The 144,179-nt window shown below is 42.7% G+C and overlaps 3 protein-coding genes across 5 annotated transcripts in view; 1 reads left to right on the plus strand and 2 right to left on the minus strand.

Moving 5' to 3' along the window:
• Window positions 1-58,581: 58,581 nt before the first annotated feature.
• Window positions 58,582-59,788, minus strand: Capza3 (capping actin protein of muscle Z-line subunit alpha 3). Its single transcript, XM_032907315.1, has one exon. It carries the CDS (start codon window positions 59,689-59,691, stop codon window positions 58,792-58,794), a length of 900 nt encoding a protein of 299 aa, XP_032763206.1. The 5' UTR covers window positions 59,692-59,788; the 3' UTR covers window positions 58,582-58,791.
• Window positions 59,789-60,707: 919 nt separating this feature from the next.
• Plcz1 (phospholipase C zeta 1) lies at window positions 60,708-115,049 on the plus strand. Its single transcript, XM_032907316.1, has 13 exons — window positions 60,708-60,739; window positions 61,543-61,666; window positions 75,085-75,316; window positions 80,616-80,817; window positions 87,811-87,955; window positions 90,672-90,821; window positions 93,950-94,189; window positions 96,659-96,815; window positions 100,650-100,766; window positions 102,381-102,553; window positions 111,768-111,894; window positions 114,023-114,172; window positions 114,961-115,049. Exons 1-13 carry the CDS (start codon window positions 60,708-60,710, stop codon window positions 115,047-115,049), a joined length of 1,938 nt encoding a protein of 645 aa, XP_032763207.1.
• A 23,800-nt stretch (window positions 115,050-138,849) lies between these two features.
• Pik3c2g (phosphatidylinositol-4-phosphate 3-kinase catalytic subunit type 2 gamma) overlaps window positions 138,850-144,179 on the minus strand; it is a 295,422-nt gene continuing 290,092 nt past the window's right edge. For 2 of the 3 annotated variants that reach the window (XM_032907319.1, XM_032907318.1), the window contains one exon: window positions 140,097-140,316. In XM_032907319.1, coding sequence (XP_032763210.1) covers window positions 140,164-140,316 — 153 coding nt within the window. In that variant the 3' untranslated portion in view covers window positions 140,097-140,163. Of the gene's footprint in view, window positions 140,317-144,179 lie in introns of all 3 variants that reach the window. The other variant, XM_032907317.1, reaches the window with a different exon arrangement.

The raw sequence follows: 144,179 nt of genomic DNA on the forward strand, positions 1-144,179 counted from the left end.
TGGAGCTTGTTTTTAATAAATATGTTTTTTTCCTCTTCTGAATTAGAAGAAAGAGTGGATTCTGGAGTACAGTGTGGAGGGATAAATTATAGATAATATGAAGCTAAAATCACAGTTCTGTCGGGCTCCTTGAGGCTGTGTCTCATGCCAAGGCAATTACGTAGTCAGTTCATTTAGAAAGGTCACATCAATGACTGGCTGGATATATAAAAAGCTATAAATATCTGGGCTGTTTGAGTATGCAATTTGGCCAAATAAACTCTAGAGATGTGTAGGCAGAGGCAACGGCGAGCTTGGTGACCAATTACTTTGATTTTTTTTTTTTCAGGAACTTTTATGCAAACTGGTTTCTAAATTTTGCCTCTTAAGAACAGCATCGACTCGGTTGTTAATCATTTTTTTTAAACAGACACTGACTATTTCTGATAAATGGGATAAGTTCACCGGCCTGGAGACTTCTAATCTGCGCTTGTGAATGCGGTCAGTTCTGCTGTCTGATACACAGTTCGGCCAACGGTTCACCAAGGAAGAGCAGACTCAGTTGGATGGGAAGCAATGAGGACTGTCTTCCATTGACTTTTCTTTCTCTGGATGGAGTGATTTGGCCCCATAATAGCCCTGCTTCATTCATTTTAGGGTGCCCTGAGGCCTCAATGTAGTACCCACCTGTTCTCTGCGTGTTTTCCACCAGTAGGTTTTTTTTTTAAATTCTTTTTGTGACTATCATAAATTTATAAGTCTTTCTTACACTTTACTTAATTTTTCACATAGAATTCTTGTAAATGCAGAAAATTTAGGAAATATGAAGGAAACTCTGCAATTCTGCCTTCGGATGTAAATGACGCCAACCGTTTTACCTCTTCCTTCCCTTCCGATTATGTCTGTTTCTCCTTTCCCATCCTCTCCATCATAATGGATCAACTTGTAGACAAAGTGGAAAACTCTCTGTATAATTCATTGGTAAATGCACAACAAAATCTCTGTGTCGCACAAAAATGTGCCCCCATATGGCTGACTCCCATAGCTACTTCTATAGAGCGCCTTCCCAGAGTTTGCCGTGTGAGCTAAAGAGGTGTGGGGATTGTACTAAAATGGCTGCTTTGGAGAAAGCGTCTTGTCTCGGCTTTGACATGTGCTCTATGCAGAGAGCTTCTGGAAGGACATGGAAGGAGTGTTTATTTTTACCCTTTCCAGTTCCAGCCCAGGAAAGAGGTCCCATGGTAACTGCACTTGGAACTACATCTCCCTGAGTCAGCCAAATTCAGGCAGTCAGAAGCCCCTCAGGTTATCAAGCCTCCGTGCCTCTCCTGGAAAACACAGACAGCCGCCTTGTCCAGCCAATAGTGTTTCTGCGAGCCACTCCCGCTTTTCCTTAACAGAAAGTGAGCAGCCATAGTGACTTTGATTAAAGCTAACATTATCTTAGACTGAGTTTCTGGAAAAGGTTTCAGAGGGAATTTTTTTTTTAAGAACAAGTTCACCAGAGACTGCCTCCTCAGGACAAGACCAGGAGCAAGTAGGAAGGCAAGAGCAGGAAGAGGGAAGGGGGGACCACCTCAGCTAATGCCACAAGTTCTGGGCCTGGGATGGCTGTTCAGAGTTGATCCAAATTACGGCTGGTAGCCAGGCAGTTTGCATCAACCAGACAATGGACGTAGGGCACCCTTAGTGGGAGGATGCACTCAGAGAAGGTGGGACCCCATGGCCGAGGACATTGACTCTGGCAGGATGGAGTTCTGAGGTGTGAGTGGCCACACTCTTAGCTCAGTGTGGCATCCTTACCTGACCTGCTAAGACCCCCTTGCTCGTGACAGTAAGTTCTAAAACAGACTTTCTAGGATCCGAGATCTTTAAATCATCTCCTGGGTTCACTGAGAAGATGAGGTTAGTGGGAACAAATCACACCCCACTGCTACGGCTGATGGTCTCAGGGACAGCAACTAGTACTTACGTTTCTCTCTGCTACCAAAGCCCGATTATTTTAAATCTGAGCTCGAGACTCTATGGGGGACTCCACACTCTGGCCAGTGGGGCGCCTCAGACCCTGGCCATCATGTTTTTATTCATGCTTTTGTCTATTTACTCTAAGCTGTCGGGGGCTTTGGAAGGGGCTCAAGTGGGTAAAGCCCGTGCCCTGCAAGCATGAAGCTGATTTCCAACAGCCACACAACAAGCACGGCAACATGTCCCTGTAACACCAGCTCAGGTGAGAGGGAAGACGGGTGAACCCTGGGGACTCACTTGCCAACAAGTTCACATGAAAGTATAATCACCCAGGTTCAGAGAAAGACTCTGCCCCCCAAAATAATGTGGAGATCTATAGAGGAAGACATCTGGTACCTTCTGATTGTACATGCAACTGAGATGCATGTATGTGCATGACATAAATGCCACACGCATGTGCACACACAGACACAGACACACATACACGTACAGACATGTACACACACACATACACACGTACAGACATGTACACACACACATACACACGTACAGACATGTACACACACACACACACACACACACACACACACACGCATGCATGCACACACATTCTCAATTGACAGGATCTAAGAGACAATCCACTGTGGATGAACTCCTCCTATCCAAATACACACAAACAGGTGCTCCCTCTTAAAGCTCAGGGTTAGTTACTCCACGGTGCGGGAAACACTTTCCTTGGCACCTGTCCCTTGGGACGAAGAGTCTGGGTTGCTTGTAGATACACTCATCCTCTTTAGATCAGGCTTCTATACTAGCAGGGTCTGGCCTGGTAGGGAGGGTGCACACACCTTCTCCAAGTGGTCCATGGTAGGGATGGTAGGCAGAGTTATGTGTGCCGCCATGTTTTTAGTGCCCCACATTTATATGGAGACTCAGCCATGTGTGCCGGTTGCTCTAGTGCAGGTGCTGTGTTCTCAGTAATCCTGTCCTGTCCTCACAGGTATCTTCCAGCCATATCCTCAGCTGTGCCTTCAGAGACGGCTCGGCTGCTCCATCAACCTGCTAGCTTTCAGTGATGTGGTTTGTGGTGAAGCGATCATGACTCTCAGGACATGTGCCTAGGGTTGGTAACCCCGACAAGTACCCACTGTCCCTCCATACCCCAGTTACACAGACAAGTCATAACGAAAAGCAGAGAGAGGTGACTTCATCCTTGTGAAGATGGACAAGTATGGAGGTCTACTGACTCCAAGCTAAGCCGTCAGGATTCTGATCATAAGAGTTGGGTTGAAAAGAAGGGAAGAGGTGGGCGCAGCTAACCAGTCCTTGTCGAACGTGACCCTGATTATCTCTTCTTCATGTCTATGTTGTAAAGTGTTAGAACCATGTGAACTCTCTTCCTGGAACACAAGTTCCTCCTCTGGCTGTCAGGGCTTCAATCTTTCCTAACTGCTGCCATGAGCTTCCCGAAGGGAAGTCCTCATCTCTGTGGAGTCCATTATAGCTGAAGGAATAAGCATGGGCGTCTCCCTGTAGAATAGTGTCCCTTCTGCAAGGACAGCAGTAACCCAGCAAGAGATCCCACTGCTGTAGCTCCTTACTAGAATGCCGTTCTATAAAATGTATCTCAACACGGGGAGCAGTAAAGAAGGGGGTACGCCAAGGGGTCAGGAACTGCAAGTCTTTGTGGAGTAGGACTGTCTGAGAGCTTCCAGGGAGGGAAGGGACCCTGTGCTTGAATGTGCACCGATTCTGGCCAGCTAGTGTGGCTACATGTTTGAGAGGTGAACAGTTCAGAGAGATCAATTTGCCACCAAAGAGTTGTCAGGGTCTTCTTTGGAAAGACGGTTCCAAAGGTGCCCCAGGGAGAGGATGAGACAGCTCCCTTCACCTAGAGTAGTTTAGCTTTGTCTTGTCAAGAGAATTGAGTGTCTCAGCGCTAAAGGGTGTGTTCAGTGGCCGCTGTGCCGTTTGCTACACATTTGATTTTTCTAAGTGGTTTACAAAGGGGAAGGGGAGGAAAGGGATTATTGGACACAGAATCTGTAAATACCTTATGAAATCCAAGCTAGTGTAAAAGAGGCAGGAAGGTGGTAGGTACCAGAGAGTTTAGGGGGAGTGACATGGGCCATCAGTCATCCTGCTTGGAATTCCCCATTCTCAGAATCTGATTTCCTGGGATGGGAAATCAGTCTCTAGGCCCCGGCTAGGCCAGGTGTCTTTGCTCGGTCAATCCACGTGGTGAAGCAGATAGATCCTGTTTCAGACTTGACCTTGGCGAGCGTATCTCAGCTGTAACCAGATGATGGTGAAATCTGGGGGTCAGCCTTGAGGATCTCTGGGTACTGTTTTTCCCTTCCGTGTTCATGGAGACACTAGCTCTCAGAGCTCTGTGCTAGGACACGTCTTTCAGGAAAAATGACCACAGAGGCTGGTTGTTTTCCTATATTTAAATCAACTTAACGGCAGATCATGAATAAAAGCTGAAGGTGTCGAAAGTCCAGCTCATGAATTATGGTTCAAGAACCATCTTCTGCAGCTAAGGACTAACCTCTAACTGCATTCACCAAGACCATTCCAAATCCTTTATGTTGTCAGGGCTGAAGACTGCATTCATCGAAGGGAAAGAAAATTGCATCACATAAAATCTCACCGACGCTTTTCTTTTTTAAAGGTTGTGTTTGTAGAGGGCAAGAGGTCCTTGCGCCTACAGTTAAGCACTGGAGAAGACAGGGGAGGTTAAACACACAGGCGTCCTTCAGAGGAAGGGGGTCCTTACCTTCCTTCCTCTTGGAATGCTGGGAGAGGATGTAGTTTACAACCTGAGGAAGCTTTGCTGTCTGTAGAGTCAGGCTTCACCTGTGTCCCCCCAGAACTTGTGTTTTGTTTTTCCCGAACTTCCCCCACCTCAGTCTTGAGCATTGCTTTGACGTTCATTAAACCAACCTTATGAGTCATGTCAATTGTACTTTAAACAGCGTAACCGACTTCTGCACCTCAGGACCAGGCCAGTCCAGACATATGTTGACCTTAGTCATTCTCCCTAGACCCTACATCTTGAGCACTGTCTGAGTCAATGGAACCCATCTTCCTAGAAGAGGCCATGTGAACCTTGTAAAGTGTTCCAGTGTAAACATGTAGTGAGCTTTGTGTTACATACAGGGCTGGGTTAATTATCATCAGAAAACTGTTTTCCGAAGTTGGGCTTTGCCTAGATATGGCTAAAGCAAACCTCCTGCTGTCAGACTCTAGAAGTTTGAACCAGTGGTGGATCACTAGATTAGGCTTAAAAATCGGAAATTAGGCTTTCATTCTTACCTCGCCCGATTCTTTTCCTGCCAACTTGACATATGAAGGGACGCCTGTATTTATTCATCTGATTTTAAGTACACGTGTGCGTCTGTGTATGGGTTTGTGTATGGGAGTCCCGTGCCTGTGGAGATCAGAAGAGAGTTTTAGATTTCCTGGAGCTGAAGCTGCAGTCGGTTATAAACTGCTCAAGCTTGGGTGCTGGGAATGGAACTTGGGTCCTTGGCAAGAACAGTATACACTCTCTACCTTTGAGCCGTTTCCCCAGCCTTGAACAAAATTTCTTAAATGGAACTTTTTTTTTTTGTTACTGTTTACTGAAATACCATAAGAAATGTAGTCATGGCAACACCAGGGAGTCTGTAAGTTCCTCTCCTAACGTCTCCTCTGAGATACAGTCATCGCATCGAGAATGCCGTCAGGCTGCTCTCCTAAGTCGCTCTTGCATCATTTGTGACTAATAGTCCCCAGTCGTCACCTAATGGTCACTATTAATCACTTACTCCTGTGTCCATGCTGGCACAGTCTCCTCCAACACTGATCGTGGGCTTCTTCTGTGGGATTTTTTTTCTCTCATTTGTTTTTTTTTAACCGTATGACACACTCTGGCCAATGGAAGCCAGCAATCGTTAAGTAAAGCAATTAACCATGCCTTGGTACTTGTCGGTCTTTTATCAAGGGGCACCCTGGGTTAGTGTAGCGTTATCTATGGCAGCTGATAGGAGACCAACTAACTGCCAGCCATTGTGTAAGGACATTGGAGATGACCTGGCCTCAGCAGGAGTGTTTCTGGGCCTCAGGAGAGAGCGGTAGAAGAGTCATTCGAACAGGAAGTGGGGCAGATGGCAGTCGTTTCATAGTAAAAGCGTGGGGATAGTTTTGGATGGAGACATAACAGACCAATGGCCACTCCCGGCATTTCACTTTGTGCTTTCTCTGACTAATGAGGCATAGTCCATCTCACCACCTCTTAGGTCTGCGTGTGAGACTGCCTTAAGGGACACAGTGGACAGCCCAGGCAATAATCAGACTTGATGATGAGCAAAGGCACATTCCGTGTAAACAGAGGCTTGACGATGCGTGCCTGGGCTTTGTTGCTTTTATGGTTCTGACTTTGCAGTGAGAAATGTTGGCTTGCTACAGAGGAGATGCAGTGCTGAGTTGCTCTGGTTCCAGCCGAGGCCAGCCAAGGTCTGCTGACTTGTAGTTGACTGCCAGACACGTGAGTGAGCTCAGTTAAGACCCAAACTATCAGTCGTTTAGGCCAAACTGCTAACCCACACGCTTGCCTGCTAAATAAATGCTTAGCTGTAGGTTGGGGGGTAAACAGTTTCCTAGCATTGCAGTGCAAATAGAGAGCAACACCGCACATCTCTGCTGCTTAGACGGAGTGTACTGCAGTGGCTGCTAAAACCTTCTCAAGTCAGGCAGAGCTTTGCACAGGACTTATGCTATGTCTTCCTCTCTTTAGATGTCAGCCGCCTTGATGATTTGAGGTTTAAACATTAGGTTCTGTCCCCACAGGACTCTAGCTAGCATCACCTCCATTCTCAAGGACTTCATAGGCTCGACATTTATGCAGACTTCCGTCCTCGTGACGATCCTGGTCATTTTTGAAGACTTAGTTTGTATAAAGCTCGTCTGTATGTGTGTGAGAGGGTGTGTGTATTTGTGTGACTGACCCCATCAACTCTAATTCTTCTGACTGGGTGGCTCACTGTAGCATTCGCTTGAACAGAAACACAGCAAGGGACGTCTGTTCCTAGGCTTATTGCTAGGGACGAATTCCTTTATGCAAACCTTCAGTACTCAGCAGGCTGGTATTCAGGGTTTCGGGGTACGGAAAGAGTCTACCAGAGACTCTGATGATACCGGTTTCTGAAATCAAACTCAAGGAAAAGGCCCACGCTTCCAGTGAAATTCCTTATACTATCAGTTATTAGTATTTGCCACTCTTTCGGCATTTCCATGGGGTGCACCAGCATGGCCCCAGTCACTCCTTCTGCCTCTGCTTCTGCTCTATCTAGAGATTTCTCCTTGGTGTTGAGTCTCTTTTCCCCTAGAGTCTGCTGAGTCATCCATGCTCCATGGTTCTGTCCCCAGCCACAGCTCCAACTCAGCCCTATTCTAAGAACCCACCCAGTTACCCTGAAGGCTGATCAGTGACAAGAAGGACAGATGACCAATGTCAGAAACATCTCCTTCCCTCACATTCACAATGTAATATGTTCCTGTATTCTCGTTTTCCTAACAAATATGTTCATCTCTGGGATAAAGTGAATTAACTTTTTTTAAGTGAGACCTTAGTTCTCTGAGATAAATGAAACATTACAAAAGTCTGTCATAATTATTACTCACTTTGTAGAGCAACAATCTATAACAATTATTTCGGTAGACCTTGGGGTAGGTTGGATCATTAGAAATACTGAAGGAACTACCATGATGGGCAAGATGGCTCTGCAGGGAAATGAACTTACCTGACAAGCTGAGTTCAAATTCTCTGAACTCACCTTGTGGAAAGAGAGAGTGGACTTCCCAGAATTGTCCTCTTATATCCACAAGGATACTGTGGCATGGTACCCACACACACACACACACACACACACACACACACACACACACATACAAACACCAAAACACACACAAAACAAAAAACACACACACACCCCAAAAACACACACACACACACACACAACCAAACCAAACACAAACATTCACACATACTCTCACACAGACAATCAGACACACAGACACACATACACACACACAACCACGCACACATACACACACACACAAAACAAAACACATACATACACACACAACAAAACACATACACACACACAAAACAAAACACATACATACACACACAACAAAACACATTCACACACACACACACACACACACAAAGCCAAACCAAACACAAACATTCACACATACTCTCACACACAATCAGACACACACATACACACATACACAACCACACACACACACACACACGTAAAACCAAACCAAACACAAACTTTCACACATACTCTCTCACACACAATCACACACACACACATGCATACACACACTAATAAAAATAAATGAATTTTTTAAAAAATAAAACCCTTTTTAATTTGATGCATATTAACACTGTAGTATCCTATAGGGTTTTTAAAATGTGTATTTGTTTGCCTGTGTTGTGTGCTCATCTGTATGTGTGTGTGTGTGAGAGGGTGTTGCATATTCTTACGCATCCCGTTCTTTCTATTTCTTCGAATCAGGGTCTCTCACTGAATTTTCCCCTTATGTTTCCTGGCTGGACTGCAAGCTAGCAAGCCTGGGAGAGGTTACAGGCGCGTACGGGCTGCCAAAGGCTTGCTATGTGGGTGCTGAGACCTGAACTCTGCTTCTCATGATTGCATAGGAAGGTCTTTGAGCTGCTGAGCCATCTCTCCAGCCACGACTAAGCTTTTGAATGGCTTTGTCTGGTTGTTTTTAACCCGCAAAGATTCTTCGACAGTTCCACGCATGCTCACATCTGCCTCTCCACGTTCAGCTGTCTTCCCACTCATTTCTCCCCCAATCTGCCGAACTTCAGTCTGCCGAGTCCCCTCCTAGCTCCCTGCCCTTTTAATTATTGTTTCTGTTTTTAATATTTTCATCACCCACCGAGTTTAATTAAAGTTGCTTTTCCCCCTGATTCTTGGTAACAATCAAACTATATTTTAGTGGATGCTGTTTAATTAATCAGAAATGGCGGGCTTATTTTATACCTGTGGCTAGTGGAACGTTTATCAGTTACAATGCCCCGGCCCCTGTTATCGAGTGCCAGGATGTTCGACTTTGTCTAAACGAGGAGGTGAACACTAATAGCTGTGTAATGACATTTTCCCAAGACTACCCCGATTGTCCTGGGGGCATTCTTCTGAGGAGTGACCTTTATTTTTCTGTAGCTACCTTAACCATTTTCCTTAAAAGAGGTCCAGGTGTCAAGTAAATAAATACTTAAAGTGACCAAGGGAGTCACTTTTAAAGACGTCTTTTGCAATTCAAATAACCACCCCCTAATGTTTGTTCTGCTCGCTCTTAGACAGTATGCTGTTCCAGGGCAGAAGAGTGCTCTCCTCAGAAGATAAAGCACCCATGTGCTATTAAGTATATCACGTGGTTTGAAGGAAAGTGTGTGCAGACAGCGGGTACAAATAAAACCCAAAGAAACAAGCACACGGACTGCAGCAAAAGGCTTCTAGTGAGGCTCGACATGGAAAGGACTTTGTAGCAGGAGAATTTGGCAAAAGGAAGCACAAATCTAGGAGGGAATGAGCAAATTGATGTAAATAAGAGAACGGGAGGAAGAGTTTTCTAATTAGGATGAGCTAAATATCAGAAAATAAAAGGAAATTCAAGTGAAAAAGTGAGGGTATTTGTAAAGCATTCTGTCTTCCTTTCAATAATTCCTCTCCAAGAAAACCTTCGTCCTCCTCCACAGTCATATCAAATGTCAAGTACCACAGCAGAGGAAGATAGCCAAGCCCCTCTTCTCACTGTTTATGCCGCACAGTAATTGATTAGCGCTCACCCACCCAGACACTCAGCATGGCTTCTGAGCAGCCATAAGTAGGGGAAGCCTCAAAGTATACATAACATTCAAACTCCCGATGGCTTCCAAGCAGAGAAAATGTAACTTTCTAGAAGATAAAAAATATACTTGTCCAGACGTGTAAATATATCAGACACTCAGATCTTGAGCTCTGAGACCAAACTCTCGTGTGTTTAATACTTCATTAAATAGGTAAGACCATTGAATTAGACTCTCAGGGTATCAGATGTCCTCTCCTACTCCCTGGAGGTTACATTTCTTTCCATTATTACAACATCTTTCAGCAGAAGAATTTTAGTTTAGCTTTGTTTTGTCCAAGGTAGTAGCAGACTTCCAACCAGGCCTTGCTCCTGGTTGATGTGTCATACATTTCCCCGACCCCTACCTCCTTGAATCACTGCCCCATACACAAGGACAATTTGAATACAAGTATCTTCTAATCAGGACATTGTCTTAAATCAATCAATTGAATTTTTTTGTCATTGTTTGCTTTGAGATAGGATCTTCTGCATCCTGGGCTGCTTCCCACTCGCTATGGAGTTGAGAATGACACTGAACTTCTGATTCCCTGCCTCTGTCTCGTGACTCCTGCATCTACAGGCCTGTGCCGGGAGTTGAACCCAAGGCTTCATTGATGGTGGTCACTCTGCAGCTGAGGTGCACGCACAGCTGATTGCTTGTTTGCACCTTTGGGATGGGGTTGCAGATTGTAGTCTAGGCTGGTCTTGAACTTGCAGCAATTATCATGTCTCAGCTTACTGTGTGCTGAAGCTACAGGCATGAGCTATGACTCCTGGTCCATTAGTTTCCAAATAGACCTCAGATTTGAGTCTTTATAGATCTTAATTTTTTTATTCATATTTTCTTCAGATGTGCAATTTAATCAAATTACGAAGTTTCTCTAGGGTACAAATAGATTCATGGCTTGGCATAGAAATATGAATATTCACCCAAACTGGCATTAATTAAGTCTATAAATAACCTCTCTGTGCTACAGGCCACGTTTTGCAGCCAATGACTCAGGTCAGTTCTGTTTTGTTGAAAAATACAAAACTGGGCCTGAGGTCTTCCTGGCTTCCGGGGCTGAGCATTTAAGAGCTGGGTCCTTGCCGGTCTTGTGGGCAAGCTCTGAAAGGGCTTTTCAGTAGGACTTTTCTCACTGGAAAGCCTGACAAGAGGATGTTTAAGGGCTTATCTCGCCCACAGTGTGAGAGGATACAGTCTATCGTGGTCCAGACTCCATGCTGGCAAGGAGCCCGCTTCTGGGATTCCTTAGCAACTCACCTAGCTGTGGTGAGGACATGGAGCGGGGTTGGAGCACAACGATCCAGGTGACTTACATCCTCCAGTCATAATCCTTTACCTTCTGGAAGTTTCGTCAGTGTCTCAATAGCTCCATCAACTGCGGCGGAAGCGGGTGATGTTCAAACACGTGTATTCTGGGACATTTCTTATACCGAGCAAAAAAGGCATGGGGCGGAAGTTGCGCGTTCTGATGCCAGGAAACTGCCTCTAGCCCAGGCTTCTCTTAAGCTACCCGGCCACTTTCCTAACGGGGGGGGGGTGGGGTGAGGTGGGGTGGGGGGGGGGTGGGGTTGAGGGGAGCAGCCATTCTGCAGCTTGCAGCTCGCTCTCAAGTTGATGACAGAGCCGCGCAGGGCTTTACCCCAAGGGAGCCTCTTGCGGTCCAGTTCTTCCTCTTGTACCTCTCTTGTGCCAAAAGTTTCTGAAGAGAACTTTTCAATGTTATCACTTTTCTATTATATTTGGGAGGTCACTGGAAAAAAAAAAACACCAGCCTTAGTCTGTATAAATTCGCACCGCGGCCAAATTCAATGAAGCACATCTAATTTGAAAAGTGATGGATATCTATAGTTAATGAGCAAAAGCTGTGTTATGCTAAGGTTATTGGAAAATAGAGAGAGATTAGAAGTGGAAGTGACAGTGTGTCCCCCCTCCCCCGCAGATCAGGCAACGAACACAGAGAGAAATTACTGTGCTCTTAAAATATGCTAAAAAACCAATGCACACCCTTTTCTCTTTCGTACCATATTTGAAATGTCACCAAGCGGTGACCTTTTTTTTGTTAATGTTGCATGGCTCCCATTGGGTCTACATAGTAGCCCGGTTTGAGCATGGACCCTGTCTAAACTGTCACTGAATGTAAACAATGCTATGGGGTGTCGTTTCCAAAATAAACTTGACCTTGGCGCTTCACGCGAATTAATCACGTTCTCCCCGGCAACACAGCAGAACACCCGGCTGGGTATGAATAATGGGTGCAAGTTTTTAGATTAATTTTGAGCTCTTTAGTCACCGTATAAACACCAGATGAGGTCAAATTAAGATTCTGACGCTGTATCAGGTGTCCCAATTGTCAGATGCTTGTAACATAATTGGTTTGGAGGGTTTTTCTCGAGCACTAGCTAAAATGGTTGCACAATAAAGGGTGAAGGGTTTTTATGAGGTCCTCGGCGGGTTTTCTGCTTTTCTTTTATCCCTATAGTTTAATTCGTATCTGTCAATTTAGGTGATAAGGACCGACAATCTGAACCCCAGCCCTGAACCAAAGATAAAGCAGTGAAATCTGAAAGACGAGCGAAAGTAACTTCGGAGGAATAAGAATCGTCAAAGACTTAGCTGAAGATGGACTTAATCCATTTATGCCTTTCAAAATAAAATCAATTCATTTTCTGTAACCGACTGGGGATTACATAGACCATGCCTTCCGTAGGTGAAGGATAGGGCTTTAAGTCCCAAGATTTAGGGGGAAAATGAGCTTAATGTCTTTGATTACTTGCTCAAGGTTGCCAGATTTGTTTTATCTAATAACCACCCTCAAAAATAGGATCTCAAACACCTCTGCACTATATAGAATGCGTTCACTGCTGTTTTGATTCTTTGGAGAATGAGGTAAACATAGATGGGTCACACACATCTTGGCCAAGTGACTTTCTATGATGGAAAGGTAATATTCTGTGTTTGTAGAATAATGCCTACCTGCTGTCCAGTCATTAATTTTCCAGCTAAAGACACGTGTGTGTGTGTGTGTGTGTGTGTGTGTGTGTGTGTGTGTGTGTGTGTAATTATTCTGCCCAGGCTTGCCTTACCTTAAACTTAACTCCCCCCTCTCCTTTTTTGAGATAGGGTCTCTCTGTGTGACAGGCCTTGTTACCCTGGAACTCAAAAGAGATCCGCCTGCTTCTGCCTCCCAAGTGCTAAGATTACAGGCATGCGCCACCATTCCCCGCTTTAACTTGATTTTATGTGGTGCCGAGAGCTTAAACTCACAGCTTTTGAGCACACTAGGCAAGTGCTCTACCACTGGACTACCTCGGCAGCCCTAGATCCTGCAGATATTTATAACAAATGTGTATATGTGAGTTATATCTTTCTTTCTGCTATCAAGGTATCTAGTGTCACATATAAAGGTTCTTTCTGGCTACTCTTTCATTCCTTTCGAGGATTATTTCTGTTAAATAAAATCCACATGAAATGGCTCTTTGATTATACATCCGGTGGATGGCGAGTGCTGCCAACAGGATAAAGACTAGAAGTACCTGGAGACTGCGCCCGAATACGCTTGTGGGCAATTGTCTTGGTTGCTGTTTAACTGGGGAAGGAAGAGCTGTCCACCGCGGGCGAGAACATTCCCTAGGCAGGAGGGATCTTGAGGTCTGTGGTGGAGAAGGCGAGGTGAGAATTAGCATCTATTCACTGGTTGCTTCCTGTTTCTTTACTTTGAATGTGGTGTGAGCAGCTCCCTAGGGCCCCAGCTGCCTTGCTTTCCCTGCTTTCATGGATTGTGCTTTGGACTGGGAGCTGGAATGGATCTTTGTCCCTGAGTTTCCTTTGTCAGGGTGTTTGGTTACAGTGTTAGGAAAGGGAACCATGACTGTAAGGGACTAACATTGGAATCTTGTATTAAAATTGGAGTGGAGGGATGGTGTGTGATGGTGTGTGATGGTGTGTGATGGTGTGTGATGGTGTGAGATGGGTGTGATGGTGTGTGATGGGGTGTGATGTGATGTGTGAGATGGTGTGAGATGGTGTGTGATGGTGTGTGATGGTGCGTGATGGTGTGTGATGGTGTTAGAGTGAGGATGGTGTGTGATGGTGTGTGATGGTGTGTGATGGTGTGTGATGGTGTGGTGCGTGATGGTGTGGGATGGTGTGTGATGGTTTGTTAGGGTTGGGGATGGTGTGTGATGGTGTGTGATGGTGTGAGATGGTGTATTATGGTGTGTTATGGTGTGTGATGGTGTGTGATGGTGTGTGATGGTGTGAGATGGTGTGTGATGTGTGTGATGGTGTGTGTGATGGTGCATGATGGTGTGAGATGGTGTGTGATGGTGTGTGATGGTGTGTGATGTGTGTGATGTGTGTGAGATGGTGTGTGATGGTGTGTGATGGTGTGTGATGGTGTGTGATGGTGTGTGATGGTGTGTGATGGTGTGTGATGGTGTGTGATGGTGTGTGATGGTGTGTGATGGTGTGTGATGGTGTGTGATGGTGTGTGATGGTGTGAGATGGTGTGTGATGGTGTGTGATGGTGTGTGATGGTGTGTGATGGTGTATGTGATGGTGTGTGAGTGTGTGATGGTGTGTGATGGTGTGTGATGGTGTATGTGATGGTGTGATGGTGTGTGATGGTGAGTGTGTGTGATGGTGTGTGATGGTGTGTGATGGTGTGTGTGATAGTGTGTAATGGTGTGAGTTAGGGCTGAGGATGGCGTGCGATGGTGTGAGGCTTCAGTTTTCCTGCACTCCCCTGCTCCTTAAAGGAGGCTGGCGATGAAACTCAGTATGGTTTCTATTCCAAGCCTGTTTCTACTGCTTACAGGTGTGTGAGTAGAAACCTTTTCTTATAAATCTCTGTGGGATGAGGGTGGCATCCGTCACAGATGTTATCCGTCTACGATCGGATGCTATGATCATTGAGACATCTATTAAATTCCACACAGCTAATTAAACCCTGATCTTTCCTAATCTGATTGCAAAAGTAACACGGCCGATTGTGTGGTTCACACCGTGGTTTCCAGTTTCACATCACACCTTCTTGGCAGTGAACAGTCAGTGATTTTTTGACGTATTTGATTGACGCCATCTGTACCTGAGACAAAACCCACAATACTTTCTGAGGGATGATCCACCACATCCACTGAACAAAAATGAATCCAGCCTCACAGACTGCCAATCCAATTCAGTTAGCAAATATGACTGTTTGCAAGAAAGGACTTGTTCGTTTTGACACGTTCTCCCATATAGCTTGGGTTGTCTTTAAACTCACTATCTTTCTGCCCCTACCTCCTGAATGCAGAGGTCACAGGTGTGAATGACCATGCCTGGTTGACACACAGTTTTAAGTGAGAATATGTAACATGCTTTTGACATGGGCATTGATTAAGTCTGGTCTGAAGAAAGGTCTTTAAAGTAACTGGGACTTAATCCACGTAACAGCTAGTATTAGAAGTGTAACCATGATTCATGGGTAGGCAACCACTTTCTAATGGACGGTGCTAATCATTTCAATTTAGTTTGTAAGGGTCTGTGATTTGGGAAGGATGATACCCCACAAAGAGTGTTTATTCTGCAGGGAACCTGCACGCAGGGGTCCACCATACAATGTGAGACAGACCTGTGGACTTTGCAGGGTCAATTTAAAGCCTGATCGGGTAGCAGTGGATGACTTTTGCCTTTCTTTCCCTGGATTGGTTGGCTCTATCTCCAGGGGTGTAGGTGCCTTTGTGATTGGTTAAGGCTCAGGGGGATTTGTGGGGCTTTTACTAATTAACTATAATTGGCTGAAGCTAGGTGGTGGGGCAGCTTCTACAGTGCCTGATTGGGTGCCCATGGAGTTGGCTCCAGGCTGCTTCTTGATTGGCTGTCCGTGAGGGGTGGTTTTTCTTGGAATTTATTTGTTTTCTTTTCCCTGTTCTGGGAAACAGAAACTTAGGCCCAGTCTCCCAAGCTTCCAGTTTGCAGCCCGTCATGGAGTCTGCCTGGCTCTGGCTGACTAACTCGGTCTTCTCATCTAAATGATATTGTACCTTGGCAGTACATCGTATTCCTTCACGCTCCCAAGATTTGCTATAAATCTGCATGTTTTGAATGAAAAGAGATGTTATGTTTTCTAAGGTTTTGTCCAGAATATCCCATTTTGCTGCGTGTGATTTTGTGTAGACACTGGCTCTCAAGATACAGCGTTGGCAGTACCGGTCTGTAAATTATCATTTTTTATGCAGGAAAAGAAAAAAAGAAAAAGAAAAAGGTGCAGTTTTATCAAAGGAAAAGGCTACTTTAATTTTCTGGTTAGTTAATCTCCTTTGCATATCGCTGTAATAATCAGAAAGTGTTAGTAGCTTACATTCAATACTTAATTCCATCAGAGTAAGAACATTTTTTGAATTCATTTCCACAGTAAATTTATATTACACTTAATTTTGGAAGAGCGAAGATCCAGTTCCTAAGATGAAGGTTTCTTCCGCCTGATGAAGGGTGTGGTGCTAACCCTTGTAACCTCTACTGTAGCTGTTTTTCTATTGCTGTGATACGCTATGACCAAGGAACCTCACGGAAGACCAAGTTTATCCAGGTTTATGGTTCCACAGGGGCAAAGTCCCTGGTGCAGGATCATGGAGCTGAGGGCTCACATCATGAATGGCAAACACACGTAGAAAACCAAACTAGAAATAGAGCCTTTAAACTCTCAAAGTCGACTACCAGTGACATATTTCCTCCTGCGAGGCTTTAATGAGCCCCTACAAACAGTGTTACCCACTGGGGACCAAGTATCTAACTGCCGGAGACTATGGGGGACATCGAATTCAAACCACCACCCCTTCCTTCTTCTGTGCTCTCATAACTGTCAGGTTCCACTTTAATGATATTCTTCTAAGCCTGATAGTGTTTCTTCTGTTTCCAAGAGTTCAGGATTTCATATGTATATCAGACAGTTAGCTTTCTGTTCCCTTGACAAAATTCCTGAAATAAACAAATGTTTCAGTCCATGGTCACTTGACATGACATCCTGGAGGGGTCACATGCTGGAGGCAAGAAAACTCATCACCTCATGGTGGCTAGGAAACAAAGGCAGAGAAAAAGGCGTCAGGATTCTCAGTTCCCTGCTAGACACACTCCCAGAGGCCAGCCTGCCCCCACCACAAAGCTCCTGCCAGTGCCACCAGCTGGGGGCCTAGTATTGCACACAACCCATGGAGCGCATTAAGATCCAGAATATAGCACCCTGTCAGTTTCTATACTCGAGACACAGCGCTTATAAGTCATCTATCAAACCAAGGCCATTATAACAATACAAGACATTACTTTCAAGGTTTTTATTTATTTATTTGTAGAGTGTGTGTGTGTGTGTGTTTGTGTGTGTGTGTGTGTAATCACATGTGACAGTATGGGCAGGTGTGGAAGCCAGAGGTCAAGTTCGGGTGTCTTCTTCTATCACACTCTACCTTAGTTTGTGACACAGAGTTTCTCAGTGAACGTGGCGCTCACCCACCTGGCTAGGGCCTTGGGACCCAGTTCCGCAGTGCTAGGATACAGGTGGGAGCCACCACACCTTATCTCACCCAGCTGTGTACACAGGTGCCTGGTATCCAGTCTCAAGTCCTCATGCTTGCACGTCAGACACGGTAACAGCCAAGCCCCCTTCCCTGCCCTGAAAGAGAACATCTTTAATAGAAGCTTATCAACCTGCTGTGCCTGAGTTAAAAGAACATCATTGCCAATGGCCCACGAGACAAGGTCTAGGGTTGGTGGTGTTCAGGGCCATATTTCCTGATCTATTAGAGAAAATGTCTTTCATGGTGTCTTCCTTGGGTGCAGTCTTGACAGTCATACCATGGCCATTACATCCCAGAATAAGGTTTTATCTCTCATATTTTAATGGCCAGACACAGATCTTTGGGCTAGAATTTTAAGCAGATTACGGTATGATGTAAGTCACCCAACATTTCTAAAGTATATGCTTTCAAGGGTCTTAGATACTTTCAAAACGTTTGAGCACCGAACAAGGGAGCTGGGGAGATGGATCAGCAGCTAAGAGCCCTTGGGGCTCCTCCAGAGGACTTGAGTTCAGTTCTCAATAGCTATGTTGGGTGATACGCAAACATCTGTAACTCCAGTTGCGGGACACACTCTCCTACTCTTCTAGTTTGTGGCACACACACACACACACACACACACACAGAGAGAGAGAGAGAGAGAGAGAGAGAGAGGATAAATAAATAAGTAAATAATTAAATACATAAGTAAATACTTAGTAAAAGCTTAAAAAGAGACCCAAAGATGTATACTAAGTTAGAAGGATGATTAAAAACGGTGTGTGTGCGTGTGTTTTTCTTTTCTCCAAGAAGGTGGTCAGAAATGGCCTCTCAATCTTATGGTGACGTTTGAGCAAAGACCAGAGGGAGAGAGCCCTGTTGTTCTTGCATGGTAATCCTGGCGGCAGAGTCAAATACTAGTGTGAGCATGTGTCACAGGGCAGCATGGCCTATCTGAACTCCAAACACCAGTGAAGCCCGCTGCCGATGGGGAGGTGCCTGGTGAGCTCAGAGCGGCAACAGAAGCCAGGCATCCCGGCCTTGTTTGGATTCGGGGGATGATAAGTGTTTTAGGGTAAAGCAGCAATCTGTCTCCTTAACTGGGTAAGGACTGTCACGGCAAACATCATCTGTAACTGGGAAGGGCTGGTTTCCTCCCTAATAGGGCTAGGAGCTAGGCATGGATATCTGCTCAGTTATTTATACTCCGCAGTGCTCTGGAAGGCTTCTCAGAGTAGCAAGGCAAAGCAGCAGAAGGGCCAAGGTCGGGGAGAATCAGAGCTACTTCCTCTCAGATGACTTTGTTTTCAACAGGGAAAACCCTAAGCGTTGCCTGGAGGGACTAAGGTGGCTGGGAAGTAAACTGAGCAGAGCTCTGGCTTATCAGGCTGACCTGTCTACACGTGTTAGCAAAAACAACTGGAAAATGAAAAAAACAAAAAACGTAATTCATGGTGACACCAAAAGTCATAAAATTCTTACGGACAAGGCTATCAGGGAAATTTGCAAGGTATACACAGAAAACTGCAAAACACTGCTGAGTGAAAGTAGAAAGATACAGCACATTCGTAGATTAGTATACACCTGTAAAAACACATTGCACACATTAAATGTATACAATTTTAAAGTGATAAATTATGTATGTGTGTGTGTGAGTGTGTGTATGTGTGTATGTGTGTGTGTGAGTATGTGTGAGTGTGTGTGTATGTGTGTGTATGTGTGAGTGTGTGTTTGAGTATGTGTGTGTGTATGTGTGAGTATGTGCGTGTGTATGTGATGGCATAAGCATGTACATGTGCACATATAGATCAGAGGTTGACATGACAATTCTCCTTGTGGAAGTTGTCACAGTGTGTCCCACAATATATCCCTCTGTCCACACACCTTCACTTCCAAATGTTCATCGCAATTGGGCTGGTTTGAGATCTCTGGCTTCTGTGACACCATCAATACTGCATCCTCATCAGGACTTTTTCCGGTTATCCTGCTGCTCCCTGTGTCATGGAGAGCCTACAGCAGAACTGGTCCTTTCATGAGCCCCACCAGTTCATAAATGGTGTAGATTTTGTGGCGGATCAACTCAAAACCTTGGATCTGGACCTTGATCGGTAGCTGGACTGGTCAGACAGGCTACTTCTTCCTTATCTGCACCACCAGGGTGAGCTCTTCAGCATTGCTAGGCTAGGTTACCGGATGCCACCATTGGCAGGAGGCAAGGTCAGCTCCCCACTTTCATGCCATTCGGGCTGGATCCCTTTGCACCCATGTCTCCAGAGCCAGCTCCAATGTGCTCTCTAGTTGAAGCCTGGAGTCCACTCTCTCAAGTGCTGCAGCTGGTGAGGGGCTGGGCCAGTTCTCCTGCTCTTACACCCTTAGGGCTGGCTTACCCATGCCCTTGCCATCAGTGCCAGCTCCTGTTGCCCAGGTGAGGTACAGGGCCCACTTTGCTGCAAGCGATGGACAGGGCCAACTCTCGCACTCTTTTTTTTTTTTTTTTGTTCTTTTTTTTTTTTGCGGAGCTGGGGACCGAACCCAGGGCCTTGCGCTTCCTAGGCAAGCGCTCTACCACTGAGCTAAATCCCCAACCCCAACTCTCGCACTCTTATGATCTTGGGGGCAGGGGTGGGGTTGGGGGCACTGGCGGGAGCGGGGCAGATCTCCTGATTACTGCAGGTGACAAGCAAGGGGTGGGTAGAGGACATCTTGACCTCCGTACCCACTCCGCCTCGAGGCAGATGAGCGGTGGAGTCAGCTCTCCCTCTATTATGCTCCTGAGGTCATATCACCTGTACCCTCTCCGTTACCGAGATTTTGGTAAAGTCTGCCTTCAGGCTTTCCCATGCCGCAGCGAGGTCTGTGGGGAAGAGAGGTGAAGTGGTCAGTAACCCCCTTTGATGGGGCTTGAGCATGCAGTCTCACTTCTGCCTCTGAGAAATTCCGATATCTGGGAGTCTATTGGACAGGCCTTTCAGTGGGGTGTCTGCCGATTCTGTGGGGCTGAGGAAGGGAAAAGGCTGTTGCGGGCACGGTGGCCTGAGCGACAGTCTGCTCTGGATTGGAATGTTTACAGAGCGTAGAGCTTTAGTGTAGCCCAGAGGCACTCACTTGGGACTGAAGGCCAAAGAGCCAGGTTTGAAATGTGCAGACGGCACAGCCTTGCTGGTTTGCTTTATTGGGGAGAAAAGTAATCTATCCCTCTCGTCTAAAATTAAAGATGCTTTTAAATCCTATTCTCTAGTTTTTATTGGGGGCAATGAACAGAAATCCCATGGAAAAATGACTTACGCATCTGGTGACTACTTTATTCCAGAGACATCCTGGGGCATCGGAGAGTATCTTTCCCCAAGGCAGGAGTTTAGTTTTATCTGCTCTCAAAGTTTTTTGGGGCTAAAACTATTTTCATCATGCTCTTAGAAGAGAACTTTTAAACTCTGCCTGTTCATTTATCTCTGTCCCGGAGGAGATTAAAAATAAATTTCTGAGCAGAGGCCTGCTTCTGGCAGGGCGCTCCCTAAGCTCGGAGTGCAGCAAGTAGACGCCAGGTTGCTTGGATCCCTGTTAAAATTGCTTTCAGGGAACAGAAACCCACTCCGATGAGCTCACGTGGACGTGGGGCTAGATTAGCTTCCAACGCTGCTGTCTCAAAGTGACACGGGCCAAGCAGCCCAAACAACAAGAATTGATTGCCTCGGTGTTCTGGAGGAATTGGGATTGGTTGCCTGCAGCCTGTGAGGAAGCGGGCTCTCCCCTTGTTATGGTGTCTTTCTGGCTTGCTTCAGTCGTTCTTGGTTCTGGTAGCATCGCGTCATCCCTGCCTTCACATAGCCTTCTCACAGGCTGTGCCCCTCTTCCCAGACTCCTGAGGGACAGCAGAGCATGGGGCAAGGAGCCCACTTCACTGCTGCGTTATCTCAGCTGAACGGATTACATATACAAGGACCTTATTTCCAAAAGTGATCACATTTGGAGCTCCTTGAAGCTAAGACTCCAAGGTTTGCCCACGGGGCAGAGTTGGAACTGTAACAGCTTGCGTGTTCTATCCGTGCCTCCAGAGAGGAGTCTGATGGCTCTGGAACGTGCACCGCTTTGCCTCTCGGCTTGCCCAGTGCCTTTCTTTGGCCCTGCCTTTGCTTGTAGGTTTTAGTTTTTTCCTCTTCAATTCTGCCTTCTCTGCTCTTCAGGAACTTTGGCTTGTTGTGGTGTTGGCTCTTCTTTCTGGTGCTGTTTGGGCAGTACCAGCTCATATAGCTTGCTGCCCAGGGTTTATGTCATTGAATTCACAGTAAAAGATACCACGGATTGGAGGTATGGCCCAGTGGTTAAGAGAACCTAACATGTTTGTAGAGGACCTGAGTTTAATTCTCAGCACTACCTAGGCCAGGCCTGCACAACCTCTTCTAACTATACTTTCGGGGAATCTGATGCCTCTGGCTTCCTCTTTATAAAAATTTTGCCTGATATAGCTGTCTCCTGAGAGGCTCTGCCAGAGCATGACAAATACAGAGGCAGACACTTGCAGCCAACCATTGAACTGAGAACAGGGTCCCCAATGGAGTAGTTAGAGAAAGGATTGAAGGAGCTGAAGAGATTTGCAACCTCATAAGAACAACAATACCAACCAACCAGAGCTCCCAGGGACTAAACCACCATCCAAAGTCTACACATGGACAGACCCATGGCTCCAGCTGCATATGTAGCAGAGGATGGCCTTGATGGGTACCAATGGGAGGCGAAGCCCTTGGTCCTGCCAAGGCTGGACCCCCCAGTATAGGGGGATGTATGGGATGGGTGGATGGGTGGGGGAACATCCTCATAGAAGAAGGGGCAGGGGGGATTGGATAAGGGGTTTATGGACAGGAAACCTCGAAAGGGGATAACATTTGAAATGTAAATAAAAAATATCCAATAAGAAATTCTGATAACTTTCCAATGCTAAGAGCATTTAACACCACCACTCCCCCCAAAATGCTGCCTCTCAGCTAGACCTCTCTAGGCTTCTCTACACAGGTCACATAGGTTAGCAGGGTGTATCATTTCTCAGCTCCTCTAAGCAGGTGGGATACACGATGCTTCAGTGACTTCAGAATGTCCTAAATGTCAGTGACACAGGTAACACAGCCGCAAAAACAAAACAAAGCAAAACAACAAACAAAACACTAGATTTGTGGAAAGGACCTCTGAACTAAATCAGCTTGTATACCTTAAGAGTATGTTAGACCCCAGGATAAAAGTCAAGAAATGTGTTGTGCTGGGGAAGAGGCTTTTCTCTATATTCGTGCTGCGAGGCTTCCATGATGGATGGAGAAGCTGTATGCAGGAGCTCTGCTGACTGACTGCAGAGGGTGTAACCTTCCAGCCATGTTTGTCATATTGACATAGGAGAGAAGCTGTCTGGGATCCTTTAGCCCACTTGTATACCCAGAGATGTCGTTAGTTTGCCATTGGTCCTTTTTGGGGGTATAGGGTGCTACTAGTCTATATGAAGACACCTGGAAGGTCATTTGAGTTCAGCCTCTCTCGTGGTACTGACATGCTAATCATAGATGAAGTATTTTCCTAGTCATGTGACTGGCTGGAATTCCAAGATATCCTTAAAAAAGCATCTCTCAGTCTGGAGGGATCTTTTAGCCCAGACTTCTGAAGCTGTCCACATTCCTCCTACAAACTAGAACCACAGGCCTGAGATCTACAAGGTCTAGCCTGCAACATAACAATGGCTCTGTTTCTTGGTACCAAACTTCTATTTTGTTCATTTTCTCTTTGCTGTGATAAAATACCCAGACACTAGCAACTTAAGGGAGAAGGGTTTACCTTTGCCTTACAGTTACAGAGGGATAGAGTCCATCATGACAGAAAGACATGCAGCAGGCAGGGAAGACACAGAGGCAGAGGCAGAAGGATAGCTGGCCACATTACATACATACTCAGAAAGTGAACAAGAGGGCCACCAAGCCCCACCCCGTACCCGGAGTGATCCACTTCCTCTAAACCTGCAGCCTCCCCAGACAGCACCATCGGCTGGGGATAAGTGGGGACTCTATTGGGGAACATTCCACGCACTCCATTGTTTATAAAGTGGGAGTTTGAATTGAATTTAGATTAAGCAGAAACCAGAGTTAAAGCCCATTCCATAAGTATGCCACAAATTAAGCCATAAGTACAACTCATTATTGTCATTAATTGATTTTATAAAACAACCATTGGATATTGGCGTTCTCTATAGTTAACATTTCCAAGCAGAATTATATTATATGGTGACAGCTTTCTGTCATGTTTCAAAACAAACAAAGACCAAAACTCGATGACCTAAATTAAATGAAATGTTTTAATATGTTGATGTCTATTATCAGAGAAATTCATTATGTGTTTTAATTATGCTAATCATGGAACATTTCATAAAGAGATGCAATTCAATTTGTGACTTAGAACTGGGTGGGTTATTGTTTCTAGTAATAGTCCCATCACTTGAATTTTGCTTTTGTCTTTCTAAGAACTTAACTCTAACTAAAGATCTGATATATTTATATCTTCATTCTTAGGTGTGTTCCTCACTTTCCCCCTTGTTTAAGTAATAAAATAAACATTTACATGGGGGGCGGGGTGGAGAGATGGCTCAATGGTTAGGAGTATCCATCCACATGGCAGGTCAGAAGCATTTGTAAGTCCAGCTTCAGGGGTTCTGATGTCCTCTTTTGGCCTCTGTGAGCACTGCATGCATGCAATACACAAACATGCATAGGTACACTCATATCCATAAAATAAAACAACAATAATGCAGTCTTACAAACATTAATACATGATCTGTCAATAATTTCTAGAATTTAAGTAGAAAGGTTAACATATGTTCTCCATTCATTAATAGTTCTTTTAAAGGAATGACTCAAACAAAACTGTATTAAGTATATCCACATATAACTCTCTCTCTCTCTCTCTCTCTCTCTCTCTCTCTCTCTCTGTGTGTGTGTGTGTGTGTGTGTGTTACTGGGATTTAACTCCACAGACCGTGTGTGTTCAGCAATCAACACATAACCTGAAATAGCAATACCCTTTGAAGGTCAGTTAAAAATGATTCTTGAAAATTTTCATTTAGACAATATTGGAACTGGATTTTTGTCAGCAATGTCCTTTGCTAATGTGGCAAGTCACACTGATTAATTTTCCTGTGATGCATTGATTCGAAGTCCCAGCAGGACCACTGGCAATTTTTATACTGGAATGTATAAGATTAGTCTAGGAAAGTTTTTCTGGCATTTCCTTTTTGGAATTTGCAACCAAAGCAGTGCTTGCTCCCTGTGACAGCTTTTGCTTGTTTAGTTTCAAATGATTCTGGGATGTTCTTGTGGCTCTATTAGTTTTGAAACTGTAGCAAAGTTTAGCAAGTGTCCTGTGGCAAGGTGATGCTATGGAGCAACCACTTATATTTTGTCTCCTTGTTTTCATCTGTGTGGTCATTTTGCTACTTTGTTAGAAGTTCTGTTTTTGTAAATAGTTATCAATGTCACTTGGTCCTCTAGTTAGGACCAGTGTTAGAGGTGAGAATATTTGGCACTATTTAAATGACATATACGATGTGTTATATTACTTATCTATATGTATGTGTGTGTTCATGTGTGTGTACATACATGTGGATACTAGAAGTCATCCAATCCCCTTGAGATGGTTGTGAGCAGCTAGATGTAGGTATGGAGAACTGAACTTGGGCCGCCTCCAAGGACAGCACATCCTGTTAAATACTGAGCTTTTCGATCTAGCCTTCATCATCATCATCATCATCATCATCATCATCATCATCATCATCACCATCATCTGGAGACATGGTTTCACCATGTAAGTCTGGCTGGGTTAGAATTCACTATGTAGCTCCAGCTGACTTCAAACTCATGATCCTCCTGCCGTAGCATCTCATGTATCGGAATTGTCATGTCCTGCTCTTAACGACCTTTTAAGTGATGACTTGTTTCAACTGACCTAGTATTTGTCAATGGTATTGGGGTTTTCCTCTGCGAAATAGCTACTGATGCATAATACATAGGACTGGACTGGAAAACCTCCACCTGTCTGGAGGCTTGCCCAGTCTCTAGCTTTATTGAAGAATACTATGGCCATGAGGAATCAAGATGTTCAGAGGTAACAAGGAGGTGTTTTTTATTCCGGGATAGATGTGTCCCCTACACATCCCCAACCCCTACTGGCTCAGGACAGAGGTCAGCAGGTGAGGTAATTGTAGTGCAGTTGGTGAATGGCACATTCATGAACTGCTCCCTCTTAACTGACAACTCCTGTTCTCCCAGAAGTCAGGTCCCATTGACCAGGATCTTATTTAGCATAGGAAATCCATAGCCCAGGGCTACTGCTAAAGGCTGTCTAGAAGAAAGTTCTCTTCAAGTCCAGATGTTCATCGGACCAGGAAGAAGCCAGAAGTGGGTGAGAATTGAGGATTGTCCCACCCCTGGACTGGAGTGAACAGATTGAGCCTATGTGTTGACTCTTCCAGCTCAGTCGTGCTGATCAATTCCTATTGATTTTTGTCTTTTTTCCACATGTACCTGTCTCTGCTTCTTCCAATTTTATCTGACTTTACTCTTAAGATTTAAAAAGCTTTATTTTCTTTTAACTATTACTTTCAGCAAAATCGTATGCATTTTAGTGTGTTTTATTTAGATCTTTTGCCGTTCTAATATTTTGATATCCCTGCCCCCCCCCTTTTCAAAGATAGATCTCCATGTAGCCCAGGTTGGCCTTGAAGTTATTGTAAGTTGAGAGGTTATGTTGGATTCTCTTAAAAAATTCTTTAAAACATATTATGTATCTGTGCATTTTGCCTGCACATATGTCTGTTCAACGCATGCGTGTCCAGTGCATTTAAAGGCCAGAAGAGAGCACTGTCTCCTGGAACTCGAGATACAGGTGGTTGAGAGCTTCACTGTAGGTGGTGGGAGCCAAACCCAGGTCTCCTGGCAGAGCCACCAGTGCCCTTAGACATCCATCCACCTCTCCAGCCTCACTTTGAATTCTTGACCCTCTGGTCTCAGCCTCATAGGTGCTCAGATTGGGATGTGCAACCATTCTATTTCCCTTAAGTGATATCTTGCAGGAATAGTTTCCAACCTTTATTATTGTCTTCTCCTTTGTGTGCCTGTGCGAGGGTCCATGGGTGTCTGCAGATTGCTCAGGTCGATTGGTTTTGTTTGTTTGTTTCTTTTGAGACAGGCTCTCTCACTGGCAAACAAGTCCCAGGGATCCCCCTGCCTCTGTGTCCACAGTGCTGGTGTTACACATGTAGTCTACATACATGTTTTTTTGTTTTATTTTGTTTTGTTTTGTCCTGTTTTTGTTTTTTACGTGCATTCTGGGCCCAGAACTCAGGACCTAATACTTGTATAGCAGACACTTTCCAAACTTAGGTGCCTCCCTAGCCCCCTCAACTGAAGATTTCCAAAAGGAGAAATATTCTGGATTATCCTGACAAGCAGATGAAATCGAGAGTCCTAATAAGAGGGAGTGAGGGGCTGAGTCTGAGAAGGAGACTGATTGATAGATTCGGTCAGAGGTGAGGCCCAAGGGAAGCAGGCTGCCTCTACCAGAGTGTAGATTTACTCCCGAATCTCGGTGAGGAACACAACCCTGCCAACCCTTAGAGACTTCTGACTTCCAGACGTACAAGGCAATGCATGCACGTTATTGTAAGGTCTGGTTGGTGGAACTTGGCTAACACAGAGACAGTGAGCCCATGTGACTAAGATTCTGCTCTCAGCTGAGAGAAGGCAGCTCGACCTTTGACCACCTCTGTGCAGTCAGGGTTCAATATCGTTGTCCTTGTAGGTACCTGGTATGGAGTTGCCTGTGCCTTTGATGTCCTTCTGTCAAACTCTTGTCCCCTGTAGCATTCATTCTGATAAAACGGTAATGGGCTTTGCTGTGCAGTCACAAATAATTTAGACACCAAACCTTGCTTTGTGGATGCTAATGTTATCACTGCTAAGTAAAGGGTTACAACCAATAGCTTCAAATCAGTTTTTAATTGAAATAAGGAAAATTTTTGAAAGAAAAATTTAGCCTCTAACCTTGATTTTTTTTTTGCTTGCTCCATTGGCATTTTTCTTTTGTTTTCTTTATTTGTTCATGAGTGGAAACTTAAAAACTATTTCATTTCTGCTTTTTTTCTTTTTCAATTGCATATCAGTGGATGAACTTCTCAAACACATTTGGTTCTACATTGCAATGGGAGATTTCTAGGTAGGATACATATTCCTTTTTCAAAAGTCCTTCCACACGAACATGATTTTAATACTTACATATAAGGAGATAAAAATAAAATTATCCCCAGAATTTGGCTCCTTGTCAGTGACTATTATAAGACAACGACAAAAAGAAACATACTTCTAGGGAGAAGAACATTAAGTAATGTTCTGACTGGACATTTTCATTGTGGACCCAAGGTCCTCAGCTCTGTAAGGAGGGGAAAGTGCATCAGACAAGCCCCAGAGTGATGCAGTTAACCATGTGAGGGCCCTGAGGTGAGCATCTCCAGTCACAGCTCCGTATACTCACTCAGTATTTGCACATGAGAATGGTGTCTTGCACATTGCTCGAGGTGCTTGGGACACAGCTGTGAGCACACTTCCCTGCGAAGCTTGCAGGGAGAAGGTGGAGAGGGAAGAGAAACAAGGGTGTGGTATGCAAGGTTGGATGAAGGTAACTGTGACAGATGATCTCAGTCTGGGAGGGGAGGAGGGAGTTAGTGGAACATTATTACTTTATTATACACTATGTATGGTCTTATCTGTTAGTCTAGATATGAAAGTCAAGGGTGAGAAGGTGATGGCAGTATGTGCCTAGGAGCATGAATGAGGTGTTTGCTCAAGCTGCTTGTAATAACTATTTAAGTACATGAAATTAAATACTGAGTTTTCTCTTATGATCTAGACAACCAAACAGAACAATGGGTTACCAAATCACACGGGCTCAATTCAGTCTGGTTGTTAAGTGTGTGGGTCTGATTCCAAAGTAACTGGTTCCAAGGCTGACCCTGACACACAGTAGGTTTTCTAGCAAGGCAAACTAAGTCTCTGCAGCACAATTTTCCCATTTTATTAGGGAACAAGAATAACACTTAGTTCATGGGATTGTGGTATGGGTAAAATGAACCAACATATAAAGTCCTTAACAGCAACTGTTAGAAGCTAGGTAGGTATTCAATAAATAACCATTTTATTGGTGGTATAATAATAATAATGATGATAATAATAATAATCCTAGTAAATTGTAGAGGGATTAGAAAGAAAGATGGACACTCAGAGTTTGAGCTGTTACTTTTCAAAAAGGAAAGTGAAATCATATTGCTCTGTTGATGAGTGTGGATGTTAATTTAATATATGTCATTGCAAATCTTTTATCAGATTTATGAGTAGGAGCAAACTGATTTTTAAAATAATTTCTGCAGAGAATAATAAGGAAACCAGGAAAAGAATGCATAGAATAATCTGGTTGAAGTCTAAGCAAAAGAAGCAATTATGATAGTTAATATAAGTGGACTAAATCTCCATATTAATAAGGTTACATCTAATGGAGAAATTTTTCTTTACTTGAGAGACCTGCTTCATGCAGGAGCATATCATTATAAAGTTAACAAAAGTTAAAGCAAGGAGACAGGGCAGGCAAATTAAAACAAAATGTAAAGGATGATGGTAGTCATAACATGCAAGTTAACAATAAAGACTGTAACAAATGGTGAGTTCACAAAGCCAATAAATACATGCAAGCTGAAACAAAGTATCCTAATGTGGTAAACTATAACTTATAGTGCCAAATTTTGTTAAAAGTATAAAATGGAAGATACAAATGAAATGGTAGGGATCTTGGGCAAGCAAGATGGCTGAACTGGCAAAGGTGCTTGCTGGCAAGCCTGAAAACTCAGGATCTACATGGTGGAAGGGGAGAATCAACCCCCACATGTTATTTTCCACATATGTATCATGTCATACACATGCCTACACACACACACACACACACACACACACACACACACACACACACACACACACCAAAGAATATAGTAGAGGACTTTAACACTCTCCCAAACCGGCAGGTTAGGAGACAAAAACCTAGAAATCATATGTTCTGTTGAATAACCTGAACAATAATCTCTAGGTCGTAGTTTGGTATATAATTTTGTAACTCATGAAGAGAAAGTGCTTCTTATTTTTCAAAGGATCGCATATTCAAATGAAATCCAGACAAGGGCCAAAACCCAAGAAAACCTTTGGTATACTTCAAAAGCAGAAACCGTGAAGCTTGTAATAATTGGCATTACTCAAAGGCGAGGCTGCACCTCACCTGTCATTACCGCTTACAGCCTTGGGTGCCTGACGGCAACTCTCCCTTTCTTGCAGAAAGGGAGGCACAACTGAGCACTGTGGCATCATCCATACTTGCAAAATGTGGGGGACAAAGTGTCCTTCCATTTACAGAATAGTTGTGCATGGCTCATAGATTATACATGACCACAGAAAACTTTGAAGCAGTTCAAATAAGTGACTTCAGATTGCAAGCAGCCATGGATGGATCTAAATTTAACATAGATGTGATTTAGCAAAGGATACCAGCTCATAAAAGAAAGGACATGCTATTCCTATAAATCTCAAAGCATGGTAGTATATTTTGGCAATACAATAATGATACACTTTAAAAATGAGGGACTGGAGTTTTGTAGGCATGAAGGGGTACCTTGACTGATAACAGATCCTTCACTGTCTCAGTTTCTCTGTCACACTTAATGGTGGCAGCAAAGGTGTCTGATTATACTTGAGTATCAGAAGATGAGAATGATGAGCTCATGAAACACCAACAGAAGATGATGAAATGCTCTTGCAGTTCAGTGCAGGTCAGCAGAGACAACTGATGCCAGAGAATAAGAGAGAGAGAAAGAAGATTAGAACAAATTGCCAGAGTTGATTTGAGGTCAAACGAAGCAATTCAGTGAGAAGCTGAGAGAATCCAGATTGAACAGTCAGCTTGGAGAGGAGTTTAAGCCAGAGCAGCTGAGTTGAACCAGCCAGCCAGAGTTCAGAACTAGAAAAGGTGAGCTTCTTTAGCAGTAAGTCCCCAAGATGACAATTACATCAGTCAAACAAAAGATACTTTTTACAATTCTGGGCTTTGCCTTTGCTGAATTTACATTGTTGTACAATCTCTTTGTGGAGAGGATTTGATTATTAAAGGAATCAATGTGAGTACATCCAATGTTGAACCTAAACACAACAGCAATAGATAGAAAGAAGTTGAAGATTTGGTGGTGTTCCAGGTGGCCTTGGGGATTCAGGGTGGTCTTGGTAACAGTTGAGGATCTGGCTTGGGAAATGACTAGGGTGGTTACATGGATGGAGTCTTCAGTATTGATTCAGCAATGACAGTGGCAGCTGAGATGACTGCAGAGCCATTGAGGTATGATGGACATGTTAGTAGCTAGTTAGCTGGGTCCCCCTGGTAACAGCAAAGCCAGAGGCAGCAACCAGAGCTAGGCTTTTGGTTCCATAAGTAACTCCTTCAGTGGCTCTAATTCTGGTACTCCTCTTGGTTGGAAGCCAGCATCAAATGCAGGGTCAGGAAGTGGTCTTGATGGAGGCTTTGACTGTAGCATGTATTCTACATCCTATGGTTCAGGGACGTAGGCAGTAGGATTTGGTTGGTTGGTTCATACAGGATGGTGGGAATTAAAAAATTTTTAAAATCCATGGTGAGTATATTGTAAAATATGTAGGTGCTAAAATTTCAATTTGATTTTGTTCAGTGTGAAGTACATTCAACGCCCCCCCCCCTTGACATTTTTTTTCTTCAGGAAAAGAGGAAAAGCTAAAGGAATTTTCTGTTTTGTTAGACAAAGAGTTAAATATCGGGTGGTTGAATGTGAACTTCAGGTTGCCCAATGGCGAACCAGCACTCTACAGTCTACCTCAGAAGGCTTCTTTGTGATATTCTGCCATTGGATTTCTTAAGTCAATTCCTTGCATGCTCAAAGTAGAAACCATTGGTTAGGATTTCATTCTTTTCTCCTTACTTAAATTCGTATCACACTCTGGATTTTTTTCCCCTTAGGAATGCTTCCTTTTGGGAGATCTTAATGTCACCGTGTTTCTTTCTTCTGGCTTCATTTGTAATCGTTTGGTCTTCCTTTGTATAAGAGAGCCCAATCTGAATCCTCCATTTGCTCTTTGCAGCTCATCTCACGGCAAACCGGGAAGAAGCACTTCATTGAAAAGAGTGCAGCAAATAGGAATACGTCTGCCTCTGGGGTTTCTCACCCAAGAATTCGTCATCATAACGCGCAGCCTGGCTCATTGATGGCGGCTTTCTATTTTTATTCGCTCTTTATTTTATGGAGTCGCGTCACCGCTCTGAAGACAAGGCTGCGACGTGGAACCAGAAGGCCGTTGGAACTTTCAGAAGCCTTGAGTGGGATCAATAGTGGTACGGACGCGTGCAGGGCTAATGTGAGGGAGAAAAATGGAGAGTTCACACAGAAACTTGATGGAAAAACGGTTGTTTTTTTAAACTTAGTGAGATGTGCCACTCAATCCTGTGGCTTCGGTGGGAGATTCTGCAGAGTAATGTAGCAAGTAAGGTTCGAATGTTTTTGCTTCAAAGGATATCTACATCTGTCGGAAGACTTCGAGCATCGTTCTTTGAAAACCCACTTTAGTTGAGCGTGTTAAATAAAATAAGGCTTGTTGTTCCTCTCCTTCTGTCAACTGCAGCGAGTGCTGTATGGAGGTGTTCTCTGTTACTGATCAGGAGGTGTGGGAACATGAGCTGAAGCTGGCGGGCCTGGAACATGGACGGAGCCTGTGGTGTGCTTTGCGAGAGGACTCGGAAGCCGAGTTCACCCGTGAGCTCAGGGATCTCCAAGAAGGGTGGAGATTCTCATAGCCGTTTAGCTACCCGTGAGGGTGCTGCTTGCTACAGTTCTGTCTGGTGCTTGGATGCTTTTTACAACAGTTGTCTTTGCTGGAAATTCATAAGTAAAACGGATTTAAATACTAAAAAATCACGAGGGGCTGGAGAGATAACCCGGTTGTTAAAAGTATATGCTGCTCTTGCAGATAACCTGAAATGGGTTTCTAGGACCCATAGGGTGGCTCACAGTTGCCTGTGAGTAATGGAGGGGGCTCATAGACAGTTGCACTCATGTGCACACAACTAAGGATAGACAGGAACATAGTTAAAAATAATTCAAAATGTGAAAGGGATAGCCTATTAAAAGCAGGATAACAGGTATCTCCAGGAAGGTAGAGACCATTGAGGAGATTTTTTGTTTGTTTGTTTCTTAGAAATAAGATTGGTATTAATATTATAATTTTAATAAGAATTTTCAATCATTTAGTCCTCTGTTAAAAATTCTCCAGGATTGGAGTAAAATATGCAACAGCATCAGCAGCAGGAATGAACGAAGTCTCAGGAAATACCAGTGTGAGGAGATGCTGCACACTGTATACATCAAAAACGAGAAAATTAAGGAATGGAACCCCAATCAAAATGGTCTGTTCAGAACTGGCTATGGAATATGACAACTAAGTGAAGAACCTGAAGGAAGGGAGGAGGGGGAGAGGGAGAGAGAGAGAGAGAGAGAGAGAGAGAGAGAGAGAGAGAGAGAGAGAGAGAGAGAGAGAGAGATCACAAAAGCTCTTGGAAATGAGAAGGAGAAATTAGCAATGAACGGAGAGGAGAATGAAGTCCTAAGAGGCTTTCAGCACAGCAAAGTGAAAATTTCAATGAGAGGAATAACTTTCTGAAGGCATAAGTATTGAAATTCACTCAAGATAGAGAAAACCTTTCTGATGTAATCATTAGGAAAGTAATTTAAAAACTTGTCGATTATCTCAAAATACAGGCTCCAAAGTCACGGAGTCTTTGAAACTTCCATTTGCGTGTTCCTGGAGCAGCGCAGCCGCCCTTGGCTGGGAGCTGGAAATGTGTGTGCGCCCCTTCAGACGCACCTGCTCCTCTGTGGTTATCTTCTACACAGGAACGCATCCGTGGAAGGATGCTGCACCCTGGGGTGACCCCTAGGAAACTCAGCAATGGGGGGGATGAGAGGAGGGAAGGCAAGCTTACCTTACTCTCACCTTGGATGCAGAGTTGCCCCAGGGGCTCTGTGAGACCACGGTTTCAGACAACCTTTTCTTCACTCTCTCAAGTCTTGGTGTGGTAGCGGGGGTGGGGGAGGGAGGGTGGGGTGGGAGTGGGGGTGGGTGGGAGGGGGCGTCCCCACAGTGAACTAAGATCATAGCCTAGTACCAAGCAGACTCGGCCGAGTTCCTAGTTCTACCTTAGGTGTTGAGAATGCCCCAACTCCAGGCCGAGCACATGGCTCACTCTGGAGAGTATTTGCCTAACATGAGTGAAGTTTTGGTCTGATTCCCACTCTCCAACACTAGGCGTGGCAGTGCCTAGTGTTCTCATAGCAGCTGAGAAACGGAGGCTGGGGCAGCTTCAAATGTCTGAAGATGTGTTTGAGCACAAGTTTGATCCCTGCCTGGGCTACATGAGTAACTTTCTCAGAATAAATAAAGCGCAGAATAAATCAATTAAAATTAAAAAGGAGGAAAACAGTTCCTTAAACTCACTTTTGCTATTCGTATGTGACAATCCTGATTCTTCCTAGGGTTCATGTGAGTAAACTGAGTCACAGAAGTTTTTAACTGCCTATAATACAGTGTTTTGAAGACCACAGTAATTAAAAAGAAACATGAGAATGGCTGTCAGTTTCCCCAGATGTGATGATAAGTTAACATAACTCCAATTTAATTGAAAATTAATTCTGACAAAAGCTCTAAAGTTAACTTCGTGGGAAATAACAACATGGAGACAGTCAGGACCTTTCAATGAAGAACCATGATGACATCTTAATGCTACAGGTTTTTTTTTTTTAAAGATTTATTTATTTATTATACATGAATACACAGTAGCTGTCTTCAGACACACCAGAAGAGGGTATCAGATCTCATTATCGATGGTTGTGAACCACCATGTGGTTGCTGGGATTTGAACTTAGGACCTCTGCAAGAGCAGTCAGTGCTCTGAACCACTGAGCCATCTCTCCAGCCCAATGCTACAGTTTTGAAAGCATATGATGGGGACCTACAGAAAGGGCAACAGAAAGACGGATGAAAACAAATTCAAGCATATCTAGGAATTTGGTGTATTTATAAGGGGGCTGTGCACACTGTGCTGGAAATGAGGATTTAACCCCGATGGCATCACTGCTCTACGTGGGCAAGAAAACTTCTTTTTATCCCAATTTCACACAAATTACCAAGGTAAAGTCTAGACAGATGAAAGTTTAAATATACCAACACAAAGACCTTAGGGAAATGTGTTTTGTTTTAGATTCTGTTTGTCTCTTGACCTTACTGATAAATTGTGTAACTTCTCCGGATGCTCTCTGAACATCTCTGTTTTTTGAACAGATTTGCTTGCCCGAACACTTGTGATTTTGCATTTATTATTGCTGTTTTAGATTTCAGTACATACCACTCCCACGTCAATTACCTGCCCTTCAAAGCCTAATGACACGAGTGTTTTGCATTTCTGAAAAGCCCCTCTGCTCTTAGTGGATGGTAAAACCACATCCTTGGTGTTTCCATTCAATACTCCCCCACAAGAACTCACACAGCACGGACTCACAGGACCGGTGAGCCTCCCAGGCAGAAGTCAGCTCTGGCTGATCGAACCCGTAGGCTTTACCCTGGATCCTGTAACTGCTCGGTTCCAGAGCAGCCCACGCAGTTAAAGATGGTGCTTTATTTCCATCAAGACGCTCTCACGAGTGCTGTCCAGGAGTGGTTTGCTTCTGTTAGGGAAATGAGCTGCAATTTTCATCTTTAAAGCTCTTGGATGAGCTCTGCTTTGTGGGACCCGCTTGCGGGGGTTTTCTTTGTGATGACGATGCAGTCCATTTCTGTACCCAGAATGCTCCATTTCACTCTCATTACGGAGAGTGCTCCAACTCCCTTTTCTGATTCTGAAGCAACGTTTTTGTAGATTTGGTCCCATTAGTTGGGAAAGTGGCAGAAACGTGGGAACAGCCTTGAGAAAGGACACCCGACATTTGTACTTCTACTTCTGCTAGGTCGACAGTTGAAGTGACTGTGGGTGGAGAAAAAAAATGGAAGTAGAAACTGGTTAAAATACTCCCTGATATGTGATGGTCAACCCCACATATCTTCTATCAGGAGGGAACTTGAGAATATGGACTCTCAGCAGAGGAAGTCTCTAGAGAGCTCAACGCATGAGCATGCATGAAGGGACTAGAGTTATGGCCTAGGAATGGGAGAGCTTCGGTCACACCACTGTCAGGCAATAATACTATTTAATGGCACAGTGGAGAGAGGTTAGGGACAGAACTGAAGAGGTTGAGGTCTATGATGGCTGTGCTAAAGAGTCACCCTGCTGCCTTGGGGACAGCGTTTCTCTTGGGTCCATGGCAACGACTCTGAGGTAAGGATACTGGATGAAGTCATTGCATTTTATTATGCTGTGATTTCAATATCTTTTTATTATGCTGTAATGCATCTATGATGTTTTGGTGAAATTTAATCTACATTTTTCTTGTGTGTGTGTGTGTGGGTGTGTACACATGCGCTCACACATATGTGCAGGTGGGTGTTCATTTATGTGCACGCAGAGGTCAGTGGCTAACGTTTGGCTATCTTCCTCAGGGTTCGAACTCAAGTCCCTATGCTTGGTCAACAGGCAGTTGATCACATGAGTCATTCACTGTGTATCACTGTGCATGGTGATGGTTTCACGAAGGCACTTTCAAACACCATGCACTCTGACTGTATTTACCTCATTTTCTCCTTCCTGCATGTATGAATTTTCAAAATTATTCTTGGAAGGCTAATTCTTCTTTCTCTCAAAGGTTTTAACTAGCTGCTCATAGTATTAAAGAGAGCAAGACAGAGGATATCCGATTGGACAGTGACAGCTCCCTAGAGCCTTCCCCAAGATCCTCTCATGGCACCAGCTTTTGCCTCTCATTAGGAGCAGTGTAGAGACATCCCAGAACTTCTAACATGTTCCCAAACCAGGCAGAAAATAGATGAAAATGCTACACTGGGCCTGGGATTGTAATTCAGTGGAAGAGCCTAGCCATGGCACATTGAGGGCTCTGAGTTCAAGTTCAGCACCAAAACAGAAAAGAAGCCTATACTAACCTTATAGGCTGAACTGTAAGAAACGCCTGTCAGTTAGTTCAGTTAATGACCAAAGGTTAGCAGGTTCGTGTGAATCTACTTCATAAAGGGAAGAGCACAGCTGTAGCCACTATGGCTACTAAGATTGTTTTCTTAAATGAATCTAGGATTGGAGGCTATAGTATACATGCACATATGTGCATGTGTGCATATGTACATGCATGTGCATGCAAATAGAGTATTATGAAAGCCACACACCTTTCACTAAAATGTCTAACTTCCACTTCGGGTGGGAAAAAATCATTTCCTACATTTAGCTTAGTAAGCCTGCTGTAATGCTCATAATTGCAACAGTCTCTCTGAATTAACTTTTAATTAGCAGTAAGAAGCATTCACAACAGGAAAGGGCTTCAGCCTGTAAGGAATGGTTCTCATGGTTTTCTGAATATAGAGACAGATCTGGATAACTCAGTACTAGTAAAACCATCAACATCTCTCTTACCTGCTCTTCCTTTGCAGATGCTTGAATCCATTTTTAATAGGACATGTGCTATTAAGAAATATGTGATTCCTGAACAGAACACCAATGGCTTATGCTCTAAGATCAACAATAGATCAATGGGGCCTCATAAAATTGCAAAGCTTCTGTAAGGCAAAGGACACTCTCAACAGGACAAAATGGCAACCAACAGACTAGGAAAAGATCTTTACCAATCCTACATCTGATAGAGGGCTAATATCCAATATATACAAAGAACTCAAGAAGTTAGACTCCAGAGAGCCAAACAATCCTATTTAAAATGGGGTACAGAGCTAAACAAAGATTTCTCAGCTGAGGAATATCGAATGGCTGAAAGGCACCTAAAGAAATGTTCAACATCCTTAGTCATCAGGGAAATGAAAATCAAAACAACCCTGAGATTCCACCTCACACCAGTCAGAATGGCTAAGATCAAAACCTCAGGTGGCAGCAGATGCTGGTGAGGATGTGGAGAAAGAGGAACACTCCTCCATTGTTGGTGGGATTGCAAGCTGGTACAACCACTCTGAAAATCAGTCTGGAGGTTCCTCAGAAAATTGGACATAGTACTACCTAGGACCCAGCTATACCTCTTCTGAGCATATACCCAAAAGATGCTCCAACATGTAACAAGGACACATGTTCCACTAGGTTCATAGCAGCCTTATTTATAATAGCCAGAAGCTGAAAAGAACCCAGATGTCCTTCAACAGAGGAATGGACACAGAAAATGTGATATATCTACACAATGGAATATTGCTCAGCTATCAAAAACAATAATTTCATGAAATTCTTAGGCGAATGGATGGAACTAGAAAATATCGTCCTGTGTGAGGTAACCCAGTCACAAAAGAACACTAATGGTATGCACTCACTGATAAGTGGATATTAGCCCAAAAGCTCGGAATACACAAGATACAGTTCACAGACCATGTGAAGTTCAAGAAGGAAGACCAAAATGTGGATGTTTCAGTCCTTCTTAGAAGGGGGAACAAAATACAGGAGGAAATACAGGGACAAAGTGTGGAGCAAAGACTGAAGGAAAGGCCATCCAGAGACTGCCCCACCTGGGGATCCATCCCATATGTAGCCATCAAACCCAGTCACTATTGCTGATGCCAAGAAGTGCTTGCTGACAGGAGCCAGATATGGATGTCTCCTGAGAGGCTTTCCCGGAGCCTTCTGATACAGATGAGGATGCTTGCGGCTAACCATCAGACTGAGCACGGGAACCCCAATGGAGGAGTTAGAGAAAGGACTGAAGGAGCTGAAGGGGTTTGCAACCCCATAGGAAGAACAAGAATATCAACCAACCAGACCCCACCAGAGCTCCCAGGGACTAAACCACCAACCAAAGAGTACACATGGAGGGACCCATGGCTCCAGCTGCATATGTAGCAGAGGATGGCATTGTCTGGCATCAATAGAATGAAAAGCCCTTGGTCCTATGAAGGCTTGTTTCTCCAGTGTAGGGGAATGCCAAGGTGTTGAGGTGAGTGGGTGGGTGGATGGAGGAGCATCCTCATAGAAGCAGGGGGAGGGGGATGGGAAGGGGAAACAAGGAAAGGGATAACATTTGAAATGTAAATATATAAAATATCCAATAAAAAAGGAAAAAGAAGTATGTGAAATATATTAATGGAAACATATATTTCACATATGGAAATATATATTTGGATTTTTTTTTTTTTGGCTACTGGAGAATCAACTGTAAGGGGAAAACATTTCTTTCTTTGGCTCGTGTTTCAGTCCGTGGTCGTCACTCAGTTCTGTGGCTTTTGGGGTCTGTGAGGAGATGATACACAGCAGGGACTGTGTGGTGAAAGGAAAGGGCTAAGAGAGATGTGAGGGGGAGCTAGAGTGACAGAGTGAGAGAAAGAATGAGAGAGACAGAGAGGGAAAGAGGAAGGGAGGGAGGGAAGGAGAGAGGGAGGGAGGGAGGGAGGGAGAGAGAGAGAGAGAGAGAGAGAGAGAGAGAGAGAGAGAGAGAACGCTAAGTCTGTCCATCTCCAAAGGTTTCTACCACCTCCCAGCAATCCACTCAACATGACTGTGCTGATGGACCAACCTAATAATTTCAGAGCCTCCTGAGCCAAACCCCTACAAAGACGTCACCTCTGTACACTGCTGCACTGGGAACCAAAGCTTTGGGGAGGTGGTGGTGGTGGTGGTGGTGGTGGTGGTGAGCACTTCAGACCCAAACCATTACACTAAGTATCCTCAGAACCACCCAGGTTTCTACTGATGGATGGCAATGTTTTAAAACAGGCAATGGAAGGTGATCAGAACGCCAGGGACGTAGCCTGCCATTCTACGGAGATCCTAGAGATTAAAAAAAGTGAATGCTGTATACCCAAAAGATGCCCCAACATATAAAAAAGACACGTGCTCCACTATGTTCATCGCAGCCTTATTTATAATAGCCAGAAGCTGGAAAGAACCCAGATGCCCTTCAACAGAGGAATGGACACAGAAAATGTGGTACATCTACACAATGGAATATTACTCAGCTATCAAAAACAACGACTTTATGAAATTCGTAGGCAAATGGTTGGAACTGGAAAATATCATCCTGAGTGAGGTAACCCAATCACAGAAAAACACACATGGTATGCACTCATTGAAAAGTGGCTATTAGCCCAAATGCTTGAATTACCCTAGATGCCTAGAACAAATGAAACTCAAGACGGATGATCAAAATGTGAATGCTTCACTCCTTCTTTATAAGGGGAACAAGAATACCCTTGGCAGGGAAGAGAGGCAAAAGATTAAAACAGAGACTGAAGGAACACCCATTCAGAGCCTGCCCACATGTGGCCCATATATATACAGCCACCCAATTAGACAAGATGGATGAAGCAAAGAAGTGCAGAAGTGTAGATCGCTCCTGAGAGACACAGCCAGAATACAGCAAATACAGAGGCGAATGCCAGCAGCAAACCACTGAACTGAGAATAGGAATCCCGTTGAAGGAATCAGAGAAAGAATTGGAAGAGTTTGAAGGGGCTCGAGACCCCATATGTACAACAATGCCAAGCAACCAGAGCTTCCAGGGACTAAGCCACTACCTAAAGACTATACATGGACTGACCCTGGACTCTGACCTCATAGGTAGCAATGAATATCCTAGTAAGAGCACCAGTGGAAGGGAAGCCCTGGGTCCTGCTAAGACTGAACCCCAGTGAACTAGACTGTTGGGGGGAGGCGGCAATGGGGGAGGGGGGGGGGAACACCCAAAAAGAAGGGGAGGGGGGAGGGGATGTTTGCCCGGAAACCGGGAAAGGGAATAACACTCGAAATGTATATAAGAAATATTCAAGTTAATAAAAAAAAAAAGTGAATGCTGTTGATATGACTTTGCCTAGACTTTTGGGCAAAGAGGAAAATGTTGACAAAAGTCTACCGTGCTTAAGTGGAAATGAAACTCAAATAGAATCTTAATCACCAGAGTGACTGGAGCGGAACAAATGGTGTTGGCTGAAATAGTAGTTAATTTTTCAGAATGTACCACGGAATTAATTTACCCTTGCAATTTAGTTATGAAAAATAATAGTACCAAATACACGGAGCCTTCTTGGTTTTAACTTATTACTCTCTGGGAGTAGATGAATGAGAAGGGTGGTTACTTTCAAACACGGGCACTTGAGGCTTTAATTCATTAGCCATCCAAGAAGGATTAATAAATACTTTAAATAAGTAGTGCTTTTCATATCTGCTCACTAATGAAATTTTAATTAACTATAGGAGCAATTATAAGATTCGGTAGGAAATGTTGCAAGATTAATTTTTAAAAATGGAAATTAAACCACTCAAGTAATTTTTCTGCTTGGTTCTCCTGTAGAAAGCTGTCCTGTTCTTTTTCCTCAGTGTCTTACCATCATTAATGTGAATAATGTAAACTCTTCTTCAATAGTTCTCACAGTCAGATTACTTCTTATTATTTATTTCATATATGTAAAGTTTCAGATACATGTGTGTGATAGTTTCAAAAGTATAAAGTTAGGTGTCACATAATTTAGATGAATCATCAGCCAAAAAAAGAGACCCCTTTCTATTTTACATGCACAATTTTTTAAAATGTATCTTTATATGCCAGTTACTTAAATAGGCATGATTCTAAAGTGTAAACATTTGCCTGAATTTTTTTTTATGAAAATCTCTTTTATTTTCTTGCAAAAAATAAAAAAGCTAAGTAATAAACAAGCAGGACTTAAAGGCTTTCAAATAAATAAACGTAGCTTCCAGAGCTTCATTCTGGCATGTTCATAAACACATGCCATCATACCTTCTTCTGATTATTCCCAGTATCCCTTTTGCTGGTCTCTTTTACTCCCCACCTTCTATTTACATGAGGCGCGTGCGTGTGCGTACGCGTGCGTGTGTGTAGCCTCTGCTCCTCTTTGAGATAGGGTCCTCACTGTCTCGGGACTCACGGAGTAGGGCAGGGAGTTTCAGGGATCCATCTTTCTGCTTCCCCAATGTTGGAATCAGAAGCATGCTCTTGCACTGTTCCAATAAAGGGACACAGTCTTACCGGAAGTTATTTCAAAAGTTTGAACAGCGATGTTCCTGCGGCAGACTCCAGTAATAATCTTCCACCCCCTTCCCTTTCTCCTCCCTCCTTCCCTCCCATCCTATCCCACCGCATCCATCCCATCCCACCCTACCCATCCCCACATCTCTCTATTAGAAGACTAGCTCTCAGGGACAGATTGCTCGCCTTAGAGAAGGCAGACGGCATCAGTGTTCAGACTGGATGAGAATTATGTTTGAGTCTTACGGACGAAAAGTAAGAGATAATCCTTAGAGACCTGGTTTCTATATACGGTACTTTCCCCGTGTCATGTCTGCAGAGAACAGCTCACGCTGTTCAGGAAGAGTCTCGGTTGACTTTTCCTTCCTTTTCACAGCTTTACCTCCCACCGCTCGTCTTACTAAGGTGTATTTCCTCAGGCTATGAAAAGTTCTAGATCCTGAGAACACCTGAGTGTTGTCTGTGCTCTGAACGTGGCCCGTGCAGCCCTGTAATGAGCCTCTTCCGCTGCTTTGAGTATTGTAGGATAGACTCTTCTAAAGAGAGAGAGCGTGATGGGAATATTGGCACATGCCGTTAACCCCGGCACTGGGGAGGTAGAGGCAGGTGGACATCTCGGAGTTTGAGGCCAGCCTGGGGTCTGCATAGTGAGTTCCAGGTCAGCCAAGGCTCCTTTAGGGAGGTCCTGTCTCAAAAACAGAAGAAAACAAAGCACAATGACAACAGCAAAATAAGGGTTTAGAGAGGAAGGGAGGGGAGGAGGAGGGAGAGGAGAGAAGGAGGAGAGGAGGAGGGAGAACCCTAAGAACGAAGATTTCCAGGAAAAACTAAGGGCTTCTTGTCAGTAATTTTCAAGGCATTCACAAGTATGTTCACTGCTCAAGAGGAAGAGTCAACCATCCAGCCTAGGACTTCACTTCCTGTATAGCTTCTTTTACGTGGTACTGAAGTTGGGACTATTAACGTTTTGCAGTTTGCTGCCTGCAAACTGTGGGTAGACATCTCCTTTCTCTCAGATGGGAGTCCATCCTTTGCTCAAGTGAACTTACTTCTAAGCCATTTCATAAAGTATAGATTCCCTTCCTTGGTTAGTTTTGAGACCGAGTCTTACTCTACATCCCAGGTTGCCCTGAGGACTCATGGTGATCCTCCTGCCTCAGCCTCCCCAATGCTGGGATCACAGGCTGGAGCTTCCATGTCCAACTTCATAAAATACTTACTCTGTTTTTATTAATCTATAAAATACTTAAGTGTTTTCTACTTCAGCTAGAGAAAATACGCTAACTTCTAAATGAAATAATGTTTAGTAGTTCATATAATTTCTGTCATAAAAGGCAAGGAAACTTTGGCTCCGAGTCCATTGCTGAGTTACATAAGAAAAATGGACCCCCAAGGACCACTAACCAATTGAGATGACTCTCATGTCATCAATAACTCTTAAGCTTAGCTGTCCATCACAGACGAGAAAATATACCTTGCTTTTTCCAATTTGTAAGACTATGGATAAATCCTGTTATATTCAATACGAAATGTTTAGTCTTGATGGCTTCTAAAGGATCTGATTATTTCAGAATGATTTTTATATTTGTTTGACTGAAATAGGGTCTCCCGTTCAACCTTAAACTCACTTCATGGTAAAAAATGACATTGGGCTTCTTATTTCCCCATCCCTACCTGGTGAGTGAAGTTTTGTATTGTGATGAAGATTGACCCGCAGGGGTTTGTGCATGCTTCCCGAGGAATCTATCATCCGAGCAGTTCTGAATTTTATATTTGCAAAAGTATGTATGAATAAACACTTAATGGATGACAACTTAAACCTTGCCACCTCCCCCAACCCCCATATTTAGCTGTTGGTTTAATAATATGGTTTGGTTTTGCACAGTTAAAGTACTTAGTATATTCTCCCACTAGTCGAACAAGCCGACCCCGATGTTCCTGGATTTTGATGTTTCAAAGGTAGATTAAATGCAATATTCTTCTTTGCCTGCTTGTACTGGAATAAACGAGGGAGGAGTGAATGAGTTAGAGCCATGAGTGTGGTCATGGATGAGTCCTGCTTTTTTTTTTTTCTTTTCCATGCTCTAAACTTAGAATATTGATTTTAACGATAAGATAAGAGTACCTTGTACAATGAGGCAGCTTTGATTTTTTTTTTTTTTTTTTTTTTTGTGGTCAATGCAATAGAAAGGCCCTAAAAAGTTGTCATTTAACATCACTTTGGAAATAATTTTTGGGATTAGTGATTGAGTGAGTGTGTTTGTATCTGTGTGTGTATGTCTGTATATGTGTCTGTAAAATACAATCGGAGGTTGGAAAGATGGCTCAATGTGTAAATAGTGCTTTCTCCTAAACCTGACAACCGGAGTTTGACTCCTGGAACAATAGGATGAAGAAGGAATGACCTTCTCTGAGTTGCCCTTTGACCTTTACATGGGTGCTGTCACTTGGCATGAATGTACTCCACACACACACACACACACACACACACACACACACACACACACACACACATTCAGACAGTAAATGACTGTAATAAAAAATTTAAACAATAGGGTTTAAAGGGCTGAGTGACATTATCATAAGAAAAGTCCTCATTTCTATTCACTGAGGTGTGTGCTTGCTTTAATATGCACTGTACTCACCTGGCAAATCCTTAAAAGCCGCACATTCTGCAGAACTCTTTAAACTTTTAAAGACAAATCTTGTAGCCGGGCACGGCGGTGCCTGTCTGCAATCCCGGCACCCGGGACAGAGACTGCAATGTCAATATTGAGTTAAAAATGTACTTGTGGACATACAGTCTTTTGGATTATTTTTTCTAAGACTCTAAGGATTTGTCAGCCAAGGCTCCCACCATAGGGTACAGTGCTCTTTTTGGTGACAGCTTTAATATCTATTTTTTTCCTCCCCTGCAGAACCTGTTCTCTGCTAGTGGCCAAGTCTCGTAGTCTTCAGGAAGGGCCAGGATGAAGGCAGGAACAGCACAGCTTTAAAGATCAAAAGCTAACCTCGATATGCAAGGTTCTCATCCTTGCTGTCCACCCTAAAGTCCCCAGAGCTCCAGGACATCACGGTGCTCAGTGCTTTTGGCCAACCTGACCCTGGGTACCTGGTGTCTCGGGTCTGCAGTTATGTTTGCAGACTATTAAAGTAACAAACCAGAACCAGCAATGGATGGAAAATTTCCAGAACATTGTGACAGAGTGAGCTGCCCAGAGCTGGGGGGCAGAGAGAGTGTTCTGCGAGGGAGGCTTTGCATGAGACTTGATAGGGAAGAGCACACAAGCTACAGCCAGAATGGTTTGGCAGCGAGTGCTGTTTATATCATCAGAGGGGGCCCTCGGACAGACGAATAAGGAATGTTCATCCCTGTGTCCTACTGATTGCCTTCAGGGCACGGGGATACACAGTTCAGTTTATCACGTCGGAGATAAAGAATGGGAGTTCTTAAGGTCAGTGTCTGGCCTTGAAACCCATAAAGGAAGGGGTTGTCTTTGTCTGGGGAGAGTGAGGGGAAAGAGTTGAATTGTATATATCTTATTGAACTCAAAGCTCCTTAAACTGTGGGTCATCACCCCATCTGGGTTTGTGTAACTGAATGTAAGAGCTATAAAAATTCGGCAAGGGTAGAAGGTTTATGGAGGCACAGAGCCTCCAAATTAATTAGAAAATAAAACGCGCAATAAATTGATGTGCCTTTGGTAGTACTGTTCACAATGCATCATGGGGAATCAATGAAGCCTCAGATCTGAACAAGCATGTGCAGCCTCAGGTCTGAACACACATGTGCACTTTGCACTCTGCACACCATCACACCACACAACACCATCCCAACTTGCCTGAGAAGCAGCTCAGAGTAGAGATTGTTTTATGTCAGAGACTGCAGTGTTTCCGTCGTATGTACAAAGCTTTCTCTACTTGCGTGAAGCGATGTCATGGTGGAGGACCAAGATTTTTAATATTCTGCTGCTATCAGTCCTTGGCACGCAAGTATCAGACGAACAAATCTTTGTGCTGCACCGTGTTTGCTAAACAAGCACTTCCATCTCATTACTATGCAATTGATTTTAATCTTTCATAAATGGTAGGACCATATGTATTGTAAAGAATTGCTTTAAAATAAGTTTGTGATTGACCATCAGTCAACGTTCTGCTTGCCTGATATGCACCTATATATCTGAGATCATGTAAAAGTTTCTCAGGTGGACAGGAGTCAAGAACAGACAAGCTTAAAGAAGTCTCGACCGCAGGTACCTGGGGAAATGGTTCACTGCAGAAAACTCTTTCTTGGAGCACCATAAACGAGACAGGTTTTGGGAAGCGAGGAGTAGAGAAAACTGAGTCTTATTTTCTAGGGTTGCAGGGTTCAGGTCAAGTTCATCATCGTCAGCAGCACTGCTGACTAGGAACCTCCTGCTGAACCTGCCTGTCACAAGGTCTCTCCTCTGTCACAAGCAGGCAGGCTCCCAGAAGCAGCCTCTAGACAGACACATTAGCTTGCAGGCTTTTATCGGGCTGTTTCTGAGATGAGCAGGCACAGTCTGTTTTGTATGGAGCAGGTTACAGCAAACCACTGCTGGTTCCTGGCTTGTTTGTGTGTGATTTAGAGCTAAGAGAGATGATTTTTTTCTTTTTCTTTCTTTTTTTTGCATTTTTTAGAAAATTGTGAGAAAAGAAAAATATATTGCAAATAGAGAGTTACTCTTTGTGGTTTGCGAAGGCTAAATTTATTGCCCGCCTTCTTTAGAAAGATTTGTCTATTCCTGGTAAGAAGTGGGTAGAGGAATTGCAGAGACAGACAGTCATTGCAAAGACCTAGCCAGTCCTACATGATGCTTGGGAACTGAGGCATGTTACAAAGCTGTCTTGATCTAATGTGGTGTGCTTGCGTGTGTGTGTGTGTGTACACATGTGTATATGTGTGTTTGTGTGAACATATGTGTATGTGTGTGTTTGTGTGTATGTGTTTATGTGTGATATATGTTTGTGTGCACACCTGTGTGTTTGTGTGTATGTGTGTATGTGTGTGTTATATGTTTGTGTGCACACCTCTGTGTATGTGTGTTTGTGTGTGTTATGTATTTGTGTGTGTTATGTATTTGCGTGCACACGTGTGTGTGTGTGTGTGTGTGTGTGTGTGTGTGTGTGTGTGTTAGGGCATCATGGGTTTTCCAGTGTGGTTCACTCTGTGAGTGTGAGCTGCTAGTGGGAGGGGGGTGAGGTCATGAGTATGGCCCTAGTATGGCTTCTAGCAGCAAGAGGAGTGTCCACTCCAGGAGGTCCTGGCAGTGGCCACTGTTCCAGCCTTCTCTGGTGGCCTCTTCTGCTTTCCCACAGGGTGATGTTTGGCTTTTCACCTGGCATTGTCCCCTGCTCAGTGGAGACCTACTTACAAACCGGAATAGTATCTTATTTCTTTTTGTATTCCTAGTGCTGAATACAGGGGCTGGCACATGGAATGGGCTCAGTGAATATTAATTGGATGAATAAATATTTTGGCATGTATGAGATTGAAAAATAGGTAGGAATCTATCTGGAAGCTCACTGTGGAAGGCACCAAATGGCTGCTTAGAAGCACAGATCTTATAAGACAGATGTTGGTTTATTTCCACATTTACAAATGGATTTGGCATTTGGATCCAAGAAGACCAGAATGTACAACGTCGGTCCCACAGTAGAGTTGAAATCATACTGCATGTGTCTATGGTGGGGCATTGAGATGGCTCAGTGAGTATGAAGGCACTTGCCATCAAGCCTGACAGACAGACTGATCCCTGAGAAACACATAGAAGGAGAGAACTGACTCCTGTAGGTTGTCCTTTATGTCCCACCTGCACCATGGCACCTGTGCAAGCGAACACACACACAAATATAATCACAGCCATCTTTTACAAATGAAGTGGTGGAAAGTGATGGAGAAGATCTGTCATTGACCTCTGGCCCCCAAACACACCTGCACAGCTGCATGTACATGTGTACATACACACACACACACACACACACACACACACACACACACACACACACAATCATAATGGGAATTGCTCTCTGTGAAGACATCTGTCTAATAGTGTCCCTTCATTAAGATACGTTGCAGAATATTTAATCATTCAGTGAGCCCTGAGACTGTGTTATCATGTGACTCAGTCCTTACCATATACCATTAATCCCCCTGGGTGGAACACGGACATGCCCTTAGTATGCACCTTTGATCCGAACAATGAAGGTAAAGCTAGTTTATAGAAGGAAGCAGCCATGTTTGAATGTGATGTCTAATGGAGTAGCAGACAAAGTGATGAATCAGAGAATAGGATGTGCCCAACTTCCAGAAGCAAGAAGAAAGGAGAGCAATGGAGAGAGAGAGAGAGAGAGAGAGAGAGAGAGAGAGAGAGAAGAGAGAGAAGAGAGAGAGAGAGAGAGAGAGAGAGAGAGAGAGAGTTTTACCAGGACAGTGATAGACTAATCCCAGAGAAACACGAAGAGAGAACAAGTTAGACATAGGTGAGAACAGAATGAATCAGAGAATGAGAAGTAAACAGAAGATTAGAACAAGTTGTTGGTTAGCTTGAGGCTGAGAAGAGCAATTCAGGAGAAGCCCAGAGAAGCCAGATTGCATCAGTCAGTTTGGAGAGGGTTTGAGCTAGAATGGCTGAATTGAATCAGCCAGCCAGAGCCCAGAAAGAACTAGAAAGGGTGAGCATATTTAGCAGTAAGTCTCAGAGGCTGACAACATGCTAGGTCTAGATTAGATTGTACAGAGGCTAGAAGCTTCCAGGACTAGGCATAAACCTAGCAGACAGAGGCAGTAAACTTCTGAGACGACAATTCCACAGAATAAAAATACTTTAGCAAAAATATGAACACGGACCATTGCCTGAATTGCTTTCCAAGATCCGTAATTCCTAGTACATGGACATTTTCATGACTATGACTTGTAGAAAAATTGATAGAAAATAATTTCTCTATGCTCTAAGTCTGGGGCTGCAGAATATTGTGGGCCAAGTACTCTGCTGTACTGACAGCTCAGCTCCAGATGTCCCCACGATATGTAGACCTTAGGGCACTGTTTACTGTGCAAATCACTTTAGGACTTCCCTCACTGCATCTCTAGAAAGATAGAGAGAGGAATTTTGAGAACCTACTATGCTGAGTTTTTGGCCAAACTTGATCATCAGGGAAAAAGAGAGCCTCCGTGGACAAAATGCTCCCACTTGATTAGTCTATGTGCAATCCAGTGGGACATTTTCTTGATTAATGGTTGCTATGCAGGAGCCCAGCCTACTACAGATGGTGCCACTCCTGGGTAGTGGTCCTGAGTTGTGTATGAAAGCAGACTGAGTAAGCCGTGAGGAACACCCGCATCGCCTCTGCTTCAGTTCCTGCCTCAGGTTCCTGCTTGAGTCTGGCCTGAGTTCCCTCAAGGAAGAACTGTGACCAATAAGAGAAAATAAACCATCCCCACCCCTCAAGCTTGTTGCTGTTCATAGTGTTACTGACAATAGAAATGTAACCAGGACATCAGATAGTTTTCTAATTCTGGATTTAGGAATCTAACTGTAGAGTCTGGGAGGAAATCTCCTAAGTTCTGCTGACTCTGTAAGACATCTTCCCTGCTTCCTTATTCCAAATGCCCCTTGGCTTAGACCCTCAGGGTTACATTTTAGTTGTGCACTTACATTCGTGACTATATTTTTAGTCGTTTGGCTACTGTGATGCCTGATGTTTTCCAGCTGCTATGAAAGACTTGCAGAGGAATGTGATATTCTGCAGTCACATTCTTGGGTTGGTTATAAATGTCATGCAATACCAAGTCTCATGGTGTCTGTTTGGAAACCCCAGGGCCCCCCGGGGAGTGTGTGATTTGTAGTAAAGGGCACCAAAACATCTCCAATACCCATTGACAAATGTCAACTGCTTTCCCGGTCACTGTCATTTCCCAGAAAAAAATATTCTAATAATTTTACAGTTAGTTTCTTCCACTGCAGCACTAGATTAAAAGAAGAAATGGATTTTGTCTTTGTGGCTTTGCTGCTCCTGACGTATTCATCGAACTATCGCAAGTAGAAATTAAAAAAAATAATGAATAGTTCAGCAACTTCTCTCAGGTAATTTTCTTTGCCGTTAAGGATGGAGGGGCAGCATCCAGATAGACAGGAAGGGATTTGGAGGTGGCAGTGTGGGAACCTGGACACGGAGGACAGACACATGTGCCTCTCTGAAGCACCTCTGAGGAAGGAAACTCACTGTCATTTTGAGAGAGCCCCAAATGAAGCTGTGCTGGATCGTCATGATCAGACTTTCAGAATCTCTGGGCTTGCTGAGCAACACCAGAGTTTGGAAGTTTGCCTTTCAGGGCTGCACACAGGTCCCAGCATCCTTTAGGATCTTCTGTCAATGGCCTGGGAGCAGCACCAGCACATGAAGCCTACCTCACCTCAAGCAGAAACAGGGTAGAACGATCCCTTCTCTGTTGGTTTGATCTTGTTTGGAGGACGTCCGTGTCAGGCATGTGAGCGGCATCTTCGTCCTTACCTTTCCCTCAGCTCTCCTGCTGTAGACTTCTCACTCATCATGAGTCAGAGATGGTGTAGGAGGAAAGACAGTGTGTGTGGTGGGAAAGGGGCAGTTCAGTTCATCTTAAGTTCCTGCTGCTGATGAATAAGGAAACCCATGCTTATTTGTCTCTTCTGTGTTCATTCTGTGTGTGTGTGTGTGTGTGTGTGTGTGTGTGTGTGTGTGTGTGTTTGTGTGTGTGTGTGTTTGTGTGTGTTTTGTGTGTGTGTTTGTATGTGCGTATCTGTGTAAGTGTATGTGTGTATGTTTGTGTGTTTGTGTTTGTATGTGTAAGTGTGTGTGTATGTGTGCACCTGTGTGAGTATAGGGGTGTTTCTTTATGAGTGCATGTTTGTGTGTGTGTATGTGTGTGTGCATGTGTGTGATTTTGTGTATGTGTGTGAGTGTGCATGTGTGTGCACTTTTGTGAATGTATGTGTGTGTTTATGTGTATGAATGTGTTTGTTTATGAGTGTGAGTGTGTCTGTGTATATGTATGTGTGTGTGTGAGCATGAGTATGTGTATGATGTGTGTGTGTGTGTGTGTGTGTGCATTTGTGTGCTTTTGTGTCTATGCTCTGGGGATTAAGCTCAGGTTGTTGGACTTTACTCATTGAGTTGTCTCTCAACCCTCCCTCTCTCTCTCTCTCTCTCTCTCTCTCTCTCTCCATCTCTCTCTCTCTCTCTCTCTCTCTCTGAGACAGGATTCTCGCTGAGCCAGGACTCCATGGTTTGGGTAGACCAGCAGGCCAGCAACCCCCAGGAATCCTCCTCTCTCTGCCTCCTCAGTACTGAGATGGCAGGAATGTACCTCACACAGCTTCTACTCAGGCATTAGGGATGGAACTCGGGTCTTCACACTGCAGACTTTTCCAGGCTTACCACCTCCTGCCTCTGTCTGCCTTGCTACATTTTCAGGACCTTAGTTTTGCATTACGTCCTGACTTCTCATCTTTAATTTCACCATGTACCTATTTCCTCGCTAGCCCTCATAGCTCATTTACTTTCTTCCCACCCCTAATATACTCGATGATATTAAGGATAGGTGTGAAAATAAATGAGGAAGTGAGTATAGGAAATATTTATTAAGAAATACTTGGGGCCTGGAGCAAGGGCTTAGGGATTTAGAGCGCTTGCTGCTATTGCAGAGGACTGGAGTTCAGTTCCCAGGACCCATTTGCCTGTAACTCTAACTCAGGCTCTGGTTCCCTCTCCGGGCTCCTATGGAGACATCTGTGCACATCCAGGTGCATGTACCCACACACACACTCATACACATCCCACACAAAGAGATAATTTTTCTCTTATTTTTTAAAAAGGAATCACTGGGATTCTGTTTGGCAGACTTGCTAAAAGCACACAGTGATCATACATAGTGTTTCTCCTTCAGCAGTGACGTTCCACAACCTCACGCCCAACCTCACACCCTCACCATACTTGCCGGCTGCAGGGGGATAGCTGCAATGACACTCCAGGACCTTCTACATCCACCTGAGATCCTAGGTGCTTTCAGGTCTGATTTCAACAGTGTTGCAAAACAACCAGTAAAGACCACTGTCCCTGAAGCAGAGTACACCCGGATGCTGTCAGTATCACAGGTCACATTCTGAGAGTGGAAAAACCCAATTGGTCCAATTAGCAAATCTCATCCACACTATAAATTCTTTATTCCTGTGAGGATAGAACATGAACACAGTGTTCGAAAAGAGTGCTTTACACCTTCTAAAATAAGGAGGAGAGTGGCCAGGGAGATAGTAACAGTATGCTGAAAGTTAAATTTATGTAACAAAATTAATTCAGGAAAGCTGTTGTATTTATAGCCTAGAAGAGCAAATTGGTTTTCAGTGGAGGTAAAATGATCTGTACAAAAAATTACCTGAAGCCGTTCAAAACACTTTTAAGTGTACCAAAACAAGACACGTGCTTATGTGTCTATACACGTGTGTGCGTGTGTTTCTAATGACTTTACTAAATAAATCAAAAAGTACAATATACTGAGTGAATTCCAGATAGCCATTTCCCCAAGTAAAGACCTTTAAGTGTCGAAAAACACTTTGGGGTGAACGACATTCGGTCCCTCAGTTGTCCCCTGTGTTACCTACCTGGCTTCCTCTGCTGCTTCTGACCAGGTACTAGTGTGGAGGGCTTCGGTTAATGGCCTCCCTGCTCTCCCTTTTCTGATTGGGTTTGCCATCGAGAAGTTTGACAGCAAAAAGGGAAGGAGGACCTTAGTGATTGTTCTCCCACATGTCCTTCCCCAACAATGTTCTTTCTTAGGGACTGTGTGTGTGTGTGTGTGTGTGTGTGTGTGTGTGTGTGTGTGTGTACATATAGTGCATGCACCTACTCTTGAAGACAGAAACAGAAGAGATTAGGCCACACCCCCCTGCAGCTCTTCCTGGAATAGAGGACCAGGAATCTGTCTGTGCTGTGGCCTAACAAGGGCTCCCGAGTTATGGTCCTAACCAGTACCTGGTTACTCTGTGCTTCTTATCCTGCGCTGTGTTGAAACAAATCAAGCTACCTACAGCTTCCTGCCAGCCTCTCTAACATCTTAGTAAAAGTCTGACATTTCCTTCACTCTTGAGATTGCTCAGAGGATTGCCGCAGACACGGGTCCTCTGGCCTCTCCCTGTCTCCCTGTTAACGAAGCCCTTTAAGGCCCTATATGGTGGTTTTTAATATATTATACTGTTTCTATCAAATGACTTTTTTCCCCTCAATAAACATCCCTTCTGATGGAATTCTTTGTCAGCTTCCTTTGCCCAGGCTGACTGCTATTGGATTGTCAGTATTTCTTCATTATCATCATTAGGACCTTCAGGGTGACCTGGTGTAGAGACATGGCTCTCCCTTCAGCCGGACCCAAAGGCCTCAATTCTTTCACGTTTCTTGCTGTGTCACCTCTCTTTGTGGTTCTGCGTGTTTGTCCCTCTGTCTTTTTGTTTTTTTAAAAAAGTCATACCTTTGGTTTTCCAATTTGTCATATTTTGTGTTGAGGTCCACAGTTAAGAGAGACGTCTTGTCAGTAGAAAAGCCTCCTTATGGAATCCACAAACACTTGGTGATGATAAAGACATCAGGAGAATGCACCTGGCATGAAAGACCTTGAAAATTCTAGGCTATGCTTGGGATAAAGATATCAGAAATTTAGAATCCTGGAAGGTGGAGCTTGAGACATTCTCTTTGTTTGGGATTTTTTATTTGTTCACCAACCACAACCACTTACTGCTTATCCAACATCACCTAGATGCTCTCACATCTGGTGAATTGTCTTATCCTAGTGTTGCATGGGATGGGAAAACTGGGCATTGGTGAAGTCATGCAAAAGTAGTGACAGAATAAAGACTTGAACTCAGGTGTCCTGATACACAGTCTCATAGATTTCTGCTCCATTGCTGATAAATGAAAGATGATTCTTTATTAAGAAAAACAGGAAAATTTGTACGCCTAGATTAAGACAAACAGGTCCCGTGATTAATTAGAAATGCACTTTGCCAGCATCTAGAGCTGGAGAGAGTGTGCTTGGAAGGGCGATCAGGCCTGGCTCCTTGGGAAAGATGCTGGAAGCCCAGGGAAGCCAGCTTGGTCCCTAGAGTGATAAAGTTGCTGAGATCTCAGAGTTGGGAGGCTAAGGGGATTTGGGACGCACTCCCCAGTCAGTAAATGTTACAAAGAGGTGTTTAATCAAGATTGTGAGTAAATCAGCAGGTAATCAGCAAAGGTTTATGAAAGCTAATTGAGAAGAGCTTCGCAGAACAAGAAATTAAAGTAGGCCAATTAGAAAACTCATTAAGTGGGAAGTCACACGCTTTATTAATAAGTTGGCAAAGGAAGGGAATGAGAAAAGCGCTTACAGGTAGAAATCCAAAAACTGACGATGCCTTAGGAAAGGTGAAAACAGACGGGCATATGGGCATATAGTCTTTACCTGGAGTTACTAACAAGAAAACAAAGGCTTCCAAGAGAGGGTTGGGGGAGGGGTGGGAGAAAGAGGGAGAGAAGAAAAGAACTAGTAACTGCAGTTTCCTGGTTACGCCAGACACTAGTGTAGGCATTTTCCATGAGGAAATGCACTTGGTGTTGAGGTGGCATAGGCTACATACGTTTTAAAGGTTTTATACCATATTGCTTTAAATACTCAATATTGATTATGAAAACCTGTGGTTGCTTAGATCTCCCCTCCCTCCTTCCCTTCCTCCCCCTCCCCCTCCCTTCCTAACTCCACCCTTCCTTTCTTCCTGTCTCTGTGTTTTTGTGAGACAGAAATCATGTAGCCCAGGCTGGTCTGAAAATCACCATACAGCCGAGGATGATCTCGAACACCTGATCCTCCTGCTTCCAACTCCCAAGAGTCAGGATTGTGGGTGTGCTCCATTACTCCCAGCTAGGCATGTTCTCAAGGTTACTGGGGGATTATAAATTTAAGAATGTGTCTGTAAAAGTATTTGTGAATGTGCACTGTAAGTGTTAATGCCTTTGTGCCTTTTGAATATGAAACTTTGGGTAATTTGTCTTGATGGAGATAACCCAAAATATGGAAAATATATACACTCATTGTAGGAATAACTCATAGCTGGAGAAATTCTAAAAACTTAAATTATATATGAAGAAAGAATGGCTGTCTTGTTATGGTACATTTATAGTGTGAATAACACGTAAATAATTAAATTTATATGCTCAAGAAATTTTGAATGATATGGGACAGTGTTTATGATACATGCATTATGTAAAGAAGTATCAAATATAAATTTTTATTGTATATATCCATAATATTGAAAACTCCGCAAAATTAGATGGAGGAAAAAAATACATCAACACTTTTGAGAACTTCCCACAAGTTGTTCATGTGACAGATATCTAGAAATAAAATTTTAAACTTAATGGTTTTTGGTTTGATTTTAGAGACATGACTTTAGGCCAGGTTAGACTTGAATTTGTGATCCTCCTGTCTGGGCCTGGTGAATGCTGGGATTACAAACACAGCTAGTAATATTATTGACCAGGCTGAATGTTAGAGTGTGTGATGGTTTATACCGGTCACCAACTTCACCAGATCTAGGCTCACCTAGGAAGGAGGCCCCTGGGCTCACCGTGAGAAGTTATCTAGACCAGGATAACCTCTGGGAATGCCTTGAGAGACTGTAGGATAGAGTTAATAGAAAGTGAAGACCCACCCTGAATGTCCCAATCCTTGGGTGTGGATTCGGATGGTGTGAAAAGGGGAGAGAAGCTGAGAAAGGGGCCTTGCTGCCCTTTCTGTCCGTGGATGCAGGAGAGCCTAGCTTCTGCCACGAGCTCTTCCCCACCATTGATGGACCACGCTCTCAGACCGTTAGACGCAATAAACACCCCTGTCCGTAACTTGCTTTTGTCTTGGTGTTGTGTCATAGTAGTGGGAAAAGTAATACTATAGGTGGGAGCCTAAACGTCTCTGCAATTTTCCCACAAACTCTTGGATCCTCTTCTGGAATGATCTAGAAAGTCACTTTTACACCTGTAACCACGGACTACTTCATGTTTTTATTAAAGGGGTTACCTGATAACGTCATTTCAGTTCAGGAGAACAGCTTTATTTTCTACTTTATTTGTGAAATCCCATCTGCCCGTTTTTGTTTTTTTTTTTTACTAACAGGTGAAATCCTGACCTTGGTCCACACTCAGTGAGTGGTGGAGATGGCTTTTACTGGGCCATGAGTTTTCTGGGAAGTGATTTTTAGGTAAACAGGAATTAGGCACGCTGTTTTAAGATTACAGTAATATTTCCTGAAATGTGGTTCAGACTGGTAGACTTCGTATCAGAGATATCTCTGATATTTGTTTTAAAATGTAGATATCCTAGGCTAGGGCTTGTAGCTCAGTAATAGAGGGCAAGTGGCCTTTGGTTTAATACCTAAAATATGAGAGAGAGAGAGAGAGAGAGAGAGAGAGAGAGAGAGAGAGAGAGAGAGAGAAGAGACATACAGAGGCACAGAAAGAGACAGAGACACACACAGAATATTTCTGGATGGGCTCCAAAATGTCTATTTTTGAAGACATACCCAGAGAATTCTCAAATCAAACTAAAAAGCCAGGGGTGAGGAGCTGGCTCAGCAGATAAGGTGCTTGTTGTGCAAGTATCCAGACAGGAGTTCAAATCCCCAGTACCTGAGGAAAAGATGCTGGCACGGCCATCCATCTATAAGTGCCATGTGGAGACAGGGGAATCATGGGAACTCACTGGCTAGCCAGTCTTGCCACGTTCTGGGACTGAGGCTACAATGAGACACTCTCAGAAAATAAGATCGAGGAAGGCACCCAACATAGACATGCAGCTTCCACACGCGTGTATATACCGTCCCCTATCCCCGCAAGCACAAGCATGTAAACACCATACGAACACAGATGTAAATAATAAATAATAAAATTCCTGCACGGTCTCTTGTCTGCCCCAGTGTGTACGAGACAGAACCGGAGATTCCTTTCAGTTGCATGGACTCAAGATCCAAAGCGATTTTCTTTTCAGATCAGTCAGGATTGGAGAATGGGACCTCCTGACTCCTCCCCTGTAACCTTGTTCTCCGTTTTGGATGGGATTCACTGGAAGAGCAGTAGGTAGCAGGAGATCCCTCTTCTGGGCCATCTCTCTGTGCTGTGCTTGCCCACAGAACTGTTCAGCAGAGCCCATCGCTCCTGTGTGCAACTTGGTTTTCTCTGCTGTGAGCAAATGTCAGGCAGAAACAACACAGCATAGGAAGGGGTTCCCTTAGTCCATGACTTCAGAGAGCTCAGTCTCTGATCATGGGGCTGTTGGTGTTTGGACAGATCTCATGATTTGCGAGAGGAGACTGTCACTTCGTGTAGACATCAAACAAAAAGGAACTAGATGACAGTTTTAACCTTTAAAAGCATGTCTCATGTCTCTGGTACTTGCTCCTTCTGACTAGGCCCAAATCTCTAGAAGTTTCCAGAAACTCCCTCAAATAGTGGCATCAGTTAAAAACTAAGTATTTAAAACTGGCCCTTTGCCATAGGATGGGATCATCTCATCCCATCTTCAAATCATCCATATAGTTGGTGTATAGAGCTTGTCTTTAGTCATCTGCGGCAGCCACTGTGCATGCTAATCTGAAATGTTGTCCCTAAGCTAGTGGCCTCAGAGTTCTCCAGGGGGTCATGAGTGTATAGCTTTTATGAGTGGGAGTAGCAAACTTTAAAAAAGAGATTCTGGAGAACTGCTTTGCTTACTTTCAAGGCATGCTGTGTAAAAAGGAACATTGCCCATGGGGAAGCAAATATTGTCTCGGCGTGCATCTCGGTCTTGGATTTTCCAGGGCCAGACCGGTGAGCGCTAATGTTTTAGTATCAGCTACTCATTTAATGGTAATGTTGGTTTATTTTATTTATTTCGCATTGTGTGAATGGAGTTTGGGGCAGGGGGCTTCTGGGGGGTCACAGGACAACGTGTGGGTGTCGATTTTTTCCACCATGTGTGTTCTTGATGGAGCTCAAGTTTAGAAATGGTAGCAGGGGACTTTACAACATGCCATCTCCTAGACACACATTTCACAGTATTTTACTGTAACATCCTGAGCACATCAAGATGTTTTATGTCTTGATGATTTGAGCAACTTGAGACTTCTTATATTTTTAATGTACAATGGGAATCACGCTAGAACCAGGCAGATGATAAAGTATTGTTTGTAAAACATTACTATGAAGTTTGCAACGAAGCAAGCATTACACAGGTTTGTAGGGATGACTTTACATTGACTCAGCTACACAGGGTTTCTAGATCCTGCTACTCTAGAAGCCCAGAGATTCACAGCAATCCTACACCCTCCTTAGGAGGGGCACAGGAGGGATCAGAAAGGAGGTAGAAGCAATTTTACTAATCCTCCTCATTTTTATTATATGTGTCTGAGTGTTTTGCTTGTATGTGTAGGCAGTGCTGTGTTCTCTATAACCCTGGGAGCTCTGGGGCTGTGTGGGTGCTGAGAATTAAACCTAGCTCCTATGGTTGCATAGCCAGTGCTCTTAACTACTGCGTCACCTCTCTAGTACCATGGCTGCGAGATTTGATATTAGCTGGTTTTCATAGAATATCCAAACCCAATGTCATTTATTAAGGTTCATTCAATCCTGGTTGTTCTCAAACTGAGTAGAGTAAAGCGAAGTAACATTTGAAGAGTGATGTGCACACCTACCCAGTTCCAAAGAGAGACTGAATTCACACACATGCAGATACGCAGGCATACAGGTGCAGAGAGACACACAGAGTACAACCCCCCCAACACACACACCACTACACACAGGCACACAAACACAGGAGTCATGTAGACTCAATCATGGCCACCTCCCCACTCTCGATTTATTTTAGGCTCTAATAAAAACCTCTGAGTTTGTGACAGTTAACATTATGAAATGTATTTTACCCTTTTTGCCATGTTGGTGAATACTGACTGGATAACATGATTTCTTGTTCTTCCCCCTCTTCAAACTGGTATAGGCTAAAGACAGGCTTATTACTAGTCCAAGAGCTTCTCAGTGCTATCTAAGCACTGACTTCCCAGAAAGCACTTTGGCTTGAGACGATAACCTGGAGCAGCAACTTTTTATATTATCCAGTTGCACAGCACACTCCTGGAGTAAATAACGTATCCTAATTTGGGGTACATCACCAGATTCAAGTCAGAGAGGATCCGTTGCCAGTCAATCAAAGTGCGTGTCACTGGAAGATCCCTCCGTAATATTTTCCTCAGGGCTTCATTAGACAACTCCTGTAGTTCTTCTATTACAGCAGCTTGAAACTTATTTTCTTGTTCTTCCACAAGCCTTGCGAAACTGAGAGCCAACTGGGCTTGGTTGACTACCTCCAAGCTCTCCTTGAGGTCCTTGGAGACTTCAACATGAAGGTTGACACATCTGAAGTAGTGAGCTTGTACAAAAATCCTTCCTGTCACTTGGGTTAGAAACGGGTTTACCTGGAAGATCCACTTAGACTTCCAAAGACCGTTCCAACACTCTCCATTGTCATAGCTGTGGTCTTCAATGCAAGCTATTAAGAACTCCTTGTTTTTGACTGTTTTTCTCAGCACATTGCAGTTTCCGTTTGGGTAGTGATCGTTCACGTAGAGTTTTAAGGCACACATAACAACAGATCTCAGGTACTCGGTCTCATTCCGAATGATTCCGTGGCTTTGGATGTCTCTCAGCTGATTCTGGAGCAGGTCAAACCTGAAAGAAAGTTTGCTCTGGTAGTCAAAGAACCGGAAGTCACCCATCACATTGTGGTGAGACAAGAGGACTGGATTGCCATCGATACAGAGTGGGACACAGTATTTTTGGCAGTGCTGATGACCTGCGCACTCACCCTGGTGGTGCATGAGCTTCTCATCTCGGATAAGCAGACAGAGATCATCAAAGGCATTCACGAATTCCCCAGGAGGAGCCTGGATTAAGAGTCTGTGGATGACCTTTTCTTTGTCTTGCCTACTCAAGACGCTGAGTGACATGTCTAGTTGCAGGAGAAGCAAAGCTTCCGAAGTGAAGGGTGTTTACAGGGTGAGAAGAGGATCCATGGGATATCTTGCCCATTCAAGGTGTTAATCATTCAAGCTTTAGAGCAGTATGTAGGACCAGGAAGAAGGGCAGTCAGTCAAGCTCTGCATATCCCGGTGAAGTCACAGAGAAGCATGGAACTTCTAGTGATGTCACAATTGAGTGCTCAGAACCAAAGAAGAAAATGATAGTCACCTGACAGTATGGGGTTCAGCCAACAAGCTATAGCAACTGTGAAGGTTTTAAGAATTTAGCTTCTGGACAAGTCTTCTTCATAAGCGGTATGTGTTTTTCTGTGTCTGTTACGTGTTGTTGGCAGTCTGCAGAAGTTGCCTGGGGTTTGAACTGACTTAGCGTTGGATAGTCTGTGGTCTCTTCAACTGTCATATGGTACTGATCTCCACTCGGGCCCTTAGAATAGCTGCCCCACCTTCAGGGTAAACATTGTGATGAAAGGCTTGAGGGTTAGAAACAAAATAAAATGAAGATACTATGAAGGCTGAGAAATCACCAAGCTTGACAACCATAGTTTGGTTCCCAGGACCCAGATGATGATAGGAGAGACAGGACTCCTATAAATTGTTCTCTGACCTCAATGCACCATTACAAAAAGGGCACACACACACACACACACACACACACACACACACACACACACACACACAGAGTTTATTGAAAATGTGGGATTAGAAACTCGCAGAACATAAGCAGTCAAGTATTTTAGGCAGGGACCACATCTTTCATGTTCCCCATGCCCTCTTTTTGTGTTATGTGTGTCTGCTTTGAGCACAGGCAGATCTGCAAGAGCAAAGGCAACAGGCTTGTATGTTCTCTGCCTTTTCCCCAGAAAGGAGGCAGCGGTGAGAACAGCTGATGACTATCGCAAAAAGGCAGAGTTACTTCTAAGATTAAGTGACACCTTACACGAAGAGCCCTCTATGGGAGGACACGCGACCCAGATCATGAAATCATGGAGAGCCATTATGAGCTCGCAGAGGCAAGATATCCATTCTGAAGGTCTCTCTGTCTTGTTTCCCCCCTTGCTTGGTTCCTTCCTCTTCATGTGACTCTCCCTCTTTTCACAGAGTCCTGAACTCATGTCTGCCATTTAAGTATGAACCTTCTGCTTGTTTTCACAGTCCTAAGCCTTTCTGGGTTTCCTTAGACTCCTGTATTTTACCGTTGTTCTTGTTATGATAAGAAAGTGCATTTTCCATATTGAGCCATAGCCATTAAGGTTAAGAATTACTCATTAGTTTTAACAACCTAAGATTGAGCGGAAATTGGAGCAACTATCACCCGTAGGACATTTGACTCGCACAGTAATTACACCAGTCAGAGTCACTACTGAACGCACAGTAACCTATGTTTAATAATGTTTTATGAATGTATCCAATGCTCTGACTTCTGTAAGATTAAGTGTTGATTTTCTCATCTTTCTTGATGAGAGAGGTCAGGTGGGTGAGAGAATCTCGGGGTCCATGAGCTCTCAGGATCAGACTTTCAGACAAATAGTGTATAATAATGGAATAATGAATTTCCCAAGTGCTGACTTTATTTCTCCATTTTTTTTAAAAACAGATGCTATCCTGTATTTTAACTGGGTTATGCCTTTTTATATCTCTCACTCCTTTCCTGTAGTTGAAAAAGCTAAACTATACTTTATCATAAATAGTATTTATTTACAACTGTCTGAGCATAGGGTAGATGATCCATTAAGGCCACAGACAAAATATTTCTTTAAGGATTTTTAAATCCCTCAGTGAATGACTTTGAGAATTTCCTTAACTCTTTGTGCTTCGTACATGGTTTATGTCAAAGATTCAGGATTATTTTAGAGGTGGAAAAATCAGCGCTGGAATTACTCACAAACTGCTCGAGAAACTTGATTTCCCATGCCATTTTGCTCATGTGAAACGTATTTTTAAGGTGAGATGACACCCTCTCCCCACTTATTCCTCTCTATAGTTTATGGCAGTGTAAGTAGACATTAGTAGATACTTCAGTACTTGAGAAAATACACATGGAGCCGGAGAGATGGCCCACTGGTTAGGAGCACTGACTCCTCTTATAGAGGCCCTGTGTGTAGTTCCCAGCATGCACTTGGTGCCTCACAACTGCCTGTGACTCTAGCTCTAAAGAACCCAGTGCCTGGTCTGACCTATTCCAGCTCCCTGAAGTACATGGCGCACATACGCCCTCAGATACATGAACCTAAGTCAGTGTTGGAAAATACATGCAGGAAAAAAAAAAACAGAATAAACTAATGGCTGTTACAGTTTGAAATAATGCCAAGTTATTGGCTTGGAACAATTTCCAGAGTATATAGAAATGGTCACACCAGATCTGGGATAAAGGTCAACGTTAGGACTGTCTGAACTGGGATTAAATGTAAAAAGTGAAAGGTCATACTTCATCTTGATGGCATGGGAGAAGTAAAAAGCTCCAATGAACAGAGTAATGGGCACAAAAGGTGTTGTGACCGAATACTACACTCGTGATCCTAGCGTTTGGGGGCCTGAGGGGGCAGAGGAAGAGCTCAGGGCGAGTTTCAGCTATGCTTTGGGTTTCATATTGGTCTGGCCTACATAGCACCCGCTTTAGAAAAGAATAAACAGCCATCACAGCAAATAATGAAATAACTGACAAACCATAGCATTAGCAAGACAGAGAAAAATAGAGAAGGCTGAAAGGAATAAATTAGTAAGGGAAAGAGGAGACCACCGACACCACAGGATTAAAGAACATCATGAAGGGACAGGAACCACCAGAGAGCAGCAGATCGGCCAACTTAGAGGAAACAGAGAAATTCACAGAGCCTATGAAAACCAATAAAAAAGAACTAGAAACTTGGATAGACAAATAGTAATAGTAGTAATAATAATAATGATACTACTACTACCACCACCACCACCACCACCACCACCACCACCCAACCACCACCACCCACCATCACCACCACCACCACCACCAAGTCATTAAGTAAAGAAAAGCCCAGGACCAATTAGTTTTTTAGGTGAAGATTTAGGTGAGGAGTCAAGGCTCATCCTCTTAAAACACTTCTACAAAAACAGAAAAGAAAATGATTATAATGCTATTTTATAACCAAAGCAAAATCCTGGTATCAGAGCTGAGCGTGAATGCTTCAGAAGCATTAACTATAAGCCAGTATGTTTGATGAACACGGTTACAAACTTCCTCAGCAAAATCTCAGCAAGTCAAATTCACCAGCCTTCAAGAAGAATTCTGTGCCGTGACCCAATGGGAGTTGTCATTCACATGCAAGGAAGGCTCAATATACAGAAAGCATTCCTATTCCCTACATCTAGAAAATGAAGGAGAAAATGAAAGTACACAATAACCTTCAAACACTTAACTCTTTTTCTTTTAATTAAACACAACACACACACACACACACACACACACACACACACACACACACATATATAATGCTAGAGCTGGGGAGATAGTTCAGTAAGCGAAGTGCTTGACTTGAGGACATGGTTTTGGAACCTTAGTACTCATGGAAAAAGCCAGGATGTTGTAATAAGAAGGCTAGGCTGATTCTATGACAGCCTTCAAATTGGCAGTTAAGGGGACTAGGCCTAAATCTCTGTGTCCAAAAACTGGTCCTCAGAAGCTGCCCTGTTAACTGACCTGAGGCAAGGTCAATGGGTCAGCAACAGTTTCCAGCCTTCCTCAGCTACTTCCTCAGATACAGTTTCCAGACCTCCCAGCAAGCCATACCCCAGAAATGGAATGTCTGCAGAGATGAACACAACAGATTAACATAGAGGTCACCTACTCTGAAATTCCTGAGTGTGCTTTAAACCAGGTCTACAAGCTCCTTGGTTATCCTTCTATTCTGGTAATGCTTGCTTGACATCTGATGAATAAAACAATCTTTGTGTTTACACACTATTTGAGTCTGGGGTATCATTCTTCAGTGAATCATGGACACAGGCTTGTAAACCTCGGGGAGGTAGAGACAGGAAGATCATTGAGTCAGTCATTGAGCGCCTGGTTCCATGAGGCACCCTGTCTCCAAAACAGTGTGGGAAAGTGACTGAGAGCAACACCTAATGTTGACCTTTGCCTCCATGCACACACATGCATTTTGTACTTATACATATGCATGAACATGCACACATACAAAACTCTCAATGAAACTGTATAAAAAGAAATGATCTTAAGACAAAACCAAGCAAGCAAACAAAAAAAGCAAGCAAGCAAGCAAGCAAGCAAGCAAGCAAGCAACCAACCAACCAACCAACCAACCAACTAACCAACCAACCAACTAACCAACCAACCAACCAACCAGCCAACCAACCAACCAACCAACCAACCAACCAACCAACCAACCAACCAACCAACCAACCAACCAACCAAACCAACCAACCAACCAACCAACCAACCAACCAACCAACCAACCAACCAACCAACCAACCAACCAACCAACCAACCAACCACTAACCAACCAACTAACCAACCAACCAACTAAACAACCAACCAAACAACAAACCAACCAAAACTAACCAACCAAACAACTAACCAACCAACAAAACAAACAAACTGCCAAACCAGAAAACAAACAAAAAAAACAAACAAACAAACCTCTAAATCAAAACTAACCAACTGAAAAGCCACAAAACCCAGAAACAAACGAAAACTGAAAACTGAAACCAAACCAAAAGTCAAAACAAACCAATGACCTCAAACATTTAAGACTTTTCCTCTGTGAGCTGGGACAAGCAAAGGTTCCCACCCCAACTATTCTAATGTAAGGTCCTGTGGGAACACTGCTAGCCAGGGAACGCTAGTTAAGATGGCAAAATAAAAGAGATTTAAATGGGAACAACAGAAGTAAAATGGTCTCTGGTCACTGGTCATCTTACGTGGAAAAACATTTTATTTTTAAACTTTGTTTTTATAAAAGTCTGTGAGCGTCAATAAATCCAGTAAAGTGGTAAGACACAGCATCAAGTGCATAAGCCATTGCATTTCTACTTAGCGGCAATGAATCGCTCCAGAAGAAATCAACAAAACAATTTTGTTTCCATTAATATCAAAATGAATCAAGTACCTAGGAATAAGCTTACCGCAGGAGATAAAATACTTATTCAAGACTAGAAACATCAACAGAAGAAAGTTCAAAATACAGGAATAAATTGAAAGATACTCTGTGTGAACATGCTCATCTTGGCAAAAGCCGTCTACAGACCCAGTTCTCTCTCTCTCTCTCTCTCTCTCTCTCTCTCTCTCTCTCTCTCTCTCTCTCTCTCCTTTCTCTTTCTCCTGATTAGTAAGAAAAAAGATTTTCCAATTCTTAATGGACCAAGGAAGATCTTGTATGGCCAACATAATCTTTAGAAAGAGCGAAGTTGGAGGCAGCTTTCAAAGTATAATTTGGTTTCAAAATGTAAGTAAAAGTTGCAACAACCAAAATAATAATATGGTCATGGTGCTAGTAGCTTTCTAATAAGTCTGTTACAACTTCCCTCTTACCCAGGTGTACAAGCATATTTATTTATCAAGTTTTAAGAGAACAACAATTGAGCAGTTATTACTCTATTCTAATCCTCTAATCTTTTACCTCCCATCCCAAATCCCCAAGATACTTGTATTTTTATGGCTTTCTCTGCTCTCAGTGTGTTTCCTGGACTCTCTCTGTGGCTGAATCCCCTAATTCCTGCCTGGCAGGAACTCCAGCTCTATTCTCTCCACCGCTCAGTCATTGGCTGGTAAGCTCTCTTCATTGACACATCAGGGAACAATTGGTGAGCTGGTGTTAAGATCGAGACAGGAGATTACTCTCTCAATAAGGAGTACAATTAGATATAGGGGAGACAGAAATCAGCATTTGAATCTTCACACAGTGCACCATAACATTTTGCCTACGCAGGTGGACGTCACATAGGTGTATAAACAAAGGAAACAAAATCATTCTTATGCAGTCAGTGATCTTCAGCAGGGGTGCCACACACACCCGACGTGAGGAGATTCTCCTCAGTGGGTAGCACTGGGAAGCGGAGTGTGCAACCACATGTAAAGCTCACAACTGGACTGTAAGAGTGCACACCAACTAGATTCAAATCACATTATAGATGCAAATATCAGACCCCCAAACTAGGAAAATGCTTGAAGACAACCTAGGAAAAACATCCTCTTCACGTCACTCTTCATACTGGTTTCTAGAACAGACACACAGGAAACCAAGGCAAAGAAGACAACGGGATTGTACTCAGTTAATGGCTTTGGCATCACAGAGGAAGTGAAAAACCAAGGCAACCTACAGAGAAGAAAGTTACAGACAACATCGCCAAAACACACAAAGAAGTTACAAAATGCCGTAGAGGAGAAAAGGATAAATAATGTTCAAATGTAAACAAAGGGACTGTGTGTAGTTATTCAAAAATATGCAAGTAGGCAACAGGAATCTGAAGAACTAAACCAGCCATTAGGGCAGGGCAAGCCGCAGGAGACGTGTCACAGCTGGTGGAGTGACATGTGTATATGTGTGTACCATAGCAAACATTCTAGTAAGGATATGGGAAAAAGTGAGTCTTGCATACTATTCAAAGGCATGTAGATCATTGCAGCCATTGTATAAATTATCATGGAGAAGACCCCCAGAAACTTAAGCATAGGACTGCTGTGATACAGCTACGCCCCTGAGAGGTCTGTAAACAAACCCTGAGTTTGCCCTGAATTCCCACACTTACTGCAGTGCATCGTCATAGAGAAGACATGGAAGGATCTGAGGTGTCCCTCAGTCTAGAGATGGGTCAGGAAACCATGCTGTATCCATAATGTGGACTAGTATTTACCCTGGAGAAAGAAAGGCCTTCCACTCACAGTCACATCAATACACCCAGAAGAGGAACTAGGTGCAAGAAGCCAGACAAAGGGATAAAATACTTCATGATCTTACTGATGAGAAGAGTATGAGATTTTCAAATTCACAAGAGCAAAGGGTGGGCTGCTAGTCAGGAGCAACCGGTATGGGGGGCAGTAAGCTAGTGTTACTCAAAGGGTACAGCCCCAGCTTACAATACGAAAAGGTCCTTGAGGTATAATTATGGGAGATTGTCTGCAGTATGTGAAATTCCATTACAGCCATAGAATTGATGAGTAGATATTATATCGGCTGTTCTCTCTCTCTCTCTCTCTCTCTCTCTCTCTCTCTCTCTCTCTCTCTCTCTCTCACACACACACACACACACACACTTGTGCACGTGCATACACACACAGAGGGCATGTTTGAATGGAATGGACATATAAATGGTGTTCACCATATTCTATTAATTTTATAGTTATTCCCTAATTTATATGTCAACTTTAAAAATTTTTGCAATTATTTGTGTGTGCGACTATGTGTGCACATGTACCACAGTGTGCATGTTGAGGTCCAAAAGCAACCTCGAGGAGGGTCAATTTTCTTCTTTCACCCTGAGGATTGAACTCAGGTTGTAAAGCTTGGTGGCAAGCTCCTTTACCTGCTGAGCCATCTCACTGAACCAAAGTATATAAATATTTAATGTCAATTTTGCCCAAACAATGTAATTTAAAGAATTTGTAACCAAACTGTAGTGTTCCCACCACTCCTGTAACACATGACCATAGGATTGACCAAGCCCTCTTGGCTTGCCTGGTCTGATACCACGGCTGTCAACGAATCAGCCTTCGATGATGAGGTAGAAGAGTGGGTGATCATTGAGGAGTACAGAACACGGGAAAAGAGCACTCTTTGCTGAATGCTTTGATGATGACCCAGGCCCTAGAGTGGTCCAGCTTAACTGGACTTCAAGGCCCGAAGGCAAAGATTTCAGCGTTCATCCACTCGTTCTGGGAACACGCACATAGTATGAACAGAACCACCTGGTAATAGTGTCTACTCTCCCCTAAGGATGATGCTCAGTGTGATGCCTTTGGGGAATTCAGAGGTTCTGACTCTGTCAGGGGGAAAATTGAAATAGAAATCAAGATCAACCATGGAGGAGAAATAAACAGGGCCAGGTACGTGCCACAAAACCCTTGCATCAGGGCCTGCTACTCTCCATGACTAAACTGTGTAAGGGTTTGTAATGGAATACATTGTTTTTCTGTATAAACAAAGAATGAATAACCTGGAGAGATGCTTATATTTCACTTATTCCAAGGGAGAGACTCTACTGAGATTTCTTTGTTTAAAGAGCTAGCACGAAGGATTTTGCCTTGATTCTCTCACTATGCATCAGAGGGCAACGAATAAAGCAAGAAGACAAGGGTTTCAGTTGAACTTTGTCCTAGAGAGTTGACAGTTTCTTTTTGAGAATTAGACAAAAAAACAAAACAAAACAAAATAAAACAAAAAACCACTAGATTGGCCAATCTAGATAGTTAGGGACACTGAGCCTCTAAATGATATTCTTGGAGATGAGGAATCAGCTCATGTCTAAATTCATATCTGAACACAAAAGGTTTTGTTCCCCTCCACAAGACTTTTTACAGCTAGGGTTTTATAACCCAGTAGCATCTCCTAAGAGGGAGAGAGCCGTGTTCTTCCTGATTTAACAGACTCTACTTGCTATAAATATGGAGACAGCAATGTATTTTACAAACCATAGCAGATACGAACAGTTGTAGACATCTATACATCCCCATATTGCTTTGGAGTTCTCTCAGACACAGATGATCGGAATCAGGGTTGCATCAAGCACCTCCGACATGGAAAGTACTTTGCAGTGTGGATAACAGTTACCAAAGCATGGATGTGAGTCACCAATGGAAATTTTGCTGTTCAGACGTGGGCATGCCTGATGTTTATTTTCTTAGGTGAAATAGTTTTTGGTGTTACTATGACAACAGTGCTTATGAAATTCAGGGGCAGAAGGGCCAGTGGGAATGGTTCACTGGGTGATGGCACTTACTTTCTAGAACCCTCGTAGTGGGAGCAAAGAACTGACTTTCCAAAGTTGTCCTCTGGCCTTCATATACGCTATAATACATACCCAATCATGTAAGTATATAAATGTATTTTTTTTAAATTAGAGCCAGAATATTGTTAGAACACAGTTAAAAAAAAACCTTAAAAAATAACCCCATGACCCTGAGAACTTTGGAAACAATAGGGAGGTTTGTGGTAAACTTATCTGTGAAAGCGGTTCTCAGCTTTCTGATACTTTGTTGTGTTAGGTAAACTGACATTAAAAAGGTTGACTAAATAAAAACGTAAGGAATGTGTATTGTATGGCTGAATTTTTGGGTATGTCTTCAGGTCAATCATCTTGAGCACTCAAGTCCTTTTTGGCATACACATATATGTATTGTGAGCACGCATGTGTGTGTGCATACTTGCATGTGTGCATATGTGTGTAGCAGCCTGAGCCTGACAACGGTATCTTCTCGATCACTCAGTAGTTTATTTACCAAGGCAGCATCCTTCCACTGACCCTGAGATTTCAGATTCTCCTAGGCTGACTATTCAGTTGGCTTGGAGGAACCCTGTGTCATTGTGTCTTGAGAGCTGGGATTACACGTGGTCTGTCACACCTTCCCAGCTTTCCGGGTGGGTGCTGGCCATCTGAACTCCAGTCCTGATACTTGTCTGACAAGTGCTTTGTCTATTAAACCATCTCTCTGGTCCAGAACAACCATTCTCATTTAACTCTAATTGCTGATTTTTTTTTCTTCATGAGTCCACTTTTTCTTCAGGTAAATCTAATGAAACAACACTGACTTGGGTGACTAAAATCTGGCAGTGCCTCAACATATAGAGACTTTAGGCTTAGCTACTGTTTTTGCAAGTCATAAACATCCTAAGCAAATTTCTTAGTCTGTGAAATGAGGATATGAATCCCAAAGGATTGTTGTAGTCATAAATAAGACATTTATGACTTGTCCATGTATAAGGTATTCACTTCCTGAGGAGCGAATGAAGTTGTATTAGGAATTACTCAAAATGTATTGATTTCCTAAAGAGCTGACACAGATTATGGCATAAATTTATTGTCTTACAAGGTGACTTTTTATTACAAATTTGGGTAAAAAACATTTACGTTTATGATCTTGGCAATATGTTCTAAAGTTCTTTCTACAGGATGAATTATTGAGTAGTGGCTCGAGCAAAAATTTATTAAACAATTTTTATTATACTTTTACAAAAAGATTTATTGCTTTGACTTTTAATGGTCTTTAATTTATAGCATTATAACATTTTTATAAGCAATATTGCATGCAACTTCAATACGCAGAGCTAGTCTTCGATCATACCTCTGCTTGTCGGTCAAGTATGAAATTATATCCTTTTGAATTTTAAGAATTTGTTACTACAGGACTTAGGTCTTCATAGACTTCATAGTCTCTAGGCAATTAGCAACCCTTGATGAATCCATAGCTCTCACAGAAAGTATTCACTGTGGGAAAGGAGGAAGGCGTTTTCTCTGGAGAGAAAGGAATACTGAACTTCCTCTTGAGTAGGCTGGGATGAATGTCCCAGAAAACCTGAAAGAATCTAGAAGACGTGGAGGTGGCATTCTTTATAGACCAAAGAATGAGGATCCATGTGCATGCAGTGCACAGCAGGAGAGTTTAGTGATTAGAAAGGAATCGAACAGGCTGGAGTAGGATCCATGGAAGGGTTGGGGAGAAAAGCTGTTTGGTGCCGGAGGGAGGCAAGCTTTTCTTTCTTGCCTCTGCTTTCTCTTCCTCTCCTTTCTTTGCCTTTTGTTCAGCCTCTTGTGTTTCTATCCTTTCTCCTCTTCCTCCTCCTCCTCCTTCTCCTCTTCTTTTCTTGCAGTCTCCCGATTGCCCCTCTCCTCCTCTCTTCTTGCCAACTTCCTCTCCTTTTCCCCATCCTCTTGCTTTTTAAACCTTCATTGCCTTCTCCCTTCTCTACTCCTAATTTTCAACAGTTTCATGTGGTCCAGGAAAGCCACAGACTCCTTGTACAACTGAGGATGAACATGAGCTCTTGATCTGCCTGTCTCTACCTCCCAAATGCTAAGAATATAGGCACACAGCAACACACCTGGCTTGATAGTGGAAATCTTAAAGGGCAGGCCTTAATTTAAGTTTTCTTTTGTAGGCAATGGACAATCATTAAAGTTCTCGACTAGGAAAAACAAACCAAAAAATTTTTTTTATGAATAACCTGGTAGCACTATTGACTGGAGGTTAGAACCTGGGTAGTGGTACTTCTCACAAACTCACAATCTTGACCCATTCAACCACTTTCACTGTGCCTAGTTCACCTGCCTATGATCTGACCTTGTTAATCCTTCCCAGGTATTCTCTCCTCTTACATTTCCTAGAAGACAACAGAAGAGTCCTATCTACCCTTCACGTGGTGGTGATCCATTGAGACAAGATTTACATTCTCTCTGTCTGAGAACTTTATATGTGAGCTGCTCAATCCACCAGTTGGCTACTTGGGATATTATTTTTCTCTTCTTGTTATGGGTCTGTCTGCTGTTAAATGGCCGTGAGATGGCTCATCGGGTAAGGGAGCTTGGGACCAAGACTGGTCATCTTAGTTTAATCTGCAGGATCTACGAGGTAGAGAAAAAGAACCCAGTCTTAAGGGTTATCATTTGATTTCCACATGTGTGCAATGGTATGTACACACAAATAAATGTGCTAAAATATACATTTTCAAATTCATGGAAACCATTAGTAAATCTGAAACTTTTACATGAATGGTAAGATTCTGAATGCCCTCAGTGAAGCACTCTTTAAAATAACAAGAATATAAGAAATAAACTCATTGACCGAGTTGGATGTTTAACACAACCTGGGTTGCAGATCTGGAACATTTTTAGGGGTTGGTCTGGTGCTGTGTATTCAAATGATAAACTCTGGACCCCAAGATCTGGTTACCCCCACGAACAGATTTTCATGTACACTAGCTCTTGTAAACCTTGACCCCAAGTTTAAATCCATTGGTTAAATAAAAGTGTCTATAGCCAATTACTGGGGAGAATAAAGGTAGGCAGGGTTTCATTTACTGAGCTGGGATCACAGGTAGGGACCACAAGAAGAAGAAAAGGAAAGAGGGTGGTAGAGGGAGGAAAAGGAGGGAGAAGGAGAAAGAAGATGGCGAGAACTGGAAGTCTCCATTAGATGAGATGGACCAGGAGCATGTGGCAGAATGAAATGCCCTGAGGACAAGCTGAAGAAACAGAAAAAAGCCCCAGCAAGACTCTAACAGCAAGTACTTGGGAGAGTACAGCTGGGAATTAATAGTCTAGTGAATAGAGAAATAAATTAGTGGTAATTTACCCAGTAATTGTGCTAAAGGTCATTTAAAATATTCATAGGACTCTGCCTTGATGATTGGGGATCTGGCTGGGTCATATTAGTAACTAAATATACTTAAAAAGCATTTACAGAGCATACACATGCTACAGATTTGCAGATCCTGGCAGATTAAGAAGTCAAAGAATGACATCCTATACCAAGAGTTCAGCTTCTACCACACAGGGTAAACTAATTCAGGGCACTTACTCTGTGAAGTACAAGGGTGACAGAGCAGAGACTCACTGAAATCTTCAGGGTCCTATGACGATGTATACACAGTATAGGTTGGGTGTCATGAAGACAAGGGTAATCCGGATAATTGAAGAGAGGGGTGAAGTGATCAGATTTTCATCTTGGGTACTCTTTACAGGGGACATACTAATACGACAATACCGAAGGTCAGGTGTTCTAGGTCTCAACCTCAAGCTTGACTCTTCTCCCTCATGTCTTTCTTCCCCAGATCCCCCTCTCCTTTTCCCACTCTATTAGCCCCCCTGGCTCAACGGGATGACCCTACTTATCGTGTACAGCTTCTACTTCTGGTATTTGACTTGGGAGCCACAGTTGTCTTTTGGCATGGGTCAGTTGAAACAACTCTGTGGATCTGTGAGATTTTGTTTGGTCTCTGTTCCAACATTTTAACACACCAAGTTGTAACTTTCATTTACCAGGAAATAACACATTAAAAAAAAAAAAAAGACAGAAGAGGCCATTCGAGGTTTGTGCCTTGATTGGACATAAAAAAAACTTGTGTTACTTGGTGGGTAACACCTAGGTAAAACATTTAGAAGTTTTGATTTATTGAATCAAGGGTAAGAAAAAAATTTGGGAGTAGGGATTCACTTTGAATTTTTTAAAAAGATTTATTTATTTATTTCATGTATGTGAGTACACTGTCACTGTCCTCAGACACACCAGAAGAGGGCATCAAGATCCCATTACAGATGGTCGTGAGCCTCCATTTGGTTGCTGGGATTTGAACTCAGGACCTCTGGAAGAGCAGTCAGTGCTCTTAGCCACTGAGCCATCTCTCCAGACCCTCACTTTGAAATTTTTAATTAAGATTTTTCATGAAGATTTGAATGGACTGAGTCTAAAACAAAATAATTTTAATTCTACAATATTCACTGTTAGGGACCTCAAATTCCACGATTCCAAACCGATAATCAGAACCATGTTAGTTTACTAAGTGACAAAATGTTTTTGAGCTTATTTAATTTTAAGGTGCTGTATGATTTCCAGTACTCTTGAGACTCAGGCTATGAGTCGAGAAACACAGATAGTGGCTTTGCTCCAAACTTGTCCCATCTCCGTTTCCACTGGCAGTGGCTGGGCACTGCTGTTCCATGGCGCTCCTTGTGAGCTCTGAAGAGACTGGGTGCCCTTCGCTTTCATTCCCAGCTCAGAGTGCTGCCTACACTCTTCTGTAGAGACATTTCTGATACCACCCTCCCCACCGACCCATAAAGTCTTCCCAGGGAAAAGACAGGGTGATTTCCAGTGTGCGCGTCACCTGTCGTACCCCAGGGGTTCTGCAGTGTTGCATCTCCATAGATAAAACTTCTGAAGACGAGACACAGCTTGGTTGGAGGACGTCAGGGAGCAGGCATAGATAATACTCACAAGTCACCCCATTCGGTTCTACAATTTGGTGAATATTTTCCACTCTCACAGCAGCCTGACAGCACGGGAGGGGCTATCCATTCCTCTTTCTCTCAGGTTTCAATAAGAAACTCAGTGAGCTTAATTTGCACCTCCACAGTACCACCACACTTTGGGATTTCAAAGACAGAGTCACCCTTGTCAGGTTTGACCTTAACCTGGTGGCTCTCCAACCAGGGGGTCTTTGCATTCAAGGTTTTAACAATGGGTTGAGAGAGTTGGTTTACTTTCTAAGAGAGTTCTTTTTGAAGCTGCAAGTCCTCAGTTGAATTTTCTGTGGTGAGTGTGTGTGTGTGTGTGTGTGTGTGTGTGTGTGTGTGTGTTCATTTGCAATATGATGTTCTGCCACTGTTCTGCCACTGTGATTATAAACCTTGCAACGTCAAGCCCTTCTGAATTCTTCCGTAATTTCTCTGATAACTGTTTTTATTGTGTGTTTACCATTTCCTACTTGAACTCCATTTTCTTCAGTTTTCCATGTCTTCCCATCCTTAATAAATAATCATACCATGACTATCTTTAAATTTATTTTTTTTGGAATTGAATTAATTGGTATTTTGAGGCAGCGTCACATGTAGCCAGTGTCTGTCCTTAAACTTGCTTTGTAGCTAAGGATGACATTGACTTTCTTTCTGGTCCTCATAGGCACATTCTGCAATTATAGACATGTAGTACTAGGTCAGATTTATGTAGCACTGAGGGTTACAGTCCGAGCCTCATGCCTGGTGGCTAAACAGCCACAAACGGAATCATAGTCCCAGCCCTGTTTCTACTTTGGTGAGATTTTTTTTTCAGGACCTCAGAGTGGCTTTTTGTTTTGTTTTGTTTTTGTTGTTGTTGTTTTGTTTTGTAAATCTGAGCCCAGCCCGTGTCCTTATCTTTTATCTCATAGGGTTTAACTATAAATTTCTCACACCCGCCAGATGAACCCACTCTTTCTAGGTAGAACCCATCTGGTTGGTTTCTGTATCAAACTCTAATAGTCGCTGCGATTTCTTTTCAAGGTGCTTCTTAATGGCTGCAGCCTCCATGGTCCGCCACTATCCTGAATGTGTCTGATGTTATAGTCCAGGCTATGAATTGTGAACACAGGATCATGGCCTGGTCCAGTTTAAGGAAGGAACTGAAGTGGAATGGACCACACAAAGGAAATACGTAACTGAAAATCAGTTTACAATCTTATCTTCCTCCACAGCCCTTCCTGCGTTCTCTCTGTCTTGACCTTTGACCTTGACCTCTGATTAGCCTATCCTGACTTTGGTATCACCCCCACAGGTTAATGCATTTTAACATCAGGAAGGATGAGTTTTAACTTGCATGACTCACCGTCTTGTACATGAATTCTGTGACAATTCCTTTGTATTTTCCATTCTTCCACTGTGATCCCACCAGTCATTTTTTTTTAGTAGGAAAATGACAGACAAAACCAAGGAAGAATCACCATCGAAGAGTTTAGAACCATTTATCGGTATATTGTACATAGAGAAGAGATCGTTGAGATTTTCAACACGTATACTGAAAACAGGAAAATTCTCCCTGAGGACAGTCTGATTGAATTTCTAACCCAAGAGCAGTATGAAATGAAGATGGATGAGTTCAGTTCAGTGGAGATCATCGAGAAGTACGAGCCCATTGCAGAAGGTAAGCCACTTACAGTTAAAACCTGTTAAAACCTGTCAGCGTATTCATTTGAAAAGAGCTCTTGTGAATTACGATCATCAAATTAAAATTTTGGGGTGGATGAGTTCCTAGTAAGTATAAATGTTGTTTTTTTTATTTCTAAGAAGATACACTTTTTTTCTGAAGAGATAATGTGTAGCAATGGTGCCCATCCCTACTGGGTTGGCTGCATCTCTTCTTTTAACTGAACTTCTGAAGAGTTCAGATCCTTGACTGAAAGGAAGATGACAGTTCTATTACCTGTGCCTATAAAGAAAAGTATCTTGAAGGACCATTGAGATGGCTCAGCTGTTAAAAGTACTTGCTTTTGTGTTTGATTCCCAGAACCCACATGGTGGAAGGAGAATGAACTATTTCTGTAAGATGTTCTTGGGTTTCCACATTTGTGCCGTGACAGCAGTGCACAGGTACATGCACACATACATACACATGTGCACACACATTGCACACACATGTATGCACATGCACATTTGCACAGACATACACACATGCACACATGTGCAGACATACACAGATGCACACATGTGCACATTACATGTACAGGCACATACATATGTGCACACATTCTAAAGTAGTATATGTACGCACACATGCACACACTCTAGAGTGTGTGTGTGCGTGTGTATGTGTGTGTGTGTGTGTGTGTGAGAGAGAGAGAGAGAGAGAGAGAGAGAGAGAGAGAGAGAGATGGGTATGATGAAGAAAAAACTGAACTAAAAGAAAACAATTACAGGCAATCTGCCATCTTATGCATTCTGCTATTTAAATATGTTGAAATAAGAAAATATGAGACTGTGAAATGGGTATGTGAGAAGTACATGCATGTACAAAATGATGGTCTGCCCCTGAGTCAACACTGTTGTCTACATTTGTGCTAGCTTTCCATCACTGTACCCCACACCTGATACGAACAGCTTATAAGAAAAAGATCTTGGTGGTGGCTCATGTTTTTAGATGTCTCAGCCCATGATTGGCCCTGTTGATCCACACATGGAGCGGGGTAGTTTGTCACATGTGTATGTCCGAGGAATGGGAGTTTGCGGCAGTGAGCTTACTGCGTGGCATGAGTTCAAATATGTAGCTGCCTGAAAAACAGACTTTTTTGGATGTCAACTACCAGCGTGTCTCTGACAGTCTTTCCATCCCTTCTTTCCCGAAGATCCCTGAGACTTATGGAGATCAGCATGATACGTAGTTCCTACTTAGGACTAGGGGGCGCTATAACCTCTTATTCTCTGCATGCTGACTGATTGAGGGTCTCTGTGTTATTCGTCATCTTACTTCAAGGAGAATCTACCCTGATGAGGGTGGTTAGAACTTGAGGCATGAGGGGAGGGGAGTTTCCCAGACAGGCAGAGGCAAATCATGGAGGACTTCGCAGGCCGGAGCTTCAGGACAACATTGTGCCTATTGGGAAGATGGCGCGCGCTGTGCTGATGCCGCTCTACTTGTACTTGTACCGCTCTAGCCCCAGCATGGCCTGAAAACCACTGACCTTTGTTGCCTTTGCAAAGCATAAAGAGCCTGCGTCAGTAGGTAAAGCAGCTAGCGGCTCTGTCACCAGTACTAGCTGGAAAGTTCGGCTGACCTTTTCTTCCTTTTATAACAGCCAGCTTTCTCTAAGGACGTTGGGAGTTGATGGATGGTCTGGCTGAAACCCTTTATGTTGCTGTCGGTTAGAAACAGTCGTTTGCAGATGGGTACTTTCAGTAGCAGTGACTTAGTGAACATTATAAAAGAGTCACGCTGGCCCTGTTATCTCTGGGTGGTAAATTACAGGTACAGAAGGGTAGCAATCGACCCTGTGGAGCTCTATTTTCATTTAATTTGTGCATTGCCTTGCTCTCCTTTCAACTTCTGTTCTCACCCATGGTAGACAGCGTCATAACAGTCAAGTCCTCTATATTATTCGTGTAATCACTGATCAGTTTAGTCTCAGCCACTGTAATGCACGATCTTATGTCCTCCATACTGCTAAACTCCCAGATTCCACCTCCCGTGTACCAAACTAGCCTTTCAAAATCCACAGAGGTTAATTTTTGTTGCAATCTGGTAATATTTGTAGAATATTTTATTTGTGGGAGTGAGTGAGCACATGTGTGTGTGTGTGTGTGTGTGAATGTGTGTGAATGTGTGTGAATGTGTGTATGTGAATGAGTGTGAATGTGTGTGTGTGAATGTGTGAATGTGTGTGAATGTGTGAATGTGTGGGTGAATGTGTGTGTGTGAACGTGTGTGTGAATGTGTGTGTGTGAATGTGTGCGTGAATGTGTGTGTGTGAACGTGTGTGTGAATGTGTGTGTCCATGTGTGTGAATGAATGTGTGTGTGCATATATGTGCATGTAAATGTAAATGAGTGCATGTGAATGTGTGTGTGTGAATGTGTGTGTGAATGTGTGTGTGTGTGTGTGTGTGTGTGTGTGTGTTAGAGACAGCTTTCATGAGTTTGTTCTTGTCTCTCCTTTTACAGTGGGTTCCAGGGGTGACACTCAGGCTTGCCTATCAAGTACTTTTGCCAATTGAGTCATCCTGTGAGCTCTCTGTCTAGGGGTTTTAAGCGGCATGGAATGATTTTGATTTCTACTGTATCCTTTTACTGCGTGTGTTCATGTGTGTTCGTGTGCATACGGAGGTTGATGTTGGGTGCCATGCCATTTTCTCTCTACTTATTTTCTGAGATAGGGTCTCTCACAGAATCTAGAAGTCACTGAATTGGCCAGGCTTGTGACAATCAAGGCCCAGGGATTTTCCAGCCTTTGCCTCCACAGTGCTAGGGTTAAAGGCTGCCTTTACATCTCTAACATGAGCATTGGAGTTTGAACTCAGGCCTGGATGTTTGGACGGCATACACTACCAAAGGAGCCATCTCCCTAGCCCCTTGCTTTCTATTCATTATTAAATGCGTTTATTTAATTATTCAAGAGTTCAAAGGGACTGCAAGCCAAATCCAATGAATAAATTAATACAAACTGTTACTGTTGGTTTGCATGGTGTTTTTGTTTGGAAACATTTCCATATTTGTGATTTAATGCGGCTTTGGAACAATTCCTGTGTAAAATGTTAGGTGTTTTCTTTGGGTTTCTATTTTTTGGCTAGCATAGCAGCAGCAGGGGTTGCTTTAGTTTGCTTTTCTTTCAGTGACGGTGTTTTGAAAGCCGTCTTTTCGCTTCCCTTCAATACCATACACACTGCATGACTTACATATATCACTCCATTTTCATGTCACTACATGTATTTGTATATCATTTTATTTCTACTTACGTCACTACATTTTTACGACACATCGCTTTCAATGGCTACTTAGCACTTTACTTACATTTGAGCTTCTACTGCTTCCTTCCCCCTATTTAGTCTCCTTTTGTAAACAAAGCTAGGATTAGTCTTAAGTGTACCACTCTTTGTCTTCCGAAGGACTAATTCCTAGAAACTGACTTGGTTTCAAAGGACTAGACTTTGTTCTAAAGTAAAGTGCCAAGACTAGTCAAAGTCACTCTAAAATGAAAGGCCCAAGTTTAGTCTAAAATGAATATGCTTTTTTACTTTCTTTTGGAGCTGAGCAAGTCAACAGCAGCAACAGCAACAGACATTTACAGAGCTAAAGGCTCTGTACATGGGGTGAGCTTTCTGGTAACCACCTTCCATCCATTGGGAGAGCTTAACCAGCATCCTCCAGGTCACATAGCAAACAAATTCAAACCCTAACTGTCTGGATCCAGAGCACATGGTAATAGTTTTGGTGTCCATTAAGAGGGTAAAACATGCAGAGATAATTAGTGGTAGGGGATCGGAATCTGCCTTGCACGGAGCAGAAATGTTCACTCTTCAGGATGTGTATTGGTTGTGTACATCAGTCCTGTGTGCGGCAGCTTCTCATATGACATCACATGCTCGTGAAGGGGTGGAACGCACAAGTGAAGCCAAGCACACGTGTCCGATGAAACTCTATGGGAAGCTGTGGGAATGAGCTGCCTGCCACTGGATGCAGGCACAGGATAAATATCACAAAAGAGCAAAAAAATAAAAGCATAAAAAAACACACACACACACACACACACACAAACAAATACAAAAATACACAAACACACACATACACACACAAACACACACATGTACACATACACACACACACACGCACATACACACACACATACACACATACACACACACATACACACACATACACACACACATACACACACACATACACACACACACATACACACACACACACAGACACACACAGACACACATATACATACACACACATACACACACATACACAAACATACACACAGACACACACATACACACATACACACACACACACACACACACACACAATAGGCTGGAGAGAGAGCTCAGCGGCTTAGAATTGCTGCTCTTGCTGTAAACCAGAGATAAGGTCCAAGTACCCACACTGCCTATGAATCCAGCTACAGGGGATCTGACACCCTCTTTTGGCTTCACATACACATATATATGGGCATGGGCACACATGCACACACACCACAAGAATAAAAGAGAATCTTTTAAAAAGCATACATGTGTACTCACATGCACATACATTTTGATGTGTGCACATGCATATAAATTAAAAATTTAAAAATCTTACAAAAACCAACAAAAAGTATACTATATGAGTCTTTGCATATAAAGTACACAAAGAAAGCTAATCAGAGTTTTATACCTCCACGAGCTGAGCTGGGGTGATAATCAGAGTTAGCAGGGGACTGGTTCCGGTATCACAATGCTCTGCTCTTGGAGTCAGAGCCAGACACAGAAGTCCATTCCTCTAAACAGACACATTCCTATATATCTGTAAAATCAAACAAAATCAAAGGTCATAAGGCAATGTGTGCTTGGCTGTTAATATGGTCAAAATAAACGAACTAGGAAACTTTGTTCCTTGAGGCCGGAGAGGTGGCTCGGGGGTTATGAGCACTTGGCTGTTCTTTCGAAGGACCTGAGTTGGATTCCCAGCACCTACGTGACAACCCACAACCATCTGGAGCTCCAGTTACAAAAGATCCAGTACCCTCTTTCAGCTTCTGCAGGTTCCTGCATGAATACGGTAAACAATCAGATGCAGGCACATGCACAGATACAAAGAATTTATTTCCTCAAAGGGTTAAGAAATAGATTAATATTAATTCTACATTTCTGTTTTATAAATATGTTCTACCACTAGGTTTAGAAATGAGATGTAAAAGTTGTAAGTTTCTGATGGTATATCTGGACCCTTCTTACTTATTTTTATAGTAAAGAACGAGCGGCAGATGTCAATTGAAGGTTTTGCAAGATACATGTTTTCTTCAGAATGTCTACTGTTTAAAGAGACGTGTAACACAGTGTACCAAGATATGAATAAGCCACTAAATGATTATTATATTTCATCGTCTCACAACACATATTTGGTAGCTGATCAAATATTGGGACCAAGTGACATTTGGGGATATATAAGGTACTTATTTTGATTCTTTTTAAATTTTTCATTAATTAAATATTTACTTTACATCCCTATTGAAGAGTCCCCTTTCTCCTCCCCTCCCCTTTCCCTATCATCATCTTCCCTGTCCATGCCTCTCATGGACATCAACCTGCTTTGGCAGATCAAGACGCAGTAGGACTAGGTGTATCTTCTCCTACTGAGGCTGGACAAGGCAGCCCAGTTAGGGAAAAGGGATCAGAAGGCAGGCAACAGAGTCAGAGACAGCCCCTGCTCCTGCTGTTAGGGGACACACGTGAAGACCAGAGAGTGCACAACTGTTACATGTGTGTAAGGGGACTAGGTCCTCCCTAATATTTTGATCTTTTTTAAAAAGCTTATTTTCATTTCTAGTTAAGTTTGTGTGTGTGCACTTGGGTATGGTTATGTGCTTATGTGTGTGCACTTGGGTATGGTTATGTGTTTATGTGTGTGCACTGGGGTATGGTTATGTGCTTATGTGCGTAGGCGCTTGCCAAAACTAGAATCTGTAGGCTCTCCTTGGAGTCGGAGCTACAGGTGATTGTGAGACTCCGAAAGTGAGAAATGGGCATCGAACTCAGGCCCCTGCAAAAGCAGCATCTGCTTTTAACCTCTGCGCCATCTTTGTAGCCTTTGGGATGTGCTGCCCTTGATGCCATGATCTTCTTGCCCCTGCCTATTCAGTGTATCCTACCTGTAGGTGCCGTCATCCCTACAAGACTCCTACATTTAAAGCACTTGCTGGTACTACGTCGGGGTGCTGAGTGACAAGGAGCTTGCACATGAGGACAGAATTTAGAGGGACTAGGGGATGCAGTTCACCACTACATTGATGGTTCCTTGGTGAAACAGCAGACTAACAAACTGTGTGCGAGCTAACACACAGGCTTCTCCTCGGCTCCTTCCTGCTGACCTCCTCTCCATGGGTCTACACCATCTGAAGCATCTTGAACAATTTGCACATTTCTTATAGGAAAACATGACCTTTGAATGCTTATTTGGAATGCACTAGACTGGAACAAAGGTGGTTACTATCAATTACCAGACACCAGGGCACAGTATCCTAAGGAAACCCAGTTCATCAACACACAGAGTCGTGTGGCTTGGTGTTCCAGGTAGTGATTTTTATGGGTCAGCATGTTTCACTGACAGAGATGAAAGCGGCCCGTGCTTTGTCTTCAGCTCTACATCCCACAAGACAGCGTGCTGTTAACACTGGGTCCAGCTTAGTCAGCAGGTATCTAGCGGGGAACGAGCGCTTACAGGCCTCATACAAATTCATGGGACTGGCAGATTAAAAGAGGCAAATGAATATTATCGGGGCTGAAGAGGCTGATGAGGAAGATGAGCCAAACGACGTAAAAGAGTGCAACGTGGGCACAAGGGTGTCACCTTCACGTTGTCAGAAAAGGTCTCTCAACCAACCTGACTGAGGGTGAAGAGGGAACCATGCCAGGACCTAAGGCAGAAGTTGCAAGTCCTTGGAATGTCCAAATCTTGGAAAATAGCAAACGTATCTGCATGCGAGAGTACAGTAAAGAGAAGGGGCTGGATTTGAGGATGGGAGGGTCAGATCGTGAAGGTCCTTTTTTGATCATGGAGAAGGAGGGGAGTCAGTCACTAGGCAGATTTTTCCTGAGACAGTGTCACGGTTTGACACTCTAGGAGCAGGCTGGTTGATGACGACTGTGGGGATGAGGCCCAGCGAGCAAATGTGTAGGAGACTGATGGTTGAAAGGCTTATTGTAGGATGGGAGATAAACTCAAGAGCTCCAGGGCTCCCTTGCTGAGCCCTGGATGGTGAGCCCTGTCTTGCGTGATGAACCATTCAAAACTTGGTGTGGATGGAAACTTTCAACAAAGATTTTTGTCAATAACATTGATTCCTGCTGGTTCTCTAGGGTGTCTCGATTTGAATCAAACCTTTGCAAAAACTGAGCATTCAGAGCTTTGGTCCCCACCAAAAAGGTTTAAGTGGGTTGTGCTGTCTGGGGCCAGGCATGTGATCTGTTGTCCCCTCCCATTTGACTCTGGTTCTTTTGAGAAAGAGTGGAGATAATTTCCCATCCACTAAGGAAGCACGCTCTTTCTCGGCAGCCATGATGTCTTCCCTAGAAATCTTACAGCAAGTCCTGTTCTCTCCTAGTTTCAGCTGCTAGAAGTCCCTCGAGCAGATTTCTACATGCATTCTTGTATGCGTTCAAGCCTTTTTGGCACAAAGCTCCTAGTTTTAACTTTATCTCACATATTAATCATTAATATCTCCCTTAGATACTGCCTAGAAATCAAGATATGAATTATTGTGGTTTTTAATTTATGGGAAGTTGATATCTATTGTGTGAATAGTAATTTTTTTATTTGTAATTGAATTTTAACCGGAAATGAAAAGATTCAGACTGTGGCTGTAGCTTAGTTAGTGGTGTGTTTGCTCACCTTGCACACGGGAAGCCCCACATACTAGTGTCTGCATAAATCACACATGACAGAAAACACTTATAATCTCAGCACTTAAGGAATAGAGGCAGGAGGACCAGAAGTTCAAGGTCATCTTCAGCTATGTCATAAGTTCAAGGTTAGCCCTGACAGGAGAGACCCTGGCTTTGAAAAAAAAAAAAAAACAACCCTCACATTGGGAGAACTCTGGGTGGAACAAAATGTTTAAAGTTAAATAAGGTGTTGTTGTTGTAAAAATATAAAAGTAAAAAAGTATAGTTGTTTTTTACCTGCTGGATCTGCACCGTGGTGCCCCAAGATATCCGCTAGATATCTTGGCAGAAACACATCCCAACTCCTCGGCGGCCCAGCGTCTCTTGCCGCCACACACTTTCCTACAATCAAACCGTCACATAAAAGAACACACAACACAATAACCTTTGACCCAATTGGTAAGATATAATTGCCCACTTAAACATACAAAGCCAGGCACCATCCATCCCTTAGGAATATAAATAACAACCTGTAAATACACAGAGCATAATCTTAACATCTCCTGTCATGGCTTCTCACCCTCTCTTCTCCTGTCTCTCCTTCTAGTTTCCTCCTCTTCCTTCAAACTTCTCTCCCGCCCACTTTCCTTCTCCTCCAATGACAGGCCTCCTTCTATCCTCTTCCTGCCCCTCACCTGTACTTTACAGATTCAATGGGGAGAAGGTTCTGGTGACTCCACCTGATTCCTGAGTAGTGACTAGGCAGCTAGCACTGTCCTTAGGGCAGTGGAATTAGCATCAAAATACAGATAACTTCAGGGCAAACCACTACAAGGTGTTACTGGGTTTTCCTATTTTAAAGGTAAAGTAGAGACAGGTGACGGTCATAACCACCACCGGGTGAAGAGGGGAGAGGAGGAGGACCAGGAACTCACACACTGATTATAAGACACCATTTTCATCATTCTCTGAGAGCAGAGATATTTGGAAGGCTGACTAAGACTTACCATCCACAGGGGTCTGAAGGCACAAGAGAAGACCTCCAACTGAACACAAACTGATTCTTTTTTTCAGTTGCTTGGAACAATTCTTGCATTAAGCAGTCATTTCCTGTGTGTCTGGATACAGGGACTTTGAACTTGCCTGCTTAAACAATTGAAATAGCATCAAAATGTCTACCATAGGTTGTAATTGGGGCTATCAACTGATTTCTACAATGATGAGATTTTTTTTAAAATTTCTATATTTACTTAGATTTGAACTTGGACATACATTGACATCTGTTTGTATCTTTTCATGTTACTGTTGGATCCTTTCCTCTGTACCTATGGTAGTTTCCTTAAACAATACAATCTAGTCTCATAGCTTTAAATATTACCTACATACTAATGGCTTTCAACTACATCCCCCCACCCCCACCCAGGCCAATGCTGCCTCCCTGACAAAGGCCTTAGAGAATCAGCAGGAAACAATGTTGTTGGCAAAAATCTTTGTTAAAAGTTTCCATCCACACCAAGTCTTAAATGGTTCGGCATGCTGGCACAGAGTTCAAGTGCACCGTCCAGCAGGACTCTAGAGAACAGATATTCTGTATTGAAGAAAAGCACAACAGAGTCCGGTTTGATAATCTCTAAAAGAAGGGCACAGTAAATGTCTTTTCATGGGCTCATGGGCACTAGAAAACAGTACAAGTAACTTAAAAATCTAAGTACTTGTTTAAAAAAAACCCTTTAAAGCCAAGAAATGTGTTTATTTATAGTTCTTCAAACTTATCCCAGTTTAAGGATCCTAAAATTAGCACCCTAGCTGCCTCTGCGGGGATCAATGGTGGTAAAGCAATTCCCTTTTCAGAGTCCTCCACCTATTTTCTTTTTCGAAGCTGCCCCAAGGAAGACGCAATGCTATTGTTTACCTGAATGCAGCTTACTGACTTGTCACAGTCTCTCAGTCTTTCCTCACTGCATTCTCAAGTACTGCTCAAGTCAGCTCCCCAGAGTGGGACTAGGCTGATACCCAGAGAAGTTTGTCCTGGAAGTCATGTCTTCTTGTCTGATCATCTGGTAGGCTGTTTGGGAAGACTACTGATTGATACAGGCATGGTAAGCTGGGACCATAGTCCCGCCTCCATGTGATTACAACGTGGGACCAGCCTTTCTCACCCTCTCATGTTTGAATCAAATGCCTCTTGGTGGTAGGGGTCCATGCTGTGCGTGGTAGAGCGTTTATGAACATTCCTTCATGCGCCTCCGTGATACCAGCTTAAATCACATCGCCATGCCCACTTGTGGTCACCACAACCATTTCTGGACGTTGCTAGGCATCTTGTGAGACTTGGTACTCCCACCCCCCAACCCCCCGCCCCTGAGAATTAGTAACCCGGAGAAAACCGATGACAACATGCTTCTGGCCTTTGGCCTTTTCTGTGCAGAGAGTCATTTTACTCTTGGACAAGAGAACTGCTTCCACTCATTCTCTGATGTGTGTCTTCTGAGCCCTGGCGCTTCTACTCAACCTGCCTTTGTACAGCATCGTCTCTTCCAAGGATGCAACTTAGTTGTGTCCGCTTTCCTCCTCCTTTCAGACACCAGAGCTCCTGCTCTTTTCTCACAGGAGAAAACAAACCACTGATGAGTAGTTGATCCTGTATGAGACAGTTCCTGTGAGAGTGTAGCTCCCCAGTCTCTTGAAACTTGCAGCACATCATTGTGGCCGCTGTGGGAGTCTAGCCAATGGCAGTGGACTGTATCTGTGCACTGCCTCAGTGGTACTGGCCCTCAGTCATGACCTGGACACAGGAAAAGAAAAGGAGAAAGGTGTATTTAGTTCAAAGCAACTGCATATATGTGTGAAATATAAAACATCTTATTTCTATTATGCACATTTGAATAATTCGTTGGACTTCCTGTTTGTCATCCCAAGGATTGGCTAAGGCTTTGTTCAGCTTAGGGAAGCTCCCCGCCCCTGAACTGAATCTCCATGCCAGTAAAACAATGTTTATAATTAAATCGAGAAAATGTAGTGAACGCTGATAAAAGCCAAACCTATTTCACCCTGACATGAAATGACTGCCCAGAGACGTCCCCAAAGACCGTAGCAACAGCTCTGTTTGTGCACATACACCATTATCAAGTCAGTGAGAAAACGGAATGCAATCTACTCTGGTTGCCACAGTTTAAATAAAGGTATATGTTTATTAAAATGTCAGTCTCTCTTTCAGTAAGAACATTGAAAATCCATTTAAACCCAGTGGGTACAACTGACTTCAAAACCCAAGATACAATTTATGTGTAGATCAAGAAACCAGTTTTTTTGATAGATGGAAAATCAAATCAGTTTTAGACCTGAACAGAAGTGGGAATATATTTCCCTCAGTTTGGAGAAAGCTGTGAAATTGGTGCATTCTGAAGCAGTCACTCAACATTTTCTCCAAAGAGATTGTGTGTCAAAGCAACATAGAGATGAGCAGGTATGCAGGCTTCCTGGTGTGTATAGCTGTGGGCTTCCTGGTATGTATAGCTGCGGGCTTCCTGGTGTGTATAGCTGCAGGCTTCCTGGTGTGAATAACTGCATGCTTCCTGGTGTGAATAACTGCATGCTTCCTGGTGTGAATAACTGCATGCTTCCTGGTGTGTATAGCTGTGGGCTTCCTGGTGTGTATAGCTGTGGGTTTCCTGGTGTGTATAGCTGCAGGCTTCCTGGTGTGTATAGGTGCATGCTTCCTGGTGTGAATAACTGCATGCTTCCTGGTGTGAATAACTGCATGCTTCCTGGTGTGAATAACTGCATGCTTCCTGGTGTGTATAGCTGTGGACTTCCTGGTGTGTATAGCTGTGGACTTCCTGGTATATAGCTGTGGACTTCCTGGTGTGTACAGCTGCAGGCTTCCTGGTGTGTATAGCTGTGGACTTCCTGGTGTGTACAGCTGCAGGCTTCCTGGTGTGTACAGCTGCAGGCTTCCTGGTGGGTAGAGCTGTGGGCTCCTGGCCTATAGTTGGACTAGGATTTGAGCTGTCTTTGCATGGGGTGCTGAGATGGGCAAGCATGGCGGCTGGGCTGTCGAGCTCACTCTTTCTCTTGCTGTGGCCATGATCTCTCTTCCCCCAGTCTACTTCTCACCATATCTTTCATCTCCTAAAACTTGATGCGATGAAAAGATTAAGACACAACTTTGCTAAATATATTTTTTTTTAATTTCCAGAAGACTTTGCTTGTTAATCCCATTATGACTAAGAGAAAGCCAACAGTGGTAGCAATCACCATTAGAGGGTTAAGGCTTCAAGGCTGTAACTAGAGGCAACCATCCCCACACCCCAGTACACCCTATCTTTGTGACAAGAGCAACGAAGAGTAACGTGTATGACTAGGGAGAAGTAGAGACCACATGTGTGACAGACACAAAGAGAGGGTTTCTATTTCACAAGGTTGCAAGTTTCCAGTCTTCAAAACTTTTCTCCATTACAAATTGGCCTATCCGCTTATTTTAAAAGTCTGAGCATTTTGGTCTTATTCTGCCCATGGTTCATGGTCTAGGTATGACACCATTTTGCCTAACTTTTGCTAGTGCCCTCGTGAAAGGCTGCCGCTGTCTGGAAATTGACTGCTGGGATGGAGCACAAAATGAACCCATTGTGTACCATGGCTACACTCTCACCAGCAAGCTTCTCTTCAAAACCGTTATCCAAGCAATAAACAAGTACGCCTTCGTGGTATGTGCGCGTCTCCGATGCAGGCATTTAAAGAGTTTGCTAAATGCTCTACAGCATGGCCTTACTTTAAATCTGTGGTGTTTTAAATCGTGGGCTATGATAGGTATCAAATCCATGTGGTATTTAGTAGCTAAAGGTGGGTTTATCCAAGTGAAAGGTAGTGAGTGTTCACCGGGCTTCTTGTTTAATCTTGTGTGAATGCTGTATTGTGCTAAAACTGTATTTATTTCTCTTATGTGTTTTGAACGCAAAGCTTGAGATATATATATATATATATATATATATATATATATATATATATATATTCATCTAGAAAATAGGAACATTTTACAAATATTTTACTTTTAGGACAAAAATAAAATGTCTCAACAATCCAGCACCTCAGTTGCTGACATGATTCACTGCTACAATGGTGATAACCCAGTGTTCTGAGGGACTCTGGATTTTGAATCAACTAATCCCTTTCTTGGAGATGTGATTATCTACATTCTAGCAGAACCAAGTTCACTTTACCAGTCTGATCTGATTTGGGCTGATTTTTAGTAATCTCTTGTGAGGTTTTTTTTAAGGGAATGTTGTGTATTACTTCTCTCTATTTTCCTAAGCTTGCTAATTGCTTCTGATAGCACCTTCAGATAGACTGTTTCGAAAATTTAACCTAGCAGATTCCTTTCAAGTTGTAACTGTTGTACAGTCAAAGGGTTTAAATAAAATTTCCTCAGTGACTGTATAAAATGCACAAAAAGAGGAAGCATAGAGGTTCAATAATGTGTAATCATCACCTAATCTGTAAAAATATGAACCAAGAATCACGATTTTATATTTATTTTTCATCTGTCACGTACATCAAAATGACTCACAGCCAGCCGCATCACACCACTTCCAAAGATTATTTTATAACAAAAGCTAGACTCTGCCCTTGACTCACAGGGCCTTGCATGACTTGTTTTCTACAACCTCTGTCCCTGTTCGCTTGGGGTTTTACTTTGCTTTTCAGGTACATCTAGTCTTCTGTTCTTAATGCTCCATTTGCCTCAAACGCTCTCCCAATACGTTTGAGTGACACCTATCAGTTAATTTAGGATAACTAGATACTCCAAGGCAATAGGCAGACACTTAAAATTCAAAGTGCCCACAGGGATGCAAAAGTCTAACTCTTCTAAGGCTCCAAAGAACAGAGAGGAGCAATTGGATGAGAACAAGTCGATGGGCTGGTGCGATGGCTCAGCATACAAATGGGTTGACCACCAAGCCTGACGAACTGAGTTAGACCCCTGAACCGGCATGCTGAAGGAGAAAACCAGCTCTTGACGTTGTCTCCTGACCTCCACACGTGCCCTGGTAAGAACATGCACAAGCATGTATGTGCGGGCACACACACACCATACGTGTCAAAAGTAAAGTTAGCTCAATAAAAGACATTAAAATTATGAAGGAAGAAATAAAAACTTCTCTATTTTCAGGTGACATGATAATGAATGTAAAACCCCCCAAATCCTAAAATGTCGTAAATGGATTCAGTAAATTTATAGAACACAAAAATCTGAGTAAAAATTAATAACATTTTTTAAATAAACAAATGACCTAACTGAAAGTGAAATTTAAAAGGAGATCCAAATTATGGCGAACAGCATATAATATTTGGGTGATGTGTGTGTGTGTGTGTATGTATGTATGTATGTGTGTGTGTATGTATGCATGTATGTATGCACACATGCATGTATGTGTGTATATATGTATGTATGTATATATGTGTGTGTATATATGCACGTATGTATATATATGTATGTGTGTATATATGTATGTATGTGTATATGTGTGTGAATATATGCACGTATATATATATGTATGTGTGCATGTATATATGCATGCATGTATGTGTAGATATGTATGTATGCATGCATGTATGTGTACATATATGTATGTGTGTATGTATGTGTATGTGTATATGTATGCATGCATGTATGTGTATGTATATGAATATAACGCAAGCACAGTGATGCACATTTATCAAAGTGTTGTAATGAGATCATTATTTTGTTACTAAGTGTACTTCCTGAACCTTTGAGGAACTTTCAACAATGAAAGTCTTCTAGGCAAGTTTTCTTCCCACAAAAATACATTACAGCAGTTTCTATGGTGGTATATACAGCTTCACATTTTTGGGGGGGAGGGGAGAGGGTTTAGCACTGAATATTGAACCCAGGGTCTTCTGCATGCTAGGCAAATATGCTATCAATGAGCTATCTCTCCAGTCTGTTTTTACTTTTTATTTTAAGACAAAGTATCACTTACTTGCCCAGGCTGGCCTTAGACTCTTTAGCACAGGCTAGCCTTGCATGTGGAATCTTCTTCCTTGAGCCTCATGAATAGCTTGGACAGCAGGCCTAAGCCTTCAGGCCTGGCCTTCAACTTCCTTCTAATGAGTGTGTGTCATTTCTTTCTTTGGACCTTATATAACTTATTGAAATAATTGCCCACTGATGGTGTTTCAGGCTTTGCTCATACTTTCAAGGCAAACAAGAATTGTCCTCTTTCGATAGGTTTTTAAAGTCTTTCCTCTGTCAAATGTTAAGGTAATTTTTCGTTTAAAGCATGCCTATTTTGCAAAAAAAAAAAAAATGGAGATGAATTTTTTAGGTAAATGTTTAGATGAATTGCATTAGGAGAATTTAGAAGTTCTGATGAGTAACCATGGCAACGGTTCCTATTCTAGACGTCTGATTACCCAGTGGTGCTGTCCTTAGAGAATCACTGCTCCCCTGGTCAACAGGAAGTGATGACCGACATTCTGCAGAGTACCTTTGGAGACTTCCTGCTCTCAGACATGCTTGACGAGTTTCCAGACAGTCTGCCATCTCCAGAGGTAATGCTTGGCCTGAGAAGCTTAGTGAAGGAAAAAAAAATTAGAAAGAAAACAAAGAACAGACCGTGGTCACCTTTGCACATAGGTCAGAGACAAGCAAGGAGCTTGGTTTTGATTATTTCACAGGGAAGCTACACTTGCTAGGGCCTGCCTGAGGAATGTTCTGTTAGGTTGGTGAAGAAAGAGACATTCATAAAATCTGGTGGCTTTTGTTAATCGCAACATGGCAGAATCTAGAGTCACCTGGGAGGGTCAGACTCTGGGTGTTCCTGTGGGGTGATTGCTTTGCTCACATTAACTAATGTGGGAAGGCTCATCTTGACTGTGAATGGAGCCTGGGCTGTCTAAATGACAAGTGTAGCATCCCTGGGCATGAGGTCACTGCTTTCTGCTCCTGGATGCTGTGTGACCAACTCCAGATCTCCTGCCGCTGTGGCCTTCCAGCTGTGGATGACTGTAACTCGGTCCTGTAGGTTGAGATAAATCCTTTCTCCTTTAAGTGGCATTGGTGAAGGTACAGCGGCAGGAAAGGAACAAAGGCAGAGAGGGATGTAAAATTCACTCTTTGGTTATGTACTTCATCACTTCATCCATGGGTCCACACTGTGAAGGCATTTTAATATAAAAATTCAGGAATTTGATATATTTTATAAGCTAAAGGTTAAGAAGGAGGTGAGATGCTCAGGTTGTAAACAGAATCTGTACTCAAAATGTCAACAAGCTGGTAGAAAGCTTCCTCCCTCGTAAGTTAGCCCCTAGGGCTCCTTTCTATCTCCCGCCTCTTACTCCTGCTCCAGAGAGCAGATCACTCTCTCATCGCAAGTCTTCCTACTGGTTGATCCAAATAGGTGTATCTCAAGTGTTATCTGCTTCTCCAGCAACACATAGGACCCACTATCTCTTTGTCTTTTTTGTTTCTTTCCTTAAAATTTTCACTTCTATTTTGATATTACTTTAGGCATGGATGCCGTGTGATCCGCTCTCTCAAACTCAAAGATCTTACCACTTCCCTTAGTTTTCCTCGGCTGACACATAACCACCAATGCTATCAAATAAGCAAGCTTTCTGTTCCTCAAGTAATATTTTTTAATGGTCAGTACTTGAGTTTTGGTAATGATAGCATTATTTTTGTGGTATTTGAATAGTTCCCCTTATATCATTCGAATGAGTGAGGATATTGTGTTTTGAAGTGACTGTGCTCACATGATAGAACTGAGACAGACAACAAAAATTAATTGATGAGTGGGAAAAAAATCACAATTCTTCTTCCTCTAAAGAATGCTCAAAGACTAAGAAGTGTGTTCCATTGTGGCAACACTGTAACAATCGTTGCAAAATGCTAGCCACAAATCATCCAAGTCGCAGCTCAGAGCCATGACCCACTTCTGGAAAACTTTTAACAATGTTCTCTGAACACTGTCTTCCTGAGCATGTCTTTTCTTCTTCTTTTTACATCTTGATGTTTTTCTTTTGCATCCCACTTCATAGCTTTCACTGATATTTTGTCTTCCACACCAGGAGTAAGGAGATGCTGTCAGGGGAATCAATGAGTAATTAAAGATAAAGTCCCCCTTTTCATGCTGTGTTCAGTCTTCAGTAAGAGAGATAATTACCTGGGAACTTGCCACCTTAGCCTTCTTCCAGCCCTATAATCTAAGATTTATAAAGCTTTGATTAAAACTTTAACCCCAAATCTATAGATCTCGACAAACTTCTACACAATTAGGATACCCATTCTGAGGCTGTGGAGATTCAGGCTAGATTTTACCCTTTCACAATGAAATATGTTCTTATGCCCTTACCCACCACCAAAAAGCATGGAAAACCCACAGCAGAGTTAAAACCAGGAAAGCGATTAGATTTGCATCCTCATTCAGGATTTAGGTGTCCACTTGAGAATCGAAAAGGGCAAATTTGATGTGACAAGGAAGGACTGAATCCAGTTAACGGACACTTGAGTCATGAAAGAGCATTTAAGACTTTGACTTCTTGTTTTTTTTTTGTTTGTTTGTTTGTTTGTTTGTTTTTGTTTTATTTTTCCGAGCTGAGGACCGAACCCAGGGCCTTGCGCTTGCTAGGCAAGCGCTCTACCACTGAGCTAAATCCCCAACCCCAAGACTTTGACTTCTTAACTGTGAAGTACATCCCCCAAATGCGTCCCTTTAGGAAGCACCATTCCTGGTGCCCTTGGCATGTGGGCACAGAATACATTTTTGTAAACTGCATATTAGAGAGTAAAGTAGCAGCCGTCATAAAAGACAAATCGAGAGTTGGTTCAGTGCTTAAGAGCTTTGACTGCTCTTCCAGAGGTCCTGAGTTCAAATCCCAGCAAGCACATGATGGCTCACAACCATCTGTAATGAGATCTGATGGCCTCTTCTGGTGTGTCTGAAGACAGCTATAGTGTACTCATATATAATAAATAAATCTTTAAAAATAAAATAAAAGACATTAAGCTGTGGAGCTGCTGGAAGGAAGGGAGATTATTGTCTCCTTTGGGAACACGTATTTCAGTGTTGTATGTAGCATACACAGCAGGCACTCAAACACATTAATGCATTTTTGAAAAGGGTGGAGATCTTTGAGAAATGTATCAGAAGGCTCTGAATTCAGAGTGAGCGATCATCTCTGACAGTGGTAAAGTTTGTCACATCCGTGACTTGCAGATACCATGTTGGCTACAACGGAAGAAGCTTTATAAGTTTTGATCACAATCCATATTAGATGTCAGACAGGTTAATGAACATCTTCATATACCAGATCCCGCTGGTGGATTCAATATTGGTTGAGAGTATCGTTTCTGTTGCCGGAAGGTGTAACCGTTTAACTTCAGTAGTGAGACAAACATTTCAATGCACTTTCCAACCTGACTCAGGTTTAGCAACTCATGAAATATGAAAAAGATTGCTTAGAGTAATAGGCTTCTTTTAGAGTGAATTGTGGGTACTTGTTTTTAATGAGCAGGAACAATGTTCTAAAACATGAGGTCCCGCCATACCTGGCTGCTGTAGGTGAATTCCCAGATTCGGCCCCACTTCCTCTTTATTGTGTGCACGTTGGAGCATTTCTCAAGCTAACAGTGATGACTGGCCTACATGTCTGTCTCATTTCCAACTGTTTTCTAATAGGCACTGAAATTTAAAATATTAGTGAAAAATAGGAAAGTTGGAACCTTATTCGAAACCCGCGAGAGGCTGGGGACTGACAAAAGGGGCATAGCGCTAGACTTTGAAGAAGCAAACTATGAAAATGAAGACGAAGACTCAGGAAAGGAGCCAGAAACGTGGGATGTCTTCCTATCACGGGTCAAGGAAGAGCAGAAGGCAGACCCCTCAACGTTGAGCGGAATAGCAGATGCCAAGAAAAAGGTGAGAATAGGTTTCCTGAGAAAAGTGACCAAAGTTTTCTAATGCTCTCGGTGAAGAGTTGAAATAATTTTACATAAGGGGTCAGTTTCCTCTTCATGAAAAGCTGAGTCCAATTTAAAATCTTACTTGGAAAGAAGTTGACAGAGGATTGTAACATTTGAAATCTTTGTGGTAGCCTTTCCCTAAGATACTTTTACTGCGGGAAGACCTTTATTAAGAGTTCCTTGGTGTAGTAGGCATTTTACAGAGTAGAAATAGTGTAGAGGTAAACGATACAATTTTGCCTTGAAATAGAGACAGAAGCAACAGGATCAATGTTAATTTTGCAAAGTATTAAATGGATTTATATTATTACGTTAAAATACACCTATAACATCACATGTTACCGTCCAGTTGGTTTGGCGGAGGTGAGAACTTATTTTCCCTCAGAGGAATAGTTCAGTGAAAGGACTCTTAACTGAGGGGTGTGTTGATACAGTGTTTCCAACCAGGCAGACAGGACTTTGCCCATCTTTGGTCCTGCTTTCTCTGTATTTGGGGAGTTTTGTATCCTTATAGGATCAAACACAGTGCATGCCTATCTATGTGAGAAACATTCTGTTCTGCATGTCTATCGACTGCTGATGCTGGGGTGCTCAGCTGGGATTATGGAGACATTTAGGCACGATTTGTATTTACACACAGAAAAGCCATACACATCTAGGAATGTGTCCCTTTTTCTAGATTTCTCTTTTGAATATAAGTTTTCAAAGCATTTCCCAATAATCCTTTGTACCTCACCAGAATCTGTCATAACATCATCTGAATTCATCTCTAGCTTTATTATTTTTTTGCGTGTGATATTCTCTTTCTTTTGATTAGTTTGGGTAGAGGTTTGCTAATCTTGATTTTCTACCCCCCCCCCGTTTGATGGGTTCAATGTGTTGATTTTTAGTTCCCACTTTTTCATACTTTGGCTCATCTTTCAAACCAACTGGATTATCATTATTTCTCAGTTGTAGGTCTTTTATAAACCTATCTATATTTGTCTTTTAAAGTTTTATACCTTTTTTTGTAATTTGATACACAAGCACAGTATGTTTAGATCACATGCACTCCATGTGTCCCTCCAGTTCCTTTTATTGCCTCTATATACACTCCTCCCACTTAATGAATTTTTCCACCTCCCCTCTCCTTCTTCCCCCCTTTTCTTCCTTACTTCCTCTTCCTCTTCTCTTCCTCCTCCTCCTCTTAGTCCAATTATTGCTGCCTGTATATTCATCTCCATGCTCATGGTGTAGGACCACACTACTAAATTACTACTATTGTGGGCCACACTACTAAAAAAATGACTTTCTTCCCTCAACTGTTATTAGACCCTCATGAGCCCCCTCCCCCCCCTGGTAGAATCCTGGTTGGTTTAATCTTGGGCAGGCAACCTGTGTGAGTGTGGTGGCTTTGTCCTGTCTAGGAAACACTATTTCTCAGCAGTTTTCTCTGACCTGTGGTTCCCATCATCCTCTTGTGTAACGCTCCCTGAGCCTTGCAAGGAAACAATATATAGATGTCCTACTGTCCTATTTTGCTTTGATCTTTATTATTTCTTGACACCTACTGTCTTTGAGCTGGATATCATTATACTAAGTGAGACCATCCGGACTCCAAAGGAAAATACTGCACATCCTTTCTGATACAGGAAGCAATGCTTGCATGTACACACACACACACACACACACACACACTCACACACACACTCACACACACACTCATACACACACACACACACACACTCACACACACACTATTAGGAGGAGGACTACTAGAAGGAAGGACAAACTGTAAAGGACTGGGATATTGGATAAGAGAAGCTAGGGGAATCCACGTGACATGAAAATGGAGGAGGGGAAGAACTGGAATCAGCCAATGGGATCACAGGAGAGGGCGGAGGGGAAAATGGATGGATCAAAGGAAAGTGTAGTGAGGTGTAAGAGTGAGGATGTCATGAAGAAGCTTATCACTTAATGTGCTAGCGTCAACTATTCACATGTACTGTAAGCATGAACAGGGGATGTTTTTCATAAACCTGAAATGTGGCTGAGGGAAATAAAGTGGAAGAGCACGTGTCTACCACACAGCAAAGATTATCCCCAAAAGCACACGAACTCAAAGTATGCCCATGGTTATGAGTCTTAATTTGTAAAATTTATGAGAATAAGCTAAGATCTTTGGAGGCCAAGAAAATACCAACGATTTCTATTCTCAAACCGTAACACGTAAACTAGATTTTAAGGCCAGTCTTGTGCTTATGATCAATAAATACTGTGGTCATAAAAATGATCACACAGACTCAGTCCAGAGAGTTTTGGGAGAGGTAACCTTAAGAAAAACTGAAGTGATCTGTTTAAAATCATTTTTTTTAATTATAGAAGGAAAATTTAAAAAAAAAAGATGTGAAATGTGAAACCACTACATTTTTTTTTTTATTTTTAGATCAGGAAGCTAAGAGTAGCTCTGTCCTTATCTGATCTTGTCATTTATACTAAAGCTGAGAAGTTCCGAAACTTCCAATATTCAAGAATCTATCAGCAGTTTAATGAGACCACTTCTATGGGAGAGTCTCGAGCTCGAAAACTTTCAAAATTGAGAGGTAAATGCTAGCAGCTCCAAAGGATGGAGTATTTAAATCAGTTGTATTCACTGCTAAGGGGTTAACATGGGTTGAGGCTATTTATGGATGTATATTCTTATTAAACTTCAATTCACTTAATATAATTTAAAGTTGCATTTATATTCTTAATATCCATCTAAAATTTCTTAATATCTATGTTCTGAAATCCATAAAACAATGTATTTTCAAATTGTATTAAAAAACCCTCCTATTAATTGCTTTAAGTTTTTTAGGCAAGGTATAATTATGTTGTCCTGGCTGGCCTGGAACACACTGTGTAGACCATACTGACTGGCCTTGAATTTACAGAACTCTGAGAATAAAGATGTATGCCACCATCCCTGTTTCATTGCCTTAAAGAAGGTCATGGCATTTTGATTGAGAGCGTGAGGTATGGGCCCTTCTGTGGGCAAACTGTGGTAGACAGATTATACTACAGTCATGAGTTACAAGGCCTGGCGGCAGGCTGAGCCTGCTGCAAAACACTTGGATTTTCCTGGAAGAAAGTGTAAGCAGAAACAGACTGCAATCTCATTGTGGCCTACGCCACTGTGTGCTTTGGAAATGTGCCTTTCACAGTAGTCTATTGAATGGGGTAGAAGGAATAAAGAGAATGGAAGACTGTATTATGGGCAACAAGAAAGAATACTTTATGAAACCTTGGGAAGGAGGGAGGGAGGGAGGGAGAGAGAGAAAGAGAGAGAGAGAGAGAGAGAGAGAGAGAGAGAGAGAGAGGAGACAAAAGGACACACACACAAAAAGAGAGAGAGAGAGAGAGAGAGAGAGAGAGAGAGAGAGGAGACAGAGAGAGAGAGGAGACAGAGAGACAGAGACAGAGAGAGACAGAGAGAGAGACAGAGAGGGAGGAGACTGGTGTGTATATGTGGATGCATGGATTTGTGACATGTGGGATCCACATGAAGGTGTCAGGCCCTATTCTGTCACTTTTTGGTGTCCTCCCTGGAGACTGGAGCTAGGCAGCAAGCCTCACTGATCCACACCCCTCCCTGCACTGTGACAGTGCTGAGGTTACAGGTTCATGTAGCCATGCTGGGTGAGATGGTTTGTATAGGCTTGGCCCAGGGAGTAGCACTATTAGGAGGTGTGGCCTTGTTGGAGTAGGTGTGGCCTTGTTAGAGTAGGTGTGCCACTTTGGGGGTGGGTTTAAGACCCTCCTCCTAGCTGCTTGGAAGTGAATCTTCCACTAGCAGCCTTCAGGTGAAGATGTAGAACTCTCAGCTCCTCCTGCACCATGCCTGTCTGGATGCTGCCATGCTCCCACCTTGATGATAATGGACTGGACCTCTGAACCTGTAAGCCAGCCCCAATTAAATGTTGTCCTTTATAAGACTTGTCTTGGTTATGGTGTCTGTTCACAGCAGTAAAACCGTAAACGAGGACACTGGGCTTTTATGTGATCACTGGGGATCTAGACTAGGTCTACATGTTTGTTCAGTGAGAACCCTCTCCTGCTGAGCCATCTCTCCACCTTGGGGTGTATGTATTTACTGCACAGTACAGTTAAGAGAGATCGAACGATCTGCTTTAGTAAGTGGGCTTCTGACACCTCAAAATGTTGGGTAACTTTTTAGATTTGTGAGTACAGGAGCACTGTGCACAGTGGGAGTACTCACCACTCTCTCACTCCTCCTACATTAGACACGCACAAACAATTTATAAAAGCAATTAGGAGAGCTGAGCCCAGACACTGTGCACAGCGCCACTATGTCTTGAAGAGGGGAGACTGTTTTTCTTGTACCAGAAGTCATTGGTAGTAAATAATTAATGATGGTAACCGAGATTTAACTGCACAGATACCTAGTATTACTATACTCATCATCATAAACATCCAAAAGTATAATCTTGGAATGTTACCAAAATGGAACGATTCGTTCATTATCCCAGCTGAGTGTAAAACAAGTGTCAGCCAGTAAAAGGGAATAAATTATACAAGTCCACGTTTGAGAATTAGCATATAAATAGGAAGGAATGGAAACGCACACACCATTATTGGTAATTCTTAATTGAGAGGTGAGATTATATGTGGCTTTATTTTCTCTTTTTTTATTTGAGTTCCACATGTTTCTAGAAAGAGCGGGAAGGGAATTTGTAACAAATTGTGTGTAATTTCTGTTGCTAAGCTTCAGAAGCAACATTGTTAGCAACTGTTCTCACTGCCGTGACTAAATATCCAATAAGCAGCAACTTCAGGAAGAAAGCCACAGTGACTCACAGTCAGAGGGGACACAGTCCTTTCTGGCTGGCAAAGCATGGTGGCTGCAACTCCATGGTGGTTGGAGCAGGAGGCAGTGTTTGCTCACATCTCTTTAGAGAAGGAAAGAAGAGATACATAAGCTTGTGATCAATTGCTTTTCTTTCTTTCTTTTTAAAAAATATTTACTTATTTTGTTTATGAATACACTGTCGCTGTCCTCATACACACCAGAAGAGGGGATCGGATCCCATTACAGACAGTTGTGAGCCACCACGTGGTTGCTGGAGATTGAACTCAGGACCTTTGGAAGAGCAGTCAGTGCTCTTAACCGCTGAGCCATCTCTCCAGACCCATTAATTGCTTTTCTTTTTTTGCTCTTTTATTCACAATACAAGGACCTTCCCATGGGATGATGCCACCCACATCGAGGAGACCTTTCTCAGTTAATCCACCACACAAATACCTCATGGACTCACATGTAGGTGTGCCTCACTGATGCCAAGTTTCTCTTAACCCGGTCAGGTTGATACTCAAAATTTACTACCATAGAGACTTAAGGGACAATCCATGTATCACTATGTAGATGGTGTGAGTCCTAGGTCCCAAGTATGCATGTTGTGCCTATGGACAGACTTCTGTACGTACAGAAGGGAGCATGGTTTCAAAAGAGCATTTTTTAAAATTAGCAATGCTTTTTAAAGAATACTGTTTAGGACAAGGAGGAAGGATTCCATCCCATTTGTAAATACTCAAAGCTTTATATAGCCATCACTTTCCTCAAAATTGGTTGTCATACCGTCAAGAATGGTTGTGGCAATGGAATCTGTTCAGTGAAAGAAGAAAACTCTGGAAAAAAAATCATGACATCTGCATTCATAAATCTAAAGGGATGTCAGTCAAATGGTGAGGGATGCAAATTAGTTTTAAATTCCAAGTCATTTAGAATATAGGCAAGCAGAAATGCACACAGTACCCATAGCTTACACATGCATGCATATGTACATGTTATAAACAAGTGGACATCTCAGCAAAAGGGATCTTAGGAATAAAACTGTTGGGAAATAGTGAAATTGGCAATGGAGGGTTGAAAGCAGAGACTGTAAGCCCTTGAAGGAAAGATCCTGGACCAGAGTGGTAGGAGGTAGGCCAGATAACTCAAGGGTTCCTTCAAATCAGTGAAATGATCACTTCATTAATTTAACTAGAAACATGTAGGTAGCTTCATATGACTTACATGAGAATGGATCTTAATATGAAAGTTATAGTTTAAAATTAGTAAATAATGTTACCTGAAAACATTTTAGTTTGGAATTGTGTGTGATCTTGTGTTAATTTGGAATTAATTTGAAGGTGTGATAGTGAGATAGTTCAAGTAAATAATCAGGGTTCTTAAGTTGCTCCATGAAATCATAATAAAATATTGTGAATTATTTTATAAGCATAAATGTATGGAATCTCTTTTATTTTGTGACTGATAAATATTTTTGCCAAGGCTTCATGTATAGAATCATTTTCCATATGTGAGTAATATACAGAAAAAGCTTGTTTCACCGACTACAAATGCTTTAAACATTTTTATTACCTTTTTCTCTTTTTAGCCCATGAGTTTATTTTCCACACTGCAGCGTTCGTCACCAGAGTGTACCCCAAGTTCACGAGAGCAGACTCTTCTAATTTTAATCCTCAAGAGTTTTGGAATGTGGGCTGTCAGATGGGTATGTTATGCAGGGTAATGACCTATCTGCAAACGTAAGTAGAAAATGAATTCTTTGTGTGAGTTAATGGAAATTTCCGGAAATGTTTTGGCCCTGGAAGTAGGATCGGGCACTCATGGTAAATCACTGGTGTCTAGAGCTTAAGTTTTCTCCCAAATACCTGGAGAGGGGAGATGTAGGTGAAGGTTGAATGGCCTAGACTCATTCAAAGGACTTGATATTGAAATATGTGTGTTTGAGGGAGATGGACACTACATGGGTAGGAGGGGCTTGGAGATCAAGTTCCTCACTTGACTTAGGTCTGAGTCTTCCTCAAGTCAGGTGCCCTACATCATTTTCAACTTACATGAGCTTTGATGTTCACAGTCTCAGGAGGAAAGTAGGGGCACAGGGCTGGTTATTTCTCCATAGCAGATTCTCCTTGATGCTAACCACAGAGCAGGTATAGCATCGGCACCAACAACCCAGTATCAGTGGCTCATTCTTCATTGTCTGCACTGTGGAGAGGCTTACATAGGCCTGAGGGGATGGGGAGTAGAATCAGGTGGGATAGCAAGGACTCGAGGGAGGCCTTATACCAGGGCCACTCACCAGGCACTCTGTAGATGAGTTTTTCATCTTTTCAGGGAATAAACCCACCTCTTAGACCTGGATATTTGTGATATAGTTGGTGCCATGTGTATGTATATATGATCAGTAACTTTAATCTAAGGCCCCATACAAGTTAAACCAACAAACACTCTACTCCTGATTTAGAGCCCCAACCCTATTTTCTTTATCTTTATATCCCTTGAATATTATCTGACACGGACACTGCTTTTCTGCAATCCATACTGAATGCTGCTTTCATTTCTTTATTCCAAGTTGTAGAGTAGATGGATGATATGGGGGGCATACCTGTAATCTCAGCACTAGGGAAAGGGACACAAGGGCTTCAGGAGTTCAAGATTCTTTTCCCTTATAGGGAGAGTTTGAGGTTTCCAACCGGGCTATATAATACCCTTCTTAAGATAAAAACCCACCAACCAACAACTACGTAATAATTTAGTTTACAAATTAAATGTTAGTTGACAGACACACAGTAACAAATACCTTAGTTAGGGTTTCTATTGCTGTGAAGAAGAGATACCGTGACTGCTACAACTCTTGCAAAAGAAAGCCTTTCATAGGGATGGCTTACAGTTCAGAGGTTTGGTCCATTATCATCATCGTGGGAAGCCTACAGCATCCAGGAAGATGTGGTCATAAGTAGTTGAGAGTTCTACATCTGGATCCTGAGGCATTAGGAAGAGAGAGAGAGACACGGGCCTGGCCTTGAGTATTTGAGACCTCAATGCCCACCCCCAACTAGTGACACAGTTCCTCCAACAAGGCCACACAAGTCCAACAGGGCCACATCTCCTAACAATGCTCTTTCTTATGGGCCTATGGTGACCACTTTTATTCAACCGCCATGACAAGACAGCCATAACATATGTTAAAAACCATGACTTACTAGGTAAGTGATCCCTCTTCTTCGAAAACATGAAGATAGTCAGTATTTAAGAATTTTGACCACTGAACATAACTACCCTACCAGTTTCCTAACAATGTCAACATACTTCTTTATCACAGTGGCCTTGAATTTTCAAACCCCTGGACTGCCTATGGATTTGCAAAATGGGAAATTTTTGGATAATGGAGGCTCTGGATATGTTTTGAAGCCAGACTTTCTTAGAGACACAACTTTTGGCTTTAACCCAAATGAACCAGAAGGAGATGGCCATCCGGTTGCCCTCACGATCCGAGTAAGATTGTTTTATTTGGCTTCTTTTATTTGCTGGTTTCTAAGTAAACTCAATAGTGTATGTTAATATTTCAACTCTACCGATCTGCTCCAATGCCCTTCAAATTCCTGTTAATCTTTCTAGACACAATTAATAGGGGCCGTTTTAGCATCTTTTTCTGTGTCTGAAAGTTTTCTTTGTGTGCATTTCCACATGAATGATTTCCTGCCAGCGAATGGAAATATTGAGGCTAAAACCTTTTCCTCTGAGATATCTATTTATATCGTTCCCTTGTATTTCACCATTGAGCGCCGTGATGGAGTGGTTTGAGTTCAGTCTGCCGATGACCTTGAGGACATGACACCTTTTTGTCCCTTACCTTTAAAGGATTTCAGCAAATTCTAGGAGCTATTTCTTTCTCATGAATCTCTTAACTTTTGCAGTACAGCATTCTTTCCCTGCTATGTCTCTGAGCTCTGCTTGACTGCAAATAAAGGTAATGGGTGTGCTTTCTCCTGTATCCATTATCCATGTCTATTAATATATTATAAGCTTATAATGTTCTCATCTCCTCCCAGCCTGCAGTTTGTGAGAGGCCTTAACAGTTCCTCCCTGCGATGATTCAAAAATCTATATTCAAATTTAAAATTGATTGATTTGTTCACGAGTGTGTGTGTGTGTGTGTGTGTGTGTGTGTGTGTGTGTGTGTGTGTGTGTGTGTACACATGCGAGCATGAGTGCAGAAACCTGTGTAGTCCAGATGAGGGCATCTGATCCTCCTGGAGCTGGAGGAACGGATGGTTGTGAGCTGTCCACTGTGGTGCTGGGAATTGAACTCTGGTCCTGTGTGATACCAGGCCACGCTCTTAGCTGCTGGGCCATCTTTCTAGACCCCTGTATTTGGTTTTAGTTTCACTTTAATATAGGTGTGCACTTTTAGCATCTGATTGTCAGTCATCCCATGTGACTCAATCTTTATCTCTATCTTTACCTCGCTCCTCCCACTCCCCCCCCTCATCTTTCATCTCTTGCTTTACTGCTTCCTGGACAAGTTCATCATAGTGAAAGCAGTCTCTCCATTAGCATGAACTTGTCCTCATTCTCTGTGCCCTAAACGCAGTGGTTTATTTACCTTTCAAAATGTAACTGAACCTTCCGAAAAGGCCTGGTTGCATTTCTTTCTCCACTTAATTACAAGCCGCTGCCCCAGGCTGTACCTCCACCTGTACAGAGGGCAGCTGTGGAATTTGTCTGCCTCCTCCTGTTCGAAGAGTTGCTCTTACAAACCCCATCTCAGATATTCTTTTGGGATTTGGGTCAGTAATCTTGCTGTTTTAGTCACGTGTTCCATGCTGCTACTTAGTGGAGGTCTGGGACTCTGTCAGCCGATGAGTGGGCCTCTTGATCTTCACTCCTGACTGTGATGCTTGAAACTCCAAACCCCAGAATTTACCTCACTTACAATGTCTGTCTCACTTCTGTCTACTATCGTCCTAACACCACTGGGCTTGGGAACCCACTCTTACCTGCTTCAGGTCTTATCCATTTAGTACCAGTGAAGAATGAGAGAACTTATGGGCTATTTCCTAGAAATAAATTTTTTTGGCTTGTGCATTTTAGTTAATTAATTAATTAATTAACTAACAATACAGCCATTGCCCCCTCCCAGTGACCCTCCCACAATTCCTCACCCCATTCTTCCTCCCCGCTGTAGAGAATGATCCCTCCCAACCAGGCAAATTTGTAAAGACAACAGAGGAAAGGTGGGCAGGGAGAAAATGCTTCAGATTTGGCAGGAGAGAGTGCCGGTGAGGTACACAGCTGGCTTTGCTCCTGCTCATGGGATGTAGTGACACCATAATCCAGTCAGAGTAGATAGCTAGAAGTCACCTACAATTCGGGCTACAGATATTGATTAGCTGACACTTTCTGGCATGTGGAGAAGTATTATTGACCACGGGGCTTCTTTTACAAGGGGATTGTCACGTTGGCCTCCTTCCTGCATCTTTTAAGTAGTTGATTCAGTGGGAAAAGGTGGATTTGCCACTCCTAAGAGCCTTTATAACACACTCGTGTCTCTTCTTGTTCTGGATTTATTATCTATCTGCCATGAAAATCCGTTTCACTTCCATTGATGGATTCCTCTTTCTGTGACTACTCCTAAAATATTTATGTTGCATGTTCGTATTGCATAAAGCTTTTACCTCACCTTTGTTCCAAACAAATGATTCTTCTCAGAGTCTCACACGCCAAGGCTCATGGTTTGAACGGCCAGAAGGCTCAAATCTTAAACGTGACTTCAATGTTTTTTAGAACCTGGAGTACATTTTAAAGAGTCTACCAAGCATCCATACTCATTAAATCACTCTCCTGTCAAACTTAAAAATTTTAAAGCCTAACATCCCTTCCCAGTCAATCTACCTTTAACTATTTTATTGACTTGTCAATGAATGGTGTTACTCTTCTGACCAGCTCAGACCAGAAAACATGGTAGCGTTGTTATACATCTCCTTCACGTCCTGTATCACCCACTTATAAATTCTACCCAGTCTACTCCAGGTCTTCATGATCCCTTCTCTTGGTCTAACCACTGTGCTGCTGTCCTCTTTCAGGAATTTGTTCTTTTTCATCAGGTCTCTTTTGACTTCTTCAACATTGGCAATCAGCTCCGGTTGTTGGTTATTTTATTATTATTATTCTTTAATTGTTTTACAGTCTAGTCTTTATCCCCGTCCTGGTCTACCCTCTGACCGTCCTCATCACATACTCCCTTTCCCCGATCTCCAAGAAGATGCCACCACCCCTACATCCACCTCACGAGACCTCCCCTCTCCCTGGGAACTCAAGTCTCTCTAGGGTTAGGTGCATCCTCTCTCATTGACTCCAGACCCAGCAGTCCTCTGTTATACATGTGTTGGGGGCCTCATATCAGCTGGTGGATGCTGCCTGGTTGATGGCTCAGTGTCTGAGAAATCTCGGGGGTCCAGGTTAGTTGAGACTGCTGGTCTTCCTATAGGGAAGTCCTCCTCCTCAGCTTCTTCCAGCCTTTCCCTAATTCAATCAAGGGGTCACCAGTTTCTGTCCATTGGTTGGGTGTAAACATCTGCATCTGACGCTTTCAGCTGCTTGTTGGGCTTTCAGAGGGCAGCCATGCTAGGCTTCCATCTATAAGCACAACATTGCATCTGTAATAGTTTCAGGCCTTGGAGCCTCCCCTCGAGCCAGATCCCAGACCTGTCGCTGGACCCTCTTTCCCTCAGGTTCTTCTCCAATGTTGACCCTGTAGTTCTTTAGACAGGAACAATTCTGGGTCAGTGTTTTTGACTGTGGGATCGCAACCCTATCCCTCCACTTGATTCCCTGTCTTACTACTGGAGGTGGACTCTACAAGTTCTTTCTCCTCACTGTTGGGCATTTCATCTAAGGTCTCTTCCTTTGAGTCCTAAGGGACTCTCACCTCCCAGGTCTCTGGTATATTCAAGAGTCTCCCCACCTCCCACCTCTCAAGGTTGCCCGTTTCCATTCTTTCTGCTGGCCCTCAGGGCTTCTATCCTCCCCCTAATACCTGATCATGTTCTTCTCTTCCCCCAACCCCTTTCTCATCCAGGTCCCCCTCCCCATCCCCTGTGACTACTTTCTTCTCCCTCCCAAGTTGGATTGAGGAGGCATCCTCACTTGGGTCCTTCGACTTGTTAATCTTCTTGAGTTCTGTGCATTGTATCCTGGATATTCTGTACATTTTTGGCTAATATTCACTTATTAAAGAGTACATACCATGCATTTTCTTTTTTAGTCAGAATTTGTCTAGTCTAGAATCATCTGGGAAGAGAGTCTTCAGTGAGAGATTGTTTGGATTAGATTGGTCTCTGAGCTTGACTTTAATTTCTTTTTAAAATTTTATTTCAGTATCTTATGTGAATGAGTGTTTGGCCTATGTACATGTCTATGCATTTTATGCATGCTTGGTGCCCATGGAGGCCAGAAGAGGGTGTTGGATTCTTTGGAGGTGGAGTGAAAGAAGGTTGTAAGCTGCCAAGAGAGTACTGAAAGTCAAACTCTTTCTCTGGAAGAGTACTGAGCGCTCTTCCACTGACCCATCTCTGCAGCCCCAAGTAAGATATGTTCTTTTGAGTTAAATGGTCTGGGAAGACCCAGCCTGAAAGTGGGCAGCATCATTCCCTAGGCTTGAGTTGTATAAGAGAAGGTATAAGAGAAGCAGCAGGGTTGCATGCATTGATTCTCTTTGCTCTTGACAGTGGATGTGACTGCTTGTTTCAGCTTTCTGCCTTGACCTCCCACAATGATGGACTGTAAGCTGAACAATCATTTCTCCTTTTAAGTTACCCTTTGTCAGGGTAGTTTATGAAAATAACAGAAACTAAAGGAAAACAGCCTGTTTCGGTCTTCTTAGTCCTTCTTCCTTTAAGTCGGATGGAGAGGTTTTATTATTATGATGATTTTGTTTGTACTTAACATTCATTTCTGTTTGCTGGTTACTTTCCCAGTCAAGGCTTAGCTTTTGTTTCTGTACCAATGTCTCACAATATCCAGCCTTAACTTATTCTATAACCATGATCAGGATTCATTCATTCATTCATTCATTCATTCATTCTCTCTCTCTCTCTCCCCCCTTCCCTTCATTCCTCCCTCCCCCTCTCTCCCTCTCCTCCTCCTCTCTCCTTTTTCTGTCTGTCTCTGTCTCTATGTTTGTCTCCACCCACCCATCTTTTAGACAAGGTCTTACTGTGCAACCATAGCTGCCTTGGAACTGTCTATGTAGCCAGCAGGCTGGCCTTGAACTCAGAGATCTACCTGTTGCTGCCTCCCGAGTGCTGGAATTAAATTTAGATGCCACAACTTGACCGACTCAAGACTTAAAAATCCTTACTTCAAGCATTTTTTTCTTGGTTGTGCTCTCTTTTTACAGTTTCCTTTCGCTGCAGCCTACGCAAGCACGCGCTCTCGCATGTAGCACACTGCAGTGTACTCATTCTCTTGTCTTTGTTCCCCAGCTCTCTGAGGATTCTTTAAGGATAAGAGCTGCGCTTTGTTCAAGCCTCGTTGACAGGGTCTGCCATAAAGCATATGCTTCATATAGGGACGTTGATGGGATGAGTGACATCTGTTGCCTGCCAAGAATAGCGGAGGAAGCATCTGTGCTGTCTCAGAGGAAATGAATTTTCAGGGTAGTTTGTGCACACAGATGCTTATGCGTGTTCTGGGCTCCTCCTCCAGGCTTATACTGGGAGTATCTCACTTTGAGGTGTTAAGTGGCTTGGTCTCAGACAGACAGGTTAGTGAGTCCCCTTGGAAGCAGCCACCACAGCTACGAGTAAGTCCTCTCCTCATGGTTATTTTAAAGCGCTATGTGGTTGACTCCTTTGATCTCACAGGGTCTGGGAGCACAACTTGGAAACCCTGAAGGCCTGGATTTGCTCTAAGCTTCCTTGAGTCCTTGATGGAGACAGTCGACATCTCCAGTTTATTCTGTTACCTTTAGATTGCAGCTTTTGGCCTAAGTAATTTGTCTTTTCCTTTCCGTTGCTTTCCTCTCCTTTCCTCTCCTTAGGCACAGGGTTTGCAAAGTTGAACCAGTCCCATTTTAGACACGCCCTTTTCCACAGAGCTGCCAATCAGCTGCCAAGTGCACTTGCCATATCTGGGAGTAGTGTCGTGAATACCTACAAGCAGTCTTCTTTCTAAACCCGCAGATACCTAACTATGCTGAATGATTTATGCCTCTTGAATACAGGTCATGAAGTATTTTCAGTTACCTTAGTGTATAGCAATGTCATAATGTGTGGATTTAGGACAGAAGAAGTTACACCTCAGCAGGTTTTCTCCTCCCTTTCCTCCTATTCTCTATTCTGTGCCTCTCTTTTTCTCATTCTTTTTCATATAAGCTATTTATTAAAAAAAACAACCATATGATCATAGAGTGATTGAAAATGTGGTTCAATTTTTACAACTGCATCTTTAGGTTTATCACTTCTTTATTGTCTGAGAACTTATTACACACATATCATGTAATTCTCTCTGTTTAGTTCCATGGCACATTTTATGATTGGTTGTTGTTTTTTTTTTGTGATGTTTAATTGCTTTTTATTAATTTGTTTGTTTTTAGTTCTTTATAGATAATAACTCTTGGTCAGATATAATGCTGATACAGGTGTTTTGCTCTCCTCTGTTGGCTGTCTCCTCAGTTTAATGATGATGCCCTTTGCCACGTGGGAGCCTTTTGGTTTCATGAGTTCTCCCTCATCAGTTGTGTGTCTTGAAGTCTGTGTTGTCAGAATCCTCTTCAGACAGCCATTTTTGTGCCTATGGGTTGAAGCGTATCCCTAACTTTCTTCTTTAACAGATTCAGGTCAGATAGGTACTTACATTAAGGTCTGAGAGCATGCAGGATATTTTAATTTTCTCATATTTGTTGAGAATTAAGTTCTTATATATGATAATTTTGGAGACAGTTCTGTGGGCTACCGAGAAGAATGTGTATTCTTTGGTGTTTGAGTACAGTAGCCTGTAGGTGTGTTAATTCTATTTGCTCTACGATGTGAAGAGTTTTCCTGTTAGGCTTTGCCACAATAACCTGTTTATTGGTGAAAATTGGAATTAAATTTATTCATAAACAGTGTGTTGGGTTTACCTGTGTTTTTGAATATAGTAGTGTGTTTTTGAATATAGTAGTATGTTTTCAATGAGGTTGGATAAACCTGTGTTTGGAAGATATGTGTCTAGATTTGTACGGCCTTCCTGGTGGATTGCTCTTCTAATGAATATGAAGAGACCTTCCTTGGAATCTCTGATTAACTGGTTTTGATTGGAAACTTATTGTCAAATGTTAGAATATCTACAGCTCTGGCTGCTTATTTCCTAGTACTGTTTGTTTGAAATACCCCTTCCTATCCTATAAGAGGGTTTTATTGTTTTTGATAAAGTGAGTTTATTGGAGACAGGAAAATAGATGGATGGGTCCCATTTTCTCATTCATTCTGTTAGAATGTGTCTTTTAGTGTCAGGAACTATATTATTGAAAGATGTGTATCAATTTCTGTCACTTTGTTGATTTTGTAGTGTTCTCTTAGACTTCTTTCGATTAACTATCTTGGCTGTATTTACTCATTCCCCATGATCTCTTGGTTTGTTTACTGTTCTCTTCAGAATTAAGTATTCCTCCTTGTATCCTCCCTCTGTAGAGTCGACTTAGTGATCACAAATCCATTTAGTCTAGTTTTATCAGGAAAGGATTTTATTTCTCCTTCATTTTAATGGATAGGTTTTTTTTTAGGGTATAATATAGTCTGGGTTGGCAGTTGTGATCTTTCAGATATTGGAACACCCTTTCCCCAGTCTGTCTGGCTTTAAAATGTTCTGTTGAAAAAAAAAACACTTTTTAAAAAAATTCTTATGGCAATGGCTTCACAAGTGACCTGACCTTTCTCTCTCACAACTTTTAATGCCTTTTCTTTATTTTCTGTTTTAAATTTTTAGCTATAATATATCATGGGGAGATGATGATGGTGGTGGTGGTGATGGTGGTGGTGATGGTGTTGATGGTGATGATGATGATGATGATGGTGATGGTTTGGTCTTGTTTGTTTGGTGTTGTAGGTACCTGGATGGGCACCTCTTTCTCTAGATTTGGGCAATTTTCTCTGATTTTATTATTCTTGATTTTTCTATGGTTTTCCTCTTCTTTTAGGTCTATATTAAAAATTTATGTCTTTTCATGGTATATTCTGTCCCCAAAGGTCGCATGTTTTGTTAGCATATGCATTTTACATTTCTCTTCACCGTTGCTGGGTGACAGATGACCCTGCTTTGTCGTCCAGCCCTGACTCATTGTTTGCACTGGACCCATTCTATTGGTGAGGCTTTTCCTATGAGGGTTTTTATTATTTTTTATTTGGTTTATTGTTGTTTTCATTTTTAGATTTGTACTTTTCTATTCTCTTTATTGAACCAAATTTTTATGCCTTTGATTAACTTCAGCATTTCACTTAGCCAAGTGAATGCTTTTGTCCTTCTTTGAGAAGTTTGAACATAGTTATGGTCGCTCTTTTGAACTCTGCCGGGAGGGTCTTCCTGGGTTTTCATTGGTATTCATTACTATAGGATTAGTAATTTCGGGGCAGGGCATGTTGTCCTGTTTTTTTTATGTCACTTTATTTCTGTTCTGGACTTAAGTGGACCATTCTGTTAGTCTGCTGTGGGTTTTTTTTTGTCTTGTTTTGTTTTGTTTTTTTTATTTTGCTTATACTTTTCCTTCAGTGTAGACATCTACACCGTTTGGAGCAGGATTAAACTGTAAGAGGGTTGATCCACTGTTTTCTTTTATGGAACTTGTTTTGGGGTCTGTGAGCTCTATCTTTGGTCTTCTGAAAGTTTGGTAGTGTCTGTGTGAACAGAGACCCCCTCTCCACAAGGGTCAGCAGGCATCTGGCCCTCTTCCTCTACTACCTTCTGTGTGGCTCTCCAAGTCTAGCTGTTCTACCTTGAGACAGCTCCGGTCAACTGATGGCTGGGTATGGGAGGTCTTAAGAAGCTGGATGTGTGGTCAGGAGGCTGGTGGTAGGCATAGTAACCATAGCTGTTATCCAGGGCTGGGGTCCTAGCTTCTTGACTTTTATTTCTCATCTAAAATCAACATATTTCAAATGTTCTATGCTTACCTTGTCCTTAAAATCAAAACACAATCTTGATTCAATAGTTAGGCTAAATAAAAATATAACTGGTAACTTTTAAAAGTATGTTTCTGATCCCTGTTCCGAACATGCATGTGAGATAGTTGATCTTACTGAGTTCTGTTTCCTTGATATGGCAATGTAGTTAACAGTGGACAATGTCAGATTTTATAACTGATTAAAATGTAAATTTTTAAAGAAATGTTATGTGGTGCAACGTTTCATATTTGGGAAAACAGTCATACTGAACTAGTAAAATGATGAGAGAGTGTTTTTAAGATAAAAATGCGTACGAATGAATCATAAACCTTGGGCATTGTGGATTCCATTATGAATGCACTTGAGTAAACAATATTTCAGACAGGTTCTTGTTCATTATCTAGTGATATTGGACAGAAAAAGGGTTAAAATTTAAAATTCCCAGCTTCAGTCTTTGTAGCCAATAATTTAGAGCCTTTGTCTTTTGGGGATACGCGATTTGATTAAGGTCAAGTAGTGATGTATTTTCCTACTTAGCTAAGTCCTTCTGGTTACGCATGTTTGCACAGCTCATCAGTGGGATCCAGTTGCCTGATAACGGGTCCTCAAATACATCTGACATAATAGTGATCATAGAAGTCTACGGTGTCCCAAATGACCACATGAAGCAGCAGAGTCGTGCTGTTAAGAACAATGGTGAGCTTTTTTACTTCTTAGTGGGGGAAAAAATTGTATTTTCTTCTTCAGAAAACATTCTTAAATTAACTTAAGAATAACTCATTCAGTGTGCCCTTTATAATAATACAACCGCAGAATGTTGGTTTTAGCACTGGGTTTTCTGCGAACGTCTCTGAGGAAATTCAGTTTGGTTCTTCAGTCTTGACATCTTGCTTGGCCAAAGCCCCATGATTCGGCAAGCATCAGAAACTTAAAAAAAAATGTTTAGTAGATATGTGTTTATGTACGTCTTAACTTTACTAGAGACACTCTACAACTTAGAGCAAAAAATGACACGAAAGAAGAAAACTATTATGATGAGATATGATTAGGTCTGAGGGAGAAAACAAAATCCCGTAGTCAAGGGGCCCACAGAAGACAGTCATAGGAAAAAAAATACAGATTTATTTTCCTACAGTTGGAGACAATGGTACTAAAGGGAGAAAGAATAACGTGACTCTCGGTCATGAAGACCGGGCAGCATACAGGATGCTCAACAAAGACTAGCAAGTGAGAAAGTGTGCACGTTATAGATGCTCCTGGGCGTGTCTGAAAGCCCTGCTTGCTCTTAGGGAGGTCTCTATGGGGAAGGGATAAAATTAAGCCATCTACAGCAGAATCAGGCACTGAGCTCTCAGGAGAATGTTTCTGTAGGTAAGGTGGGAAATGAGAAACAGGAGCAGTGTCAGGATAGGAACCAAACGCTTAAAAGACATAGAAGGCATGTCGTAAGGAAGATGGTGGCTGGCAGAAATGAATAGATGGTGTTCATGTGCATCACCCTGTGGGAGTAATGGTCTAGGGTGGATGACAGGATGGACTGTCAGACTGTGGGGGATGGCTATGGTGATGATGGTAGTGGAATTAGAGACGAGGATGTCTGTGAAGGAAGGACCATGTTTGGATAAGGTATAGGTAACTCATCTGTTTGTTGGGACATGGGAAGTACAGTCACCAACCAAACTTCATGTCCTGGATACTTCTATAAAAATAACAATAAGTTTCTTTTGCCCAGATGTAGATGTGTGCACGTGTGTATGAGAAAGACACAGAGATTAGATACAGAGGAAGGGGGGGGGCAGGCCGGGTAGGTGGGATAGTGGTGTTTGAGGAAGAACAATGACTTTATGTATGGACTTTCTATAGAGCCGTAGAAGTATCTTTACAGAATGGACCCTAAATCTGCCCCTGTACCCTATGGAATTATGTTTGCTCTCAGGCCAAGGTCATTATTCCAGCATATGATAATTAATTTCCTGTTTCCATGGGCAAAGGACACATTCAGGACTGCCACTTGGTAAAATGACCTAGTGACTTCAGGAGCACTATAGAAATCATAGGTATCAATATAATTATTCAAAAACCTATCAGAAATGCTAAAAATGATGAAAACTACAGACATGGAAAGGATTTTCTTTGTACCTGGACGTGTGTAATTTTTCTCCCAACCATTGGATCTGAGACTTGTTCTGATTGTGATTATCTTGAGTCCGTTGACTCAAGGTTTTAGATCATTTAAATCAAGCTGCAAACAATCTGGATTCCTTGCTGTGGCAAGGGGTGGGTTAACTGGGAAGATTTATTTCACTGGAGCCCTGAATTGTTTATCAACTCGGGACCTTGAAATCATCACTAGTGAAAAACAAGGCAGAGTTCTTTCTGTAATAACCCGGCACGGAAAGAGGCCAGTTCTCAGTTTGCCATGTCTCCATTTTGCCGTGAAGGGACTGCCTTAACGTCAGTCATGTTACACAAAGACACCGTTGTCTGCTTCGAGGTCACACTCTCCCGGCTGGCATCCCCACTTTGCAATTTGGTACATGGAATACTAGGAGCAATGTGGCCTCTTCCAGTTGTGGTTCCCTTGCCTGTTAGCCCTGTCAGGGTTGTAGTTCCTATGGAGTTTTCAAAAGCCAGGGTCACTGCTGTCACGACATCTTCTGCTCGCTGACTACATTAGACGTTCAAGTGCCCTAAAGTACAAATTAGCATTGTTCATGCCCAACTGTTAGACAGAAAAATCGTGGAGACCTCTTATTATTTGCTTTTTTTTCCCCCTTACAGAAAGCATCTGTGATATTCTTGTATCCGTTTCTTTATATTTCAGCTTTTAGTCCAAGGTGGAACGAAACATTCACATTTCTTATTCAAGTGCCAGAATTGGCACTGATACGTTTCGTTGTTGAAACTCAAGGCTTCCTATCGGGAAATGAATTACTTGGGCAGTACACTTTACCCGTTCTTTGCATGAACAAAGGTAATGTTCTCAAATGTAAGACGATTTTTAATAACATGTATCAAAGTCACACTTGGATTATACCAAACTCCTCCATCATTTCATCTACACCTGCGGGATATGAAGGGAGCTTTGGGTGGACCCATGGATTTTCTTCTGTTGGACAGCAGAGATGGGTTCTTCCTGTGGAAAGTGATTTGGGGATGAGGTATGCTGGGCTGCTAGGGAAACTTGGCATATGTTCCTCTTTGCCAGGATCCTAATTCTTCCTTTTCAATGAAAGGTAGTCATGGTGACAAGAAGATATGAAGGGCAGGGATAAGACAGAGGGGAAACGTTGGCTCATTCTTTCTGAGGACAAACTGGGATCCTGGGAGCCGGACCTTTTTGGATCATTTTCGGGGCTGGAAGAATGGTGCACAGTCGCCTGCCCGGAGTGGTTTATTTAGTGCTATAAATAACTTTGTTGCAAGGTGCCCAGGTTTCTATCACCAGGAAGCAGCAGTCAGGGTCTCTTTGAAGCAGCAGGGTGATGGCTAACTTTGGGTCATTATGTCCTTGGGGAGAGGAGACATTTGAGGTGTGGGCTCACCACTGGGACACACAGGATTTTTGGAAGTTCGAACAGAAACTAGGAATGCTCCATTTTATGGAAAAGTAACATACTACGTTGGCATAATTATACCTCTGTCTCACAGCGATAACTGCGTTAAGACGCTTACTCAGAGACACACCTTCCTCAGCGGCAATGGGGAGGCCATTACTCTTAATGCGGTATTTCCAAGTTGGCACAGTTCCTCTTTCCACAGGTTATCGTCGCGTGCCTCTGTTTTCCAAATCCGGTGCGAACCTTGAACCTTCCTCTCTGTTTATTTACGTTTGGTACTACAGAGAGTGACAACGTGTAATGGAAACGTTAGTTACACCTCACAGTAGACAGTCCAAAGGAATGTTGGCACGCCCTCTTTTGTTAACCGTAAAATAAAGACTCATTAAGTTTGAAATGTCTATGCTTTTCACTTTCTAATGGGCAAAACAGAAAGGGGAAGGGGCGAATAAAACCATCAGAGGATGCGCACTGCGTGCGGTTCCCTGGGTGTACGGTGTGCTGTTGGCTGGATGCACGTCATGCGGGTCCCTGGGCGGGCGCACAGTGTGCATTTCCCGGACTGCTGCTTTCTCCTATGCTTCTGCTTCCAGAGCTGCATTTCCAATTGCTTGTATCATTTTTAATGAGTAAAATTTACGGCTTTAAAAAAGTATGCCTGATCACCTAAGACATGTTGGCAAATATTTAGCAGCCCAGAAGATGTGAAATCGAAGTGTTTTAACTTCCTGATACCCACCACCGCCTATTGCAGTGGGAAGGAATTAGATTGCCAGGCCCTTTGTGCCCTCTTATATCCTAGAGAGCAATTAGCCCCTGAATTCTCAATCCATTTCTTAGATGCCATGTGCTTGATTTGGTACCCTGTAATTATACAGACATTTTTATAAGTGTGTATGAAATTGATTTGCATTCCCGCTATAGTCAGACTCCATTTCTGTAAAAGAAATCTATTATGTGGGCTTACATGCTTGGGTCTTGAATTAATTTGCAGTATTTTTGAATCTGTCCTTAATGCACTTTTAAGACTGTATTGTCTCTTGGTCAGAGATGAGAGTCCTTTTTTTTTTTTTCACCTACATTGAGACTTAGCTTGGCTAAAAGTGGTAGAGAATATTGTTCCTTGTTAATTATTCTTTAAAAAAAAATCAGAAATGATTGTCCCACCATGCTGGTACCTGTGTTTAGTGGACACACTCAAGTTATCTGGCAAATTAGCACCCCCAGTAGAAATTTGCTGATACTGAATCCAACTTCAGACATAGCTAAGAACCAAGAAATCATTTTTTTATTTAAGATTTATCTCAATTTTATTATCCTTTGATGACCAGAAAAAGGCAACCCATCTGACCATGTTTCACCAAATATCGCTTTGAACGCCAAATATTAAAAGTGCGGGTCTGTGCTGTGTGTAAAAGGCAAGGAAGCTGTTTTGTCAGTGGTATTGATGCTGGCAGATTCACAGTTCAGAAAGAGCGTCATAGAAGGTTCCTGTGAGACACTCTACCCCATACCATACCTCTCCATCCAAAGAGCAGCCTACACGGGAAGAAAACTCTTAAAGACCTGTGATGAGGATGTCGAAGTGCAGCTCTCCACAGTGGATGGCTGCTGGCAGGGGTGCAGGCGGGGAAGGAAGGACTGGCCTTTTTCCAAGGGGCTGCTGGCCACTGGAAGTTTGGCTATGCTCCCGTGGGTATACGGGCAACGCAAATCTGACTTTGTTGTGGTTTGTATTTCTTTCTTCTTTTCTCCTTTTGGGGGTGTTTCAAGGGGGAAGGCAGACCCAGGAGGACTGGGCAGTGGGTGTGATCAGGGCTTTATCATAAAAATTCCCAAATAATCAATAAAAATGTTGTGATTGAAAATGTAAATACTCCTGGGAATCGGTACGTCCATGCATAAGGAACCAGCAGTATGGTATCGCAGTAGGGTGTCGAAGGTGAGGTGGTTACACACTCCTAAGGGCTGTAGGACTGACTGTCAAAAATCTGCCTCCCACAGAGTTTAGGTTCCTTCTTTTTTTCTTTAAAAGATTTATTTATTTATCATGTATATAGCATCTGCCTGCACGTACGCCTGAAGACCAGAAGAGGGCACCAGATCTCATTACAGATGGTTGTGAGCCACCACGCGGTTGCCGGGAATCCACTCAAGGCCTCTAGAAGAGCAGACAGTGCTCTTAACCTCTGAGCCTTCTCTCCAGCCTGGAGTCAGGGGCTCTTAAGAGGACCACACAGCTTCCATTTAGCAGACAGTGGGTAGATCTCGCTGAATTCTCTATTGCAAACCCAGTGGCAGGGCTTGGGGTGTGTGCACCCAGTGACCCAAGGCTCTAACCTTTAATCCCGGAGGTCGTTTGACGATCTGGAATTGCTCAGACTTTTAAAGGCTTTCTTCATGTGAGCCTTACAAGCGAATGCTCTCTGCAGCGGGGCAAACTTTTCTTTCTCATTTGCTTCATTAGGCTTTGAGATAGACATGTTTTCTCTTCTCACCTTTCCCACAGGAACCAATTAAGATCACACACTGACTTTGACTTTGAAAATGATTTTTTTTTTGAAATTTGTGTGCATAAAGCGGCACTTGTATGTGCTTATGTGCACACATGTTTGTATGTCCCCTTGGAGGTCATAGGTGTCCCGTATTGTTTCTAATGATTGTCCACCTAAGTTTTTGAGGGTCTGTCTCTCACTCAAATCATGGCTCACTAGCCAGCAGGCCCCAAGGATTGACTGTTCTCCCTATGCCTAGGGCTAGGGTTACAAGCATGTGTGTGTGTGTGTGTGTGTGTGTGTGTGTGTGTGTGTGTGTGTGTGTGTGTGTGTGTGTGTGTGTGTGTGCATGTGTGTGTGTGTGTGTGTATGTGTGTGTGTGTGTGTGTGTGTGTGTGTGTGTGTGTGTGTGTCTGTGTGTGTGTCTGTGTGTGTATGTGTGTGTGTATGTGTGTGTTTGTGTGTGTGTTTCGTTGTGCGTGTGTGTGTGTGTGTCTGTGTGTGTTTGTGTGTGTGTAAGGGTGTGTGCGTCTGTGTGTCTATTTCTTTGTGTGTGTTGTGTGTGTGTGTGTCTGTGTGTGTCTGTGTGTGTGTGTGTGTGTGTGTTTGTGTGTGTGTGTGTGTGTGTGCCTGTGTGTGTGTGTGTGTTTGTGTGTGTGTGTGTGTGTGTCTGTGTGTGTGTCTGTGTGTGTGTCTGTGTGTGTCTGTGTGTGTGTCTGTGTGTGTGTGTGTGTGTGTGTCTGTGTGTGTCTGTGTGTGTCTGTGTGTGTGTCTGTGTGTGTGTATATGTGTGTGTGTGTGAGACAATATTGTACTAGAGCTGTGTGTTTTTATGTGGGTATTGAGGATTGAACTCAGCTCCTCAGACTTGCAAAGCAATCACTTTAATGACTGACTTATCCCTTCCTTGTCTATTAATTCTACTGTACATGTAATTTTTGGAGAAATATTAATTTTTAAAAATTTCCTTATCCTATAATTTTGTGCGGCCTTTAAACATTTTGATTTCATTTTAAAAATATGCACCGTTTATGATGTACTCTTTAAGCTGTTTTTTTTTTTAAATTATATCCTCCCAAGAATTTATATCTGACGTTACCCACAGAAGCTGCACAGCCGTGGGATGTCCTCACATCTCAGGAAGGTTGGGAATGGTGTGGGAAGTCAGCCTTGACTCTTGCTTCTTAAGCATAATTCATTTGTAAGAAATAATAGTGTCATGATGAGAAGAAAGCACAAAAAGGCTAAATGAACTCCTGGGGCCATGGTGAAGAAAGACCTTTGCATTTCAGACTCTTAGTTAAAATGTCAGATCCTTGGGGAAGCTGTGCGTGCTTGCTCTGATTAGGTTATATTTCCTGCTTTTGCTTGCTTACAACTGGTACAAATGACAGCTAGGTACAGGTTTTGTCCCATGAGCTAGCTGGGCATTGGCGTGGCTAGAAACTGATGTGGAATTTGCTGTTGGGGTTGGGATTTCCTTGCAGAACATAACCGTCAACTCCAGACTTATCCATTCTACTGTGATGGAGCAGGTCTATGATCATTGTGTGTCAAAGCGTGGATATTGATTAAACATTGAAGTGTCCAACACTTTCTCATTCTGAAAAGCATGAGAGGTTGTTGACACATTACCAGCTATAGTTTTAGCTTCGGTTTATATCTCTTTATAAATAAGATGGATTTGCAATCATGGATTTCCGGTTTTCAGGACGAAGAGGAGGGTACGAGATGGAGTGGGTTTTTCAGCCTGGCTTGGGGGGAGAATAGCACAAATGACATGTATGGGCCGGGAGCATCTAGAACCGGTGGCGGCCCCCACCACCGGCGGCGTGATTCTGATATACGATAGCTGATGCCTTTAGGGAAATAGATTCTGTGCCTAGCAGTCGTGTTATCGTGTTGGTTTTAAAGGGCTAGAACTGTCTGCTTTTTTACATCCACAATAAGGTAGGCAGAGAAAGGGCACAACGTGGTAGTCGTTGGCGACTCGGTGGAGCTAGACGAGAGGTGGTTAGCTGGTGGAGAGCGGTTGCAGCTCTCAGCGTTCATGGGAAAAGCATCATCAGCTGGCAATTGGCGGAGCTGAGTGAGGCGGGCAGCTGCGGGTCACAGACCCTAGGCTGGAGCGTGGAAAGAGCTCTCAAAGAGCAAGCATGCTTTTTAATTACACACACTGCACATGTCTTGTGTGTGTGGAGGCCAGAGGTTGATATAAGGTGCCTTCCTCTGTCCTTCCTTTCTTATTTATTGAGATTGGAACCTAGAGCTCACCAATCAGCTGGACTGGCTGGCCAGAGAGCCGCCCTCCCATTTCTTCCCCTTTAGTGCTTGGATTATAGATGCATGCTGCCACATTTGAATTTTTCTTTTTAATGCCGGTGTAACTCCAGAATTGAATCCTCATTCTTGTAGAGCAGGCACCTTACTGACTGGGCCACCTCTTCAGCTTTCTCAGTCCCTATTCCTGACAACGTCGAATTCAGAGGAGACATTTGCTTCTTTGAATTAAATCATCTAAGGCAAGCCAAAATTCAGTAGATACCCTTTGTAATCCTTTTACAGCAGTGGTTCTCAACCTTCCTGATGCTGTAACCCTTTAATACAGTTTCTCATGTTGTGGTGACCCCCAACCATAAAATTATTTTGCTACTTGTTATGAATCATAATGTAAATATCTGATATGTGAATATATGATGTGACCCCCATGAAGGATCCTTTGACCCCCCCAAAGGGGTCGTGACCCACAGGGTGGGAACTGCTGCTCTGTGTGCATCTCCCTTGTTGCAGAGGGCAATGAATCCAAATGCGTTTGGCCCTCAGGGTCTGTCACTGGAGATGAGCCCAAGCTTAGACTTCTCCCTGGTTTTGCACCAATCTGGGTGCCATGCAAGTTAAAGGGTCTCAATGCTGAGCTTTTCTTTCCATTTGTGATGGTTCAGAATCTTCAGTTATGAAAGCGTCAGAACGATATCTCTTGACCTCAATGAGCCTGACTTTAGAGTGAGAAGTGGTGGCCAGGATAGGTTAAGTGGCTGGTTGGTTGCTACAGGGAGAAGTCGTTCTGTTTCTGAAAGAGTTTTGAAGTAGCTTCCTTCTGGCCAGCAAAAAGAAGTTTCTCCATTGTGAGTTTTGGATACAGAAGAGGCTCTGGCTGTTGTGATGGATACAGAGTATTCACCGTAGAACAGAGCCTCTACCAGAACCTTAGTGTCAATCTCAAGGGAGACTTGGGAGTCATCCTGGGGAAAGAGGATCATGTTGGAAGGTGAGAGTGAGTAAGGACAAGCTTTGTGATGCATGTCTGTAGTCATTGCTCTCGTGAAATGAAGACAGGAGGTTTATGAATTCAGTGCCTCCATGGGTTGATAGCAAGACTTTGAGCATTTCCAAAAGAATAATGTTTACTGTTGAAAATCCTTATGAATATAGTACAGAAAAAAATGGATTGGTTTATTTTAAATGTTATAGCCCTCTGAAAATGTTACATACACACACACACACACATACACACACACACACACACACACACCCCTCATATAACCATATCTATAGCTATATGCTGTGATTTGAATAAGAATGGATCCTATTGGCTCATATATCTTAGTACTTGGTCCCCAGTTGGTGGAACTGTTTGAGGAGGATTGGAAGGTGTGGCCTTGCTAGAGGTATCCCTGGGAGTGGACTGTGATGTTTTAAAAGCCCCTATCATTTGCAGCTAGTTCGCTCTCTCTGACTCGTGGCTGTGCCTCATGAATGTAGCTCTGAGCCAATGCTCCGTTGTCATGCCTGCTTACTTGCTGCCATGCTCCTTAACACGATGGTTGTGGATTAACCCTCTGAAACTGTAAGTCCCGATTAAACCCTTTCTTCTATAAGTGTCTTGTTCATGATGTCTCTCCATGGCAACAGAGAGGTAACTAAGACATTATAAATATTCACAATACGATCAAGGATTATAGATACTACATTACGTATGTAATATATTAGTATGCATGTGCATAGGTTATGTAATACATGAACTAGACCATATACAGCTCAACAGTAATAAGAAAAGCGAGGCACACATTTGGATAGTCATTTCCCAAGAGAAAATGTGTGCATGAACAATAAGCACTTGAAAATATCAACCGAATATCATTGGCCATCAGGGGAATGCAAATTAAAACTAATTAGCCCTCCTTAGAATAAGACTCCCACAGCAAATTTTGAGGAGGAGTAGAAACCCAGAACTCTCCCACCCCATCATACGGGACACTCACTTTGGGACCAGCTGGGCAGCTTCTAATGAAGCTACATGTGTTGCTTTGAGTGAGAAAGTCCCCCGTACACAGTCCCCAGTTGGTGGCACTGTTTGGGAAGGTTAGGGGACGTTTAAGGTGTGGAGCTGCACAGAAGGAAGTGCATCCCTAGGAACAGACTTTGAAGGTTGACAGCTTTACCCCCTTCCTCTTTGCTTTCTTCATGTGGGTGGAGCTGAGATCTCTGCTTCCTGCTGCATGCAGTTGCCTGATGCCATGGTTCCCATCTACATCTCTCTCTCTCTCTCTCTCTCTCTCTCTCTCTCTCTCTCCTGTCAGTCATCTCTCTCTCTATGTCATCTCTCCTATGTCATCTCTCTCTGTGGTCATCTCTCTCATGTCATCTCTCTCTCTGTGTCATCTCTCTCTGTGTGTCCTCTCTCTCTCTCTCTCTCTCTCTCTCTCTCTCTCTCTCTCTCCTGTCTCTCTCTCTCCTGTCATCTCTCTCTCTCTGTCCTCTCTCTCTCTCTCTCTCTCTCTCTCCGTCCTCTCTCTCTCTATGTCATCTCTCTCTCTATGTCATCTCTCTCTGTGTGTCCTCTCTCTCTCTCTCTCTCTCTCTCTCTCTCTCATATCCCCCCCCCCGTCTCTCTCTGGAATTATAAGCCAAAACAAACTCTTGCATAAGTTGCTTTTGGTTGTGGTGTTTTATCACGGCAACATAAAGTAATAACCATATACTAAACGTCTGCCTACCATAAGACTCAGCTCTTCACCCCCAGACATTATCATAAGAGGAACAAAATGTGTGTCCTCACAAGGGTTTTACATGGTGGTGTGGAGAGGAAAATATCCCTGCACAAGTATGTTTCTCTGATTTCTTTCCTGTTATTTAGAGAAACTGCTGACCTCTGCAGTACCAGGCCTCCCTTTCCTACGATGCAACTGACAATATTCTTAGAGAGAAAAAACTCCGTTAGTGAACTGAGCAGCCAGACCAGTAGATATAAGCAAGGCTTTCCCCCATATTCTTCTGTGTGACCAGGAGAGATCTTTTCAGGGGAAGAGCTTGGGGCTCTCCTGTCTCTCGGAGTTGACTAAAGGTACTGGTACCTGGGTTACGTGTACAGTGAGCCAGTCTTTCTCACTGTATGCATCTCTCACCTTCTGTAGCATGTTGGCTCTTCTTTTCCCAGGGAAGCCCAAGCCCATAACACCTTTGTTTAGCTTCATAGACGCTGTGAGCTGCAACTGTCCAGCCCCCATGTACATATGTGTGGCTTTCATATGAATTTGTTGTAGTTTTCCTTTAATCTGACCACTACCAGTTTACTGATAGAATAAAACCACAATGCTTCAGGAAGAACACAATACTACACTAAAAACCTCCTTACCCTCTCAACAGCTATCTTTAAAATAATCACAAATTAGAAATGACTCAAATTGTTCTGACAGGGCATGGACAATAAATTATGTTGTGTCCATATGATAGGATATTATTTAATGAATTAAAGGAATATTACTATTGATAAATTAATACCAAAGAAACTAAAAATTAAATGGATAAAAATAGCAGAAAAAAGCGGCAACTGGATGTCATGTAGCAATTTCCTTTGAGGTAAAGTCAATCTTAGAGGGAAGCTAACAGGGTTAGCTAGAACAGGGTTGTTCTAAGAGGACATGAAACTCTAGAGTGTTTTATGGGGAGGTGAAACATTCCAGCCTGCAGGGAAACATCTTAAGCTCAGGAAGTAAACAACTCCAAAGCTTCAGGAAGTCCCTGAATCTGACACAATTTTCTAGGTCCCTTCTCCAAACTTGCATAAGCAGTCAATACAGCTTAGAGACATTTTTGGGCAAGCCTAGCTGCCTGGAAAGGATTCTCTTCAACTTGTTGAGCTGCCTGAAGGTTGTACAACACACTCCAGGCTTCTAGCTAGCTGTCCCTCACGTCCGGGCAAACTTTGCATTGTGGAGTCATCATTGAGTTCTGCTCCTATACAGAACCGCTCACCCATATTTCTGTAAGTCAACTTAATAAAACTCATTGGTTGACCAAACTGGACTTCTGTGGCATTCTTACATTGGTGTGTCATCAGCTTCTCCTCTGGGGTGAGTAGACTAGACCTTTGTTTGTTCATGCCCTCCCAGGAAGGGTGTGACACAACACTGGGGTTAGGGTTGTTAAAGGAACCACCATGAAACCTTTAACATTGATAGAAGTGTTGGCTTGATGATATCAGAGGTTTGATCTTAAAACTAAGCGTGCTATGGAGTTTAAACTCAGGAAGCACAGTGGCCTTCGGTCATATTTGAAAACATAGAAGAAATACATATCTTGACTTAGAAATAAAGCGGTCCTGTGACAGTTCTCTTGGGCATTCTGACAATCAGCAGGTATCAAGGGTATGTGAAAGGCAGAGTTGCCTCAGGACTGACCACACATGTTCTGGCAGCAGGACTAGCCCACACTTTAATTCAGTCAGGTGATAGAATCTTCCCTGTGCTCCATGAAGACTGAATGAACGATGGGCATACAGTACACTTCTAGACTGGGGACCACAGGATTTCCTAGAAGCTGGGAGAGACAAGCTTTTAAAAAACTTGTATTTAACCCACAGGCTCTTTAAATACCATCTATCCTCTAAAAGTATATTTTTTAAATATTTTTTGTTACTTAGAACATTCTTATGAGAAGCAATACTGAAGCATGCTGCTGAAAGTTATTTAAGAGTTTCTCTATGTCTGGAACATGGATCACTGATTTAGAGAGCTTAAAATTCTGACTTCTTTGAATGTCTGAAAAGAACCTTTAGCAACAACTCATGGACAAACACACTTACACATGATCACAAATAAGTACCACACACATTATATAGATAGTGGTAAATTCTATTTGAGACAAAACAAAGGATAGATTTATACTTCAACCTTTAGCATCTACGGGCCTATTTGGTATACTCTTGTCAACACAAAAACAGTCTTTTAACCAAAGGCAGTGCGAGAGAGTTTATTCTGGAGTTAAATGTGAGAAACTGTGTTAGAAGCACGGATTAAAGTTACCCCAGATTCCTTGTTTCCATGTGGTAACAGTGTGATGAAGCTCTTCCTTGTTCTTAATATAAAAGCAAGGTCATAAATCCAGACCCGTTTCCAAGCACCATGGTTGAAATAGTAACTAAGTGGTTCCAGCAAAGTGGAATGTGAGAGATTCTGTTGTAAACCTCAGAAGGTCTTGGCCAGCATTCTCAGACCCATGTTTGGTTAGAGCCTAGTACTCCGTGCGCTCTAAAAGATTGCTCTAATGGTCACAGAGATGTTGGGTCAGATACAGAGAGGAGGATGATAAATGGTTGACAATTTGGCTCTGGACCTGGAACATTCTAGATTCTCCAATCTCTGACATTCTAACCAGCTAACTAGCCCTACAGACAGACCAATGGAAGAGGCTGTTCTGTTTAGCAAGGTTTATGAAGATTCTTAGGCACCGTTAGTGGTGCCGTTAGACTAGAACAGTGGTTTCCACTTGGTCTGCACACTCAAATCATGCATTTGAAAACATCCTGATGCCCTCGTTACATTTTTAGAGATATTGCTGAATCTGTGTGGCATGCTGGGTACGGTGATTTCACTGGACACCTCAGGCTATGCTAGTGCAGTGGTCTCAAATATGACCCTCAGGACAGAGCAAGAAACTAACTCAGAGCATGTTTCAGAAATACACACCTCTAGACACCACCTCAAGATTCCTATTTATTCATAGACAGGGTCCCACAGAGTCCAGGCTTATCTTGAGCTAACTGCATAAAGCAGGATGGCCTTGAACTCTCAATCCTCCTTCCTGTTTTCTGAGTGAAGGAATAATAGGCTTATGCTACTAAGCCTGGCCAAACCAGGACTCTTGAGTTAGAAACTTAGAAGCCTATCAGTCTGTGTTCTAAAATGGCTTCCTGTTGATGTAGATTCTTGCTCTAGTTTGAGGCTGTTGTTAATAATGGTGGGTGAATGGAGGACTATTGGCTTGACCGCTCTTCATTGCCATCTTGGTACACTGGAGATTCACTTTATGTTATGGATTTAACTCTCTAGAAAGTAAAATTTGATCATCCACTAGTCTTCTCTCCATAGCTTCTATATATAGTGGTATCGGAACTCCTGTTGACAAAGCTTCCCACTCAGCCTGTGTGTCAACCCACAGCAAGAAAAAGCAATGTAAGTATACGGGAACAGAGATGCAGCCGAGGGAATGGCTGTGCTTGTGCAAGGTGATGGAAGGAAGATGTGATTACTCTTCATTTGCTCAAGAGTTCAGATTCCCAAAGGTTGCAAAAGCAAATCTTCATTAGTCCTCAAAGCACCTTCCCAGCAAGCTATTGACCTGGTTTCTCTAATATTGACCCGTCTTCAACACCTTGCTGAGAAGAGAAAGGTGAGATAGTGGGACTACTTTGTGAGCACACTGATAGAAGAACCCAATTGTCCTATGTGGTACACAGCCATTTTGCTTCGCTTTCTATTTCAGCCTGGCTAGCTGGTCCATGTGGAAGAACAACAGTTACTGACTTAAGTCTGTTTTGTCTCTCTCAAGTTTTCCTCATTTACAAGATTTTTTTTCCCCTCATGTATCAGTCTTCAGTTACACTGGATTCCATGAGCTGCAGGATTTACAAACGTCTTTATGACGAAGGAGTAAAATTACCCCAAGCAACAATGTACCTCAAAGGACAGATATTCTTCCACATGAGGACAACTACCTATGATTGTGAGGGTGTGTGAAACAGGAGTCATCATCTCATGGAAGCCAATTGTTCCCTTTAAGTGATGTTGGTGATTTTGACAGCCCCAGGATCTTTTATAGAGCCAGTCTGGAGATAATGATCTACCAGATCATTAGCTGGTTTAGACCATCTGGTCTACCAGCTATTCACAGCCCAATTCATTACCTTTTTTTTTCTCTTTACAAAAATATTACAGAGTTCTTGTTAGCCTTATGAAGATGGCTTTGAGATTTCTGAACGCTCTATTTTGTTGTTCTCAGAATGACCCTGCTGATCAAGTCTCCCCCACTTCCTTTTCACACTGCTTGCCTTTTGACGGTCATTATTGGGTTGAGTGGACCTGCTGACACTCTTACAGCCAAGGCTTTTGTCCTAACACATTGGCAATATCTCTTTGCAATCTACATCAGAGTCACTACAGCACTGGGAATACATTTTTTTCTTAAACACCTAACTATAAAAGGAATATAGCTTCCACATGAATAAGTCAAAATAGCATTCTTCAGTTGGAAGAACTCAGTGTGATACTTCAAAGGCGGTTCCACACAATTTCACTGAACTCTGATTGCCAAAAGGACGTTTAGAAAGCATTAAAGATGGCATATGGGTTACATGTTATTATTCCTGTTACAAAATACAGAGAATGTGTCTTAAATTGGCTTAAGCAAACAACAAGGCTTATTGACCTTTATTATTAAATGGAACAATTTTGCTTCAAAGGAGACTTGAATGGTGGTTCAAATAACTGAGCAGGACCTCGCTGCTGCTTCTCTGCCCTTGGTTCTATTTGTGCAGCTTTTACTCCGTAGCTGTCTCCCCCATGCATCCAAGATGACTGTCAGAAGCTCCTGTAGATGTCTATATAAAATAGGGAGAGCAATAAAATCAGAGTATACTGATTTACATTGATTTTTGTAACTCTGATATACCTAGAATCCTATAAGGATCATAAAAATACCCCCGCTCCAAATAGTTTCTTGGGACAGTCATTCATCTGTTTTTGAGTTTGTAATTTGACCAGATTACCTGTGGTTAGTCTTGACTACAGTCACCAAGATGGTATCTTTTTTATTTAAATCCATTTGAGTTGGATACTATTGAAATGTAAAAACTGTAGGCACAATTTCCAACTCAACAGCTTAGGTCAGTGGCTGTCCTATTGGATACCAGAGTCACAGAACACTTCTGCCACTGCAGGGAATGACGTCGGGAGTCTAGAGTCCACCCAAGCTGAGCGTTTCAAAATGGCTTCACTCTTGCTATGATATGAGATCCATAGCTGTGGAGGCTGATACAGATGGGCTCCCATAATCTTTCCTCCTGGGCATCTTCAAAGGGTGCTGGAAGCATTCCAAAAGTACACGAGAGGAGTCACATTATACCACTTTCGCTGAACTATGGTGACCAAAGTAAACAAAAAGCCATTTCGTAGGGCATGGGATGTCATCTGTTCCTGGCAGTAGTTGAAAAACAAGTAGAAGAGGTCAGATTTAATATATTGTGGTAGATGACTACAGAAAGGTCTAGTTCACATTATCGATAATAAGAAAAGTTATCAGCAAATATATTGGTGGGAAGAGATTAAAACACAAAGTGAGGAAGAAATTACTGCATTGCTTATAGTGCAGAGTTTTATATCACATATCATACTACATCAGCTATACCGATCACAGTCTTTAGGCATTGGTAAACAAGGCAGCTCACTGAGACAGGGCAAATTAAAGGCAAAAGTATCTCTAAGGGGTTGGGGATTTAGCTCAGTGGTAGAGCTCTTGCCTAGCAAATGCAAGGCCCTGGGTTCGGTCCCCAGCTTCAAAAAAAAAAAAAAGTATCTCTAAAACTTCAAAAATGATCTACACCCAAAACTATAGTTTATGTTAGTAAAATTATGTTCCTGTGTCAGTGCGGAAAGTTCCCAATGAGCATCACAACAAGTCAGGATGTGACTGAGAGAGGACTAATGGGCTTACTTGGGTTTCAGCTCTGACAGGTGCTCATCAGGCACTGAAGACTCATGGTTCATGATCACCACTCATTGCAGGGAGGTTTCCCCATGCATGAAGCTAAGGTGGTGAACAGTAGCCACAACTGATTAAAACTACATGGTAAGAATGTGATTGATTGCTGCCTTCTTTCAATGTTTATACCTTTGTAACGGGGCAGCCTTGGCCATGAGCACTTATTTGTCTCCTCCATGTCCTAAAATAGCTCTCAGGAGCTGGAAAGATGTCGCAGCAGTCAAGAGAGCTTGCTGCCCTTGAAGAGGACCCGAGTTTGATTTCCAGCATCCACTCCAGGAGGCTCGCTGTCATCAATAACTCCAGGTCCAGGGTATCTGATGCCCTCCCTGGCTTCTGTGGCTTCTTAGATGCATCTGCTGCACACACAGAGAAGCGTGCACATATTCTCACAATTAAAAATGAGTTTAAAAATAAAATAAAGACCATGCCTTTTATTCTCAACCTGAGGTCATCTTTCCCTGGGAAGTCCTGGTCCTGTCACGCGTAAAGGATAGATTTTATCTGATGACAGAACCTAAAGCATTATAGAAAGCAGGCACTTTGGTCAGGTATCTGCTCTTGCTTAGGAGCTGGGACTGGGACACCTGCCTCTTGGGGCGTATTTCTTTAAATCAACTTTCACTTTTTTATGATAGTTTTTACAGAAAAATGAAATGAGATATGTAGACTTCAACATAATACAGTTTAGAATATTACTTGTGACATAATCAATTTTCTATTCCGGGACACGGTCCCTGTGGACTTGAGAACATATTGTATTGGAGTTTGATTGTTGGCTGAAGTGGTTCGTAGGTCCGGATTATCCATATGATCCTATTTGTTATTGATAGTGAGACTTCAAAATCTTTAAATATTGACGAGATGTTTATTTCCACCTTCAATTTGTTCATTTTTGCTTTGGTTGTTCATTACAACTTATTAACAGATGTATCCACATATATTATAAGTGATAGTATAATATGCACTGTTATATATAATTAACTTAGACATGGCTTATGTCATTTTAGTTTCATATAAATCATTTCTTGCCTCTCGTAGCAATTTTCTCAACCTCAGAGTTACTTTCTCTATTTCAAACGTTACCAACGCTACTTCGTTCTTTTGCTTACTATTTACATGAATTTAGTTTTTCCTCCTTTGAAACTGTTTACATCATTGGATATGGAGTCTCTTGTAGATGGTTTATAATTAAATCTTGCTTTACTAAATGCATTACTCCAGCCCTGCCTTTAATTAGAGAGTTTAATCCATCTACATTTAATGCAATTACAGAGACACAAGTGCTTAACCCTACCAATTTCCCCTTTATTTCTGATGATGCCATCCTTTTGGTTTCCTGGGGCCTCTGTGATATCATTCTTTTTATTTTTTGTTAGATATATTAAATAACCTGTTTATTCATGTTTTTCCTAGCACAGTTGTTTTCTTAATGCTATGCCTGTACTTTTTTTTTATTAACTTGAGTATTTCTTATTTACATTTCGATTGTTATTCCCTTTCCCGGTTTCCAGGCCAACATCCCCCTAACCCCTACCCCTCCCCTTCTCTATAGGTGTTCCCCTCCCCATCCTCCCCCCATTACCGCCCTCCCTCCAACAATCACGTTCACTGGGGGTTCAGTCTTGGCAGGACCAAGGGCTTCCCCTTCCACTGGTGCTCTTACTAGGATATTCATTGCTACCTATGAGGTTGGAGTCCAGGGTCAGTCCATGTATAGTCTTTAGGTAGTGGCTCAGTCCTGGAAGCTCTGGTTGGTTGGCATTGTTGTTCATAAGGGGTCTTAAGCCCCTTCAAGCTCTTCCAGTCCTTTCTCTGATTCCTTCAACGGGGGTCCTATTCTCAGTTCAGTGGTTTGCTGCTGGGATTCGCCTATGTAATTGCTGTATTCTGGCTGTGTCTCTCAGGAGAGATCTACATCCGGTTCCTGTCGGCCTGCACTTCTTTGCTTCATCCATCTTGTCTAATTGGGTGGCTGAATATGTATGGGCCACATGTGGGGCATGCCTGTACATTTTAATGGACATCTTAGAATATAATACTTTGGTTCAAATTCTTATCAATGCAATATCAAAGGTTTTGAAAGCTGTGGTCCTGTGTAACTTCATATCCCCTTTCTGTTTTTATTGTCACAGAATGCAACTTTATATAACGTGTTCATTGACATTCTCTCAGAATTGTGTTTTTTATCAACACCTTTGAATGCAGGCAAAAGCATTTAAAGTATTTTAAGCATAAAACACTTCCACGCTGATCTGCCCCTGTTTTATTGTTGTAAAACACACATGACAGATCCTTATGCTTATTTAAAGTGAACAGCTCAGTGGCATTAAACATGTTCATGTTGTGTAGTCTTCCTCCATCTACCCCATAACTTCTTTGATTCTAAAAACTGAAATCAAATACCCATTAAACACTATCTTACCCCCAAATTCAGTGTTTCCTAGTAACTATTATTCTACTTTTTCCTGTTTGTTTCTCTCCTAAATAAGTGTAACTGGACTGTATTTAGCTTTTTGTGGTTGGTTTATTTCACTTAGCACAGTGTTTTCAACATTTTACCTATGTGGGTAGAGCTGGTAAGATGGCTTAGCAGTAAAGGTGTTGATGATCTGAGTTTTGTCACTAGGACTGTAAGGATGAGAGGAGAGAAATGACTCCTGCAATTTGTCCTCTGACCTCCACATATGCGTCATGGCATGCACACACACACACACACACACACACACACACAGTTCACCTCCATGTAGAGTCATATCTTGCATATATACACTGTACTTTGGCAATGCATTCATTTGATGACTGGCATTTGTACAGCTCCAACACTTCAGCTATGGACAATGCTGCACACGGATGCACATAGATTTTTTTGAGTTTCTGCTTTCAGAAATGTAAACGTTAAGTCTCTGAAAAATTTAAAGGGAAAGTTAAAGACAGAAGTGGAATTGTAAGACCATATAGTGAAAGATCCTAGCTCGAGTCTCAGGATGGTGCGCCCCAGGAAACACCGATCCCGGACGAGCCCCCAATGAAAGATCCCCGAAGAGAGACCCTTACTCAAGTCTTGGGAAATCTCGGACCCCAGACACAGAGAGACCATTTTGGATGTAATAAGCAAAGGTGAGGTTTATTACGGAGATCTATTACAGAGATCTCCGGGCCGACCACGTATCCCACGAGGGAGACAGAGGTTTTTAGAAGCTCAAAAAGTCAGGGGTTTATAGGGAAGGCTAGGGGTTTTGTTACACACAATTGGCTAATTTCTCTGGGGCTATAAGTGATTGGCTCATTTAAACATGGCAGTGAGATTACAGCACAGCAGAAGAGTACGTGCTAACTGGAGCGTTCGGGTTTTTAGAAGCCAGGGACTTATCAGGGTTTGAAGGACATCTGGTTAAAGTGTGACTCTGAGTAAGCTGGGGGAGGTGCCCTCCTGCCAAATGGTTTATGAATCAGTTTTGATAGCTTGGGCTGGTTCCTGTATTCCTTTTCTTTATCTTTATGGTCTTGTTTTTCACAGTGTTTAGCCCTGAGTCTGTGAATTTTGAAACTTATTCTTTTAACTTCATAATTTTTAAACCTTAAATCTGTATAATTTTCCTTTCAATAGCAAGTTCTCCTGAAAATGTTATTACTTTATGGCAAGCAAGTGTGGGCTGTGTGGTAGGCAGAGAATAACTGGGTGTGGTGCCTTAAGAGCCTTCCACCATTTTGTTTGAGACAGGGTCTCTCGTCCACAAAGGCTAGCCGGGATGAGGTTCCAGGGATATGCTTGCCTCTCTCTCATCTCATCATTGCCTGGGGTGTGGGCCAATACTCCACACTTAGCGCTTGTGCGCTTTGGATGAACTTAAATATTGAAGATTAGATATTTTGTAAAGCTATATGTTATTTCCACAGCAACAAAGATTATTGCCAGATCTTATCTCATGAAGCCTTTGCCCACTGTGTTCTTCTGAGTTTGCACTTTGCCATTTGATGTTTGGATCTCTCAAATGTTTAAAGTTAATTTTGGGTATGGTACTAGATCTTTCTTAATTCTTTACTTGTAAATATTCAGCAATTTCAGCATTGTTTGCAGGAAAGACTGCCTTCAACACTGAATGGAATTGACAAGCTCATTAAAAATCAGCTGACCATATATGGTGGGATTTATTTCTGGGATTTAGATGCTATTCCATCAGTTATATGCTTGTCTGTATGTTGCTGCCAAGGTGTTTGAGTATTATAGGCTTGTAGTAAGCTTAGGAATTAGAAAGTGTAAGTTCCCATTTTGTTCTTTTAAAGAACCGATGCACAACCAACTCTAATGTTTTATTTCATACTGCTTTGTTGAACTTAGTTGATCTATTTTTTTTCTCTCATGGAACCTTCAGGAATTTCTGCATGGAAGGTATGTCATCTTTGATCATCTTTTTCTAGTTGACTGCATCTTCTTTTCTTGCTTAATTGCTTTGAGGACAACTTCAGTGCTGTGTTGATTCGTGCATTCTTGGCCATTTCCTGGCTTTTTAAATTTTATTTTATTTTATTTTCCTAATTCATTTATGTGTGGGGGTGGGGGAGGAGAGAGGGAGAGGGGAAGAGGAAGGGGGAGAGGTGTAGGAAAGAGGTGGAGGAGGGGAAGGGAGAGGGGAGGGGGAAGAACAGCTGTGCAACTCAATTTTTTTTCTCCATCAGAAGAGTTCAGGGATTGAGCTCAGGCTGTCAGGCTTCACAGGCAGTGGCTCTCCCAGCTGAGCCCCCACTTCCGGCCCTTGTCTCTGATCTTAAGGGAAAGATTTAAATCTTTTCCATGGAGGTTGATGCTCAGTGAACTATTTTACCCATGGCTGTTCTGCTGAGACAGTTTCTGATCTGCATCCTTTGATTAGAGAGAGTTTAAACATTTACATTAAATTATTTACTGAGAACGAAGAACTCCAGTTGTTTGGTACCTTTTTTCTGTTTGCTATTTTGATTTTATGCTCTTTGTTTTCTTTGCTGCTCTCTTCTTTATGTTTAGTCAACGGATTTTTTTTGTTTGTTTGTTTTGTTTTGTTTTCTGTTGTTTTTGGTTTTGTTTGTGTTTTGCTGTGATACATTGAGAATTCCCTTCTAGTTTCTTTGGTGCAAAATTTTATTGCTTTTTTTTTTTTTTATATTTACCATGGGGGTTACACTTAACATCTTGAAACTATGATTTTTGTACCTGGGTAACTCATACACAACCTCCCCACATACATTTTCACCTTTACCCTTTAGCCCCTCCCCTTCCGTCCCCGGGTGGTAAGACCATATCTTCATGCATAGTGGATCCAGATACACAGATTAATCATTGGTTTTTAGTTAACTAGTTTCTTAAATCATTTTAAAAAGTTACAAAACAATGATATAATGTTACCTTCATAGCTCTTATTCTGGTCTGTGTAAGTCGACCCTGTGTTTCCCTGCAGCTTCCTCTAGCCCCAGCCTTCTCTGTCTCTAGACTCTTGGGCTCCACTATTCCATTTTAATATTTGCCCTTTCTGTATCCTGCCTGCCTAATTCTTTCTCTAAATTCTTCTAGTGAAGTTTGGACATTGGCTGTTTTACTTGTTCCGCTCCAGAACTTTAATTTTGGTTTCTTTTCATATTCTCTCTTTTGTCCATCCTTGCACTTAACCTTCTCTGTATCTTCCTCTTAGTCCTCCGAGTGCCCGAGCTGTTGTAAAGTCTGTTGTGTGGTTTGACCCTGAGATCCTGATGGTTGTTTCCCGTTGAGTGGGAGTGTCTCTGTGCCTTGTTTTCCTACAGCTTTTTAAGAAACCGGATATTTAAATATGATGTTTTGGAGTTCATAGTGGCTTCTTCTTCAACTCCGGCTGATATTTTGTCCTACTTGGTTGCTTTGCCTTGTTTTGTAATGCCTGGTACTGGATGTAAGGCTTTGCATCATCTAGGCAAGAACTCCATCACTGAGCTATGGCCTTAGCATTTTTATGCTAAGGACCAGCCTTGGCTTAGAGATGGGTTATGAGAGAAGGGGTGTGTGGGAGCAGCAAGTGACTGGACTGAATCGTGACCCATGAATTGGACCCATGACTCAAACGAATCGTGGGTTCAAGCTGGCAGCCTATGTTCTGCTCGAGACAGCTTTCCAGACGGCTTTCTCTCTGTTCTGCTTTCTCTCTGGAGATCTCCAGACAGCTCTCTCTCTCTATATATATTTTCTGCTGGAGACAGTTCTCTAAGCAGTTCTTTTGTGGCCTTCTAAAATACTTCTCTGGATAGCTTATCTCTTGCAGATCATAAGCCCAGATTTTTATTTTACTTATCAATCCAGTCATTTACTCCAGGTCCCCTTTTGAATATCCTACGAATCAGTGTCTCATAACCCCAGACCTTTGATTCTTAGGAGACAGCAAGAGCACCTTTATTAACATTGCAAAAGAATTCAGAGATCTTCTGGCCTCTGTTAAGCATAGGGGATAAGCTATCTGGGTGGGACTCAGCCCCGAAATTACCATTTCTACCACTCTGCCTGGGCCTGACCTTGCTCTGCCCCAGGCTGACCTTGAACTCAGGAATCTGCGTGCCTTTGTATCTTTCTCACATGCTGGCTCATTAATGCAGCTGCCTTTGCTCCTTTAGAGTCATGAAGCCCCTCATATAATTCATATTGCATCCTTACTTTGTGCATAGGTGAGAAGTGATATATTTTCAAACTCATGTTTTTAGAGTTCTTTTCCACAGCCTTAAGGGCTGTCCTGAAGGCCCCAGCGTTTACCATTTTGCTGAGACGTTAGCCACACCTTTGCCTCCCGGACTCGTGCTGTCTCTGATTATCATGGAGTGATTAATGTTAACAGAGAGGATATTCCTTGAAGGAGGAACATAAAAGTATGTGCATTATTATACACTGAAGCCTTACACCCACAGCAGCCATTGGCAGTCATGGAGGCCCATGCCCTGTTGGCCCTGTCTTAAGGGTGGAAGCCATGTCATTCGACCCCCACCAAAGCCATGCCCAACTCAGCATTGTAGGTGCAATCTGACGTATAATTACAGGCCTTCTTTCCCTTCTTTTTATGACTATCAGGTTCGTCTCACTTCATTTCATTTTTGATACAAAGTTGTACTTTTCAGCCTAGATTGGCTTCAAATTCATACTATTTCTGCCTCCTGAGGCTGGGATGTATATGCTATCATATCCTTTGTCCCTCCCACCCCCACTTCCTCCCTCCCTCCTTCCTTTCTCTTTCTTCCTTTTTTCAACCTTCCTTCCTTCCCTTCTCTCTTTCTTCTTTGCAGAAGAATCTATATTTTATCAAGTACCAACTTTAACCATCACATCTTCTTGACTCCGGGTTGGGCTGGGGTTTGATGTTACAGTGTTAGCAATCTGTTCTTCTCAGTTGGTTTAAAGTGTGTGTTCTCTGTTTTGTCTGATACCTTCGTATGTTAGCTTGGAGGGCAACTATGACTTGACAGATTTCTTTAAACTCCTGGAACCTAAGTGCATAAGTAAATCCCTTTACAATGTTTACTGACTCTCTGTGCACGGTGAAACACGCCTTCTATCCTCATCTGGAAATGTCAACTTTGCCTAGCTGGAAAGCGGCCAGAGATGGGTTCTTCTGGTAATCCTAGGACTTTTCTCACACGAAATCTAAATTGGGCATTTGTGTATTTGTCTAGATTCCTAAGAACTTGTGGGAAAACTTCGAGGTGCTTATTCCTCTTCAAATTCTGTTTGCGTATGTGTGTTTGTGAGAGGAGCATGGATGGGTAAGGTGCCGAGGAGGCCAGAAGAGTTTATTCGCCGGAGCGGGAGTTACAGGTGGTGGTGGCCACCAAGTGAGGTCTGGGAAACAAATGTAGGTCCCCTGTAAGAGCAGCCTGTGCTGTTAACCGCGAGCAGATGGCCACCCCCAAGGCCATCACTCCTTAAAGTGTTTCTCTCGCTAGCCTCTCCTCCCAGGCTTGTCGGCTACTCTGTCGTCAGACGTGACAAGTACACTTACATATTTTGGGAAAGTGGGCAGCTTGGCTACCTCACTCAGTAGAATATGAGACTCTGAAATACTCTGGGAAGCTCCTTTTCACTTCAGCACTGCTAGAGTTCTGAGCCAGACAGACACCACTCATTTCGAGCTTTTTTTTAAATTTATTTTTATTTTCTAGTGAACACTAGCCAAATCTTATCAGATAGCCTTAATTGTGTGGTCAGAATAAATCACATTTTACTTCTTAATATCTACATACCATCTTCTTAAATTTAGATATTTGGTATGAAGTTAACATACTGTAAAATGCAATGTTTTTCTCCTCTTATGAGATATATACGTCCATCTAGACCTAGAAGGATGGGTTTGAGAGATCTGACTTGTTAGAATCCTTTGTGGATTATGGTTGTGTCCAGAGTTCCTCATAAACTCTGTTTTTCTTCCTTTCCCTGGCTCCCTCCTCACCATGGGCGGTCTTACCATCTCTCATCAGGTACACTCAAGTCTCATCCTACCTTCCCTTGGTCATCCCTGGGTCCTGTCATCCTCTCATTGACCGTTTAGTCACAGCCAAGATGAGTAGATCCAGAGAGGAAGTCTGCAAGGCTTGGAGAGGAAATTGGCAGGTCTTTGTACCAAGGCTAGTCTGGAAAGGGGCCCTGGGTATTACTCATAGTCACTTCTAGGGGAAGTAGAGTTCTTCACAGTGAGGGCACCAGGGGAAGAGCTCCTCTTTGCTTCGAGGATGTACTGTCAATGAGAAAACCCTGTGTTGGCTTAGGATTTATTACTTGCTTGGGGAAGCAAATATCACTAACTAACATGTAAAATAAAAAGTGAACATGCACACATCTGGTGATGACAAACGTATAGAGAAAAGGAAGGGTAGGAAGGATCTCATGTGTGTCTGAGGACAGCATTTTGCCGTGTCACTGTGGTGTCATGGGATGGGTTTTACAGAGCCAGAGACATTTACCCAGGATCTGAAGAATGTGTGGGAGTCAGAAAAGTGGACATAGGGGCCCAAAGAACTTTTTTTAGAGAAGGGGTTGGCTGATCAAAGATTTCAAGGATGGAGCATGCCTGGAGTGCCCAGGGGACAGAAAGGAGGCCAGGGCTTGAGCTGTGAGGATAGAGGGACACAACAAAAGTTAAAATCAGAGACAGATAGCTGTTGAGATGTCAGCAATAAGGCCTTTCAGGGTATTTTAAAGGCTAGGGCTTTTGCTCTGAGATTAGAAGCTCCTACTGAGTTCAGAGTAGAGTGATGTTAACATCCCAGAGGCATCCCAGAGGCATCCCAGAGGCCATGGTGTTAGAAAAAGAATGGAAGGCGGCTGGGGTTCCCAGAAACCATGAGGCTACTAAGAAGGTATATGTGGTAACACAAGATAAAGATGATGATAGGAAAGATTAAGTGACTGGACTTGGGATGCATTTGAAAAGAAATCTAATGGGTTTTCTTAATTGGGTTAGCACTCCTGTGTGTGTGTGTGTGTGTGTGTGTGTGTGTGTGTGTGTGTGTGTGTGTGATACAGAATTTGAGGTCTTTATTAGATACTCCAGAGCTGCTAAACAAGCAATTGGGTACTTACTGCTGGAATTTGGGAGGGGTTGTGGAGATATAAAACTGGGGACCAGTAGCATCCAGATGACATTAAAGCTTCGAGAATGTCCGAGAACATTACTGAGAACATTACCAGGGATGAAGGGAGCCCTTAGTAGGGAGCCTGGGCCACTGCAGCACTAGGGTGGGGCAGAGTCAGGAGACTCTTGAACTGGAGAACAAGAACAATGGGGCAAGGTTATAAAAGGAAAACAAGGAGGATGTGTCTGGAAGAGAGTATGTGGATGACAGAATTCCTGAATACATAGGAACTGGTGGAGAGATCAAACGGGAGAGGGAAAGACAGTTGGGTTTGGTTAGCTACATGGAGGGTTTCATTGAAGTGGTGGGACAGACAGCCGCCCTGATGGGCATGGGAGAACTTTGGAAGACAGAAACTGTTGAAGGTGGAGACAAGAATTTGAAAAGTCTTGTTTCAAAGAGGAAAAAAGTGTTCATTGAACAGCTGGGACCAATTTGAAAGAAGCACGGGCCACTCTTCTCTGCTAAGGAGATGAACCACAGAGGCTGCTGGAGTGGCAGGTCCCGCAGCAGTGGAAGACCGGTGATGTCTCCTTTGAAAGAATCAAAGCAGGACATAGAGTTGCCAGGGAGAACGTGGGTCAGGAGAAAAGAAGCCGCGGAGGTTTCAGTAGGAGAGACAGCGTGTCAGCGTCATCATAAGCCAAGATGGGGACACTGTAAGGAGATGGTGTGTCACTATCGACTATAAGGCCAGAGAGGGAACAGTGTAAGAATGAACAGAACAGTTGCTCACAATGCTAATGGCTTTCTGGGATGGAGTTATCATACATTTTGGTGAGACCCTGATGGCTCCTATAAGTCACCGATGTAGTTTTCAGTGACTAAATGAATGGCTTTCACGCATTTACATGATTATATAAATGACCAAACAAAACAATCTGGATTCCTTTTTTTAACACAAAGCAAATCAGGATTAGAGAAACAAAACCACGACAACTTAAATGGCAGAAGTTTTATTTTTGAAACCTCCAGTTTGATTATCTTGGAGGCATCCTCCGGGTTTGCCTATTACGCAGGCGACAAACTGTAAGATCATCTATCCGGTCCATGTGAGCGCAAGGTGTAGGTTCAAGTGCAGTGAGAGTATTTTAGAGGCGTTTTAAATGGTGAACTTAAAAGTTTGATATTTTGGGTTTGGAGATTAATAAGATTTAAGGTGTGAACATGACAGAGGCTGGAGACACAATGACAATGGATTGATCAATATCAAATTCTAAGAACTGAACTTAAAAATTACAGACAAGATCCAATGACCTGGAACCTTAGCGGTAGGGAAACAGAGGCAGGAGGACCACTGTGATTTGGGGCCCAGCTGGTCAACATAGCAAATTCTAGGTCAGCTGGGATATATAGTTTGATGCCCATCTTAAAAATAAAACTCCCCACAGGCATACAGGAGTTTTAGAGAAGAACAGTTGTTGATAGGTGTGAGGACAACTAAAAAGGAGAGAAGCTAGAGTAACGAAAGCACTATATACATGCATGAAATTCTTAAAGAAAAAAAATCTATGTAATAGAAAAATCTTAGGGATTTTTTTTGATAGAAAAATTATAGCACATGGTTGGAGATCATCAATTCTCTCGATAAATTCAATCATGATTAGACATGTGGTTTGTACACATATTTAACTTTTGAAATATATTGCAGATATTCTTAACCCTTACATGAGCTTCTCCTAGCTTTAGAAAACACCCTAAAAGTATAATTTTGACCTCAACAAGCAATTAAGGCAAGACATGAACTTAGTTTGATTCAAAAATGCATATTAAATGAATCAATCTTTCATGACTTTGCATATAGAATTTTCCATGATGAATATTCCAAGGAGAAAATATGATAAGAAAATAAGGAGAAGGTAGAGAAGAAAGAGCTACAAAAGACTGATTTTGATCTGCTTCTTCTGTGACCACTCTAAGCCTGTGGTTCTCAACCCATGAGTCATGACCCTTTGGGACCGTCCAATGACCTTTTTATCACAGGGGTAGAATAGTAGGTATCCTGTAGATCAGACATTTACATTGCAATTCATAACTGTATCAAAATTACAGTTGTGAAGTAGCAATTAAAATAATTTTGTGATTTGGGTCACTACAATCACCAGGAACTGTATTAAAGGGTTGCAGCATTAGGGAGGGTGATAACCACTGCTCCAAGCCATCTTCCGCAAGAAGGATGCCTTGTGTATGCTAAAGGGGAAATGGAAGCTGAAAACACACAAGTACTTAATCAATAATGTGTACATTCATGGCATTGGTCAGACGATACTGTTTCCTAATGGGTACCACTTTTCTTCATTGAGGGGGACACTGAAGAGCTGAATGTTAACCGCTCCCACAAACACAGTTTTGCTCTTCACAATGAGCATTAAAACATGTCCCTGGAGCCCCGAGACGTCATCATACACCACCTGAAAATGGAGAGAGAAGGATCATGTAAATCGGATATGCCTGAATGCATCTTTCTTTTCAATACTGAGTTTAATTTTTAAAATGATACTAACAGCTTATACCTTTGAGGGGAAAAGTTTGCATCAACATATTTCATTGCCAGTGTTGCTGTACCGAACAGTGTCCAAGACTCTGCCTCCAACCACCCTTGAGCCTACCGACTGTCACAGGAGCTTGGGTACCACATCCTTGTGTTGCAGGCCCACAGAGAGTGTCAGGCCAGGGTTGCTTAACCAGGGAAAGTAACATTTCCTTGTATAGCAGATGGAATCAGTGTGTGATCACTTCTTTTACTTAAAACTGTGTGACTTTTAACCATGAAAATGTGTTCATTCAATTAAACATATAATACAAACAAATCAGAAGAGGGAGGGAAACAAAATCTGGCTTTGCATCATTGGGAGATAACCACAGCTAACATTTTGATGTTCTTTGGTCTTATATGTGTGATTGCTTATTTCTTTTTTTTTTAAAGATCTGACTTGTAATACACACACACACACACACACACACACACACACACACGGGTATGTATGGGTTGTTCGTGCAATTTAATTTCCCCCCATTGAGGTCTATTCAACTTTGGCTTCTAATATTCAGGGCATTAGAGTCGTGGCAATGCCAGGCCTGTTGGGGGTGAGAGACACTGGCAGTGGGGGATGGATGAAGATGTTAGTTATGAGATGTGAAAGGAAGGGAGACATCCATGGAAAGCTGATGTGGTTGCCAAGGAAACGTGTTAGAACACATTTAGAAGCCGGAGTTTCACATGGGGATACATACTTGCTATTTACAGCCACGTTACAAGGGAAAATGAAGGGCTCTCAGTATATGCAAAATAGGAGGCAGCTGGAAAGGAAAGTCCTCAGACAGCTGAGTGTGGCCTCCTTCGTGAGTAAGGATGGGGTTTCTGAGCAGTTGCCCACTGGATCTATTTTCCACCCTCTGATGCCATCACTGAGGACTGGGTTGAAGCCCCTGAAGGGAACTCATTGCCGAGTGTATATGCAAGTTATCAATGACATTTGGTTCTCTGCTGTACACAAAAATTTACTTAGCAAGTAAAAGAACTAGCTCAATCAAGGGACATGGTCTGCAGTGTCATATAGTCTACTCCATCCAGCCACTTCCTCCTGCTCCACAAAGAAAATTACTGTTGATTTTCTAGGATTGACTATTTAAAGTATCCCAAGCCAGGAATGGGGTTCAGGGGTAATGAAGGCTTTTAGAGAATTCGTCAAGCACCTCCAAATTCACTAACCATAATTCATATCCTCTCACGGTGGCTGGATGCTCAGTGCTACCCAGAAATCCACCCAGGACCTCAGGGTAAGCTCCCTTTTATTCTCTCCATGGTGGCCATCTTTAGCCTCCTGCCTTCTCCTCTCCTTTCCTTCCTATAACATTTCCCACAGTGAATTCCTTGCCTGTCCCACAGAGACGATAGATGACAGAGCTTTCAAAATGATACAAGAAAGGAGAAAGTGGCACAGATACAAAATGCGGCCCCTGGAAAGGTCTGGCTCAAGAACTCTGTGAATTGTACAATCAATTCCAAAATGAAGAGTTTCATCAAAATACAGCAATAACTTAAATTCACATCCACATGAATCTGTCTTCATCTGCGAGCCTTTGTATGTTGCGAATAATAACACTGACCTATAGCATAGTGAAAACGAATTAACAAGAGAATAAGGCAAGCTTTATGCCAGATATTCAACACTCATAAATCAAATATCCATCAAATACACAAATAGGGGGATTCTTTTCTCTGTGTATGCTTGACTGAGGAATATTCTTCCTGACAAAAGCTATTCCCTCAAGCACTCGGGAAGTAGAAAGTCTTAGGAAGTGACTACGTTACTTGGTAGATTTTAACCTGTTCTTTAACAATGCAAATTATCTTCTTAAAGTGACCAAAGTTATAATATTGGTGGTATATAGCTCTTAATTGTTCTGTGCACTATAGTGATTTTTTTTTTAAAACTCTTACCATGTAATGAGTAGTTGTTGGGTCATGCTGGAGAAGAACCTACGTGGGTGTATTCTTTGTGATGTTCCCATCAAGTGACATAATATGCCTTCATATAAATAGAATAAGGAATATTTCTCTTGTTTTATAGTGTATTCATACATTTTCGCCAATAGGCATGAGGCAAATCTTCAGTCAACCTGACAAATCTAGAATTTGTGGGCTTGGAATTGGCACCTCAAATAGAAAGCCTTGAGTGTAATGAGTACCTATTAACACATATACCGGCGTTCACTGGACATTATTTGACACAAGGGGCTAATAAATATGGCGAAAGTCCATTTTCATGATTGCAGAGGGAGAGTAATAAACAGGAGATCAGTGACTGTGTCGGTGGGAGGAATATCAAAGGCAGCTCAGCACACAGGAGAACAGAGAATTGGAAGGAGAGACATTGTCCTGGGGTGGACTTGGGCTTTGGGATCAGTTAGTGCTGAGCTTGAATAACTTGTGTGCCCTCTGGTTCTAGATACTATGTATGTAGATCAGCATTTGTCATTTAATGAAAAGATGTATCCTGAAACATTGTTATTTGGTGACCTCTGTCCTCTGGTGGAGATGGCTACAATGTTGCAGGTGACAGAATGTTAGGGAAGCACTGTCTTACTCCGATTCAGTCCTCTGAAAGCTTGTAGTACATGACCGAGCAAGCTTTATCATCTTGTGAACATCAGAAGAGTTCAGGCGTGGGAGACAGCAGTAAAGGACAAGATTCTGAGTTCGATTCCATGTGAAAAAAGCTAGGTGTAGTGGTGCATGCAAATCTCTAATGCCAAGATGTGGAAGCAGGAGGCAGAGGCAGAGGCAGGAGGAAGAGGCAGAGACAAGATGTAGAGGCGGAGGCAGGAGACTGAAGGATCTCTGTAGATCTGAGGCTAGCCTATAGTGTGAGAACCTGTCTCAAACAAAACAAAACAAAACGACAACAACTAGTGAACATACCAAACCAACACACCTGATGATGACCTTTGATTTCCAATATACACACATACAGATCTGTATGCACATAAGCAAATCAGTACACACACACACACACGCGCAGACAGACAGACAGACAGACAGACAGACAGAGAATTGATGAGCAAGTGTCTCCGGCTTGCTGACTGGACCTAGAGCACAGTCCTTATATCATCATCACCCATGAAGAACTCTGCAAGAGGGCTTAGGCAGGTAAAGCATGTATCATGTGTGTCCTGTCCTTTCTGCTGATTCCTTTAGAATTTTCCTGGTCAATACCCAAGAACAGGACAGTGCAGGAACACATGGACTACAGCGATATAATTCTGTTACAAGATAGAAATTCTTCCTTCATTATGAACCCTTTAACGGTTTGAACCAGATGTTGGAGGTAGCTGAGCACAGAGAACAGTGGTGTGTGAGGGCTGAAAATTGCAGCCATTTCTCAAAGGATGCCCTGAACATTCTGCTCCTGACCCAGGTGCACCATGGGATTTCTGTATGCTAGAGGAATTCTGAGAGACTGCTGGCAAACCCTGCTGAGATGCACCCTGGGAAATGTCAAACAGACAGGCTAGGCCCTGGACCAAAGCTTTGGCAGTTGAAGAGTGGGGTCTCTGCCACTGGACAGAGTCCCTGAACCACCCCTCTGTCAGAGGGACCTGTGACTAAAAAGGGGAAGAATTATTTTAGCAAAAATTTTGGTAAGACATTGATATGCAACATCTTATGCCCTTTCTATGTCTCAGAGATTTATACAAAGACAGGAAGTAGGTCTTTCTCACCTCATCGTATGCTGCAAAGCCTCGGCAGTTTGAGGAATCCCACTATAGT

Source organism: Rattus rattus, chromosome 6 (genome assembly GCF_011064425.1).
Source record: "Rattus rattus isolate New Zealand chromosome 6, Rrattus_CSIRO_v1, whole genome shotgun sequence".
Lineage (NCBI taxonomy): Eukaryota > Metazoa > Chordata > Mammalia > Rodentia > Muridae > Rattus > Rattus rattus.

Coding starts and splice junctions, on each gene's coding strand:
- Capza3 (XM_032907315.1), bottom strand. CDS start 59,691: ATGTCACTCAGCGTCTTGAGTAGGCAAGACAAAGAAAAGGTCATCCAC.
- Plcz1 (XM_032907316.1), top strand. CDS start 60,708: ATGGAGAGCCATTATGAGCTCGCAGAGGCAAG. Junction 94,190..96,658: donor TAGCAGATGCCAAGAAAAAG/GTGAGAATAGGT, acceptor TTTTATTTTTAG/ATCAGGAAGCTAAGAGTAGC. Junction 114,173..114,960: donor CGTTCTTTGCATGAACAAAG/GTAATGTTCTCA, acceptor CTCTTTCCACAG/GTTATCGTCGCGTGCCTCTG.